This window comes from Taurulus bubalis (assembly GCF_910589615.1).
Source record: "Taurulus bubalis genome assembly, chromosome: 1".
NCBI lineage: Eukaryota > Metazoa > Chordata > Actinopteri > Perciformes > Cottidae > Taurulus > Taurulus bubalis.
The window spans coordinates 9288536-9410374 of record NC_136589.1 but is presented as its reverse complement, the minus strand read 5'-3'; the positions used below and the strand labels follow the sequence as shown (position 1 = coordinate 9410374).

Genomic DNA, 121839 nt, shown 5'->3' with positions numbered 1-121839 from the left:
TTACAACCTCAGTACCTTTTATGAGCAGATACCAATGGAAGAAGCACAGCCAGGTTTGGAGAACCAGAAGTGAACATAAAATTGAGTGATACTTTTAGAGGCAGATATGCACTGCCTATAGGGGGTCCCTGTCCTGTCCTCGTCTTTATGGCACACACAACGATATGAGGAAAGAAAGTGAAAGGGTGACGAACCTACCACCATCTCAGAGAATGCATCTTATAATAAGAGGCAGGTAACTGTTGCAGCATTGAAACTGAGTAAAGAAGATCATTTGTTTCCTAACACACAGCTCACTGTCCATCACCACTCGCTTGCAGAGAGATGAATCAAAGCATATACCTCAGGTGAAAGGTATAGTGACAAATTCATAAAATGCTGTTTTTCTTGTCTTACTCTATAGTGTAATCTGTCCCAATCCTGACCCACGCGTTTCTGTTATTGAGGAGAACTCCCCCATATAGAATAAAAATAAGCGCTTCTATGTTTGTTCTGCACAGTCATGCACCACTCACGCAGTTGGAGAGATATGGTATGTGGGGGTTAAATACCACTAAAGTGTTGCTTGATTTGTTACCCTTAAACCTCTAACCCTCAGCTGGCTCCCATCTAGGCCTTGATCCCTCCATGAGGAGGCCAGTGGGTCAGCACGGGGTCGCCAGGCGGCCATGGCTTCCTCTGTCAGGCCCCCCCTGGTCCATGTGGTACAAAACAACTGTCCCCATGTGTCCAGTTAAACTCGGGCCTATTGCCTGGCCATGGAATGCTTAGACATCAGTTTATGGCTCCTGTTGGACACAAAAACCGGGCTATTTTACTCAGGGAGGGAAAATTCTCTGTTGAGTAAGAACAGAAGAAAAAAAATGGAAAACAGCAGATTCAGTTCCTCTCAAGTTTCAAGCCTTCCTGCCATTGTTTTCCAAGATGGCTGTCGCACAAAAGAGGAGCCAGGGTCAACTCCAATAAATTAGGTTCTGCACACAATGCGCACTAAATACAGCTTCTTCTTTTTTTATCTACTTCAAAGGCGTCAGCTGAGAGTATTTTCATAATGTGGGTGTAAATATAGAAAAGAAACTTCCATCTGATGATTTTTTTAAGAGCCAGACATCTTTATTTTGTGTTTTCCTTGCCCTCGTCTCCCACCTCTTTTTAGATTCATTGTTCTTGTCACAACAATGGGGCACTCGAGTGCTCTCCAAATAAGGCAAGTTTGGAGAGGTCGTTTCCTGGGGACAGGAACACTAGTGTTGTGGAGAAATGTGATCCTCAAGAGGCATCCAGTAACAACAAGACTCAATATACAGTATTTCCTCATTGTAGGAAAAAAATATGTTCAGGAAAATATGAGTATTATGATAATACATTTTGTGTGAAGGAGAAAAAAAATTAAAGACATACTATAAATAATATGATTCCTGTTACAATAGTGCCAATAAACTACATGCAGAACTACTTAGCTACACATTTTATTCCGTTTTGTACTATTGGTTGCAATACTTAAATCTGTGACTCCCATGTGTCAGATTAGTTTGATGCAGTTCACAGCATCCACTCTGTCTGGGCCTGCAGGCTATTGGAAGTCCACTATCCACTCAGATGTACGTCTTGGCCCAATCGCTTCCCGATCCTGCTGTTTTATGTCTCTTCAGCCAAGCTGCTAGATAGACCACTGAGACCCGGAATGAGAAAGAAGTACAGAACCAGAGACAGGCTGAAGGGTGGGTTCTATCCCTCCAGCAGACCACCAAACGGACTTCCTCCACGCTCCTGCGTTATTTATGTGGAGAGAGCTCTGGCCTGTTTCTGCCCCAGGCAGCATGGTGCTTTTAGTAGGGATCCTCTCAGCCTCCCTCCGCCAGCAAGACATCACAGGGTGGAAAGGAATAAAAGTTCCCCTAGAAGAGTCAGAGCAGCCAGTTTGAAATTAAAAAAGGGCTTGAATAACAGCACTTGGGGAAAAAGCAGTTTGCCCTGAGCTGAAGCGGATACGAAGAGATTTCATATTTATTTTTAGGAAGCTCTGCCTGCTAATCAGAGGCTGTTATTTAAAAACAATAATGGATCATGAGAAAAATGTTCTGTGGGATTTGAAATGGCAAAGCAGTGGATGTTTGATTGACAGGATGGAGGGCAAGATGGTATGTTTGAGGAAAACTGAACAACTATGACACATTGATCCACTCAGAGGGGTGGGGGGGTGTGGGGGGGCTGGGGACTTGTTTAGTATGAGTCACTGGTAGTGCAGGACAAGCAGAGACACGGCCGAGAGCTTCAAAAAACAAAATCCAGAGCCCTGAACACCCTGCAAAAAGCACTCCTGACACTGATGTGACATGGGATCATATGCACCCAGGGCCTGGCCATTGAAATCTTCCATTTCTGACAGCCAAAAAAGAGCAACTCAAGTCACTTCCTGTGAGCAGGAACAGCTTGGCAGTTGAAACCTAGATATCTGTGATGGTATACTGTGTTAAACAGAGAGGTGTTGACTGGGCATCTTGCTAATTGAGGTATTCCATTTAGAGCCAAGCTCCCATTTGTAAAAACAGTGGCGCTCGTCGTGTAACCCACGCCTTCAAATAAATCCAGGAAGCATATTTAGAGTTCCTTCCAGTGAGACCTGATACACCATGTGTCTGTGGCCATTGCTGAGGCCTGTTACTGTCCTGAGTTTAGCCAACATGTCATACATCAGCTACAGTGTCTATTTTTGCCTGTCAGCTTTTATTTGTGCCCATTGTTTTAACATGTATTGTCACGGATAAAAAGGAAGAGGGGAATACTTCAGAGGAGCTTGGGGAGTTTTGGAAGGAGAAAAGGTCTGTCAGTGAAATGGAGGAAGCGTATACGTTTTGGGGTTGGAACCACAGGGGTGACAGCCTGCCTGCTCTAGCATCGGCCACCGGAAAGGTCAGCGCCCCCCCGAGTGGCATTTGGACTGTGACAGAAGTGACCCAGAAACTGTGTCATCTCCTGTTCTCAGCAAGGGGTCTGAAAGAGGCCTGGTAACATCCACAGGTACAGGTTCAGGCCAGCATGGTAACGGGCGGGGGTGAGGAGAACAGCAGGGTAGAGGGGAGGTAGAGGAGGAAGAGGCAGCAGTAGACCTATGAGGACCAGTGACATTCTAAAAGATTAGAGCTGTGTGGTTGGAACATATGACTGTGGAGGTAGTCGGGGGGGGAAAAGGTTAGCTGCAAGAGGCTGGAGACTAAATGTGATTGAGTCAAAACAAACCCTGGCTCACCCTTTCCCTTGTCCTTTATGTGTGAGCGCGACTGCCTGATGAGAGCTGCTGCAAGCTTGTTATTATGAAATAAGTGCAGTTAGGAGGAGGTTGGCCTACTGTACATAGGCGGCGGTGGCGATGGAGACAAGCGTATAGCTATTACGGGATGCGTCGACCACAGGTTTTGATTGGTGCTGAGAGCACGGCTTGAATCCAGAGCACAATCAGAGCCTCTAATCCAGTTGATCTGGCTCTGCACACCGGGCCGGCCCCGCTCTCCCTCAGGAGTGCCATCGCATTTGTCAAAGCAGGCCTCAAACAATAAATCCTGGCTTAAAAAGCACAGATGAGACGACTCGTCCATTATGTACAGGCTCAGCTTAATTTTGGAAATATTTGAAAGAGCAGATGTGATTTGGTAAATTCATTCAATTGTTGCCATGGGCAACACAATATTTTGCTGCTGGGGATTTGCGAAGGGCAGGAATGGAAGCAGCCGTTTATCCGAAGGAGTCGAGAAAAGGGACGAGAGGACGAAGAGAGGAAGACTGAACTAAAGGTTTTCTTTTTTTCTTTTTTTTATGCTTTATGAGTATTTTGTTGGGCCTTCACTGTGCTGAGCAATTAACTGTTTGCCTGAAAGTACAGTGCCAGCTCCGGTGGTTTGCAGCTTGAGAATTGTGGGCCATTTATCACTTTTACAACTCATTTTCACCCCCAAACCACTCCCCTCTTGGGCTGGATACAACCTCGCTGCTGCCATGTCCTTGAGTTCCTGGTGACAGGTAAATATACACTTCCATCCAAACACATGTCCCATATCGTCTATATTTGACTTATGGGAGGTCAGCCTGCGAGGGATCGATGTTGTAGTTCATTTTTAGAGGCTTGATGATGTCATATTGCGGTGTACTGGGGGTTATGGCTCCATGAACCTGTTGCTGCAAGAAAGAAACAGTCCCCACAACTGCCTTGACTCAGCGTCAGCGAGGAGCGCATGAGGCAATTTCTCAAGCACACTTTGAAGAAAAACTCGAATGAACCGTATCTTGCACACTCTCGACTGTAACTTCAGCACATCACTCCACTGACAACTTCCCCAGTCCCACAGGGCTCATCGTCGGGTCACACAAGAGGGAAGAATGAATGGAGCGATGTGATGTTGTCATTCAAATGCAATGGATCACTTGAACTCCATTGCCCTGTTGTAATGACCCTGTGTAAGGACCTGTAATGTGGTTTTCCCATTGGGTTTGAGGGAAACCCTATGCCCGGCCATTCAGGTGCGCAATAAAGTGCTTTTCACTTTCTGAGGACTTCCTGTCTCCAGTGGCGTTCTCCATTAACTCCTCACAGACAGACAAGAGCCTTTCTATTGGCCCAGACGCTCTTTATCGCAGCAGTTATTCCCCCCAGGTGCGGCGCTACCTGGCCCGCAGATAAGATAGGGAGCCGGCTGCCTGTCATTATTGGCAGATGAAGGCTATCGGAATATTGACAACAGTTTACACTCCTTGTTGAGAAACAAAGTTGGACTTGTGAGACAGTGACACACAGGGCTTTTATTGTGTAGAGGAGATATGAAAGCCCAGGTTCCCTGTGGTCACACACCCAAATAGCCTTATGTCACAGCCTGCACCCCCTCCTCCTCCTCCTCCTCCTCCTCCTGCTCCTCTTCAGTTGGCTACTATTTATTCCCACCAGCTGTGATGTGCTAAAAAGTTCTTGACACCGGCTATTGCTTTTCATCACTGCAGCTTCCGACTGCTAACAGGGAGTGTGGTAGCTTTTCCTGCCTCTCTGTACTGGAGGAAACACTCACATACAAACACACACACACACACATCAAATATATCACAGGGAAATTGTAAGATATATATATATATATAAGATGTATTTCTTACAGATCTTTACAGAATCAGTTGTTGATGTTCTGTGCATAAAATACAGGAAATGCCTGCAACCTAAAACAGAGAGACTGAACAAAAAAAGAAGAAAAAAATGGCATGCTGCATCACGCTGATTTTTATTTATTTATTAACTGAAGTGGATGCGTTTACTGTCTGTGACACAATTTGTTTTGTAAGCCAAAGGAAAATTCAGCTCCTTCACACATCTCGTCGTTACACATCTTTAACGGTTCATAAATTGATTGTTGAAGTTGATGTCGAGACAAATGTCACGATATCAATCTCCAAAATGAATACGTAGAGAAATAAAATCGGTTGTATTTGTTTAACAATAATTTTAGACGGCTATACATTTTTGCTTTAGGATCAATCGTTAAATCGATGAAAATCCCCCGAAGTCCCTTCTTGTTCACAACTTGTCATCCGAAAATAAAATGTCCACTAAACCGTTTCCACTTTTAGAGAAATAAATAAACAAAATAATGTTCTTGCATTGTTGAAAAATCGATTTCAAGATGTCGACAGTACTTTGATGACACTATAAAAACGCGTTTATTTTAGTTTTCTTACGAAATCATTGTAATTCGTTTATATTTTATTTCATGATGTTATAAAAAATATAGATGATAGATTATTGGTAACAACAATACAATAATACATAATAATAGCCCACACACTATTACCATTATTATTATTATTATTATTATTATTATTAATACGGTGCTATATTTTTAAGATCATTATTTAAAGCATTTATTCGATTGTTGATTGTTATCTAATCAGCATTGCAGCAGTGTCGGCCACACAATGAAGTGGACCACCTCTGTGTCTCCTTGATATTTCCTCCAGAGGAAACGCTCGTCTGTAACTCCATCCCAGTGCCACCAGTCTCCCTCTCCCCGTCCTCCCTCCCTCCCTCTTCTCTGGCCGTTTTTTTCTCCGTAGACTTCTGTGCCATTTCATTGTTTTGAAAAATAAGAAGAGGTTTTAACTGCCATCCGAGACGATAATGCTTACCGATTCTATACTTTCAGTCATAATCTTCAAGTGGACCGTGATTAATGATGTCAGTGTTAGCCGGGTCCTTCAGGCCCCTGGCTGGATGACTTCAGCCTTGCTGCTTTCCTCTCTCTCTCTCTCTCTCTCTCTCTCTCTCTCTCTCTCTCTCTCTCTCTCTCTCTCTCTCTCTCTCTCTCTCTCTCTCTCTCCTTTTAAACACACAAATAGACTCGACCGTGCACGTTCTTGCAGAGATGTTGCAGTCGCATGCTATGAATTGCATGTTTCTCTCTCTCTCTCTCTCTCTCTCTCTCTCTTTCTCTCTCTCTCTCTCTATCTTTCTCTTCTCTCTCTTCTCTTTGGGCAACAAGTTCCCAGGTGCGAAGCAAAATATTGACCCTGCAATCCATCTTTATTGATTTTACCATCAACGTGGCCGCCTAATACATGCATAAGGAGCGTTGTACCTGTGAGTAAATATGAGATGAGAGTCTTTGGAGGTCACACTTCCTGCAGCCGGTTCAGGGTCTTATCATCTTAGAGGATGCACTGGGATCAAATTGGCGGGAAGCCCTTTCTGCGTGATTTTTGGAGTGCAGGATGATCAGTCTTCTCGATATTTAAAGCAGACGTGTGGATGAACGCGTGTTTTTTAGGAGCTGGTGTCACAATAGGCCAGTTCTTCTTCTTCTCTCCCTATAAACACATTTACTTTGGCCTCCAGAAGGGGTCGCCATCATGTAATAACAGTGCGCCCCAGGGTGTGGTGGGGAGGGGGTCTCGAGCTCTGTCTCCTCAAAAACCAACGAACATCTATTATATTGGAGTTTTTAATTCATTGACGTGAGACGTGCACTGTGCCTGTATAACTGTGCACATTGACCAATAGCCCGGAGGAATTTCATATTTTAAAATGAACTCTTCCTCGCTCTTCCTGTCTCCCTCTCTTCCTCTCTCAGCTCTCTTGTGTTATTTACAGTTCTTGTGAAATGTCTCACTTTGCTGCCCTCGGCTATACAAGCACGATATTTCTAACCTTTTTCTGAAGCTCTCAAAATAACCGATGAAATTAAGAATACAAAGTTAAGACAACAACCCATGAATTAAAGGAGTCGATTCTTTTCTCCGTTCACTGTTAGGACTTTCTCCTCCTAATGGAACAATGCCAGATTTATTTGCCAATCTTATGGCTACTCAAGCCATAAAGCGTGATTATTCCACTGGAAAAAAACGGTCAAATGTTGACAACCTTAAGGGCATTGTAACACAGCGCTGGAGAAGGCAACATAATGAGGAAAAAAGGAGACGGCCGGGCCCGAGGCTTGCCTAATTAAATCTTAACTGATTGAAATAAAGGTTTGAGTACCTCAAGGCTCGACTAAACTCCGACTATTTCCCTTTTTATTGCGCTTTATTTATTCTGCACTCACATGCCCTCCTTTATGCTTCTTCGCAACAGGCCGACTGCAATGTCCAAACCCCTATAGCTACATTATTTGACTAATTATAATTTCCCCATCATTAAGATTTATTTTCGTGTGGTGTGTGTGTGTTGGGGAGGGGGGTGTTAGGGTGATTGTCACTCATTTTTAAGAAGACAAGCACCGCTGAAGTGTGAACAAAATCGCCCCTAATTCAAGGAGTCGCGGCCATGCGCAAGAAGTCCTGATATCACCCATCTGAGAGATTCATCTTCAATAGCTCCCTAAAACCACACTTTAATCTGACCCATTCAGTCTGACATGTAGATTATTAATGCACGTTTTCTCTATTTGATCGTTGTTGTTTTTTAAACGCTGTTTATTTTAAATAAAACAAATAAAATAGGATTAATTTGAATCCTTATCTCGCATAATTATAGAATAGTACAATACGTCAAGGCTTTAGTTTTTAAGATAACATCCTAATTTTATATTTATCAAAAGGCCATCGAATAAAAAAGGAAGTGCGCGTAAGTGAAAGGGCAGTGGAGAGCCATCAGTGGGACTATCTGTAGGCGCGCTTCTTCCTCCATTGTCTGAGAAAATACTTTCATAAATGATAAATAGATAATGGAGCTGTCTCCTGAAGACACGTTCATCAGCGGTAAATGGGAGCTGGCGCGGAGCACCGCGGAGAATCAAGGCGAAAGAGTTTGTAACATTCCTGCAGGGGATAAGTTGTTGACAATTAAAGAACACACACACGGAGAGAGAGAGAGAGAGAGAGAGAGAGAGAGAGAGAGAGAGAGAGAGAGAGAGAGGTCAAACATGCATTTATTTACTGTCCGTCTTTTGTGACTATTTTGTTTATTAGTGCATCCTTATTTGTGCTTTTGACCAACAAAAAAAGACTACTTTTGTTTACTCTGAGTTTGATGCTTTCTGTTCAAGACCGGCTTGGGTTTATGGAGTCTGCATCAGGTGTTGCTGCCATTTGAACGTATTGTGTGCTATCAAAAAAATACTATTTTTATCTGAACTCACGCCTGAAAGGACTCAAGTGGTTGGTAAAGCCTTTATGCCTTGTGTGACTTCCAGTTTGGCTTTTGATTCATCATAAAAATCACTCTGGACGTGAATAGATATGGCTTCGTGTGGCTTCAGTGTAATTGACTTTAGCAGCTGGATGCAAAGCTGCACTCTTTATCTCTCTGTGATAAAGACGGAAGTTAATAGTGTATTTTTGGAGTCAGTCCCATGGAGAAAAAATACACTATGATTTGTTGAAAAAAAAAAAAAACACGACAAAAGAGAAGGAAAAATAAGGAAACACGTCACAATCCTGAAAAAAAAAAAAAAAAAAAACATTCAGCCATGCGTGCAGACGAAGTTTAGCCTCAAAGTCGATTATCTTTCCTGAGTTGGATTGCACAGATCAACCCTGCCTTTTATTATTTTTTTAAAAACAAAGAAAAGAAAGAAAAAAAAGCAGCCAGTCCTCTTTTAAAGAAAGCCCTTTCGGTGGTGCTATAATAAACCATTTTCCCCGGGCTTTATTGATCAGTCACTCTGAGCTAATGTAATTATCCTCATCAATAGGGGGACTGCAGGGAGAATCATTATGCGGTTGACATTGATAAATGATCAGCCAAATGCGGCCTTTCTCCCGGGCCCTCCCCCTCTGACCCGCTCACAGGCCTACATAACGTAGTCATAGAAACACCTTATGGCAAGAGGAGAGAAAACTGCTGAAATGTTTTTTTTTAAAGGAGGGTAGCGCACACATACACACACACACACACACACACACACGCACACGCGCGCACACACAGAGACAGACAGGCCTACATACACACAAACTAAAAACTGTCCCCCTGAGCAAGTCATTTCGGGAAGAGCCAGCTGCAAAGCGAAGGACACTCAGCCCCTCGTGCACGTCCATTTCTATGACCACTATCCAATTCAGCAATTTGAAAGAAAAACAAAGCAGATACAAAACTTTTTTTTTTTTAAAGCCAGCAGATGCACTTGTGTATCTAAAAATACACAATTGCGGTTGTGTCTCCCAGATCATACACGTTACCAGAAGCTCTGCAGAGAGAAACAGAGCCAATAACATAAGCATTATTAACATGTTGCGTCTGGAACGCACACACACACGCACATAGTGTTTGTAGCGAGTAAACTGTGTGTGGACTTTTAATATTGTTGCACGGGCGTCTTCCTGAGGACCAGGCTGCATTGTGCAGCAGTGCAGAGGGAATATATTCCTTATTTTATTCCTGCAGCAGCAGCCCGGACTGGCTTTGACAGGGAGGAGATGAAGGGGAGGAGTTGTTTAGCTCGGCTGGATCATCCATCATCCCTGTCACACCGAATCGGCAAAAGGAAAGCAGCAGAGGCAATCTACCTTCTGTCTCATCGGGGTGGGGGGGAGGAGGAGGAGGAGGAGGAGGAAGAGGAGGGGGGAGTGGAGGAGGGGAGGGAGAAAAGAAAAGAAAAAAAAAACTATTAATATTAAAATCCTCTCCATCCACAGTAATCCTCACGTTTTCTCTCTTTTTCATCTGATAATCTCCGCACAAAACGGAGGGCTTCATCCTTCCGTTTTATCCAAAGAATAATAGAGCGCCAGAAAAACAAAACAATGACTTTTATGTTGTATATGGTTGAGGGAAGAAGATGCATCGTTAACTAGACTCTGGTGTTAAAACAAATACATCCCCCCCAATCTGGTTAAGGCCTTAACATCCCTCCGTGTGCATCCATGTGTGCAGAAAAACTGTGCAGGTATTATGTCCGGGATTTTAATAAAAACAACTCGCGAGTAACATTCAAACCAAATGCTAAATATAACTTAAAGGAAATAATGCTGTAGGCTGACTGGGCGTTAGCTAAACAGAGAATTATAAATAAACATACAATATACTGATATTAGTTTTACGTTTTTAAAATGTCTTTTAATGCGTGAAATGATTATGAAAATATTTAGTGTATGGAATAGATTTAAATCAAAAAGTGAAGTCATTGTGAATTTCATCAATTTCTTTTTTAAAAGGAACGTACAAAATCCAACAGTTATAAAAAAAATACTCGAATAGGCCTATATTTTCTGGGTAAATTAATAGTAGTTATTTACGATGGTATAGATCAAATGGAAATTTAAAAAAAGCTAAATAAAGGACCCAGTCCTATTTAGGCCAAGGTTGTTGTTTTTGAAACAATTTGTTGGTGGAAAAAAAAAAATCAACTTTCAGAAAGCCACATGAAAATAACAGGAATAAACACCTGAATGTAGAAACGAAACGTTTTAGTATATTGCATACATAATAAAAAATGCATACATTATATTCATTGTATTATTATTATTATTATTATTATTATTATAGTTTGTGCCATGTATTATATGTGTTGATACACACAAGACAAAGTCAGCAGATAAGTGGTGTTGGTATTAAAAAAAAGTCAAGAAAAGAAAACTTAAAAAACAAATATTTGAGGCCTTGATTCCGACATAGCAGAGACTTTTATGTGAAGGGCAGACAATATTTCAGCCGAAGTGATGTTGTCATTTCTGGTTTTAGGCTATGACTTGGATGGCCGCGGGCTAACACAGGCAGACAGGGAGAAGAGAGAAGAGAGAAGAGAGAAGAGATAGCCCATCAAAGCCCATCTGTGTGCTGCTTGGCGGCAGGGCCACATTCGGCCGACAGGCGGCGCTGCAAAGCGGCAGAAAGGAGCCGAGCACACGGAGAGACGGCCAGCCGAGGTTCTCCCTCTCGGAGCAGATACACTGGGGACGGATCCTCTCGCTATTGTCTGAACAGCAGGCAAAGAGTGAACTGTGAATGCACCGAAACTAAATTAACTTATTTTAAATTCAAAATAAACGTCAACCCCACCTTTTTACATGAGCAATAATATCATTTTTTTTCTCAAATACGTTTTATTAATTTGCAATTATTAGCAAATTGGAAAGTAAATATTTGCTCTTTGGAAAATGTAATTAAATGTATCGTGCCAATTTCTTCCCTATATATTCAGGGTTGGAGGCCACCATTGAGCTTTTGTATTTACCACCACATCACTAACAGTTTATCTTTTGGTCTAAAACTTAGATGTGTTGGTGGTGAATTTGCTCTTTAATTTACACCCTTCATTTGCATTTTACAGTTATTTATCATTTAGAGGACATATTTGTGTGCCTAAATAAATTTCCACAAGGATTATTATAAGACTATTTTAACAATAATTTGCTACTGTCATTATGAGAGGGCATTCAATAACTAAATGGGCAGTCTGGTTAAAACAAGCTGCAAATACATTGCTGGAAAAGGTGGGAGCTTGACTGTTAAAAATAAAATAAAACTTAAGGCCTTGTTGACAAGCAACAATGCATCCATAACACGTGCTCTAAATAATAACAATACAAATAATAATATTAGTAATAATAATAATAAACCAATCAGTATTATTACTATTATGTGTATAACAACTATGTTTGTAACAGTTAATCACACAAAAAAAATCAAAAATGAAATATTTATTACAGCATTTGTGACTGAACACCTTTTAAACATTACGTCACAGTCCTCATACAAGTATTTAATGTATTTTTGACAAAGCTTAAGGGAGACGGCATCTTATCATCTAGTGAGGAACACGTGCTGAAAAAGGAAGGAATTCATGGACATACAATATCAATGCCACAGCAGATCTGAAACTAGCAAAAACATTCTTTTTCAATTGAGGTAAACACATAGAATATCTAACATGAAACAATTAATAGACTGAACTCTGTACGAAGTTTGTTACAATATTCTCTCAGCTTCCCCCCTCCCCCCAAAAAAGCATTGAGTTCATAATTTAAGTATTTTTTTCCTTTTTTTTTCGTTTTAGGTTTTTTGGTGCATCAACCATCAAATGCTTCTCCAGTGCCGCAGAATCAACGTTTGTGTCAGTATTGTCCTTATGGCAAGAATGTTGATCCGCAGATAAAGAAGCGCTGTAGGATGTTGCTTTTCCACTATTAAGCTTCCTTCAAGAGGCTCTTACCAATGAGAGTCCAGGGTAGAAAAAAATAAAATAATATTAAAATAAAAATGTATAAAACCAACACAATCCAGTGCTTGGGCAATTCAAACAAAGAACCTTTTTCCTTTAAAACCTACAGGGCAACATTCATTCATGAACCAAAAAAAGAGGGGCATGACAAATGTTCAAACTGAATCTTCTGGAGAGATCCGGTGTCATTGAGCAGCCTTCTCCGATCTTGCCCTGTTCTTATGGGGGACAGGACCTGATTGCCCTCTATGGTTTGAGATGTTCCATCTTCTTGTTGTTTTTTTCTTTTATAGTGCTGTGCTGCGAGACAGTTTCTCCTCCAGGAAGGAGCACACACAGTGTGAGAGAGAAAAGGTTAACCTTTAATTCTAAAACTAGCTCAGGAAACATAAACCATGTGATCAACGAAAAATGCACAAGTTTTAACTTATTTATCTATACTTTTTATACTACAGTAGTTATAACTCTTGGAGTCCTTCTGTTGTTTCTTTTTTAAATCTTCCAGAGTGATTTTATTTTCGAAGCGTTTGAGTGCCTCACATGAAAGTGTACTGAACATGTTTATGATGGTGTGTGAGTGAGTGTGCGAAAAGTGTGTTTTTGAGTGTGTGCATCTGTCCGTTCTTTGCACATGTGTACGTCAAAACATCCTCTGTTGATCTTTACCAAAAGCCCAAGACTTTACAAAGTGTTCTTGTCAGCTTGGTCCTCCGTTTGGATGAAAGTAACAAAATTGACAAGTCTAAAAAAAAAAAAAAAAGTATTATCACAGCTCATCTGGAATTCTGTTTCTTTAGTGTCAAATTCTGGTCAAAAGGGTTCGCTTTTTATTCTTAAAAATAGTCTCCAAATAGGATTTATTGTGGGCTGATGCTTTCTTTTTTTTAAAACTCTTTTCTCGTAGTAGCTGCTGCGGTCGTGGTAGCAAAGTTCCTTTATACTATTGGGCATGGATGTCCAGGCCTTGTCCTCCAGTACTGGGGTCAATGGGAGTGAGCAAAGGGGGTCTCTGTGCAGACATGGTCATTCCTGGGTGCGATGAGGGTCCTCCATGCATCAGCATGGCGTGGTGGGGATGGTGATGAGGGTGGTGGTGGTGGTGGTGGGCGTGGGGGTGGTCGGGCAGGTACGCATGGAGAGGTGGTCCGTGTCGGAGCTGGGAAGGGTGAGAGGTCATCGGATGAGGGTTGGTGAAAGTTGGTGGGGCCATGCTCATGCCCATAGGACCGCTCTGAGGTACGTACTCCCCTGGCATGCCTGGCAGACCTGAGAGAGACAGAGAGACAGGAAGAGGGAAATTAATTTACACACTCAATACAACTTTTTTCTTTGACATGTTCCTTCTCCATTAACGGGGCTTAACTCAATTTAAACGCTACTGCAACAACAAACACATTTTATGACACTGCGCCTGTGACTACAGAGTGTTTAGCTTCGACAAGTAAAGACAGGCATTATTGCACTGGGCTATTTTGGGCTATGGTGAGTGGTTTACAATGCCCAATAGTGTTGTGGTCAGGCCTCAGGTTGGAAAGTGATCCTCAGTCATCCTCAGACACTGCAGTCCTGGAGGATGTGAGGAAAAGCAAGCGGCCATATTGATGTGGAGGAGTGCTAATACTTTTACAAGTGGAACTGTCAATTCCCCAGATGACTTAAGTGACAAACCGAACAGGCATCGTCTCATGGGGAAGAGCCTCTGTGAACATATTTGATTTAGGATGCCTTACAAAAGTCATTCAATAATTTAGGACTCAGTTAGCTGTATCAACAAGACAGAGAGCATAAAATCTCAGTTCCACTGAATGAAAGCATTTTAAGCAAAAACTAAGTTCTGCTCTTAAATGCGTGGAGTGTGGGGTTTTTGCAAGTAGAAAAAGAGCAGCAAAGATAAAAGGAAGGAAGTTGAAAGAGAAAAGAAAGGAAATGCAGGGGTGGTATACTGATGTCCCCTAAGATGTACTTCACTCCCTATGTGTGGAGACCTCAGCATGCTGGCTTCTCTCACACTGTGACAGGACCCAGGACACAGAGCTGGCTCAGCAGTGCCACTGTTTGGCTTTTCACACGGCTGTTTGTTGAAATCAGAAAGAAAAAAGTAAGATGTGAGAGGGGGTTGCTCCTGGAGCCTGGGACTGTAGTATGGGAACATGGCTGGTCTAAAGGCCTGGACCTTGGGGAGAGGCAAGTGAGAGCAGGGGGTCCCGCTGGAGCCAGGGGGCCTGGGTCTGGGATTGGGTCTGGGCCGGCCTGCTTTGTAATGTGAACCCCTGGGGGATTAGAAGCTGTAATAGGAGGGGAGAGGTCACTGCAAGGTCACTAGGCATGCTCACTCTCTGCATTCCTCCACCTTAGTACACTGCAATTAAGAAATTACACTGGAGGGCCCCGGTGAGGGGAAGAGGAGGAGGAGGACAGAAAAGAGAGAGGGAGAAAAAAAGGACAGCAAAAGCCAAGATTAATGACCAGTCTCATTGGTTGAAAGCTGTGCTATTTTCTAATACTCCCTTTCCATGTCAGTTCATTTGAAATGCACATGTTTGTCAGAGCAGGTCTCTTAAAACCTCACTACTGGGGTCATAAAATAAATAAATCATTCAGGGTGTTGGGGTATGATGGGTGCCCTCACCTCCATATAACCTAGAGCAGCTCCTGTTAAAAGGCCCAGCAGATGTTTTTGACACTGTAAGCTGGTAATCTCCAGTCTTGTAAGCTGCAGTCATTCTGTTAAGTAGATCTGAGACCCCCTCCTTTATTAACAAGAGTGGTAAAACCATCTGAAGACAATAACTGAGGACAGACTGGGCCTCTCTCTCTCTCTCTCTCTCTCTCTCTCTCTCTCTTTCTCTCTCTCTCTCCATCTCTGCATGCCTGCCTCCCTGGCTGGCTGTGCACTTCTGTTATGGCACAGTGGTCCTGCTCAATGGCTGGCCATAATTAAGTACCAAATATACCATATTGTGTGGCTGTGTAATCAAATCAAGAGAGGATAATATTCCTCTGTATTACGCTATTAATGTAATTGGTCATGAAGCATAAAGTATGTTACGTAATTAAATAGTCTCAGAATTATATAGCCGTATATTAAGAATTAGCCAACCTGAGCAAATGTTGTCTCTGTGTGGCTGTTTTAGGGAACATTGCTTCCTGATTTTTTTTCTTTCCCTGCTGCCATTAGCAAAGACAGGAAGGGATGAGAGAAAACGAGCGAGAGACGGAGAGAAACAGAGGGGGAAAGAGAGAGAGAGAGAGATATGAAGCAAGGACTAGAGGGGTGAAATGATCTCTGTCGGCAGAATTGCCGCTGTGACCCTTTGGAAAATTCAGTCTCCATTTACATATAAAGGGTTCTTTTAATCAAGGTAAGTGTTATTATATTGTGCCTCATTGGGCAAGGGAGTTTAGGTGTTAAAATAAAATCTCTTCTGCCCTGCCGCCTCTGGGATGTGATATGTCTTGATTTTTCAAATGTCAGCACTGTGGCACAAGCGGGAGGTGGAATGGCCAGCTTAATCAGACTGCCGCCATTTAGCTGAATAGGAATTGTGTGTGTGTGTGTGTGTGTGTGTGTGTGAGTGAGACGGACAGTCAGAATTACACCGACACAGAGAGACTGTATATGTATGTGTGAAAGAGATCCCCTCCTTTTTAGATGCAGTCATGCTTGTGTCTACAACCTTATAAATGTATCTCAATGTCTCCCTGCTCTTGTCTGTGAGTCTCAGGTCGGGCTAGTCACTGGCCCCCACCCTCCCTTAAATCGTCTCCCTCCAGTAAAAAATAATCAAAACACACAGACTCATTCCTCCCTTTACACAGCTCAAACCAAACCCCCAGTGAAGGATCGGCCATGTCACCCACGGCCCGTATATCTCGCTCAGGGACCGTAATGTAGTGCGGTGCCGTCTTTGCATATAAGATAATTTGGGCATCAATCCTTCCCCAGACAGATTTATGTCACTCTGAGGACAGTTTCACTTCTCCTTCTTTATCGCTTCACTGGAGCCTGCTTAATTTCTCCCCGTCAGCCCCTTCCCCAGGAGATGTTATTTTTTCCCTAAATGTCCAACATTTGCATTGGCTGTCCGGGACGGGGAGAGCGATGGTGCTGTTGTGATAAATAAATTTGCGCATGCCATGCCAGGTTGTTTCTTCCCCGCCTACTTCTTGTTGTTGTTCCTGTTGTCTGGCGCCACAAGTTGACGGGTCCTCTCTATCCCAGGACGGTTTCCCCCTTTTTCCCAAGTCTTAAATTCATCCTTGGCTACTGCCCCCTCCCCCCGCCCCCTTTACCCCTAAAAGCATCTTGCTAAAACCACCACGCATTCTGGTGCACAGTTGATGCTAGGGAGTAGGGGGTCAGAGCTTGCTGCAAAATTATGGCCAGTGTAAAAAAGGGTGAGATGAAAGGGAATTGAGGGTGAAAAAATAGAATAAAACCCACAGCCCAAAAGTGTTAAAAAAAACACAGAAAAAACAAGGAAGAGAGCCCAGTACTTACTTCCCCCTTTTTCTTTGCTTTTTGCTTTACAAGATGGAGGTTACATGTAGTGCCATTGCCCATCCATGCCCATATTCATCCCCATTCCACTCATAGGCCCTAGAAAGAGAAGATACACGCCGGGAAAAAAGGGTCAGAAGGAGTTTGAATCACAGAGAGGTCAGAGGAGAACCACTGATAGAGAGGATGAGTGGTTAGCGTTAGATAGGAAATTATTAGGGAGGTGAAAGATGTAAAAAAGAGGTAAGGGTTTTGCATGGCATCCCACAAATCCCTTTGTTATGATAATTTACAAGGGGGTTTCCTAGATGTGTTTGATTAGAGAAAAAACAACAAGCAAGACAGGCAGCAGACAGTCCGGGGAACGGTGAGGAGGCTTTTAAAGAGAAGTGTTATTGTGGTTGTGTAGCAGTTGTTAGTATTAGGTTTACGTGGCTGACTCTGGGACGTGCTCCGTGCTGAGGTGACTTAATCTCATGCTACAGACAAGAGGATCAGTGTTGATCAGCTGTGCGATAACTGGGGTGAAACTGGTGACTGGTAAAGGAGGCAGGAGGGAACATGGACGCAGGAAGAGAGGTGGACGGACTTACCGGCTGGTCGGATCCCCATGTGTTGCTGACCATCCAGCACGAAGCTGCCCATTGGCTGGCCCTCTGGACTGTATGCTGCTCCTTGGCTCACTGAAGGATCAAGAAGAAAACCTGATTGTAGTCAAAACGTGGACATGAAAAAGGGAGGGGGGGGGGGGGAAGAAGAAGAGAAAACACACCAGACAATCAGCAATTGTCCTAGCTCCAGCCCAAACATACTGAAAGACATTGTGCTCATGTTTGTGGACCGCATTGACTAACACGTGGCATGCAAACACGCATACAGTAGGTCCCAATGCATGCAAGCACTCTCTCTCTCTCACACACACACACACACCAGTGTCATTCAAAACCACATTCACATTGTTCTCTAAGAAGAAAGCATGCAGTTTGACAGGGTGAGAAGAATGTCTGCCATGGGGCAGATCACCCAGTCAGTCAATACTCAAGTCAATAGTCATCAACTCTGTGACACAACATAACTCTAATTGAACATTATTGAATTTGCTGAATGATTTACCTGATTATCTGTTATGATACAGAAGAATCAGTAGCAATCAATTTTCCCAGTCGTATCTTGTTTTGCCTACTATTAGCCCTAATGAAGTGACGCTCTTTGGAGACTGTAGGAAACAGTGTATTCTAGGACTATAGCAGTATAATCTTGGATAATCTGTAATTCGTAAAGATTAGGGGGAGCTGTTAGTCACCCTGTTTTTGTAGAGATTGTTGATTGGCACACATAGGACACCTGCGAACAGTTATTCCACACAAGAGTGCTATAATTGTAGAGAGAATCACCCACATTTTTAAGTGCGTCTCATTTTAATCACGGCTCATGTTCGTTTTGAACAATCTCCACCCCGGTGTGTGGGGACCTTTTTAAGATGGGGAGTTTGCTAATCAACAATAACAGCTTTTCCCTCCAGAGACAAATTACTTGGCTTCTTTTTGGTAATGCCAAAGTCAATGAAGCTTAGGGTGACTGAATCATTCCACAGGATCACAGAGTGGCGTGTTTGCTACTCAGTTGATGCTTTTTGTAATCTGACCACAAAAGATACGGGAAATAAGTGTGTAATCAATTAACAATATGAAGCTTTCCATAATCTGTTTTAAGAAATGAAAATCTCTTCCTGCGTTAAATCAAAACATCAGATCTGATTTAATCAAGGCATAGTATTCATTCTTCCTCCTAAAGGCAGTTTTCATGACTGAAAATACATTAACTGATACTGTTATACTAAAAATATATCTAAGTAGCTATGTAGCAGTGTTTATATTTGAAATGTGCTGAATGCCTACTTAATATCAAAATTCTTGAGGGAATAAAATAGAAACGCAGCAGAAAAAGAGGGGAATCCTCCTAACCCTCCAAAAAAAACAACAACCAAAAAAACGAGGAGATAACTCATAAATGGCTGCTAGCATTTCTGGCACTCCTCTTGTGTCCAATTAGTAATTCACAGAGAGGGTGCTAATATACCTCTCTCTTCACTTAGACTGGGAAATCTCCAATTAGAGTCAATCAGCAAACGGCCCGCACCCACTGCTGAACCCATTTCATACAGAAAGATGAGGGAGTAGGAGAACAGATTTCTTTTTTGGGGGAGAGGGGAATGAGATGTAGAGTGCCCTGTTAAAAAAAATCTGGGCTTCAGGCATAATGTGCATGCCAGCAAAGGATTTGGAAAGGGCGTCTACATGCTGGGGAGAGAAAGAGAGAGAAGCAGCACTCAGCGTCAACTGGGTTGTTTTTTTACCTGCTCGATTTGACTGGTCAATCATGGGCTGTACTATTCTTCTCCTGGCGTTAATGAACCTGGCAGAGAGAAGAGAGAAAAAAAACAGAAGAGAAAAACAAACGTTAAATCACCCAGCATTCACACACTGAGAGATTCATCACAAGCCTCCACAAAGACAAAACAGTTTTGCATGACTTAATGGCAACATTAGCCACCGAGTCCTTGAGAGAGCCGCTCACAACAAAACTGCAACAAACAAAAGGGCAATTGTGTGCAGACTTGGGAACCCAGCGAGGGATACCTTTAATGTTCCTTATGATCTATTCCCCCTTCTTTTAATAAAGCTTTTGATTACGTTTGGTTGCTATGGGCACCAGGGAGACATTCCTCAAGTATTAAGTGCAGCCTGGGCACAGAGGAACCGTGGCACATCCCTTTCTTTCCTGCAGCCACTTGCACACAGAAACCTCACACATAGTGTACAGTATCCTGTCTACGGTTCCAAAACAACGTTGTTTCTGGAGTGTTATCACCCATTGGAATTTCAAAGTAAGCTCTAAGTTAGCAAAGTGCAGGATACAAATGGTTCCTTTCATTACTCCCCACCATTCCACCCCCACCTTCACCCGTTCCCTCTGTGGGACCCCCACTCTGGCTTCATTGTAGGGGGTTCTGCTCCCCTTCCAGCTGTCTAGAAATGAGGACCAGGCATGGGCCACTCCGTGCTTTCACAAGGTATTGTTATGTCAGCGAGCCCATCAATTAGGCTGTCTGAAGTTTTATCACCACCACAGCAGCGAATAAGTGCAGCTCCACAAAGCCTCCCCAGCCGGCCTTGCTCCTGTGGCTTTTCCAGTGTAGAGCCGGAGGTCATCCGGAGGTGAATGCCAGCCAGGGGCAACCTTTTTGTCTTGGAATGGAGATGCCTTTGGCTGTGTCAAACACAAGCTGGCCACTCGGTCAAGCAAGTTCTTCAACTTTCTATCTTTCTTCCTCTTTTACCCCCTTTTCGCTCTCTCTGTCTTTGTCTCATTCACTTTCACATAATAAAAACGCAGCGTGGACTTAGCACTACAGGTACCACCATGTGGTTGATATTAAAGAGGGGTTTCAAATCACATTGGAGCTGTCCAGCATGAAGTCCTTTGCCGGTTCCAAAAAAGCACAGGAGAGAAGGAAAAAAAAAAAGGCCCCACAGGCCACCGCCCTCCTCTAACGTACGGGCCACGGCAACATCAGTACGGCAAAGAACTGGTCATTAGAAGGAAGGGAGAGCTGGAACCAATTTGGGCTCCTAATCCCCCATGAAGCCCTGATACCTGCCCTTACTTTCCCCAATGAACTTAAACGCCTGTAATCTGCCCGGCTCAAAGTGACATGGTTAAACGTACGAAATGCACGGTTGGGAGAAGAGAGACGCGGTGCTCATTTGCCAGGGGGCATCCAGAGTGCAGGTACGCAGGGGTGCCGCGGGCCCCTGAGAGAAAAAGATGAAACGCATCTATACGAGAATGAGAAGGCTCGAAAGTGGATGAGGGGAGGTGGGGTGCGCCAATGAACGTTGGATTGGAAATTATATGATTGTACTGCATGACTTGTGATTGAGGGGAGGCATGAGGATTAAGGTTTATTAAGTGTGAAAGTATTTTTCCATGCAACAAAGAGGACAAAGCATTATTAGATAACTACACTGTCAGAAACACCTGCAGTGCTTAATAAGGAAAGACACTTTCAGCATCAAAACCAGCTCAGCAAGTAAACAGCACGACATTCCTGGTATCACACTCCCTTCTTTAAGCTCAGAGTGTAAGGCCTGCCAAAATGTTTGTCCTGCTTTCTCAGACACACCAAGGGGCTCAAAATCACAACTATGTGCATTACCTATTTTGGGACATAACCATAAACACATAATATCAAGACAGTTCTTTCCAGGTGTTAAATTTGCCCATACGGTTTCCAGTGACTGCAGATGTACTGGAGAGTATGCTGTAATTCTAGAGGTTTCTTTAAAAACAGTGTTCTTTCTCTTGTGTTTGTCCAGGAAATGTATGACATAAAGTACACAGGAATAGGTTTCGCCCTCATTGAAATAGAACTATTTAATTATCGAAACAGCTCATTGCTGTGAACACAAACATATGGATTATTCAAATATGTTCCCTCCAAGCTGTTTCAGAGATGGACCTGCTTCTTGTCAACATTCCCTGTTGGCCGACCACCACCATATCTCACACACACACACACACACACACACACACACACACACACACACACACACACACACACACACACACACACAAAGGCTCTGTTTTGTACGCTAAACAATTTGCCATAGTAAAGCAAGGGGCGATGCGGTGCACTGGAGGGAGTGGGTGGTGACCAAGGGCCCCTCTCGTGGCCTTAGAGCACCTTTTATCAGTCTGAGTAAAGCCAATTGAGATTATCAGAGCCAGGCCTGATAACACTGTTTTCCCTCAACCCGTGAGCTGCTAATGGTGTGTGCTTAGAACAACACAACCAGGAATCCTCCAGAGATGAAGGCCAGTCAAACTGGGGTGGACAGACAGATGGATGGATCTGAGGTACTAAGGCCCTGAGAGAGAGACACAGAGGTTGACCACAGGGACTCTGAATTCCCAACCACTCGCTAAAACATACGTGTGCGCGCTGTAAATCTACACATCGACACCATGGACATGACCACAACCACCGCCAGTGTGTCTGTAGACAAACCAGAACACTGGAGGCTCACAGGGGACACTAGCTAAAAAAAAACTCCAACCCAAAGCCCATGTTTTATTATCTACATCTGGTGGTCTAGCTTATTATGGCCTGCCTCTGCTCAATGTTAGAGCACAGAAACACCAACACACACACCAACACACACACACACACACACACACACACACACACACACACACACACACACACACACACACACACACACACACACACAAAGCCTCTCAGCATGGGAACTCCATGCTGTCTTCAAACAAATAATTAAAGGCAAGGTTAGGGGGTCGTGTAGAGGTCATTCCTCGGGATACAGCTCAGAATGTGTACATTACCCCGGGAGAAAGTGGGCTGGTGGGGGCAGCGGCCCACTGCTGTTTAACATGGGCAACTGGTCTCTTCAAGCCAATAAGCCTGTAATACATTTTCAAGTTGCATATCAAAAACTCCTCTTGCAGTGCTAAGAATGCGTTGGAGCGTGCATGTGAATTATGTATGCACGTCAGTCAATATGTGTGTCTATGCGCACGTTGGTGCATTCCTCACGCGCTACTGCCAATTGGCCTACAGTAGCACTTCACACTGACATAACCTGAAAAGCGGTGAGTGACACGTGTGTACAAACACACGTAGATACAGTATGACGACAGAAAGACTGAGAACCTTGCTCCATGACAATATATATATATACATATACATATATATATATATATATATATATATATATATATATATATAGTGTTTCATTTACTAGCGCCCTGAGTGTTGTGGCTGTGCAGGTTGCAGAGGAATTATAGGTAGATTTGAACGATGGAGCCAGGGCAGCAGGAGTCCCCATGTAACGGGGTCTCCGCTAGGCTGGATGAACACATCACTGGTTACTAATAACTGCTTACATACACAGGAGGGAGAGAGCGTCTGCTTAGGTGTTAAATACCCTGGCTAGCACACCGAGTGTATGTACCGAGTGTTACTTCATCCTAAAACGTACCATGTGCTATTAAATAAAGTAAAGACCTTCAACTTTATGACCCTTCGAAGCATAATCATCATCATCATAAAATAAAGTTGACAAATACTATTTAAAGTGCGGGTAGTTTGAAGATGAAACCAGTCTGTCAAACTCAGTGCTTGTGTTTATTATTATTTAATGTTTTTCTTGCTTCCTTATCTCAATCCGTCAGAAAGGCCTTGTTTCTGGTTAACTGACTTGCAGCCACACCTGGTAACTCGCTCCTGTTGTCAGCATTCCTTCCCTGAGAAATTGTCATGCCAAACCACCCTAGCCTGGAGCACAGCCGAGAGAGAGAGAGAGAGAGAGAGAGAGAGAGGGGGAGAGAGAGGGAGAGAGGGAGAGAGCCTGGCTGCTTGGCTGGCCAATTGCTGTGGAGATCGGAGGGAACCCGGCCAATCAGAAGTAGGGTCACTCGTTTGACGAGTTTGTGATGAAAGAAAGAAACCGAGCCAGAGCCAGCAGAGAAATACTGAACATGTATTCTCCAAAGAAAAGGCCACCGAACTGCTCCAAATGGAGCCCGGCGTGTGAACGGGGGATGCCGCTTTGAAATTGTGGTGCAGAAACCGTTGACAGTTTCTTGCCTTCACGGCTGACTGGCAAATGCCCATTTGGAGAGCTCCTATGCCAGGGACATCGGGGCAAGTTTCCGTTTGTCAGTCAAATTCCTGGGCCCCTGTCTGTCTTTGCAGGGAAATTAGACACAATATGAACTAGAACGTGCTGAACTCGATGCCTGATCACTGCTTGCAAACATGACTATCTTCTGGTTCCTATTAGAGCTCATTGCTTCCATACTTCTGCTTCAGACAGAAATAAAGATTCCAAACCGCCAGCGATTGAGTCACAATTCACTGAAATCAAAGGAGGAAGGCTTTAGTTTGAGCCCTCCCTCCCAAAAGAAAAGTAAAAAAAAAACACTCAGTGTCCTTTTACCAGGAAGTGCATGCAAATTAACCCCATGAGGAGGGTGTGTTTAGTATAAGCAAACACTAATTATGGTCCAGTCAGACAGTGGGGCAGTCTGGGGCTACTGAACCTCCAACACTGATCTACTGTAGTGTCAACAACCCTGATTGAATCAGCGCACATCTTGCCACCAGACTGAACCTACAGTATCTATGGATTTATCATAAACTATCATCACAAAGGAGCGTTTCAAAGGCTTTACTCCTCCAGGATGGAGATCATGGACAAAGAGAAGCTTCCTCAAGCTCATCCTATCTGAGACAGTTTCCCCTTTTCTATCCCTTCTTCCCTTCTTTAAGTTAAAACAGGAGTCAAAAGACATAAGCCGGGCGAACATTACCTCACCCGTGTGTTTGATTTAGTGCAGATGTGAAGCGGAGCGAGGCAGGATCGTTTTTTAGGAACGTCAGAGAGGGCCCACGTTTAGGGCAGCCACTGTGTTTACATAGTTTTACCTCTGTCTCTCTCCCTCTTTCTCTCATCCACTGTGCCTCCATACCCCCCCCCTCCACACTCTTTTGTCGGCCTCTCAAAGGGGGACTGTTTCACCTCTATTCCATGGACTTTCACTGACCTGTTTTTCTTTCCCTTTTTATTACTCCACTCATTGCCCTTTTGTGGCACCCCCCCACCCCTCCCCCTCCCCCTCCCCAGTCCAATATGAGTAACATTTGCATTGCTCCGCCAGCCTAGCTGCAGAAGTCATTGCTCTCTGAAACCCGGGGAGTTCAAGTCATTAAGACTCGAGTGGAAAATCAGACAAAGAATTATATATTTGTGTTGCAAACTGACACGATTTAACGAGCAGCTAATTAAAATAAATCAATAGCACTGCGGCATGCTCGCTCCCTGTCTGTCTCTCTTTTCTCGCTCTGATTTTCTGGCAGCACCAAAGAGGTGGAATACTGCAGTGTGGAGTGCAACGCTATTCTAGTGATGCTTTTTATCCTTAAAATTAGGCTCCAACCGCCTATGCATTATGATGAATAAGTGAGAACTTTTCACAAAAGAAATATCTTACGGCCCGATGCAATTTGATGACTAGAAATATACAGTAATCGTCCCAGAGGTAACGCTGTAAACTACAACAGCAAGACAAACAACAAAGGAAACAAACATAGACATCTCTCCCTCTATTTACCCTCCCATCTAACACCTTCTCCCCTCTTCCCCCTGTCCAGTGAGGGCATGTCACCCCTGGGCCTAGCAGTCCAGCAGCCTGACCCCTGCATGGCGGGCTGTGCGGCCCCAGCTGCTGACTGTCCGTCAAACACCTCCAGAGCAGCGTTGGGCCAGGAAGACCACGCTTGTTGCCCCTTTGATCCGGCAAGCAGCAGCTGCTGCTCCACACAGCAGCACTTTGTTCCTCTGTCTCTTCACTACACTCTGTCCTACGGCACAAAAACCCAGGATCCAATGCAGAAGTGGAGGGAGAAAAAAATGTGGGGGTTATGGAAGGAGGGGGGTGGGTTAAAAAAAAAAACTAGCCCGTTTTTTCCTCCCGACAACATCAACAAGCTCTGACAACGGCAGCGGGGGTTTTTCTTGGCCCCGACACAGCTCTCAGGCATCTCCTTCTTGACGCTTCACCCTCCCTTCTCTTTTAAGAGATATGATAGTTATTGTTCAAATCAGCCAGGGTGAATGGAAAGGACCGAGGCCAAGCCTGCCTCAGGCGTCAACACACCTGTATGAAAGAGACCTTATTGTAGTTACCCAGCATGGCTAACCTGCCATAGCTCCAGCAGTTTTCAGGAGGAAAGGGTGGAATCATCTAGTCTTTCTCTTTCTTCCTCTCTCTCCCAGGCGGTCCTCTAATATTTCCCGTCATTAACCTCGTTTTCCTTCGAGGCTGGCACCCCTGCCCTGGAATGTTTTTACAAACGCTGTTATTTTTGAATATCACCACCAGACAGCGGGATTAAGGAAAGAGTTGATCCCCATCTCCCTTGTTAGCAAGGCCTTTCCCTTCTCTTACTTTTGGGCTCCCTCCCTTAAGACAACCCCTTATTAACGTGCATAGGTGCACAAAAGGTATTGTATTCTCTGCCTGCCCAGGAGCAGAGGGACTAACAGCTGTGTTTTGCGTTGTTTGAAGAGCATCTGAAAACCTTCAACATATGTCAATATTAGCCCCCGTCAAAGGTTCCAGCACATAGCGCGTGACAGAGGTCGTCAGCACTGGAAGGTAACACTCACACTTCATAAGCCAGTTTCTCACCTTTTGGGTGGGTGAGGGCTTCCTGCTTTAAAGCAGTGCCAGCGGGAAATAGAACATAGATGTGCTGGCACACACACAAAGATGCTCAGACTCACACAGATGATGCTCAGAGACACACACACACACACACACACACACACACACACACACACACACACACACACACACACACACAGAGGAGATTGGGGGGAAAGAAAGAATGAATCCATCACTATGATTACCCCGGCCTACCCATCAGCCCCCCTGAGATGAGAGGGTGTGCTTACAAGATCGTCCCATTTTCTCAGTTGTGAAGAGTGACACCCCTATTGCCCAGATGTGTCCTCTTCCCACAATGCCAGGCCTGTTGGGCTCCTTTGTACGTCTCTGTGGGGCGGCAGGTATAATCCCCGCTACCACCCACTTCTCAATGCTATCATACAAATGTGTGACTTTTTCAGCGTCCCTGTCTCCCTCCCGCACTATCTTTCCATCTCTATCTCTTTCACTCTCTCTTGCATTGCCTTGTCTTTTGCTCCATCGTCTTCTGCTCCCTTTCATTCTCAACCCTTTTTCCCCCTCTCTGCCTGGTAATCGAGTGAGAGATTCTGCGACTCTGTGACTCCCCCTTATTGTCAGATATCAAACAGGGCGGCTTTGTGGATTACCAGGGGAAGCTGATAATGGTGTGATAGAGGCGTGATATTTCAAACAAAATTGAGTGTCAATTGCCTGCATCGTCTAGGCAACACAAGTGTCTGTGCTGCAGCAGCCAGGCAGGAAATAAGGCCAATCTATTTCTTTTGCTTCATATCAAACGTCTCTACTTCTCCCTCCTTTATAAGACTATAATGGGTTCAGCTCAAAGAGAAGAAGAGGGGGCCTGCCAAGAGGGGCTTCAGCAGTTACGTCCTTACGCAACACACATACATGCCTGCGTACACTTGTGAGCATGCATGTACACACACACACACACACACACACACACACACACACACACACACAAACACACACTTGCGCTCCTGAATCTCAAATGCATAAGCAGAAGTCAGAAAGCAGAGCCAATGGGAGGTTGCACACGCTGGGTGCCCCCATTTTACCACCCCACTCCAAACTTATATACGCAAGCACAGGCTCTCTCTCCGCTTGGTTTTCACTTTTTTCTCCTCACACTGCTGTACTATCAACCATGAATTTAGGGCAGTGAAAATGAACAGCAGTTTGAGCAATTAAAAAGTGACACCTAAACCTAGTCGGGATTCTCTAATGCCTGGGTTTAGGTGCCGGTGCACTCAGAATCTTTAAGAGCCAGACTACTGGGGAGTAAAGGATCCAGAGTGTGTGTGTGTGTGTGTGTCTGTGTTTGGAGAGGGATTCTCCTTCCCACTGGGAAGTCATCATCTTCTCACCATTGTGTCTGTGGCGTGTGAGTGACTGTTGTGTCTGAGTAAGTGCGTTTGTACATATTAGTGACGAGACTCATTGGTTGGTCAAATGTTGTCAGCTTGCCTCTGACTTCCTACTGAATAATTCATTCAGTTTCAATTGCACTTAATCGCTTTGACACACATAAGCGTCAACACAGGCACACAAACACACATGTGAAGGCACGGTCAGAAGCAGAGTTTAGGGCTAAAAAAGTCCAGCAGCAGGCAAGTGATATAAATAGCTGTTGTTTGTGGAGAGGACTGCTGGCAGAAGCGGCACTGACACTGTGGAGTGGACCACAGGGACTCTGATGTGCCTGGTGGCCTGAAGCGAGCCCTCGGCCTCTCAGATCAGCTCTACCACTGACTGTGTACAGCTTTGACTGGCCTCCTTCATATGTGACAGCCTGAAACAAATACAACAATCTCAACAACATACAACAATCTCTTCAATTCAGCCGCCACTGCAGAATATGGGCCTTGAATGCAAGCCTGTGAACTGCCATGAGTAAATCTTCCAAATAAAAGCAATCCCATTCTCAGAAATCTTGTAGGTTAAGAATAAAATATCGAAGGGGTGAGTTTGATCATGATTGGTCTATTATGTCAGAAAAGGTGGAACTTTCTAACAAAGGGCAGATATATCATTTTGGAGACTTGCTATTTCTTTGCCTCATACCTGTGAGAAAGCGGCAGAAAGTCTCAGTATAACAAGAAGATGATAGAGCTGATATGTCTTGGGGGAGGCGGGTTACAGGCAGACTCCGTCAACCCCCACTAGGGAAAAGATATTTCCGCCGCCCTCCCTCCTCGCCGCACATGCTCACAGACTCTCCCGATTGAAACATCATTGTCGATAATGGGAGGAATAAATATTCATAAGGCTGGGAGGAGAAAAACCCTAGATTAGGGTAATGTAGTCTTCATTGTTCTCCCCCCTTCCTTTATCCAGCTCTGTATCTCTGCATCTTGTTATGCATGTAATACTGTTGGATAATAGTGGCTAATTCCTCCAGCTCCCTCTGATAACTTCGTCAAAGCACGTCTGTTTGTGCGTGCATGGAGAGAATGTGGCTGCAAGATGCACCGCTTATTCCTCACCTCTCCCAAATTGCTAATTACCGGGTTAGATATCTCTAAGATTTTGGGCCACGGTCCAATTAAGATTGGATTGTTTTTGTGGAGAGGCCCTGTGACTCCCTCCCCCTTCCCCTCCCCTTTTCTGCTTGGCACTGACTCCACTGATATCTCATCCATAACAGGCCTGAACTGGGATGGAGCATGGCTTAAACAAACAAAGGGCTATATTGATTTATAGGGTCTTCCATGATGGGCTTATTGGCCTGCACCTCAAAGCCACACGGGCACCAGGCCATGAATCACAGCTTCAGAAAACACACAACAGGTAAGAATAACACATTGGGCCATTGTTAAGGATGTCATTACAACTCTATCTCCCTTTCATATTCAAAAACACTCTCTCTCATTGTGTCTTAAAAGACGGGGAGGGAGGTCAATGGGGGTTATTTTTAATGTGACACCACGCAAACAGAGCCAAGACAGATGCTTATTTACATGCTGTTACTGTATATCCAAATGCAAGGATGGAGGGAATACAAAGTGTGAAAGAGGGAGGTGAAGAGAAACAGAGAGAAAGAGAAAGAGTGACGGAACGAGCATGCCTGGACAGAGAGAAAATACCTTGTAAAGGTTCACAGAGTTTAAAGAGCTCAGCCAAAGAAGGAGATCCTGTCCTCTCTGGCTCCAACACACACACACACAAACACACACAAACACACCGCTACCCACCCTCCCTCAAGGCCATTCTGTTACACCTGGTCACCTTTATCCTTTTTAGTCCCCCACACCACCACCCCTGCCTCCAAACGCAGACACCATGCACACACACACACATACACAACGTTCAGGAACCCGGAACACATCGCCACATAGAAACACATAGCAGCACCCTTTGGCTAACACACAGCTCCTCTGGCTATCTCCCTCAGCAGATAAAACTAATTATTCCAAATCTACTCTGTCAGGTTGTCTGATCCTCTGGGGCCTCAGTTTAAATCTCTCTCTCTCTCTCTCTCTCTCTCTCTCTCTCTCTCTCTCAGTCATAAGCCACAAAAAGACCCCAAATGACCTCCAGAGTAAAAGCATAAATACAGTGACATAGCCATAAAGACACATATAGCACCATAGCAGCTGAAGCGCATGGCTTTCTTTGTGAAAACAGACCATTCCAAACAGACTGACCTGAACTTGGATTTTTACTTTAAAATCCCCACTCCACTAATCAAGTCCTTTAAAACAATAACAAAAAAACAATGATCAAGCCTCATACTTTAAACAACTATGAAAGATCGGAATAAATGCATGACATCATCGAGCATACAACCCAAAGGACTTATGCACCTATTCAGACGCCTAGTCCCTCTGTTGGCACTTGCCGTTGGCACCAATGTCAGGCTTTAGAGCTAAATAACAGGCCAATATCCCAGGGTTTCCAGCTGCACGCTGAAAGCCCATGGAGAAACTCTTCGTCCCAATGAGCTCTTAAGGCAAATGGAAGCTCATAAACAGAGACTTGACTGTATAGACTTTGCATTTTATCTTTCAGCAGTTTCCCCTTTTATGGGCCAAGGACCCCTATAACTGGGGGAGGAAGGGAGGGCTGATCAAGATGGGAGGATGGCAAGGAGAGAGGAAGGATGACAGTAAGGATGTTAAGAAAGAAGACGATGGCGGAAAGAGCAGAAGAATAAGAATGAGGTACAGGTTGGCAGAATGAAACAGAGGAGAACTGGGGTCACAAATCTTGCTGCTATTCTAGTACGTGACATCTTCGCTCGTTTGCGGCTGCTCATTAACAAACAATACTGCTGTGAAATTGGTTTAATGACAAAGTAATAAAATTGCTATTCTGCTCACAGATGGCCTCAGGCACAGGGAGATTCTGGCAGGCTTACTGTGGCTGCCCGTGTGCATTAAGCTTGTTCATGAAAACAGCATCCTACACTTTCATTCTCACTATCACCAACCTTTTTTTCTTTTTAAGTTCTTTCTCTTCCTGCAAATGAAATAAATTAACCTACTTTCCTCCCTTGTATTCTCCTTGAATTTTCTCTATCCCACACTCTCACCCTTCTTGCTCTCCTTCTGAGTTCCTCTCTCACCTCCCTCCCGTCTTCTCTTTCTAGTGTATTATCCTTTTTTTTCTTCTTTCTCTCTCTCTCTCTCTCCAGTTCTCACCCCTAGTACAGAAATTACCATCTTAAAAATAAAAAAAGAAGGCTCGCCCACGCAAACGCAGCTCTACTTTATTTCAAACGCATAGCCCTTGTTATTAAACGACCCACCAATAAAAACCAAGCCGTTGAGGAATAAAAGAGCCAAAAGGAGCAGAGAAGTACAAAGACCTCCCTCCTCCCATCTCTCTCACTAATGCTTTCTCTGTAATGCCTCTTTCAGCTCTTTGCCTCTCTATCTTGCCTCGTCTGGCTTCGTTCTCCTAGCATGCCATGTTTGCTGGGAGAATTCTACAGCCTTGGAGAGTCTTGAGCATGTAATGGGAAAACAAGTAAAAAAGCATTCGTTTTTTGCATCGCCCAACAGTGCCAATTGTTTTAAAAGCACCACCTGTTTTTCATAACTCTAGACTCATAGTGAGGTGGGCACTGGCATGCTCCATGGTCATAGTGGGTGTTCATGCCACGCTATGACCCAATGTGCCCCCAGTGCCTGATAAAGTGGAAGTGGGGCCTGTTAATCACACCGAGGGTTTCAACAGTGGCGGCATGTGCTCATGTATTCACACACAGCACATATAGTGTGAGTGCACACATAAATACAGTGGCGCACATTAGCATCAGCTGTTCAAGGCTGCCATGGCTTATCCTGTAAGTACGGCATGTGTCTAGATTGCACCGCGAACAGATATTTGGAACTGTAACAACTGTGGAACAAAATGAAAAACAAAATGAAACCTATTCCAACAGGGAGCCGTTGTGTTTTACTCTGCCAATAATGAAAATATGGTTTCCCAAATGTGTTTCTCCTTCCAAAACAGATAAAATGGGATTATTATTACAGCATCAAGAAAGCAGCCAGATCAAATGAACTTAGCGGGTAGGGGGTGTCGGTAGGGGGGCTGGCACTTGGGATCTGACAACAGAGTCAATTCTGCTAATTAACTGCCAATTAGCGGTCCCTAAATGAGAGGGATCATGATGCCTGTGTTGGCAGCGCCCCGATAGTCTCTCTCTCAGACTCACATATACACTCATGCTGGCGCACAAAGACACACCAGAGTGATATATACATACACACACACACACACACACACACACACACACACACACACACACACACACACACACACACACACGCAACCTCTCCACACTCCAGCTATATATTTAGAAGGCCAGGGGCATAAGATGGCCACTGCCGGGAGTCCCTGGTTGCAGCCAAAAAAAGGCCTGACATTTCCATCTGGGTCAAAGTTAGACGGATAACCAGCAACTTCAGTCAACTGGCCCACCAGTGTGGCAGAGACAGAGAGAAGCGAGGAAGAGGCAGTGATATAAAGAAGAGGAAGGAGAGGGAAAAGGGACCTCAAAAGCATCTGTGTGAGATTCATAAGACTTAAATACTTATAAAGAATGTGGGAAAAAAAGAAGCGGCTGGGGCAGTTTCATAGCTTGATCTTACATTTGGAAAATATTAGTTATTATTTTGCATTTCATTACGGCTTGCCCGCCAAACCAGCAGATCGTAAAAAAAAAAAAAATCATAAAATCCAGTGTTTTAGGGGACGGAAAATGCTAAGCTAAGTGGAGGAACACATTTGGCTTTAGTTTTTCTCTTTCTTGTTCTCAGATTATACAAACAAATGTGCTTATAGCAGTTTGCATGTGAACCTGCAGTACAGCTTCTTTGTATCGCCATTGGATGAGTTAAACTTTAAAAAATCTGGAGAGAAAGTGGGAAAATAAGGATCTGAATGGGAATGGGGAGCATGCTGTGAAGGGAGCTTTCGGGCAGTGAGTTTAGACGAGTGCCAGCTAAACTCAGTTTATCTGCATGCTGTGCTACATACAGCAGATTTAAATCTTGGAATAAAATCAGGACTCTATGTTGATAAAGAAAATTCTTGTTAAGGCATATGACTGTGTTGACATTTTGTATCTGTATTATGCTTTAGACCTCTCTGTTAAGCTTTTATTTATTCCACCTGACCATCTGTCTTATTCTGCCATTTACTGCTCACAGGCACTTTTGGTAGTCTAGTCTCATGAGCATATTTTACAGTTGGAATTAAATATCTAAATATTAATGTAAACATACAGTTAATATACAGCGAGTAATATGATGACTGTTGCTAAATGGGAGTGTATATTTCTGGTGAGGCTGGATTCTCAAGAAAAAAACTGAAGAAAAAAAACAATCAGTGCACCATGCCCTGCCCTGAGTGACTGGAGAGATTGAGCCTATTTCATCTCCTCAGTGGGCACAGGCTTGGCGCCGTCGTCTGGCGGATATCCTTCCCTTATCATGTGACCTGTGCTCCGACAGGGGGCAAAGGTTGGCTGCGATCCGCCCCTGTGTCTTAATAACTCACTCATTGTATTCCTTTCTGCCGCTAATTAGAGCCTCTCCCCTGTGTGTGTGTGTGCATGTGTGTGTGTGTGTGTGTGTGTGTGTGTGTGTGTGTGTGTGTGTGTTTGTCTGTGTACATGTATTCCCTCCTGGGCTGTAGAGAGAAGGTAGAGAAGTAAAAATAGAGTGTGGCTTAGTGCCCTCTTTATTGTTATTAGTGCTCCAGTGGCACAGCAGTCAGTCATCATAGATGCCAAGAACTGACATATTCGCGCTCTCTCTATCTCTCTCTTTCTCCCTCTGCCGTGGAAATGACCAACTGGCTGCCCGTGAGATGAGGGAATAATGAGGGGACGATTTCCTTCCTTTTTTTAGATGCTGTTTCTCCCACTCATCTGTCATCTGCATCATCTCTCAGGCCGATGTAATAACCCTGCGTGCATGTACTGTATGTTTGTGTGTGTGTGTGTGTGTGTGTGTGTGTGTGTGTGTGTGTGTGTGTGTGTGTGTGTGTGTGTGTGTGTGTGTGTGTGCGCATTGGTGCAGTGGTAAATAACGGCAGTATTGTTGGTGTGTGCGTTTATGGCAGTGAGTGAGGGCACATCATGCTGGGCTGACGCTGAGACATGAAAGGTTTGGTCAGGCCCCATTTAGCCCAGACTGATAGCAGGACACCAGAAGCTGCTGAGGCAGGCAAATATACCGCTAGATACTGTAAACTGTGAACGCTTCTCCAGCGCGTAGACACCCAATTCTGCCGTTTCACCTACTTCGGTATCCCAGAATGCCATGTGTGACACGTCCCTCACCTTTTCTCGCAATCTTAAACAAATGCAATTACATATCAGACCACTCCCCGGTTCTGTTAGCATGACGCCAGTTGTCTCAAACATGGCCAGAGCAAACACACTACCTAATGGTCAACTAATGGTGTCCTGACACACTGTACACACATAACATCTCTGAGCATACTGAGAGAGCACAGTGTCCCATTAGTAACAATGTGCATTATGTGCACACACACTCACACACACAGACTGTACTTTTAACTAAATAATCAAGTCCTCGTTCTCATCTGTGCAACACCAGAGCAGTGAGATCTTGGACTTTCACCTTTTCCTTTGTTCCTTATTAACGTCAGACAGTGAATGGGTTGTGGGCTACAAACAGGTGAGGCTGCAAGCTAATGATATAGACTAGATACAGAATAAGGTGTCTTCTGTGGTAGCAAGACAAAAGGTTTCAAACCAGCTGAAAGTGGTTTACTGTGGGTTTTGTTTTCTGTGTGTACAGGTGAGCTGCAGGTTAACGTATATGAAGGTGCCAGTTGGAGGGTACGGTTTGGGGAGGTTTGATGGGGCAAGTGGGGAGAGAGCGAGATGCACTCTCTATTGACTATCACACAGAGCACCCTTGTGCCCTCGCTGGGCTACGATTGTGCCTGCGGACAAAGCCCTGATTCAGCACATCCTTTCCCCGGGGGAGAGCTCTGGAAACCGAAGACGGCGGCCATCCCCTCCCTTTCCCCCCACTCATCCTCTGCCTCTGTCTCTCTCTCCCTCTGTCTCTCTCTCCCTCTCTCTCTCTCTCTCTTTTTGGTCAGTAACATGGCAGCAGCCATGCATCAAAGGGAACTAAAGAACAATGCAATGGGCCAGCCAGGAATTTGAGGAGCTTTATAAAAAAAAAAGAAGAAGAAAAAAAAAAAAGGAATTTCACATGGCAGAGGTCTGTCATATCCTGGGTGGACCATCTCAGCAGCCAACCAAAGAGGAAAAAAACAGGGGACAACCCAAACAAAGCGTTATTCAACTGTAACTCACTGTTCTGCCTGGTTTAGCGCTTCGAGGGGTCTCTTCCTCACCATAAAATAGACATTAATGTGGCAGCATTCGGCGGACCAGTTGACAACAACCAGAATGTGCCAGAGATAGACCAGCAGACTCTAAGCCTCTCTAATGACTTTATTTGTGAAAATTGATTCCTGGTGTGTTTTTGTTAACACGGCTGGTGTGACATTAATACCCAGCTCCATGACCACCTATGTGTATGTGCGCATGGAAACAGGGTTCATGAGGATGTTTCCCAGCACGAGATTCTTTCAGACCTCTTTATAAATGGATCTGAGGCATTTCAGTGCCAGGCTTGGATTTCATGGCCTCTGAGAAGGCAGGGACTCTTCCTATATCTATCTCTGTCGATGTCTCTGTCTATTTCTCTCGCTCTCTCTCTCTCTTGCAGACTATTTCTGCATTAATCACCATGACACAGGCAAGGCAACTCAATTTTCTGCTCCTGTAGGTAAGGTGCGTGGCGTCCCGAAACGGTGGCACGAGGCATGAAACAGGCAAGCGGGGGCTAATCTTTGGTTACTGGTGTAATTGAAATGCTATCCACACTGTAGGGTGCATTAAAGTCTGATAACAGCGGTTCCTGTGGCCAATTTAAGTAGCTTGACTTCCCTTGGCTAGAAGGAAATAAAGAAATGGGTGAGAGAGAGAGAGACAGAAAGAGAGAGAGTATGTCAGGATGGAGGGGGGAGGACGAGGGAGGGGGCTGATAGATAAGGCCGACAAACCAGGCTAATTCTCTAGGCATGTTTCTCATTGTGATCCAGGAAAAATGAGAAAAAAATGGATCACAGAACCAAAAAATCAATTGACCCTCGGGTGGCTTGTCAGGCTGCGAGTCTGATAAACCTAAAAGCTTCGTTAATGTCGGCCTGCCTGTACCCAACAGATAGAGCACTTTGTAAATGAACCCGCTTTGATAAATATATTAAGGAAAGCTGTGAATAAAAGGCACAGACTTGTCATTTGTAAATAGAACCGCCGCTACATGGAATTAGAATGATAAAATGGGGTTCCATATAATTAAGTTTGTGTAAGACCTGAAATCCGTGCAAATACCTTCCTGGAAATTTGAAAAGAAGCTGTCAGTTCAATTAATCTGAACATCACCCTGAGAATGTACTGAACAAAATTAAGCTGCAGATAAAACCTGGGCTAGTATTTTGATAAGTAATTCCTGTATCATTTCTTTGCTTCTGTGATCATTTTATTTAATCCACCACCCCCAGTTATGTGCTAAGCCATCTACAAAGGCCCTGCTGGCCAGGCCACCAAAACCTTAATCCACCATATAGCTTGTGTAAAATAGGGAGGGGGTGGAAGGCAGTTTTGCCTTTTTGTGGGGGCACCAGTAGCAGTTGTAGGTATGGTTTTTGGATGAAGGGGTGGGGTGGGTGTGGGGGCTGTAGGGGTAGCTTATGATCTCTGCCTTTCTCCTTAAATACATCCCACTGAATACATGTGCATCAAACCACAAAGACCACTGACTTAGCCGCAGAACACTTCGCCGATAACACCGGAACATCCTGGTAGCTTACGTGTAATAATGCTACAAAGGTTGTCTTGTGTGTATACCAGCGTGTGCACCTCTGTGTGTGTCTATATGCGATGGGAAGAGCTGTACATAAACGGTTTTCACACTTGGCAGGGAGAGGGAGGCGAAAGGCTTTTGAAAATTAAAGGCAGAGCGATGCTGGTGGTGGAGATAGAGCAAGCGAAAATCTTGACTCACCAGTTGTTTACTTGTAAGATGGTGAGGCCTGTGTCTTGGGCTAGCTGCTTCTTCTGCTCTTCAGACGGGTATGGGTGCTGCAGGAGCAAACAGAGAGAAAAAGCACACACAAATGAGCCTCTTTGACATACAGATTTACATAAATATTCACTTATGCAAGCACTCATAAAGAGAAGCGCTGGAAGGGAACACACACATGCTAGGATTTGAGTTCCTGACTGTTGCCTATTAGTGTATGTCTTCAATATGTTCCCGTGTTTGTTGTATTGTGCAAGCCAAGACCGCACCTTCTCATGACCTCTACCCAACCCTGCCCCTCCCTTGCACTGTATAGGCATTCACAGCTCACACGTGTCCACCCACACATCAACATACGGAAGCAGAGTCAGTGTTAAACCTGTCAGAGCTGGCCCAACAAGTTTGTCAAAACTGTCAACTGTGATAACCCCCTTTGCTATCCGCACCCCGCCCACACAAAAGCAACATATAGTGTACACACTGAACCTATGTACCGCACGCAGAGTACAAAGCAAACACACTTACAAGCACACGCTGACAAACAAGACTTTCAAGCCGGCCTAACGCAGATACTGTGGCGTCTGAGAATCCTTCCATAATACCAAGCAACAGAATGAGTGGGTGCAGATTTGCAGTGAATACATTTGTCTTTCCTTGAATGTCTGACATGTATCCTGGTGGTGGCTCTTTCATAGAGAGCAGCAGAATACAGACTAATGCTAAAAGAACAGAACGCTGTGAAATCTCCTCCACAGCCTCGCCAAGATTTTTACCTGAAAATGTAATTCTGGGACCAGGGCTGCAAAGATACTATTTGTGTCAGGTCCAATCTAGAGAACATGGGCTGATATAAATGGCAGACCTTGGGCTGCCTTGCTCCCCCTGGGCTTGCTATGAAGCATGACAAAACAACAGTGATCGCTGGTGACAGATGTCTTTAAGGGCCAGATTAGGAGTCGGGGCGCACGCAAACGAAACAAATGAGACACTATGTGTTTCATTCAGCCACCGTAGACTGGGAACATGCATGCACACAGAGTTACACGATCACAAGCGCACATTTCTGTAAACAGAAATGCACACAAACAAATATCCATAGACATGACACCTGCATATCACAACACACAAAAACTCCTTTTAAAAAGGTGACACTTAAATCCTCTTCTATTTTTGTTTGGTTTTAAGCTCCATTAACACGTATTCATCCCCTGCAAGAAAAATACCCTTGGCCTCACGACATACAGTATACCCTTTTGATTTTCAGCTCACCACTCACTGAGAAAGCACATTTCATGAAGCTAGTAATGTATGCCTGCTTCATGTTAATTGAATTCAATTTGAACTTAAAACGATAACAGTTGCTCAAGAACAATTTTCTCATTTATTGCAAAAATAATTGATGTAAGTGAGGTTCCATATCAGCAGAGAGGACGATTTCTCCTTTCAGGCAGTACTGCCTGTCGAAACGTGGTCTGTTTTAATTAAAGGGGAGATGAAAAAAATGGTTTGAGGAATGTGCTCAATTAATAACAAACAAGGCTGAGATTGGTCAAATAATGAGTCCCGGCTGCATAGAGGGATTACTCTGATTTGTACTTGTGTACGTAGTCCCTTTTAATATGCTAAAATTATTAACAAAGGAGAGATGATAATGCTTGCATAGGAATACATTTTTTGATTGCCAGGTGCTGACATATCCTTGGCTAGGGAAGACAGAGCAATGTCTGTTTTGGTAACTCTGTGCGTGTGTGTGTGTATAAACGAGCTCAGTAGAATGCAACAGATATACATATCTACATCCTTGTGTGTGTGTCTGTGTGTATTTGTGTGTGTCCGCTCTGGACCACAACATGAAATAAGAGCACAGCCTCTATTTCTCTCCCCCTTACACTCCTTGGCTTTCTAGGCGTTTTCACATTAGCTATGACCCTGGTCACGATCAAAACACGCTCGCAAATATAACAGGACACACACTGCCTCCCACTCTTATTTTATGTACACACACTACACAAACATATACACAAATTGAGACATAGCTAAAGATGATATGGTACCGAGGTGTGGGGAGAGGAGCAGCCTAGATTGGAAATGGGAGTGGGTCATTTACATTGTATTAAGGCTTCCTCAGCCTCTACAGCCCAGACCTGGTCATCAATCGCCTACTGTCAGCCAGAGCGCGCTTTAGCTCGGTGATAAATACGCCGGCCAGCGGCATAGCTCGTCCAGCATGCACCACGTAATGAATGGTTTGAACAAACAAGAAAGATGTCTCATCAAGGAGAGTGGGGACGTTAAAGCCCCCCTCACACACAAAACCCCTGAGTAAGGAGATTTACTCCGACCACATCGACACAAGACAAAAAAATAAATCCTATTTTGTTCATCTCATACCTCACCCAGCCCTCACTCATACCCCTCTCCGTCACCCCCTGTGTCAGACTAGATAGCTCCCCTGCAACCCCAACAGACATAGAGAAGCAAACACACACACACACAACATGTGTGTATGCAACCTTTCCTCAACTTTCTCTCTCTATCACCTTTCTTGCTGACAACCCCCCTCCTTGACACAGACAAATACTTTTTATGGCTGTGACTATAGGCCACCCACACTTGGATTAGCTTTCCTTAAAGCATGAAATATCAGAAACAGAAAATGATGTGGCCGCACACACACACACACACACACACACACATACACAGACGTGAGAAATAAGCCGACATGGTGGGTCCAGTGGTTACAGAGCTGCAGCAGCCGTGAAATTGGAGAACGGCTATTTAGACCTCGGAGTAACCTCTTAATGTTAATTGCCCCAGTAAAAAAAATATATGTTAGTAAATCACCCAATGAGTACAAAAAAAATCCTATCTGAAAAGAGTAAACGTGAGATGAATTGGTGAATAAATATTAAATAGAGTCAGAGTACTAAATCTGTTTAAAGTGTTTCTTCCTTGAAATGTCCTTCCCTACCCTCAGGAGACAGTATGACATGGTTATTTAATGGATGAAACACAAACATGGAGCAAGATCAAAGATGGTATTGATAATCTCCCCCACTAGCTTTGGATCCGCTCAATATGTTCAGTTACAAACACCAAGGCCAATATCCTTAAAAGAGGATTGACCGCAAAACGTAAAACAGTTGGTCTATAAATAATTAGAGCCAGAAATGAGCAGCTTCAATTTGTTGTCCGGGAAGCGCCAGATTAAAAAAAAACTCTGTTAATTACGCTTAAGCCTGTTAATGGCACAAGCGTGCACTATCCTGATCCACACGTGTTGTTCAACATTTACAATCTGACCTGAAAAAGCACAGCCAAACATCAACAAACACGCAAACACATAAACACAGGCGCATATGCAGGTGGATCACATTCTGCATGTCATTGAGAATCAAGCTTTCGTGTGTGTGTGGGTGATGGCTAAATTACAGGTTCTCTGCTCTCTGATAGTGTTGGATGTAATGGCCCCCGTGGTTGCTAAACATTACAAGCTGAGGTGGCTCCATCATCTGCTGTGTACGGTACTTACACCCCCTCTGAGCCCCAGCTTGGCATGTCACCATATACAACAACCACATCGACTGCTGGATCCCTCCGACTTCAAACCTCACCTTTTGCCCACACTAACTCGACTCATTCAACGTCCAGCTCGCTATATATCAGATTCATACTCTCCTGACACCTATTTTCAGCCATTGTCAAACCCCACAGCCCGATCATTATCCCGACTGCTTTTCTCACTCTGGCCCTTCTCCTCTGCTCTCTGTACCTGCAGCCCATTGCCTGAGCCGCTGGTGGACCCTATTGATGAATGACATCATCAGTGTGTGACATGAGTTATAGGGCCGGGTCACGAGGTCGCATCGGTTTGCAAACCTATTCCACGCTAATGACTCCCAGGAAATCACGGGCCACTGGCTGTTTACCATGTTGCCGTGGCTACGTGGCTGATTTGCTGATGATTCGTGTGATTTGGCCCCAGCTACTTTGTCAATGGGATAGGGTTATTAGATAATCTGCATATATATTTTTCATTCTATAAAAGTCGGTGTTTATTCAATTTAAAGTATTTGATTTGATAAAAAGTGTCAAATCCTATACAGATATAAGTCTATATAATATTAGATTACTAGATGTTGCATAATACTGCTTTTATGTGTTTGGAAGTATTTGATGGGCTTCATTGTGAGTTTGTGCCTAGTTTTACAGCAATATTGTATCCCAGTACTTCCTTTCATATATGCCTTCCTCACATTGATTGGAATCTTATTTGTTTTTAATCAAAGCGACTGGTGGATGATAATAATACTCACTGTCAGAAATAAACGCAATCAAATAAAGGAATGACATTTTAATATGGATTCTGCATTGAGCTGGGGTAAGATTGGCACATTTTAAATATCAAGTTGCCGTTGTTAATAATGCTACAATTGGCTTCTTTGACAAATGACAATGAGATTGAATGCATATCGGCATTACCGGGAGATCAAACAGATATGACAAATAAATCCAGTTGGAGTTTTTGAATCCATCAAGCGTGTTTATATGCACAGAGCAATATCTGGCATTTTAGCTGCAGTTTTCTGACAGATTTGTGGTTCAAATTGTAGGATACAGTTAATTACTTCTGTCTGTAAACGGTGAATGGATTGACAAGTGACAATTAAAAAATGAAGAACTTCATATTTCTTTGACAATGATATTTCAAATGTATTAGTATAAACTGCATGTAAGTATTTGTAATTGCAAAGATCAATTTGATTTATTTAATCAATTATTAAATAATGTCTGGTTTAGTCTCATACTAGGTGAGCCCAAACTAAGGATTGCAGTGTGTGTGAACTAGTCACATAAAAAAGTATTTATCTTTCCACCACCATCTTCATATCCATCTCCATGCTCAACTATGCTCTCTCTTTCTCTCATTCCCTCTCTTTGTGATTTTAGGCGGGTGGAGGTGGGAGGGAGTAGAGTTTTTTTTGGGTGTTTGTTTTATTTTACTGGGAACTACACTGCTTCCTGACAACAGTCTGAAAACAGGCAAGAATGCCACATGACTCAATGACTCAACCCTGCTGCTCTCCCTTTCTCTCTCCCTCTCTTGATTGCACACACTCGCAGACACAGCCAACTTATAAACAGAACTCACATGATGCCAACCTACAAAACTGCACACACACTGCATGCCAACCTCTGATAACAGCAAATGAAAATACATCCATATCTACATCTCACACCATCTGCATTCAGAACATACCACTACACTTCTGTCTCTCTCACTCCAAACTCCAGCGCTTCCACAATGAGTGTAAGGGCTCTCAGTGGACTGCCCTCTGACAGTACAACAGTGATGTTTGCAAATACAAGGCGGACTGGCGTGGCCCGCGGCATCTATTATAGAGCAAAAGGGCCCCCAGTCTGTCTGCCTCTCTGACTGACTGGCTGGTTGGTTGGCAGTGCATCAGTACTACTACCGCTGCTGCTGCCATGGCCCGCCACAACAATCGCTGGCTGGGCTCCTGAAGCCAGCTTCTGGACCAAAGCCAGCAGCCTATTTGCTCTACACCATTAATTTATGTTCACTGGAGATGGTGCAAGGTTGTAGAGAAGCTCTACAGCATAACTGCCCTGCTCGCCTGCCAAGCTACAGTAACGGTGAGGGGAGTGAGGGGAGTCAGAAGGAGCGAGGAATGAATGGAGCGATGTGGGTGAGAAAGGAGCCCTGGAGGATATGCGAGATATAGGCATCTGATTGTACCAAGCTCCATGCGGCTAAATAGCAATCACTCCCACACAATCCCAATGCACCTCCAGACTTAGTGGATCGACCAACGAACAGAGAGATGTTTTAAGGGGAATGTTTCCAAATGCTATCATGGAAAATGATAAGGTATTACTTTTATCCAATAAAGAAAATAAAACTGCTTTCGTTATCTATGCAGAAATCTGCCCAAGACTCCGAAACCAGGATCAACTGAACTCAACCCATAGATCTATTGGAGTTTGCCAACAGTTATATACACAAACTGCGTGTACGCTCCGTTGTGGTCCTCGTCTCATTCGTGGCCTGCAGCCATAGAGATGCGCCTATTTAATCGTCAGATCAAGTTCATGGCTTCTTTTTCCACCACACGGCTGCCCCTCCGCTTTCAAGAGGAGGAATACGATCCCTCCATACTTACAGCGGGGGCCTGGTCTCCTCTCAGTCTCTCCCTTTCTCTCATTTCCGCCGATCTCTCCTTCTCCTGCCGTACTCCATAGGCCCCAGCAGCTATCCCTTTCTCACTACACGCTAACCCGTCTGGCCTCGTCTCGCATCCTCCTCATTCCACCTCTTTCTCTTCTCCTCTCCTCTCAACTCGTCCCCCTCTTTCAAAGTTTCCGCTCAAGCTTTAAGCCAGGTCCTAGAGGGCAGGAATTTGGCCTGGTTCTTCAGACCAGTCTGTTGGCTTTGTTGTGGTAACTGCCTGCTCAGGGGCACCCAGCTCTGTTCTGCTCTGCTCTCCAGTCCGCCTGATGTCAACACACAGCCAAGCTCACTACTTGCTCTCGAGAAATCTTTAAAACATCTTGTTGTAATGACTACAGCTGAGCCACAGGATCATCCTCCTACAAAGGGTTTTGTTAACAATGTATTTCTAGAACTTTACATTTTCAAGTCTTTGGGAGATTATTTTCCATAATTCTGCAAAAGTGAACCTCCCGTTCTTTTATCCTCTACGATGTTGCTTGTTAGGAGCTTGAGGTAATTGGTCTTTTGCTTTTTTGGGGAACTTTTAGGGCCTATACGCTAATCAATAGAGGCCTGGTGGGCCTGTCAAAGCAGAAGACCCACCTATTTTTGCCTGAATTGGACCACCTCATATCCACACCACTTGTCACTGTTGCCAGTCATAAAGTCAGTGGGAGCACATGCTATGGCTAAAGCGTAGTGAACGAACTAAGCCACTGAATAAACGTCGGCACTGGTGTAATGACGTATGTACACATTGTAAAAAAGAAATGATTTTCTATACTGACAGTTGGCGTAAGAAAACCTCTGGCATTAGGTAATAACAAAGGACGGCAACGAATAATTTTACAAACAAAGAAATGTTTGTAACATTTATCATTTTCAATGGGAATGAAAAACTATTTATATTTCTCAAACTCCAAAATAACCATAACTACCTCATGACAAATGTGGCTTTATTTGTCCTTAGGCCTCCTATGTACATGAATGTTCTGCATCAAATTGGTCTGGGTTAATAGACACTATTCAGCCATACAGAAGCTTACAGGCCACTGCAAGACAGTAAAGCACTTAGAACCTAGATCCTGTTGATGAAGTCTGTTGGGAAAAGGACTTAATATTAACATACAGGGTCTCTTTAAGTTTATCCTCTTTCTCTATTGTGTTTTGTAGACTTTGTTTAACTCCTTAAGTCAAAGTAAAGTGGTGCTGATCTTCAATTGAAATAGAAACAGAGTAATTTGTGGAGAGATGGACAGACTGAGGGGGTGTGTTCACTCTTCAAATAGAAGCTTCTGAGAGTTCCCACTTGACGGTTCTCCCTTTCATTGTGCATTAACTTAATGAGCATAAGGATTCAAATACACAACCAGGACCTCTTTTACATCTCCCCCTCTCTCTTTCTAGTCTCCCCCGTCGTCTCTTTAAGACTCTACATTCTCGAGAGAAAGGCCAGTACATTCTAATGGCGAGCCTTAGGACACAGCAACAAGAGCACAACCACTTACAGAGGAAAAACAATAACTCCCCCGGGCCAGCTATGGAATGTCAGGCCAATTTGGAAGATATCATAGGACATTTGTAATGTCAATTTTTGTTTTCAGGTCAAAAATCAAAGGCAAACATGGTGGGTAACATTTGTCCATTACAGTGCAGGCAGGAACACCCCCTCCTCTGCCAAAAACAGCTGCAGGGGACACTTCCTGTTTGCTAATGGTGCAAAATGTGTTCAAGTCAACCATGTCAAATTTTCTCTCCCTCTGAATGGACAGCTGGGGTTGGAAAGATTTCCTCTTCTCTTGTCCACTGTCTCCCTTTTCCTCTATCCTGTGCAAGTGAGAGAAGCTCTTAGGCCTGTGACAGACAGACACCTCAGATCATGTCCCTGTCAGTGAGACGGAGGAGCATAGCTGATGGTAACCATAGGTGCATTCATCTGAGATCACAAGTACTTCCATGGAACAAAGCCAGCCTAGCCCTGATCAGTCACCACCCCGTCCCTACCTGTTGTGTCTGTTCTCTTTTACTGAATACCGTTTTTGCTGTTCAGATGTGCTCGTCTTCTGAGCCCTCCTTTCATCTTGGGGTGCATGAGTCAAGGAGATATCTCCTGTCATTGCTCAACACCCAGGGGCGGCTGGCTGCACTGTGCTGTGTGGACTGACAAATGCCCTCAGGATCTTTCACTTTCTTAATGTTCCTCAAAGCAGAGTCGACATGTGATGTGGAGTTAAAATGCCTTTGTGAAGTGCCGCGAAAAAAAAAAAGAGAAGAGAAGAGAAGGCACGGTAAGGCAGGGTTATAGCTTTTAGGCTTGGTTAATAGCAGCCGATCTTTAAGTGCATTCTTCCATCCTCTTCCTCGCTCTCCTTGTAGTGCTCTTAGGCTCAATCCTGGCCGGGGGCTGAGGTGACCTTTGACCTGGCTGGCCTGCCTAGCTACAGCCCTCTCGTTTGTTAGGGGCTTTATCCACTGACAAAGCAGGCAGGAAGTTGGCAGCCACCCAGCAGCCCCATGGGAGGATGACCATCAGCTAGCTCAGCTTACCGCTTATTACAGGATGGTGGGGCGCATGTGTGTCTGTCTGTGTGTGCACTGGCGTGTGTGCCCTTGTGCTTGCATGTGCACTTGAATGCACTGTATTCCTGCATGCATGCTTGTTTATAAACATACTTGCAACTGCATGCATGTTGGACTGTAGCTGCACGCTTGTGTTTTGCATGCACGTGGAGCAGAAAGACAAAATCGGAGATGTGGCTGACCTTTTCTATTTTCGTGCCAGCAATTTCTACGATTCTAGCTAATGACACGCAAAGACTAAGCCTGGAAGCTACGGACGTCCCCGTCTCCAAGCTAACCCGATCAGCTACGCATGTTAGCAACAATCAGGCAACCTTCCAGCCGCTGGACTCAGGGGACCCCAGCACACTTCAGTCTCTCTCTCTCTCTCCGCTCTCTCTCCTCCTCCTCCTCTCTGCAGCCTGTTCATCAGAGCGCTCAGAACAGCTCACTAAAACATTATATCATAAGACACTCCAGTTTCACTCTCGCCACTCCATAAAAGTCAGGTAATTCATACTTCATTTATATACCTTCCCATTAATAAAGCTGATGAACTTTTACTCCTTAAATCTAATGGGCCATTTTGCCATGACTGCCAGGCGCTTGCCGTTTTCTCTCTGTCTCTCTCTTTCTGCGTCTCCTTCTTTCTACTCTCCGGGAGAAAGCGACTCCACAGTCACTAAGCCACTGCTCACGTACAGTGTTTTATGGATGAAGAAAGAAAGAGGAGGATTTAGAGATTTTTTAGGCTTTTGACTGACCTCTGCCACGGACAAGCAGTGACACGTACCGTATGGGGATTTCTCTTTCTCTCTCTCTACCTGGGTCTCTATGTGGGTGCAACACAAGGTCATTGACCTCCGGGCCTAGAGCAAGGCACGATGGCTCCCCGGCTCGGAGGCTGTTGACAAGCGTCTGTGTTCTTTTCAGCAACTCGTTGAACCACCCCCCTACCCCGTCCCTTCTCAGGAATGTAACACAACCGCTCACTGAGGTAACCCAAGCCCCTCCCCTCTCCCATCCTTCATTTACAGAAAGGAAAAGAGACAGAGAGAGAGAAAGAGAGTGAAAGCAAGACCGACTGTGGGTGCGAGATAGCTGTCCCCCATCTCCCCATCTAACTCTTGCTCCCTCTCTATTTCTCTTCCTCTCTTTAGATTTGCTTCAAGCCAACTGCCTGTGGAATAATTAATGATGCAATTGAGTCGAGAAGAGGACTCTGACCAGCAGGGGCCGTTCCTGAATGCCTGGATAGTCGTTTTATGGAAGACCGGGAAATATAAAGAGAGAAAGACACGGCGAGATAAATAGGCAGGGGAAGGAAAAGTCATAAAACAGTTAGACAGTGTGAAACAGAGATTGTTAATAGACTGTTCTCCAACTAGCCTTAACCCAGTCTTTCTCTCTGTTTTCGTCCCCTCTAGTCTAATCCTCCATCCCCATCCCCCCTCGCCTCTCCTTCATCCTGATGGCAGGATTGGGGGGCCTGACCTGTCTGGTGATTGATGGTAATGTCTCAGGAAGTCATTTTCCCCGACAGCACCCCACCGCCTTTCACCAGGCCTGGTGCAGAGGTGAGCCCATCACATGGACGCTTTTAACTCTTTGCTCACTCGCCGCCCTGGCCTCTCTGATCCATCGATCTCACGAAGCTTCATCCCCACGCCACCCTTATCCCTCCACACAGGCCCCCTATGACAAACACAATCCCTGAGTCCCTTACTTCTGACACAACGGCAAGGATGAGATAGTTGGTGGCACTTCTAAAAGTTTGCAGAGCAGTGAAAACAAGGGTATGTTGGCAAAAAAACACAGGCCATCTTGAAGTGGATCTGCCAAGTGGCCCCTAATTCAGGTTGCTGGGGATGGATCCCCACGACTCTATTACTGTCAGCGCTTACCACCTCCATTATGGCAATTAGGTCGTGGTTCCAACACTAGGAATGCTTTGCTATGCTCTGGAATTGCTAACATCTGCCGTGTCTCCGCTCAATGTGTCAGAGCAGAGTTGTCTTTTCTTAAACACACATCTTTTTACAGTCACACTCTCTCTCCTCTTTTTTCCTCCCATTTCTTCAACACTGCTCCCCACATTTATTTTCTTAATTTGACTCAAACTGTGCCTTAAAGAGATCCCTCTCTGTTTGAATCCAAATAACCTAAAATGATCCGTGAAGAGCCTTGCGGTTCTCGTTTTCAATAGGCTTCATTAGTTTTTAATATCTAACCAAGGAACGAAGGGGAAAATAGCATAGAGATAATCAATGGAAAGGGGCTAGTAGCCTATTAATCTCCCCCAAAGGATTGTGGGTTAATACACGCTCTTGCATAGACAAACATGGCTGTGTGGTGAACACATCTGTCTGCCTGGATGGGCTACTTAATGAAACAGCCAGCATTTGGCTGCTGGGATGGATGTCGTTTCCCCCAGTGAAAAATGAGTTCACTCTCCCACTACGCTGAGACACACATGATAGGGCCCCATTCAATTCACTGGAGACCTGACTGTGAGAGCAGCTTAAACAATGAGGGTGCCGGGCAGGACAGGCAACGCATGGCCACTAGAGCAAGTCTTCATGGAGATCATATCAGGGAATCCTAATGTGAACAAGAGGCTGACTGATCTGGGAATGAGAGAAGACAGAGAAAGACTAGGAGGGTAGTAGTACAGTAGGCAGATAAAGAACAAGGGAGGGTAGAGATGAAGGCTGAGCCACCTGGGATAGATAAGCAGGCTCAATGTGTTTGAGTGACGGTGTTTTTTGTGTGAAAACGTTGCCGTGTGTACCAGATTGTATGCATGTGCATGTGTGTGTGTGTGTGTACAAGCATTCTTGCCTATTTGTCAGGACATGTGTGCATGTGCAAGTGTGTGTTATGTGTGTGTATTCTGACAGTGTCGGAGGTGACCCCTGGTCAGGGAGTCCTGTAACAGGAGCTCACCTCCGGTTCTGCGAGCTCTCCTCTCAGTGTGCTAAAGAGCCACCTGAAGACAGGATTAGCCATTGTGACCCGGCCCCAGAGGTAACCGAGATACACCTCCGGGGACAGACATGAAACACACACTGTTAGGTGGCCAGGTGGGAGGAGCAAGACACTGAAAATAAGCTGTAAAATGGAGACCTGGCAGGATAGGTGGTGGCAGGGATTGCAAGAGCAAGCAGGACACCTATAAGAGGATGAATGCAAGTAGGATACAGTGTAATGTCGAGCGAGTTAAGGTGAAGGTGTCGGCGGTGTTTGCTGTTGTCTAGTGAAAACAAAGAATCAGAGCGTAAGAGGATTGGGCGACCTAACTCTGTGCCTTGGGCTGGCTGAGATTTGTGCCTGCAAAGGAATTGATGCCTGTCAACCGGTCTATGACTCAACTCTGACAGTATGCATGTGTGTTTCTGTGTGCACATACAAGTGTGCGTGCTGTGACAAATGAGCTGTGCTTAATATGCGACTGATTATGCGGGCTGCTGGTGCCCTAAACCCCTTTGAACTTGTAATTGCCCCTGGTTTCAGTAATGAACATTAAGGAGGATTCACAAATGTGTGGCTAATTACACATTTGCCCCCCTTTTTCATTTCCTCATCTTCATGCTGGATGAGAAAGAGCGAAAGGAGGAGCAGGAGCAGTAGTAGGAGGATGAGAGCCAAGGAGGAGGTTCGGGTTGGGAGGCATACACTGCTGTTGTCACCCTCTATATCTAAATAATTGTACAAGCTGGTTTATGGGCTTTAGAGAGGTGCTTTGTGCGTCAGGCCTAGGGATATAGGGGACTAGCTTTCCACATGATCAATATTCAGAGAGATTCACATCTGGAGCCAAGGCCTGCGCTGCTCAGATTTGGATTCATATATATTTATTTTTTTCTTTTTATTTGATTTTCTTTCTTTGGTTCTCTTCTTCCTCTACCCATCTGCTTTTTCTTATCGGCATGTGGTGCAGCTATTTTTTGATACAAGGGTTGCTATCTATCACACATGCTCGTGTGTATAGCCTTACATGATCTTAGGGGGTTGTGGCTGCAGAGAAATTCAGAGGTTTCAAGTGAATGAGGTCGGCTCTACGTGGAGAACAGACACTAACGGCTCAATATATGCGAGGCACAACTGCTTGAGCAATGGAGCATTCTGGGTAAATCGTTGCGGTGCAGGGAGGGTCCACTGAGGCTAGTGGAGGGGGAAGAGTCGGGGAAAGGAGCAACAAATTGACCCGCTCAGCCTCGGTCTTTGATGTGGACTGGGCTCTCCTCTTAAAAAACAGTCCATATGTTCAGAGAGGGAAAGAGAGAGGATATCAATGGGGAGGAAAATGAAAAGGTGAGGAAGTAGGGGGAAGAGGTGAGAACAAGAGACATGGCTCCCAGTTATAAGGATCCCACTGTGCAGGAATCCCGCTACTGCCCCTGGACTGGGCTGGGCAAAACAAAAGCATTTGAGAGGGGTAGGAGGGAAGGGGAGAAAAATCACACAAAATGGCAGGAGTGGGATTTGGTGCAACCAGGGTCCCATGACAAACCAAACAGAGAAACACACAATCTGTTTTTGATTTCTATTCAATGCCTCCATCCCCATTCCTTTTCGGTTTCCGAGCCTCCCTCCCTTCTTTAGCCTGGTTTGCCGTTTCCCCACGTGCTGCTCCTTTTCCCTTTTGCATTATTCTTCTCTTGGTGTGAGATGAATATCAAAGCAATGCTGGGGCAGCTTGAAGGCCTGCAGCAGAATCTCATTGGCCTCAATGGTCCCCAGCATGCAGCAGCCACCGTTCTAGCAGCGCTTGCCACAACCCCGCAATCAACCGTGGGGGGATGAGGCTCGCCTGCAGGGCGGTACCCCTGGAAGGCTAAGGGGTAATTTACGGAAACTAGCTGTAAGATGTGAAACCAAAATCCTCTTATACATTTTGTTATGAGTAAGATAACCCCAAAAGTGTAGAAAAGGGAAAACGGTACAGAATCAGCTACCACCATCTTAATAACCTTGGTTTTCCACCGGGTGCGCATACACTATCGCAGACTACCTTGCGGGGTCCCTTATTACACATGACATCATTCGGCCTTACTTCCCATAGAGTGAGCTCAGCCGGGTTCTAGCCGACGGATCAGTGTTATGACTATAGCTGCAGTGGATAGCGCTGCTGTGCTGAAGGCAGGCAAACGTTGCCGAGCTGGGGCTTATTCTTAGCGGAGCATAGGGCCTTAAAGGGGTCTCTTCAGCTTGGTGCATGTTTTTTTTTGGGGGGGGGGGGCGGGGGGGTTTCTCCATGTTCAGAGTTGTGAACGTCTTTTTTTTTAAATGCACATACACTCTCCTTCTTTGTTTTCCCTTGCTGCTGTCTTACTGGAGGATATGTTGCAGGTTAACACTCGCAAACACTGTGGAGATGCAAACCGCTTAATCACCTCCATGCAGTGGGAATGTGATGTAAACAGTCCCTTAGCGAAAGCACTCATTTCTGCTACTTCATTAAACAACCTGCATTAAGATGCAAACACCAGCAACGCAAATTAACGGGGAGGGAGGGAAGAGCCATGAAACGTGAGATAGAGGGAGGAGAAGTGTTTCTGTTGTGCAGGTATCACTGCATTTCCACGTGCACAATAGCATGATGCTAATCTTGTGGATAAACAAGCCTATGGGAATGAAACAGGAAACGTGTCTGCTCTTTTCACAAGCACACACAGACTGTATAGTATGCGAGGTTAATGTGCCATGCTTTATATGTCAGTGGATTCCACGTGGGGTTAGTTGGCTTGTGGAACTATGACAGATCTGGATTAGGGGGCAAAGTGTAAAGGTCTGATGTCGGAGCATGAAACGAATTAGGGCTACGAATAACACTAAACATCTGGAACGGCTACCTACGATGCCAAAGCACACTGTAAACAAGGCTTTAGTCAGCCACAGAGCTGTGACACACTAACACTGGGAAATTACCGCACGATGGCAAAGTCGATGCGGCCCGTCATATAATTATACAGCCTGTGAAAATTGGCAGTCACTGTATCCCCCTTCTAAGCTTTCCTTGTGTTTTTTTGCTCTCTCTCACTCTAAAAAGAAAGAAAGAAGGGGTGCGGGTAATTTGTTCATGGGTTCTGACAAGGAAAGTGAGATTCTTGTGTCAAATAAAGAATTTCCTGAGAAACTTCTCATTGTTGTGTCGGGAATGTCTGGGTCTGAGCGTCTTTCCCTGTGACGTCTCCATGCTGTTGGAGCCCTTCTGTGATGGCCCGGCTGGGGACGAACAGATGGCAGGCTGAGATGGCTTGTGTCTCTGTTTTCCAGGGTCGCTGAGCAGCAACATTAGAACACAGTGACTAGACAATAGCTAGCGCAACCCCCCCCCTAAAGATCTCCTTCAGAGTCATTATCAATGACTTTCAATGTGTCCAGAGCTAAACATCCCCAAACTACCCTGTCATATTGTCACTAACGCCTGTTTTGTAAACATATGCACAAAGCAATCAGTGTTGTCACAAAAGTAATGTGATGACTCTTTTTCCTGCGTCTCCCACTGATAATCACACATTTGGGCAGCGGCAGTGAACCAAACTGTCGCCTGGGTTGCTACGGGTGACTGGAGAGCTGACTTTTGGGCTCTGAGGCAAACGAGCACATGACAGATTAGTGTGTGGGCCTCCTCCAGGCTCCCACCTCTGTGACCCTTAGGAGCCCCCTCTTCACCCCCTCCTCACCCTTACTCTTACCCCCTCCCTCCTTCGGCTTTGTCTCCACCCTCTCTTCATCAAACTCACAACAAGCTAAGAAGGTGAAAAGCAAACAGTGTACACCACTGACACACAGTTGGCTCTTTATAATATTTATGACTTTTCAAACTGATGGAAGTGCACTAACAAATTCAACAATTTTTTTTTTAAATGTATTTATACAAAAGACAATTATTTGGCCATGTATACTGAAAAGACGGCACTAGCAACTATGGCAGAAACAGTTTTCAGCAGTTCAGTGTAAAAGGAGAAAGGGCTTGTGTATTCCAAACTGTTTGCAGATGTGTGTCTCCACCAGTTAAATGCTACTCGCACTGGAACAACACACCAGGATTAGAAGGACTAGAGGAGCTTCAACAAAACCGGGGATCCAACAGAGCTGACTGTTTAGTCTACTCCAACAACATGCCCTCTCTTTTGGAGGGATGGACTTGTACACTTGTTTATCGTGTGGGACAAACATCCGTTGCCAGGGTTTGGCCTTGCCTGCGCTCATGTCTTGTGAATGACCCTAGCTGGCTCTTTTATGTGCATCTATAAAGGGCGGTCGAGAGAGCGGCTAGGAGGGCTCGACCTGACGATGACACCCTGTCGTCATGGAGACTAATGCTATGTTGGGCTGGGATTGGAGAGTGGGGGGGAAGCCACTGTCACTAGTGTCTAATGATGTTTGCGGCACAATGCACTCATCTCCTCACAAAGTGTGATGTGTCCTCTCCCTGGTTAACGCCTGTATTAACATGGCATCTTCTGAGCCGCTGCGAGTGTTCTTCCAGGTATATATCTATATATGCATTCCCTTATTATAAATGTTATAATATATTTGTGTGTGAGTCAATACTTATTGATGCACTGTCAAGGATAAAAGACAATGATGCCATCTAATCATAAACACTTCTCATCTGAATATAGCTCTCCTGCTCACAGTCCAAGGACTTTCCAAATGACCAAGGGATATATCACTTCCTTTCAAGGAACCCAGGGGACCAATACACCTGGCTTAGCAGCTTAACAGAATTTCCCCCAAACACCCAGGCCAAAGGGTGGCCCGGCACAAAACCTGAGACGCTTGATGCTTGAGAGGGCTACCTTCTTACTCATCTGACTGACCACTCACCCCCTCTCCCTCCCTCTTTTCTAGCTCAGACACACACACGTGTGCCAGCCCTAAACTGGCCTGGTTTGCTCCTCAGGTCCCCTATTTATTTTCATAGGTGTTTGAGGGTTTACACTAGTCAAAAGACAAGGCCAGAGCCCAGAGTGGTATCTTTGTATCAGAGTGCTTCCTGTTTTCATTGCGTGGCCGACCCTTGTCTTTACAGGGGTGAGCCAGGGCTAGCAGGGGGTGAGAGGGAAGGAAGGCCAGGGGCGCAAAGGAGCTAATTGTCGGTTTCAGAGTTTGCTTTGCCCCCCAAAAAAGGCCATCACCTTATGTAAGAATAAGAAAAAACATCCCTGCCTCTTTATTCCTTGACCTGCCACTCACTCTTTTCCCTTCTCTTATTCTATCTTACATTTCCTCTATCTACCTATCCACTTCCTCTTCTGCATTTTGTGGTCCATGCTTTTAAAGTGCAGTAGAAATTGTACCCCTCACAGTTAAGTTTACCTTCCTGATAACATAATCTCCCCGTATATTGAAAAGCTTACACCAACAGTCTGGGATTTACCTTCCACTAATGTGGCTGGAAGACATCCAGAAACTCCTGGGCAGGGAGGAGGGTATTAGAGAGAGAAAGAGAGGGAGCGAGGACAGAAGGAGGGAGTGGAGAGACAGTCTGACCCTCTTCTGGCAGCTAACACCAGCTGATCTGTCCTGCCATTTGCCAATTACATATGGGGCATTTAAGGTTGCCAGCTCACGTGCTCCCTCGTGCATGTGCATATGGGATCAACATTCTTCACAGAGTAATTGTGGAATCTTTGCATATTTTATAAGATCTCGATGGAGCCAAAAACTGTATTTTCCCCTCAGCTGGAATGTTGGCATGGTATGGTTGATGGTTACTTTCTATAAGTGACTGTCATGAAGAAGACCATCTTGTGATTTCTCCCAAGAGAGTGTGAGGTCAGAGTGAAGCAAGGGAGGGTGGGAGGGGAGAGGGCAATTTCGTTATACTGAATCCAAAAGCCAACAGTTGTTACTATTGGCCTGTGTTGTTTTTCTGTGTGTGAAGGGGGGGTCCTGTCCTTTTGAGCTTTTCAGAAGATGTGACAATAGCTGGATGTTGAGAACATATGTAGAGAGACCCCTGTGGCTCATAGAAGAGGAGCTCCATGCTGGCCCCGCAGTTTGAGGAAAATACAAGGCCGCTCCTTTCACTCCTCACCCCTCAGTTAATGAATGCATGAATAGCAGAATGCCGCTATAGGCCATTCAGGGGCCAAAGTCCCCAAGAATTCACCCTTGCACAAACGCATCCAGCAATGGCAAATACATTTGCTTAACAAATTAAAAGAAAGGGGAATGGCTAATGTGTGTGTGTGTGTGTGTGTGTGTGTGTGTGTGTGTGTGTGTGTGTGTGTGTGTGTGTGTGTGAGAGAGAGTTTATGGGTGGGAGAATTGGATGGTGAGAAGGGGGATAATTCAATTAGTCCTCCTCCTCAGTAGAGAAATGGAGGCAGGTTAAAAGGGAGGGATTATTATTTGTACAAGTCTGGCCAGGGCTTTACACAAAAGAAACAAATAAAGATTGGAGAGAACATCTACAAGCAGGGGATGTGATAAAGGAGAGAGGGACAGAGAAAAAGAGGGCCCTGAAAGCTCTGCCTGAATTAACCAGCTCTTTGAAAAATGAAACACCCCCTTGCCCCCTCCTTTCCTTTCCACTCTTTCAATTCAATTTTAAAACAATTCTAAAGAAAATTGTTGGCTCTTCCAAAAGCTCTGTATGCGTCATTCTGTCTTTCTTTTTTGCAGATGGGAGCGCTGATGCTGTGTGAAACTTTCATTAAGAAAGATGACAGATGTAAGTCTTAACTTACATAATGTGTGTTCTTGTAATTTGTGCATGGCAATATGAACGCATGCATACAGTTCAAACCTAAATACAATCAATTCCACTTCAATAAAACCTTTTGCCTCTGTTGTTTGACTCCATCATACACAAACAAGGCATTCTACTCCAAGCTCAGCGGAGGGAAAGGACACAAAGCAAAATAATAAGTTTATCCTCCCTCCCGCCCTCTGCCTCTGAATAAAGCCTGATCTGCGCGATTTGGTGAGAGGTCTCCAGTCAGGGAGCGATGGAGCTGTGAACAGCTGTGAAGTCATTTTGATAATGATGAGAATAATAAGCATGCAGACTGGCATGGTGGAGCCGCTAAGGCCTGCGAGGCTCAGGGCTTTGCTGTTGCAGCTTCACTGCTCCTGAATAGATAAAAGTGATTAAAGCACTCCTGATTATCCCTGACCAATATGTAATGGATTTACAGCCCTTTCAATTAGGCCGTATTTGCTGGCCACACATTACTTGGGCTTTTGGTTAGGTAATCAGGGTACAGGGGCTTTGGGCAGGGGGGTGGGCACTGGCAAAAAGGGAGGGGGGTAAAGGGTGCACAGGGGCCACCTGACCCGCTTAAATATGGCTGAAGCTCTAAACTAAGTCTTCTCTACTTTCTCTCTCCCTCTTCTTTTACTTCTCCCTTCCCCATTGTCCCTCCATCTCTGGGACAAGGAGCTCCGTGCTCAGAGAGCAGTTTATGTGTCGTGGCGTGGCCACCTCCTCTTGAAATCTGACCTGTGTTGCAAAATCAATACAGCCTGATGTTCTGATAATGTCCTGACATTAGCGCGGTGGTGGTGGTGGTGGTGGTGGTGGGGGAGGGGGGAGACATGTGGTCCGTCCCCTTATACATGACACACACCGATAGACAGACAGAAAAGCGGACTGACACATACAGAAAACAGCGAAGCAAAGAGTGTTGGTTTTACCACATAGGTTTGAATTACTGTTGCATTTGAATATTTAATCCATGGGGCATCACTGTGTTGAGTGAAGTGAATGAGCCAGTGTCAGAGCTGTCTATCTGAACTATTTTAGCATGTACCATCTAAACCTCAAACATAAACCGAGTCAACCGGATTATTTAATGTGAGATTAAGTCTTTACTACAGTACAAAAGAAGTCTTCTTAAAGACATAATATAGCGGTCGGCCTAGAGATTTGAACCCAGAACTATCTTTACACCAGGAGTTACTGTAAAGGATAACAAGATAATGTGTACTCAACCTAAATCTTATAGAAACCTTTAGACTCACAATCATTCTCCACTAACTACCATCCCTTCTCTTAATCTCCCCCAGAAAAATAAAAAAAAAACCTTCTTCTTCAGGCCAAACAAACAGCGCATCTCATATAAGAGTAAATGTCATGGATTGTTGGGCCATCTCCCTCTCAGAGTGTGCTGAGCAGAGTAAACAGTCCAAACTGATTAGATTGACCTGGTCACTGTGTCCATCTGACAGGTGGCTGACAGGTGAGCATCACAGCGCAGCCGTCACTCACTCCCATGCTTCCTCAGTAACGACTATGTGGCAGGTGTGTGTGTGTGTGTGTGTGTGCGTGTGTGTGTGTGTGTGTGTGTGTTTCTATCTGGGTTGTTTTCATACTAGTTTATCTCCAAAAGTAATGGCTGTTCTTACCGTGAGATGCTGGAACAGCCACGCCCTCATGATGTTAGTGGCCACCTTGGGGAAAATGCCACGCTTTTTCTGCCTCTTCTTATCCTTGTCCGGATCATCGTCATCCCCTGTGCCAGGCGATGCAACGCTGTTGTCTAAGCCATCTCCTGGACGGAAACAAAACCCTGGGTTAAATAACATCCCGGATAACTACATGACTCAGAATACAATACAATATGATATAAAAAATTCTCCGAGTTGAAACAGAAGCACAAGCAGTCAAAGCGGAGTTTAAGGCTTGTGAACAATGGATAAATGGACAAATACCACAGATACAAAGGAATTCAAAAGCACCACACTGCACTGCCGCAGCAAAGCCAGAGTTGTGTAGTGAAGATATGAAGATAGAGGGATTTAAATGGCCTTAGAGGAAGGCCTGTACAGCGAGTGAGTGGTTTATGCAGAGGCCTAGCAGAGTTGTTCTATACCCCAGAGCACGGGAGAGGGGAATAGGGGTTAATGACTGTAATATTATGGTTGGATGCTGGAACACTAGGTTCCTCATTCCAGTTCTACAGTAGAAGGAAGAGGAAAGAAAGAAATGGAGCGAGATGACAAAAAGAAGGACAAGGAGCCTTCAAGTACAGTAGAGGCTCGGACTCATGTCATTAATTCAATTAAATTTGCATGCTTGACATACTGTAGAGCATTTTTTTTTCATCTTTTGAAGAGAGCCAAAGGGGACAGGAAGGAACTATGCGGGGACATACAGTACATTCGTAAATCATGTTGCGTGCAGAGACACACACACTCACATACAAACAAAACTCAAAGGAGTTGATAATTCACGGCATCCAGTTGAGACGCATGAGTATTAAAATAGGGATGTGATTTGGGGTGGTTCATTGTTGCACTTCGATGCACATAATGGACTCGCCGGCCTCCCCCACCCCACCCCGAGTCCGGCTCCCTTAGTCCTCCTCTCCCACTCCCTTCCCTTGCAGCAACCCCTCCCCATTCCGCCACAAGATTAGTATGACAGGCCAGCGGCGGCTTCGCCTGCATTAATGTCCGTCAGCGTTTGATTTCAAGAAGGAAAACATGCACATAACCCAGGCACGATTTCTCCTTTAAATCGAAGTTTCCATCTTTGTCCCTTGCCTTTTTCTTGTTCCTCTTCCCCAGCATTAATTGTGCATTAGCAAAAGTGATTTACTTTTAACAGTCATAGTTATTTTTTCTTGCCCCCGGGCACAAATGCCTTGAAAGCCTTCCTTGAGGGCATCTAAATTATGTATCTGAAAAACTCCTCCACTAAGGCAGAGAAGGACCCTGACATTCTCAAAATTCAGACTCGCATGTCCTCCTGTTTTTGGGTAGGCATCAATCACAAGCACCTATACAAGCCTTAATCTCGCATAAATATTTGAACTAATAACATTAAAAAGGGGGAAAGAAAAAGGATCCGACAGTGTAATCAAATGCAAAATAAATGAAGACTACAAGGACAGCAGGGGCCCTCGCTTCTAACTACTTTCCCTACTTTCCTTTTCCTCCCCCTCGTTTTTCCCTTTCTTTTTTCTTCTCTCTCTGTCTTTCTTTTCTTTCTGTGCACAGTGTTTTCCTTCCACATCATTAGCGCAGAGCTACACGAAAGAGGAAAACCGAGAAGTGCCGACTTTGCGCTCCCTGTGTGAAGTTAAAGAAGCAACGGCCCCTCTGAAGGACATATGGGAATGGGGACACAGACGAGGGGTGTTGTAATTGTAGAATGGGCATTCATTAGTGCCAAATGCCGTAAATCCCAGGCTAAGTACGAATCCTTGTTCAGGAAAGCCTAAAACAATAAACTTTGGTCTGGCCATAGCCCTACCCTGGCTGTGAGGGGCTTCCTGAGAAATGCGACCCAGACGGAAGTCAAGTCGAACTCCCCCAGTTTGCTTCCAAACTTCAATAACAACAAGTAGTGAGCTGTGAATTTTAACCACCCTCCCCTTGTTTCTGTGCTTTTGAGCTTCACTGAATAATGTTGATACACAGTTTAGTTGTTTGTTTGTTTGTGTGCCGCTAGGTTGTGTGTTGATTTTCGCGCTAGTCTCTAAATCCCTCTCCTGCTGTGAGCAGTCAGGCTCATCCAATGGAACCACACAGTGGCCAAAAGGCTGGCAGATTAATTTTATTGACGTTTCCATTTTCGCTGCAATGCGATAGCCTCCCCCCTGGCCAGGGCCAGAGCGACCCGTGCGTATTTACAGACTGACCTGTCACTTCATTACCCAGCATGCTCGCTGCCTCCTGCCCCTAGCCCGCAAGGGTGAAACCAGACTCCAAGGCTTTCAGCTCTTCTCTCCCTCTGTCTTTCTCTCACATGCACATGGCTACTGTCATGAGTGCACAGACCAGACGTGTGGCATTTAAGCACACATGTTGTGTTCAGTATTTATAGTTGTTTTTAAATTATATATATGTGCAGAAACATGTGATTTCAAAATCGACCATATAGGAAAATCAAGTGTGGACAGAAGGCGTAAACATGAAACGAAAGAAAGAAAGAAAGAAGAGGAACAAGAAGGAGCAGGGGAAAGAAAAGAACGAGTAGAAAAAGAATAAAGAAGACCCAACTTGCACAACCTCATTACATCTAAAGGAGAGCTGGTGCTTTGCATCCACCCCCACTCTTTTCTTATGAGCAAGAGAAGGAACGCTGCAGGGCAAATTGTCCCAAACGCTAATGGCTTCTGACTGTTCCCTGGCAACTCTGCCATTCTAACCTGTGTGGATGTGCACTCTGAAAAAAATAGGGAAAGCAAAAAAAAAAGTGCAGAGCAGAGCAGGGGGAAGCGTCCCATCATCTGGCCATGTGACACAGATGGGGGTTGGCTATTAGGAGGCAGCCGAAAGGCCTAGGGGAGCCGAGGTGCTGGAGTGTAGCCCCAGGCACTTTTGGAAAAGCAGCGCCCTTGGAGACGGAAAAAAGACAGCCACCCCCACCCCCCGTCTCTCCCAGTCTCTGTCTGTCTTCCCTCGCTCTTTCCTCCTCTCTCCTTCTCCCTCACCCACTATATCAATATCTTGAGCTAAAGTGCTTGCAATGAAAGTTTGTGCCTATTTTCATACACGCAGAAACCAAGAAGGTGTAATCAGGAGAGATGGAAGACAATGACCAGATGCAATGAGGGCGAGAGAGTGAAGGAAAACACTGACAAACAAACAAGCAGAAGTCCAAGCGCACATTTCGCTTACATACATTCCCTCTCTAATCACCAGTGGGTGGTTATTAAAAATGCATTCAGATATATCTCCCTGAGAGTAAATTGGTCTCAGGGCTGAGCTCATTAAGGGGTTGGGAAAGGACTGTAAACACACTGAAACTCTGCTTATCTAATGTTGGCACATTCAGGGTCGCTTCAGGATTTCCTGCACAAAGAACTGGTTTAGCACAAAGTGTCCTACAGTGTGTGCTGAGAGTAAGGAGAATTCAGAGGAGTCCTAATAACTCTAGAGATCGTGCTTCATGTCTAGGAGGCACCCTGCCCCTAAGGGAGCCACTGGGGTCCAGTCAGCCCTGGAAGCATTATGGAAATAGCCGCAAGTAACACATATCGTAGCACTATCAGTACGCCCTCCCTTTGCTGCTCCACCATTCCGATATACCCCCATGAATGAATAATGACTTGTCAATAGTTGGAAAACATTGAAACCCAGTCATGGTTAGTTATCAAATAACACTCCAGACTTATTGGTCCCGCTTACTATTAATACACCTACTGAAAAGCCTCCAGACAAGCTTTAGATGTTGTGTGAATTATTCTAAAGGCAGTGATTTTGCACTGGGAGGCTCCGGCATTTGTTTCAGGGTAATGAAGCAAAGAGTGTAGAGGCAGTGGCTTATGGAAGCTGTGGTTAAAGTGACTAATTACAACAGACCCCCCACAACCCCTGTCAGCCCAAACTAGTCAGGCATGTTCACCCGAGCTCAACCAAATGAGGAGAAGAGAGAAACTCATGAGGGGAGTCAGAAGGAAAAAGAAGTAGACAGAGAACAGAAGCTAAGAGGTTTGCTGTAGCATGAGCTCCATAGTGACCCTCCAAACCTCCCTCCAACACCCTTCTATTAAACCACCTCCAGCCCTGCAGGCTTTGCCGCAGAGAATGAAGAGAAAAGAAGAGGGGGATTTAGAGCCTCCCTTTCCCCTCTTTTTCTCCTCAACTTTTCAGCTAACATAAGCGGCGTTTAGCACATTCAGTCCCCCAAATGGCAGCGAATGAGAGTAGCAGTGGGGGCTCCTCTTTTGTCCGTCTGGTTACCCCTTTTATTTACTATGGATTTACGAAGGGGTCTTTGCCGTCTCTGGGACCACATGCTCTTGACGCACACACAAGCTCTCTCACATACACACATACACAAACACGTAGAGGCTCTATTCACACTAGTGGAATGGCCGGCCCTCTTTTGCTCTGTGCCGACTGGGGATTACAGGTCTTCAGGTTATAACTGCATGCTAAGCAATATGCTCCTTAACATACAACTCAGACAAGTGCTAACGAGTAGAACGTAATCCCTTTTATGATAAAACACACACTTGAGCGTCCAATTTCTAACAGCAAGTCACCCATCATGTGTGTTCGTGTGTCCTTGTTTGACCACACGCCATATGGTTTACTGCGCTCATTCAGATCCATACAGTAGATGAGGGCTCTAGACGGAGCTGTTTTAGTGTGGCTGCACCCCTGCAGCCAGTGTTTTACGCTGATTATTTCCTGATCTGTGCTTAAACAAGCAGCAGCCCCTTGCACTGGACCATAAAACAACAGCTTAGTAAACAGCAAGCATGCTGACAAATTGGTAGCGCTCAGGCCGGAGTCATTAACAGCCCTAAAACCTGTCAGAGCAATTACAACAAACTCTCTCCTTCAGCGAGTCTCCCTGCCAAACTCAGATGTCACTACCCGCCTCCGCTTTACTGCTCCCTCTTACCGCCAGGACACCGGCTGAAGGTGAAGGAGAGTGGACTACCACATTTTCCTCTGTCCTTCAATAGCCATAACACCCAGCAGAAATGAGGACAAACCTCCTTCTCAAACACAGCTGTATCTGCATCCTGAGTGCAACGACTGAGTGGTTCCTTTTGCATGAGAAGTAATGCGTAGTTGTCTCCCCCCAAAAACACATCATTAAGTGTTCCCTTAAATGAAGTGGAATAAGAGCTTCTAATTAGATGGGGTTTTTTTCTATGTGTGGGGAAGCGAGGCAGTCAGGCAGTAAGAAAGGCAGCGAGGGAAGGAAGGAGGGAGGGAGGTGGTGGGGGGTAGTTGCTCAACAACTCCTGTACCTCCCTTCTCCGCCCCTTCTCTAAGCCCCCTAACCCTGCCATCATGCAGATATCTCTCTGTCATCCCCGGAATGCTGGAGATAACTATCACCTCTCCACCGATACGAGGCCTCTCTCCACTCACAGGCACAGTGTTGACCCCACTGTGCACATCCCTACCACACAGGGCAAGGTTGAAGTGGACAGAGCAGAAAGAAAGAGAGGGGAGGCGTGGAGGGTTGGAGGTAAAACTGTTTTTTAACAGCCAGAGAGGCTATTTTACCTTTTAATCCAAAATAAGGGCTGGAGCAAAGCCACCCTCCCCTTTCAGCTTCTCCCCTGGAGTCAAAGAAGAGTGGTTCGTCCAGAAGGGAGAGGGAGAAAGGGGGGCAGGCTGCCGGGTAACTGCCTTTTCTCCAGAGTCACTGCCTAAAACTCACTTGATCTTTTCATAAGATTATCATCTGCCAAACCCCTAAAAAATGTATATGGGATTTACAAAGTATGCACATTATCCAAGGCTATATACTGAACCAATTATTGGTGTTAGCCACCTGCCTACAACAACAATGTTCTTAATACATCAGCAATTGGGACTTTTAGGGTTTCACAATGACTGCCTATTGCCTTCTGCGGTCTTGAAATGTTTTCCCTATACATATTTAAATGTTGGTATATGAAAACACAGGAAAATGCTACTTTTACACAGATGCGGAGGTTGTATGTCAGTTAAGATAAGGGGCTGCCATCTAAAGGGGGCTTCATTTGAAAAGGAAAAAAGGCCTAAAGAAAAGAGATGGAATAAAGATGTATAAAAGAAAGGAGGCAAGCTGTTGCAGATGTCAGGACCCAATTTGCATGAATGGCAAAGGGCTAAATTGCAGGGGATGGGGTAGCTACCCTCCACCCCCTCACCCCACTCTTTTTGGGGGAACTAAAAGGGAGCTGTGATGCCCATGACTGCTCCTCACTCAGCAGACAGGGATCAGTGGCTAATGAAGGGCTTCTGGTCTCCAACAGACATTTCACACTCTGCCTCCCTGACAACTCCACCCCACTTCGCCCTGCACTCCAACACTCACGCTGCTCTTCCCTTAAATTCCAAATCGAATGGGGCTAATTGGTCTCACAGGTAATCGCGGTTCACCCCTTGTTTCTTAACAAACAAATGTACAAACCTACCAATGCACCTGCCAGAACGTCTACTTCTTCATCTACACAGACGTTGTCCTTATGTTATCCCCAACTTAATATGGTACAATGGAGCTATGTTAATAGTTAAAACTGTACTTATTGAAGCTACTCCCTCTATAATTTACGATTGTTACGATAGAAAAACAGGTCTATTTGCCCACAGAGAAGCATACTTTAATCCTCAGGTTTGATGCTGCATCAAATATTAAAGAATAGGTATTTCCCAAAAGCAAGCAGGGCTATTTTGAATTGAAACAAGCATCATTAGTAAAACAAGCCGCTTCCACACTTTTTGCTTTGTAAAAACGACTAAGTTGCTCGACTTTGGAATGATAATGAAAGCAGGGAATAAAGAGACAAGACAGAGCGAAAGACAACAAAGAGCCAGAGAGCACGCAAACGCATCATATGGATCCATCTGCTAGTGAAGAAATGGCTTTGCAATCCCCGCTAGGAACTATTGGATATCAAAGTCTCCTACCTAAACCACCAGAAAGAGCAGCTGTGTGCTGGTTGCCAGTTTAAACAGAGTGTGGTTTTGTGATTCAAAACAGCTTACACTGTTTGAGGCAAAGTATGACAACAGCATCAGCAGTAATTCTCTACCCTCAATTAGAATCCAAAACCAAACAAACTAACTCCCCGTTGTTGTACTGAGAGGAGGACGACTTCGATTTACTGCAGACATCTTTGCCACACCTGATGGACAGTGGCATCAGAGTGGAGTTTAGGAGAGATGGGGGTTTCTACACAGAGCTGGGGGGTTGGTAGAGTAAATGGATTAAAAGGTTTATAAATCAACAAGTCAACCATCAGATTGTAGCCTCTGCTCAGCAGTCCTCTCATCAGCCAAATGCCATGAAGTTTTTTTTTCTCCTCCCTCTCTTTTTCTTTCCACACAAATGTCCTGGAGGCAGGGAACAAAGCGAGCAGAACTGATTACTGTGCTGCTGCCCCGCTCCACCAGTCTAAACTCTGTTTGGCTTCCTAATGAGCTCACTAAAAACCCAATTCATCACCCATAACCCCTTCTCAACCTGCCTTGAAATCCCCCATTATGAGGGAGTCAAGGACAGTCCGTTGACAGGCTTTGGGCTGGGGTCAAGAGCTGTGAGGGGTGGATGGCACTGTTCGTGGCAACAGCGTGGCCGAGGTTATTATGACACAAGGGATACTCCCCATGTGGCTTGACTGTCCCCCAATATCTAAATGTGTTCACTATACGCCATTCATTTCCATCCAACAGATCATCTCCTTTGATTCTCACCCTGCATTGATTTCATACACAATATATATACATACATTTTTACTATTTGAGCATTGTGTGTTGTTTTTCTACACACTTCACCAACCTCCCCCGTCCCTAATGCCCCCTCTTTGCGTAACACCAGCGGTGTCCCAGCCTGAGTAGAGGAATGTCCGGCTTGACGGCTGCAGCAGCGGGAATGTCCCGTTCCAGTCAGCATTCGCACCAGAGATTTCAAGTTTAATACCCCTTCGTCCCATCCCCGCAAAGACAGGAATTTGGTGGGAAGGGAATGTAGCAGGATGGGGGGTGGGTGGGGGTGGATGAGAGAGAAGAATACAGTTAGTATATTAAGGATGGGGCAAGGGAAGAGGGAAAGTGTTAAAAAAAAAAGAAGAATATTGAAGGTAGATGACAAACAGCTGAGAAGGTAGGAAATGGAATGGAAAAGAAAAAAGGAAGAAAATGTTGATGAGGTAGAAGATAGAAACTGGGTGTTGGTTGGAAGGGGAGGTCAGAAACGGAGAGGTGGAGGAGGAGGAGGACGGCAGAGGATTCGGGTAAACTCCCACAGTTCCTCATTACATGGAGCTAAAATGATCCTCTTGACACCTGAGCTGTAACCAAGAGATTACAGAATTGATGAATCCTTGGTTTAAAATGCAGCTGTTTTATTCTGCTTTAGTAATTAATTCTTTTTCCGATAGCGTATTGATTAAGCGTAGCCCCTGATAAAGTTCAAACTGAGAGAGATCCCTCCAGGGCTTTGGCTCGGCCTACTCTGGAGAGTCAATGAAAACTTCCTCCCTCCACCTGCATCTCTCTCTCTGTCCGTCAGCGCAGTTTACCCTCATAAATTAGTCAGATCTACGAGGAGTGAGGAGTGAGGATCTGGCTTAGCGAATGCTTGCTTTGTCTGCTCTCTTGCTGATGCAATTCTGTTACTTTCATACAATACACAAATGCATATGCCATTATTGACAAGTCTATGTAACCCAACTCAACAAAACATTAATCTGAAGAGGTTTTTTTTTCCGGACATACCTTCTGAGATACACATGTACTCTCGGATACTGCTCTTTCACCTAGCAGCCAATTCTTTTGCTTTCTTCTCCCCTCGCTCTCATTTTCACCCTAACAGGGAATCATGGCATACACAACGAGAGCGTCTCCTATCACAAAACTACTCTTTCATTCTTTTTATTGCTGCGTTTTTCCATACAGCTATGAGTGAGAGACTGATCAACAGAGGGTAGAGCGGGTCTCTCCAGGGAGCCAACTAGCAGAGAAATCAGATACAGCTTTACAAGAGAGTCAGACGCTCATGTCTTGTCAAAACCCCTCACCTACCGGCTCCTTTACAAGTCAATAACCAGGGCCCAGTGTCCTCCACTGGGCCTTGGCACACATTGGCATCTTTCTATAGGAAATATAGGCGGTGTGAGCCCACAGCTATGGATTCCATGGTGTTACCCTTCATGCCACATTATTCTGTACGATACTATGGAAATAAATGTTGTATTTCTGCTACGAACGAAGTAAATATATTTAAACATCCGAGCGGACTGGGACAGTACTATTTATCCCCAATATTCAACATGGACTCATTTGACATTCCTCTGATACATTGTGACATATAATTGGTGACCCCATGAGGACAGAAAAGCCAGTTAAAAGCCTTTTTCAATATTAAGAACAAATGAAAGCGCGAATGAATTATGAAGGGGGAAGGGAAAAATATAATTAGAAGGTTGAAGTAGTGCTTAATACACTTACTTGAGACTATTTCCTTTGGTTAATGGGGCCGCAGCATGCAGAGAGAGGGTTTTGACGAGGCTAGTATTGACTGTCCGCCTTGCTCCTGAAGGTAAATCCAGCAGGTCATTTCATTAAGGCCCAATTCCATGGCACTAATTTTAATTTTAGGGGCTTGACAGCTGTTGGCAGTGGAAATTGCTATGGCAGGAAAAGTGAGAGAGGAGCCTATTACTGTTGCGAACAAAATACAAATTGCAAAGCCTTTGTTCTAATTACTGCCACACTGCCTCGCTACCCGTCCAAAATGTGTATTTTGTCACTTTCTTGGACTGCACCTTTCTATTAGCTACGTGACAAGGGGGATACACATCAATCTATTTTGGAATAAGGATGCAATTTAACAAATGCAGAAAAAAAAAATGCATGTGAATATACACATGCTTCCTGACAATAATGAACAACATATTAGGAAGTCCTCTGTAATGCTATGCAATAGCCTTGCAATAAATACTTCCTTACTTATTTGTGGGCTAAATCAGTTCTATGGTGAACTGAGGCTATACTCCCCATCTCATTCACATATAAGACAAAAAACACGGCTCAAAAATGACCAGAGACTTGATTCAACGTCTCTGTACCACAATGACTATTGGTGCAATAGTTTCACAAAGTTATGGTTGCATTACAAAATAGTGTTTTTGGCTTTCCAAGCCACTCAATGCAATTCATTGTTTGTTTTTCATTTTCTCAAAGAGACATTACCAATCCTCCCTCATATAACATGGTCACTGTAGGCTGGACTGGAAGTGAGATGGACCTGACTCACAATGCGATCTTCTAATCGCCTCGCCTTGCAAGTTGATATGCAGCATTAAAGTTCCAGAAGGAAGGGAAAAAAGCTGTTCCTCTGATGGTATTAATTAGCAGTGCGCTATAGCTCTCAGCTTTTTGAAGCTCTCCATCTCCTTTTGTTTCACCCTCTTTTCTTTTTTTTTGTGCGGCCTTCGTTATTGACTTTTCAATTTTCCCCTCACATCCACCCCCTTGCACTAGCTTTAGCACCAGTGCTTCTGCAGCGGTACCCAGCCCAACAATACCCCCAAGCCCACTCTACGAGACGCTGGCTGGGGAGCCCGGAGAGCTGGGCCAGCCCTACAGCTCCCACCAGCCCACCACTCACTCCCCATGAGACCAAAATCAAAGAGAGAGGCCCTTAAAATATAACCATGGGTATAATGAGGGTGCTCCAAAGAACAATACGCATATACACCAAAGGAGAAAGGAAAGTAGGAGTACAAAAGAAAGAGGAAGAAAACTATAGGAATGTTGGCCTGAAAGTGTTCTTGAGAAGTGCACAACAGAGGGTGGATGAGTAAAAAAAAAAAAAAAAAACAGAATGATACTGTGTTTTGGGAGAAAGGGCAAAGGGCCACAGCCAGTGGTGATGGTAGCCAGGGCCACGCATCTATCCGACCACGTATCTGAACCCAAAACAACAAGGGGGTCTGCCGCATGCCTCTGGAGCCGAAGGGAGCCAAAGGGAGCACGACTAATTTCTGCACAACAATAGCCCTGGATGGGCGCCCACACAATGGCAGGTGCTTTGAATAACAGCAGGACCCTTGCAGCAGGGTTCTTCTCCTCTCTCACTCCGAGGGCTTGGGCTCTGGCTTGTGTAACCTTTCATTTTCAACCAGGCTTCCTTTTGACTCATAAAGGATGAAAATGATCTCATGGGGTGGGGGGTGGAGGGGTAAAGGAGGAAGAGACAGCCAGGCCTGTGAGGCACAATTCGTATCAAGTCTGTCTGTGTTTTCTGTGCATGTTATCAGCCTTTCTGTCCATCCTTTTTCTCTATTGCTTTTTTCTTCTTCTTTTCTTTCTCACTCTTTATATTTACAGTATCTCTTTCTCTCTCGTTTGCTCATTTCTCTCTAACTCCCTTTTTTTTTTCTCCGCCTCATCTGTTGGTCTGTTGTGTTGTTATTTTCTGTAGCGGTTGTGTTTGTTGTGCTGCTGCTGGGCTGTCCTGTAGGCCATGATGCGATGGTAAAGGCAGTTTTACCCCCACCTTAAGAGCATTCTTTCCGGGGTCACAAGGTCAGGCTTCACAGATGTCTCCTGCAGACACTCAGTTGTCTAAGGACTGCATCCCTGGGAGTAAGCATTCGTACAAAACAATGCAGCTTTTCCCCCCTCACTTTGGAAAATGTTAAATGTTTTTTTCTTTTTTGTCTTCCTTTTTTTTCCACCCTCTCTGTTTCATTGTTTTATTGAATTGAATGAAGCTATGGAATGAGTGCAATTTTTCCTAGGTGGAGTTTTTTTGTGTTTAGATAATGAAAGCAAGCACTGGTTATCACAAGATAGTGGTGTTTTGTGATTGCTTTCATTCTTTTAAACACTCCCCGTCTCCCTAAGTTTCCTGCAATTGTTCTAATGGGGCCTTAGTCATCCTTGCCTGATGGCGAAGGGAAAGATGCTTTAAAGGGTCTTTTTCTTTTCTAAGTGTGTGTTGCCAGGAGAAAAAAAAAATGAAAACATGTAGTAACTGTCCTGAAATCCACACTGAGAGACAGATACAAGAAGCCCTTGAATAAGCAGGGCAGAGGCCAAACAAAGAGCGACCCTAAATGAACAGAAAGACAATATTTGAACTAGAACATCTCTGCGTAGCCTCAATCTCAACAACAATTGTATAGAAGAGAATTCCTGTGCAAAATGGCTTTCATTAAAAATAAATCCGCTTCTGCTTTTTTAGGGGGCGGAGCGTGACACTGGTAAAAGAGAGGAGATTGCGGCATTTAACATGCAAGTTCTGCCTCAGAACATGGGAAAGTGTGTAATTGGAACAACATTTAAAAAAATCCAGGCACCGAGCTATCCCTGAATATCTTACTCCTTTTCATCTTGGTTTCCCTTGTTCCTTTTTCTCTTCCTTCGTTTGATATGATGTTTGCTTGCTTCCCCCTCCAAACATCTTCTCTGTATTCTGCAAATTGATAACCCTCTAAATGAATTATGGTAAACGCATAATGAAGGTTTTCTCAGCTTCAGCCCTGCAGCAGGCCAGGATGGAGCATCTTGTTTGGCATGTTTGATTCGTTTTGTTGCGCATTTAGCCCCAGTGTTCCTTCAGAGTGTTCACTGCTTGGGGCATGTAAATAAGAAATTATCCTTGCTGACTAACATGGCTAATACCTCCTCTGGGGTAATCAAAATTATTAGATGCTCGCTTCCAATAAACATTAGGGCTTATGGCACTAACTACTGTCAAATCGCTCACCTACGCCTGCTCCCCAATAGCCATAAAATGGGGGAACAAAAGTGATCAGGTGTGGAAAAAGCACTCTGGCTACGTGGAAACCAAGAGACCGCGGGACTTCTATTATGCCTAAAAAAGCAGCCCTTGGCTTTAAGAGTCATTAAAGCATGTACTAGAGTGGGAATCAGACTAGAAAATGAGCTTATCTTGCATAATGCCCTCAAAAGCTTTGCATAAACGTGAAAGATGTGCGCGTGAAAATCAGCAGCAGAGAGGAAGAACTCGGATTGTAACACACTTCCTTTATCATCCTCCCACTCTCTTAGACGGTGGCAGCATGGTTAAAGCACTACCTGTAGGGTATAACTGCTCTGCTCCGTTCCAAATATGCTTCAGCGTGTAAACCCTGGTTTACACAAGAGAAAACCACACAGCAAGTGAACAAGCTATAGCTGGCCTTGCTAAGCCACTCGACTCAACCGCTTGCTGTCTTTTGGGAGGGACCTTTGCTGTGATGTGGGGTTTGGATATTAGGGGGAGGAGAATTGGGAGGGTGGGGGTGGTGGAGGAGATTAAAGAGCCAAGGGAGGCAGAAGAAAGGCAAGAAAGTAAAAGAGCGCAAGGCCCATTGGTCAAACACAAAGGGGGAGAGAGGGAAAGGACATTTGAAGTCAGGGTTAAACTCCAAATAAGCACACCTTAAACGGCCTGTGTAAGCTGGCAGTCAGGGTTTTTGGACTTTCCCTGCAGGTGTGCCTTTGACAGACTTGGCCTCCGTAACCTCTCTCTGATCTAGAATGGGGCCCGGGGTTGGACACAGAAGAAACCGGTGGCATCTAGCTGCCTCTGCCTCCTATTCTATGTCTAATACATTCACACACACGCATGCTTACACTCTCTGTAAACACACACACAAACACTACCAGACAAGGGGAAAACAAATCTGGTGAGGACTAGAGCAATTGGATTATCACCTCTTAAGGGTGACTTCTTGGCTGACCCCCTTCAGGCTAGCCTGCTGAAACAAGACAGAACATTTCCTGGGAAAACACTCTCCCTTTAAAGAACTGAAGCACCTTCATCCTTGTGAAAATGCAGCGGCGGCAGCATTAATGGACATGGAAATGCCCTTTGGGGCATGCGCTCAAATCCATTTTAGCCATATTACATCAGACCCCTGTGCGCACCTCATCATGACCACGTGCACTGGAGTGATCAGCAAAGGGAAATGGGTGTGTAAACCCACTGTATAATGAACTGATACAACAGCATGGCAGTCGATCTTTGTTTCATGCCCCAGCCTTTGGATAAAAGAGAGGGAGAATGACTCCCCTCCTTTTACTGTAGTTCATTCAATCATGATTACTTCCCTGCCACACATTTCTCTTTCTGCTTTTTAATTATGCTCAACTCAATCTACAGATAAGGTGGTCTTCATCTACTTCTCTGAGAAAGAGAAGAAAAGAAAGAGAGAAAAAAAAAGGCTCCCCCAAGCTTTCCCTTAATGGCGCAAAACAGACAGACATTCTCTTCAGCTGCTGTCAGAATAATCTGGGTAATTTTTTCCCTATGTTCTCCAAACATTAGTTTGCACATTAGGCTGACCCAGTTAATGTGTCTTTCCCAGTTCCTGGCCAAGCTAGGCCAAGTTGGGTTGGGCCGGGTCGTGCCGGGGGCCTGTTTATGATTATGGACCAGTGGGACCAGGCCCGAACCAGTGCGAAGAGAGAGCGGGAAAGAGAGGAGTGGAAGGAAGAGGAAGATAAGAGGCGAAAGCTTGAGCTCCAGTGAGGATGGAGTGGTGGTGATGTTGTGGGTTAAAGACTATGTTCCTGGAAGTGGAGCTGACTCTAGTGGCAGCCCGCATCCTTTAACAGTTCCTTCGCTTTTGCTCTTTTCATGTGTTTTTTTTTTTTTCACTCATGATCTACTCGAAGAATGCAACACAGGGTCAGGAGAAACACAGAGAGACATAAAAAAAAAGGAATAGAAGAGAGCGGAAAGGAGGAAGGAAGGAGGGAGCTGAGGGAGCTGATCATTCTCTTTAATCACATTTTGGATGAGGGCCAGGTAGTCTGCGGTACTGAGAGCGAGACAGAGAGGGATGAGAGAGGAGAAGAGTGTGAGGGAAACGGCAAGATAGGGAGGGGCGGGGGAGAAAGAAAGGTAGAAAGAGATGGTGGAATAAATGGAAAGAGAGGGAGGGAGAGGATGAGAAAGGGACTTATGGAGAGAGGGAGAGAGGGGATGAGTCTGAGAGCAGAACCCCTTGAAACAGCTTGAAGTGCAGCAGCGCTTAGGCAAGAGTGCACATATGCCCACACATACTATGTCTATGTGTGTGTACGCAGAGGAAAGTGACAGCCGTTCCCGTAAATGCCTCTGAATGCTGAATCCAGCAAGAATCTGGTGTTAGGGCAGAGGCAGGGAGAGATCCATTTTAAAACTATGTGCATTAACTATACTTTTCCCCATAGATTAAGCACTCCACATGAATAATTTAGCCTCTCTTATGCTAATGGCATCATGAAAGTATCCCCTCCGTACCGTGTTTTCTCCCCCTCCGCAGCAACTCTTCTCGGCTTTCAACAATGGCCCTGCCCCTTCCCAACAAACCATCAGACAGACAGCACTGTTTTCACAACAGACACCTGACTAACATGGGGCTGACATGTAGTGACAAGGCTAGCGTTGCACACAGTAGCTTGTTGAGAAACACCGTGGCATTGTTACCCTCATTAAGCAGGTATATCTTTTAGATTGTTTTCTGTTTAAGTGAAGTCTACTTGCTGCCACTAATGGCGAGATGCTGCAAGTTATAGGCTGAATGGCTGCACTTGGTGTAATGTTTATGTGATCGCTGTTGCCATTGAGCTGGATGTTTAAGTGGCTGCCGAGGCCGACACTTTCTGCTTCACTGTGGTTCTGCGTTTTCAGCCGGGAGGGGAAGTGGACATATCCTGTGTGTTTATGTGTTTCTTTGGCCTTAGTTTTTTTTTTTTTTTTTTCGTTCAGCCTCTGCAATCACACACTTAAAATATACCCAAGCACACATTTACAACACATACACTCCCTTGTTGCTTCAGCATTGTGTTGTGGTGAGGTGGGGGCACTGTGTAAAAATTATCAGTGCTCCAACAGCTGGGAGTGAGAGCCATGAAACAGCAGGGCTTGGGTCTGCTTTATTGTTTATCTGTTGTTTATGGGCCAGTGTTCAGCTTTAATTACTACACTAAATTAAACTCTAACAGGCACTTAGAGGGAACCAGCTAACACACGCACATGCACACACACAAACTATACATATTTTTGATACACCTCGCTGATCAGTCAGTATAAGCTACTAAAATACAGCAAGGCCTCCATCTCGCGTTTATTACAGACTCTGCTGCTTTTTCAGTTGTAGTGAAAAAAACAATTTTTTTTCTCATCCATAATGTTTGGGTCTTCTTGAGCCCACAAAAAGAAAAAAAAGAAGAAAAAAAAGAGAGCCAAAGGTCTGGAAAATGCCAGATTCAACAGGCCTTCTTCATGCTGGGACTCTCTGGGCAGACACGAGGAGTCGTGTCCCCACCAGGAATGACCCCCCTCTGGTGAGCTCAACCACAAAGACCTTGCTGAGTGGGGCCCCTGGCCAGGGCCAAGGGAGCTCACCACACTCCCCACGTGTACACACCCACACACACACACACACACAAATGTACCACAATACCATCAAGCGCAGCATGCTCCCTTGGAGCCGAACACTCAAGCTCTCCCTCTCTTCCTCCCTTTCTCTCCATCTCTGCCTCTCGCCATCTCTCAGGGGAGTCTGTCTATCCACAGAGCGTGGGGATTGTTAAATTGCTGAGAAAATGTACAAAATGCTTTCTCCTCTCTTCTGTTGAGCCTTTTCCATCTACAGTAGAATTGTACAGAAAGCCCCTTTGCTCACCACTCAAGATGTCACCCTGGATTTTAGTCTTCATGCATAGCTAATAATTGCAAGTGTGGACTGGAGCTGAGGCATGCGCGCACACACTCAGACGCACGCATATACACATACAGCAAGAGGGAAAAACATTACCTACCGTACTGAATCAGTGTTGGGGATATAAAGTTCATGACTTAGTGCATTTGACTCTACTGTGTTTGGTGTGGGCAAACATGCAAAGTATTTCATCAGCTGCTCCATCACACTTTGGGTGTTTCAACATGTTACGGACGCCTGCTTGGAAACTAATGCTATATTAAGGCACGTACATTTATCAAGTTTAACTCCCTGAAACTGATGTCTCTGATGTTTCTAGATAAGCTTGGAGGAGTTCCAAACGACTGTTAATCAAAATGATGTGCAAGCAGAGCCAATGAAGTTATTGTGTGTTACCTTCCTAAGCGTCTCCCATACTGTGGATATTTGTTTATCTAGCTAGAACATAGGGAGTCACTCTCTAAGAGTGAGTAAGTGAGTGTGCAGAATTTGCCCTGAGGGTGATCATTCATTTTTTCTTTTTTGGAGGGAAATTCTGAGAAAAAGTGGGAAAAAAGGCTGTTAAGAGCAGGGTGTGGGGAGAGGTTACAGATCTCAGTATTGTACTGAAACCTTTTTCACGTGTCAGAACCTTAACTGTCAATCTTTACTCACATCTATGAGTTTGCTTCACCTCGGTTTACGGCTTGACAATAAATTATTCCACAAGAGAGGCGATACATATTTGCGCACTTGTTAAATTGTTTTTTGGCTCAGGTTCAGAGCAATGCTCAACGCTGAGATACAAGACGGAGATTTGAGGAAGTTAACTGTTCACAGCAACCATCCTGTATGCACAGAATATACGCCACTAAAGAAAGTTATGGCGCTGATCCTTACATTTTCTGTACATCCCCTAACATCAGCCAAAGGGAAAGGACGTTCTACTCTTCTAAACTTTGAAAACACTTGGACTTTGTCACTGGGAGACACGCTTGACCATTTTGAGTCACATATTGGACACAGGGATGCTTACATTTTTCCACGCCACAGGCACACATACAACACACCTTTCAAGATGGAAGATGGCGGAAGAAAGTTGTTGTTTTTCTTGCCAGCTGAAACAAAAAAGCACTGTGGGTCTCACACATTCTTTCTCTCCCTCCTCCTCTATCTCACTGGCTCCCATCTTATTCTGTCTTCCTCAACTGATCCACATCTTCACCCCTTTTAACAGGGGCCAAGCTGTTAAAGACCCCATTACTGAAGTGAAGCGCACATTTCACATTTTCTCTGTGGACATGAGAGTGTGGACTACAAATTTTATGTGGAAATGTATTGAGATAGGAGGCAAGTTCATGCGTGGAGTGGAGTGGCGTGGAGCAGGGGAGGGGAAAAGGTGGAGAGGCTGTGTAGGGAAGGCTGTGTCAGAATGGAAGGGCCAGAGTCGGGAGTCAGCGAGCGCTTCAAGCGTTAACGTAATTGCAAGAATGTGAAAAATGAGGCGGCGGGGCTCCCGAGCGGAGCGAAAGGTCAGAGCATGCCTCACACAAAACAACTGGCTGGAGGACGGCCTCATTAGACCATTAAATCAGCCCTCTCTCTCTCTTTCTCTTACTTTTTTCTCTTTCTCCTTTTTTCTCGCTCGACATACTTTTTCACCTTCTCTACTCTTTAAAATTTTAACTTTAACGCCTCTTGCTTCGCTCTTTTTAATTTTTTTTTTATCTCTGCATCTATTCTACACTGCTTACTTAGCTTGCTTAGCATTTAGCACTCTTTAGTGTAGGTCAGGCGGTAGCTCTGATCTAGTCCAGGTCTGTTTGGCCCTGCGTGCGGTGCTGTACCGTAACTGTCTTTGGCCCGTATTGATCCGCTGTTACTGGATACGGTGGGGAGAGGAGTCGATAAGTGCTCTGTGGATTACAGGTCACTTGTACTTATGTGTGTAAGATAATCAATAGGCAGTGCATTTCTTTCTCTCTCTCACACCCCCCACCCCCCCCCCCCCCCCCCCCTCCACTCTCTGTTGTTCCTGTCTTCATTTCCCATGCTACTTGCAATTGCAAAGATGAGTGCAAAAACTCCACTTGTGCTCTGTCCTCTGATTTGCAATCATACAGAGTTTTTAGGTAATACCATTACTTCCATTACAGAAAATCCAACACCTGATTTGCTGCAATTTCTCTCTTTTTTTTTCTGTAACTGTTCATTTTTGCTCTGCTCGCCATGGAGGAGGCAAGCAAAATGAGAATGAGGATTAATTAAGTGTCATATTATTGTATTCTTTTTTCATTATGGTTTTACTGTCAAACAGGCATATCCTGTTGCTTAGCCAAGGCCTCGCTATCATCAACTAGCCTGTGATCCGACTAGTCCTGACACTGACGACCACAGAGGTCTGCTTCAGCCCTGTCTGTGGTCAGTAATGGTCCAACTGCTCCTTCTGTCTGAAGAGGAGAAAATGATTTAAACGGCCCCACCACAGACACAAATCACATCGATACATTTGATCGTTAATCGACAAAACGATAGCCTTGAACGGGACACGACAAGCAGCTTCACTGTCTGAGTGAGCTGTTGGAAGTGTGCATAGGAGTGTTTGAGCATGTTTGTGTGTGTAGAGGGTGTGATGAAATTTCATGCAAAACCGTGGACACTGCCAGAGGGCACACACGGATAAAGGAAGAGACCCACAATAACATACATAAATACACACGCACACTCGCACACGAACACGCGCTCTGCTGCCAGTGAAAAGAGATCTTGGTGCATTCAAAACAGGGAGAAGGCAAAAAAAAGGAAAGGCCAAGAGCTCATCATCTGTTCTCTTAGTTCAGGCAGCAGTTGCATTTTATAAACAATTTTAACCTAAAAATGTATTGATGCTCGTCCTCACCTCTCAATTCAACAAACAGCATGTGCTTTTGATAATTTACATGTCAAATTTGATATAGACCGTGACGGAAATACAAGGCAGATAGCTGTGACTTGCACAAGCTATCTGTAATGATTTCAAATACATTTGTTTTGAAATGCATTATTACTGTTTGGCAGGTCGTGTGCTAGATAACAGAAGGCTCACTGAGGCATAATTAGGGGCTGTTGTGTGAGAAAAGTTAATATGATTTAAATGCAAGCAAGAACTGGCAGAAATATAGTATTAATCACCGGCTTTTGTTCAGCTCCTTTAAATAGCAACATTTTGGAAAGCCCTTTACTAGGTTGGTGTATTACAGTGGCTGTTGCTTGCGCGTGAGTGTAACAGTGGATAAGCGTGTTCATTTTTAGGTGTGACTATGTGTTTACATGGATGCCAGTCAAAAATCTGGATAATCCAATGTGCAAAAGGAGGGACTGGGACATATGTGTACAGAGAAATGTGCCATCTATTCACTATAGATCTCACACTTAGACAGGGTTAAAGTGAAGTATTGGCAACCCTTGCATGATGATTAATATGAACTGCATGGACCTGTGCACGTATTTATGTTTATGTGTTAGTGCTTGAGTGCACAAGTTCATGCATGTATAAATCTGTGTGTGTGTGTGTGTGTGTGTGTGTGTGTGTGTGTGTGTGTGTGTGTGTGTATGTCCATTTCTGTGCTGGCTCACCTTGTTCGCTGCTGTTGTCACCGCTCTGTGAAGCGTGTCCCCCGCTGGAGGGCCCCGGTGTGCCGGCTGAGTGTGTGGAGGTGGCGTCATCATGGTCTCTCCAGGAAGCTGGGTTCTGAGGTTTGAAAAGAGAGAAAGGGAGCGTGGGATCCATCCATCCATCCGTGCATCCATCCACATTCCCGGTCCAAACCGCAAACCAGGAGCAGAGAGAGCAAGAAGGGGGGAGGGGGTGGGGGGGGGGGGACGCAGAAAGAAAAAGAGAGAGAGAGAGAGACCATATGAGTATGCTGGAAAAATGAGTGACATCTGTAAGAGTATACAGGCACTGTGAAGGTCCTTGGCCTGCTTACATTCTCCTGGCAAGGCAAAGAGCCCCATTGCCTATATCCCTGCTAGCAGACAATCAGCGATGCCACTAAAATCATAGATGAATAGAAAGAAACGAATGCACTAAAGCAGCTGGCAATAAGTCAAAACACTGTAATCAAAGTGTTTCATTAATGCATGAGAGCAAAACGAAGCCCTGTTAACGTGGCGTTTGATTTTGAACGTTGCAAGTGGAGCACTTGTGAGTAATTGTCCAAACACATATGGCAGAGCCCAGTGGAGTTCGTTTATACCATAACCAATTGAGACTTCCGTGTCAAGTGAGAAATCTAGAGGTAAAAAGTCCAAACACACCACAGCCGCCATTAATCATTACCACTGTCAGAAATGAAAATAAGATATGACAGTGATTCTCTTGCTAATCTGCCAAAAATGTGCACACGCCCACACCGAGATACACGCACGCCCACAGAGGCTTGCAGAAATACACTTACGAACACATGCTAATGACATAATAGAGCAAGAAGTATAAACACACATGCACACACACTCACTTTTACATATACAAACACATGCTGAAAAAAAAGTGTTAAATCTCTGCTGGCTAACTTCAAAGAAATGTCCATAAACAAATTCATAGCTTTTAAGGCGTCTTTCTTTTCTCCTTCCCTCTATCCACAACTCATTTTCTCTCCTTCTCTCTTTCCTGGTCATTCCCACTGCCCTGCCGGTGCACACAGGGAAACAGGATTTTCTACTGTACAGGAAAGGCTTTATCAGTGCCACATGAAGGCAGGCTGGAGGTGGAATTTCCTCTGCCATTCAGGCAATAGAGGGACAGACAGATCACGTCATTTACTACACTGGAGCACACAGGCTCAGTCAAATACACACTCCAAACAGTCGCTCATACTGAATTGATGCAGCTAACACAACCCGAGCTGGTCTTTCCCAATTTAATCTGTCACCTGAGCATGATGACAAAATGTTGGCGAACGTAAGCCCGACGTTGTCTGGGGCCCCGAGAGAAGCGCCCCTTGAGCAGAGCCCAAGGCAAACAAACACAGGCCTGCACCAAGGCTTGCCACAAACCTCAACCCACTTCTCAGTTCCCGCTGCTTTTCTCCTTTTCCTCTCTCAAACACACATCAACACATATACATACATACAAAAGCAGAGGGAAAATGTACACGCCACAAAATATTCCAAGAAAGAGACCGTTTTTTACCATTTTGTCTAACTTCAGTTCCTGATGAACTTCTTTTCCCTCAGCTGCCGCCAGAGAGGAGCCTGCCCGCCTGCTTTGGTGCCCCAGTCAGAGTGAGCTGTACTGGTGGAGGACAGACAGAATAGTGCCTGGAGACTAGTGGAGGTTTGCAGGGAAACGGAGGATACAAGACAAGCGGCTGCCGAGCTCCCTTGGGTGTGCAGTCCTGATGTGCTGCTGCTTGTTCTGCTGCGGAGGCAAGGCTTCTGCTACGCCTGTGAGCAAGGCCCTTTTATCTGCTAAGTTTTTTGGGGAAGGAGGGCTGTTTTCTCAAATAGCTCGGAGCTGAAAACAGCAGACAGAAACACACAAGGCCCTTCAGACCCTCCGCCCCACTCAAGGCGCTCTCAGCGTCAGCTGTTCACCGGATGGCAATCAGATAAAGAGCTTGGAGAATTGCTCAGAAGAGGGGTACGAAGAAAGGGTGAACAATAGCCCATGCGTTGGTTTTAGACCTCTTGAGTGAGCAAAGAAAAAGTGTCCCTGCTCTGAGGGGGATGGATGATTGTCATGTGTTCACTGATCAACACATGGTATACTTCACGGGAACGAGGGCCGTTGTCTGTTAGTCTCAACACAGCATATGCTGAGTAAAATCACTAATGTGGGAAAAGCCCATCAACCCTCTGTCTAATTTAGGAAGGAGGTAAAAGTCCCAGACTCCCAGAGTGTATAATGTATTTAGGTAGAGCCGGGCTGCATGCTCTCCAAACGGGCTGTTGTTGTTCCAAGAGAAGAAAATGACAGGGTTCTACTTCCTCACAATGAGACACTGCCAGCGAGATACGAGACAGACCTGGAAAAACTATGCTCGCTGCTCTCAGACACTCTCGCTCTCTTGTTCTCTCTCTCTCTCTCTCTCTCTCTCTCTACCTCGCTCAAACACTTGCCAGCTATGGCCACAGCACAGTTTTAATGCAACAGCTGAATCGATAGGACTTAATTTAGCTATCATTGCAGAGTAATATGTCATTTTTAATGGTGCTAGCACTAAATTAAATTCAAAGACACCTCAGCTAATGGTGTAAAAGGGAATGATATTTTGCTGTGATTTGCTACCCTGTGGGTTTAATGGGCCTGTATTCAGGGATGGAGATAATGCTTTGTTAGTTTCTTTCTTATTGGGCAAAAAGCAGACCTCAGCACTTTGCATGACCTAATAATAATACCGTGGATACTATGCTTAGTGCACATGCAGTAGATATCTTTAATGAAGCACACGCTCCTCTTTTAATACCTGGAAGTCACCTCTCATTTATAACCCTTTCTGCAAAACAAGACAACAAATATCACAACAAAAGCGTTAACTTTCCACGCTCAACAAGGCGACAAAAGCAACAGCCTTTCCTCTCCATGAATAATTTAGTGGGCCTCTGTGAGCTAAGGAGGGTGCATCAACAGACACCGCACCGCGCAACACAAACACACACAACCATTTTGTCACAACCCTCGTGGGTCTGATAAAGTTCAAACAAGTAGAGAGAAAAAAATAATGTCACCCAAACAGTCTCCTTCAACCTAAACAAGAAGTCCTCTGAAAAAAAAAATAGAGGAAGAAGCAAAAAGAAAAGAAGGCCTCTAGCCCATGTGACTATTCCCTGAAGCTGGGCATAATTAGGAGTCAAACATGGTTCACTCCATGCTCTCCACTAATTGTGTTAAAGAGCAGTGTTACCAGGAAGAGGACGCCAGCAAGCAAACGCACATACATGTGAAGGCGGGAACGCACACACACACACACACACACACACACACACACGCGAACACAATAAGACTAGATAGAGAATAAGATACAAAAGAAGCGTGGTCTCCAGGGACAGCCTTTTCTATTTGCCGGGGTTAGCAACTGGCAGCTGATAATACAAGTTGTAATTAATATAAAAGCAGGAGACAATATGGGGAGGAAGGCTTGTAGTGGAGCCAGGCCACAGGAGAGCTGGAGAATGCTGCCGTCTCCTCTGTAGCCGTCCCCAGTTTCTCATTTACAAACACCTGCCTGGTGCAATCTCACTTCCCTCCCTGCACTCTGCCTACATCCCTAGGAATTTCAAATAAAATTGATTTAGTGGAATCATTGAATTTCCCTCAAATTCCCCTGGAACCCGCAGGAAAGGGAAGAAATCTGTTGGTGTAGCAGCGAGCTGAGCTGAGAATGCCTTGCCTAGTGTGTGTTTGTGTGCGTGTTGCAATACCACTTGCAAAGGGCAGCTACAGGAATCCTGTGCTGAATATGAAGAGAATCGCTGACACACCAGAAACATACAGGGCCGTAAATCACAAAGCCAGCTGACATTTCAAGACACATCTTGCTACACAGCATAAACACAGAAAAGCACACATTTCTGAGCACGTAATTATATGCAGCCTCTTTGGAAAAGTGTAGGTGCACCTTTATTGAAACACTGAGTATTTACAACACCCTCAATTATCCGGAATATAAAGAGTCCTTCATTGAGCAGCTAATAATTCACCGGAACGTGTTTTAACAGACACCTGGGATTAAGTGTTTGTATTTATACTTCAAAACTTTCTCCGAGGCAAAAGCAACCTTTTTAACTATCGTGAACAGCACATAGGAATGACAAGTCCAAGATGTGAAATGGCATGCATATAAAACACAATAGTCATTGTGGATAGTTTCACTTTCAGTTAATTCTTGTAACAAATAACCCTAAAATATCAGCATATAATATACACTGAGTGGCCACTTCAACCTGTTGAATCTAATGCAATCTAATACAACTGTTGTGCCATAACAACGATGATTATGATGCCAATAATTCTCGTTTTTTTTTGTTGACCTGAATATTATTATCTTTGTTAATTATTACCTTTTAAATGTAGAATATATGGCAGAACTATTGTAGTAAATTACTGCACATGAACTGTATGTTGCAATTCAACACAAGACAGCATACAGGCATCTGTATCCTAAAATGATCCTAAAATGACTGTGCAGCATCACTTTTTTTTATTGCAGTCATTTGCAGCATGCATGCAGTTAAAGGAAGGGGAGTGTGGGAGATTCAACAAGTGAGCCGAGCCTCTCTCTCTTCAGCCGCGGTAGCGATGATTAGATATGCCTGCCAACGGGGCCCTGCCTCTGAACACTAATCAAATAGGAAATGTAAGGCCAGACATCCCACCATCAAAAAACAATTGTGTGGAACAGACAGAGCGGTCCAAGTCAACGCTGCCCGGTTTTCACGAGAAGGGGAGGGAGAGATCCGAACGCCGTCGGTCCCCGAGGAGAACAAAGCTAGTTGAATTAGAACACCTCCAAAACTGAGAAATTCCACGGTTCAGCAGGTCGGCTCGGCCCGAGGGCGCTCTGTCCACAGGCGGAGAGGCTGTGTATGCGCCGCACCATGCATAGTGACATACAGGAGCAGGACATTACTGAGCACCCATCTCCGCTGATACACACAGTAAATCACTGCATGGGCACAAGATGAACTATTGTTATTACTTGACTAAACTCGTGACATCACCATGTCTGACCAATGGTGTACAGTGCTCAGAGTCTGTACCATAAAATCAAATGTAAACAGAGAAAGCTTCTTTTTTTTCATTTTCTTTCCAGCCATGCAGGGTGAAGATAAGCTTCACCATAACCTCTATGGGAACTATTATCACTCCCCGAGGAAAGCGCTCCAAAACAAAGCGCAGAGATCTGCAAATCCTACACAGTTCCTCTATAACAAATGTGAAACTCTGCAGATAATCAAAGACAGTTTGAAAAGCGTAATGCATAAGCATTGAGGAAATGAAAAGCCTTCTGCTAAAATGTAAGCTTTACTTGAGCAGGGGCACAATAGCACGAGAAGACACAAAGGCTAATTCATTAGAACAGATAATATTCAGACACTGTTAATTCTATTTGCCTGCCTAATTGGATGTAGCACAGAAGAGACAGAAATGTTATTCATTAATTAAAAGACAAGAGAGCGAACCATTGACAAGCGCGCACACACTGTATCAACCGTTTACAAATCTCCACTGCTCTGTGCTTTTTTTTCTCTTCCCCATCACCCTTCATGTGTAATACAATATCTTTTTTTTCTTTCTTTTAATTGGGATGGGTTGATCTGAGGAGGGGCGATGAGTTGGGAAGCCTTGGGTGGGCTACATGGTTGAGATAGTCACCGCAAGCAAAGGAGGGAAATCAACAGTGTCAGCAAGGCCTCATCCCGCTCTCACTGTACCATAATCCAATCATCTCTAAGACAATGCTGCATTCAAGTGTGAATAAATCTGAGCTTATTATGCTCTGCTGTCATGTATGAAGAGGAGAGGACGGAAACAGCAAGAAGAAGAAAAAATAACATTTAAAAAAAAAAGGAAGTAAACACACACACACACCTACACTCACACGTGAACAAACAAGCTCAACGTGCAGCCTCCTTCACAGTGAAGAGCCTCATCATCTCCAGAAAAACCAACTTTCACCAAATGAGATGTAGCCCAGGGCTATATATTAAAAATGCATATCAAAGCAAAGAAAATGGACGTGAGAGAAGTCTCACTAAATAAATTAGCATATCTAACTATCAAACCACCCTTTTCTCCTCAATGAGAAGCGAGGACAAAAATGTATAATAAAATAGAGCCAAATACAAATGGATGAATAAAATAAATAAATACAGAGAGATAGACATTGCTTTCCATCCAGCGGCCCAGTTTCGCAGCCAAATGCATTTTTGTGCATTGTTTCCAAAATTCAAAACACATTTCAGGCATGATAATGCCAAGCCCCTTTTAATTAGATATGGAAATTACTGCTGAGGAAGTTAACTATTTACTAAAGCATTTTGGGATCTTGACTGCAGTGTGCACATTTACACCACTTCTTGCAAATATGTCCACTATATCGGCTCCTGACTGCATGCATGCTCTCACACAGTGTAAAAAATAAGGCACTGTATTATTGTTCATGAAAAAATAACTATTAGCTGGAGAGTGTATATGTTTCCATACTCGGGCATGATGATTAAAATCACTCTAAGCTCAGACAGAGCTCTAAAAGCAAACAAGAAGAAGAAAAAAAACTCTTCTGCTTTTGTCAACTTCAGCCCAGCAGTATAATAAAAAGTTCATGGTGCCACAAAAGTTAAATAAATCCCTCAAAAGTGAAATACCTAATGAGGTGGTCAGTCCAAATGGCTCAAAGATAAATGGCTTGTCTGCAACCTTCTTTGTTTATTGCTGTTCCTGATTTGCTTTATTGGCATATCTAATTTTCTAATTATCAAAATATTTCTCACAAGTGGACTGATGACAAAGCTGGTGTCTGAGCACTGGAGGCACCATTGGAAATTGGCTTGAGTATCAACCATCTGCCATGAAACTAAACAGGCTAGTTTATCTAATCTCTACAATATAAACAACAGCATGCCTCATTTCTACACTCGTGTTGGAGGACCACAATATTGCCGTGTTGACCGTTTCTCAAACCAACATCGGCATCTTCGGTCTAATCACGTTTTAATTCAGCTTGTGCGCTGCGCTGCGTGGCCGCGTCCACGCGACGGGCTTTCAGAGGGAATCCACCGCTATTAGGCCTGCAGCCAGAGCCAACAGATGCAGCGCAGTGACTTTGCATAACACTTAAATCTGCTTTAATTCCTAATAGGCTTGGCCTTGTGCTGCTCAGATATTAACTAGTCACTTACTTGCCACAGCCCGCTCTTTTTTCTTTCTTTTTTTCCGACACCAAAACATTAGCTGCATCACAGCCATGCAAGACGCAATAATTCACAAATATTAACTCAATAACACACCGTCAACTAAATCCATATTCCGGGAGGGGGGCTGTGATTATTACACCGAAAATGCACGATTTAAACCAGGGAATCGATCTTCAAAATTAAAGCTACTGTACTTCAGGTGCATATAATTGAATTCAGCATTATGGAGCCTCCAGCCATAAAAGGGGGAGACGAGGAGAAAGCCACTGCAGAGCAAACCGCACGGCAATCAATACGAAACAATTAAATACATTAACATCAACAGCAATGGAAGGCCTCCAGACGAACCATCAGATGCCTTGTGAACTTGACATTGATGGTAAGCCTTTAGCTCTGAGATCTATTTCAATAGGCTACCACTTTCTCCACCTCTGCAGCAAAATCCACAGCTTTACGCACAGGCCATATCCAGCTCCCACAGCCCCAAATATAAAGCCCTTTTCTTTTTAAATATTGGCCTAAAGCTACAGCTTACCGCTGATACCCTGCTTTAACATTAAACCTGCGTAACAGATAATTGCTTCACGTTTTTTTTCTTTCTTTTTCTCCACCCCAACTCTCTATAATGCACGGCAGCGATTTGCACACGCGCACACGCACCCCCTAATGCACAAGCGCGCACACACACACACACGCAAACCTCGAGCACGGACGCATTATGCACACATGACTGCCCCTAATCAAAAGACTAAAACAATAACTCAGTCTATTGTATCACATCTAGCTTTTGACCTTAGAACATCGATCGGCACATTTTCCTTGCAGAACAGAGCTGCTCTATTTACTGATGGCACAGCAGGGTCACACACTGAGCGCAGGCTAGGCAGCCCCAGAGATGGCATTATGAGACACATCAAACAAATCACATTGTTTCAAAAACACCCGATTATACACAAGCATTGTCTTACAAAAATTATACACGCTGGGGTTTTTTCTTTTCTATCAGCAGCGGAGGCGCATGCAGACACGGACAAAAACAGCACATATTATGAATGTATTTCTGTTACTTACGTGATCTGCGAGGTTAGTCGACGATCCCGAGAGCTCTTCGTGATCTGATTTTGAGCTGCCATCCCGTTCGTCAATAACTAGGTCTATTGGCATTTTTCCTTTCAAACAACTGATGTACCGGTGGCAAAAATTGTCGCAGAGCTCGTGCACCTATAAAAATGGAAGAAAGCCATATTTTTTTTCAGGATGGGGAAACGCTTCAGCCAGTCCAAGAATAACTCCAATTAAACGGCATTATCGGCGTCGAGGAAGCAATAGTGAAATTGTTGCCGTGCTTATTATTCTCCTGAGACTCGAGCAACAAGTTGAACGGCAAAAAATAAACAGCCTGCTGTAAGCTGCTGGGATAATGAGTAGTTGAAACTAAATCTGCAGATCGATAACAATGTGCAACGTGACCAAAGACACTCACGTTTATCAATGGTCACACAACAGTTGGGAAATAAAATAGCATATTTTCAGAAAATTAAAAGCCTGAAACTTTATCCCAAAAACATGACGGTTTATTTTTTTTTTAAATATGAATAACTACAACGCATGCGTTTTATATTAAAGCACTTTAAATAATATCAGTTGCATTTATGTATACAGGGTGTTGGTGCAGATGGCGTTTGCCACAAATCAGAGAATATAAAACAATATCGTATTTACCTTTTCTAATTCCAAGAGGTGAAATCGTAATACTTGTATGGCTTGTATCATCTGGAAAAAAGGGGCAACATAAACACAGTTCATATAACATAATATTCAAGATTCATGTTTTTTTTAGACTTGTACAGTATGATAATCTGCCCGTCATAACACTATGGGGTGCATACAGACAGCAAGAGCTAAATATTGTTTTAACTCTGGTCATCACACTGGTCAGCTGGGTCACTTAGATGGGCAGAGCTGAGCACTGACAGCGGCAAATGTGGTCACACAGCTTTACTTCCAAACTGATCTGACATCTGTGCGGAAGTTTAAATCATATGTTCACTGTGTGCTGCTGCGGACACCCCAGAGCATCAGTAGAAGGCACAGTATCACCGCATCGAAGCGGCAATTATCGAGAGACAAGAGAGGTCAAAGTGTGCGCTTACCAAATTGTCCAACTCTGGATTTGATGAAAATAAAGGTTTTTCTGCTCGGACCTAAAATAACACACCAAATGTCAAAGTTAGTTTGGCATGAAATGTGCGGATTGCGTGTCTATTTCTAGCATAAAATATAACCGGATAATACAACAATTACCATGAATGACTTTGTGTTAAGTGAAAATTCTGCAGTGAACATATGCATTGGGCTCATCTTATCAAGGGAAACTTGTATTGCAAAAATATATATATAATAATAATAATACAAATAAGAAGCAGGCAGAAGACTATGCGCCATGACGCAGCCACAACATCCCAAAAATATTTATTTTTTTAATATTTCGAAATTGACCTGTTTGGCAAAGACTGCAATGTCCTCATTGAAGGAGTCTGAGGAGCAGACATCGCCGCCTGCTACGCCGGGCTCCCTCGGAGTACACGTCGCCAACTCGCACTTCTCAAAAACCAGTGCGAGCAGTGGGAATAAAGGGTGACTGCAAGAGGGGAAACACAGCCTGAGAACAAGCAGCACACCGGCTCCACAATGCCCACTGCAAAAAATGTCCCAATCAACCTGCGTATCTGTCGGCTCCCTGGATCTCAAACGTCTCTATAATATTCATAAACAGAACACATGGATGAGATCATTTTGCTTTTATCCCGCTGTATGGGTTTTACACACTTTTCTCAAAACAAGTGACCGCGTTTTAAAACATGACTGTCAACAACTAAAACAATAAAACCTGGATTCAAGATTCTCTTTAGAAGCTGTTTGGACTTGCAGCGTGGGTAAACACGCATCTGGGATATTTTACTCCTCGTTTTGGGACATTTGAGGATTTTAGACTCAATGTGTTATTAATCGACATGTTGAGAGATTTTTTGCAGTACAAAGCAGAAACGGCTGAGAAGTCCACACAACTGGACAAAAAAACAAGAGTCACAGACTCTATAGCAGTCAGTGGGAGTTTAGAGAAATTATACAGTGTGCACAAAAACTTGAAATTAAATAATAATTTTGCCGAGTTACACTAGAGACGCACTGAAGCACCGAGGGCTTTACGATCACAACTATGGCTTTAAAAGTGACGCAGATGTGTACAAAAACAAGTAACCACTATTCCATCAACATCGTGAGGCAAACAGTCAGCAAAATACATTTTAAACGCTAAATTATAATTTCAGATTAAAATGCTATTTCTAGAACAAACGTTTAGCTTCATTAAACTGCCCTCGGTGTCTTAATATAAGTGATCTAATTTCGTGTCAGTGTATAAAAACACGAAGGTAAACTATTCCGTGAGTAAAAGAGATGAAGAGGATTTACTCTGCACTACACCCCAGATTATAATGATACACTGTGGATTATAGCACTTTCTGAGTAGGTGTGTTTAGTGAGCAACGTCTGGAAAACATTTTTTGGGGGGGAAGTTTTGCATTCATTAGTAACAACGTCTAATTATGTTTTCTTTCATTATTTGAGAATAATGTGATGAAAGTATAATTATTAAGACACAACGCGCTGCGTGTGTGTCTGTGTTACGATATCTGAAAACAGTTGAGAAGTTTTCTGCAGGCTGCAATGGCAACGTTAAAATGAGTCGAGGCTATTTTGTGGATCAACAAATAATAGTGGGCAGTAATATTAAAGCAAACTGTATAACGTGGAACAACTGTTGTGATGTTTAAAAATAGTTTTCAAAAAAATTAGATTTCCATGTAGTCTGACTTCAGAGGCTGTACACCGAGAGCTTCCATATTATTGTATAGCTAGTGTTCCAAGCTCGAGGCTTACTCTTACTTACTGCAGGCGTCATGATGCCTTCTACAATGCGTATAAAATTACACCTCGACAAAAGTCCTCTGACCAACAATGGAGCTCCAAAATTGCGGTCGATCCCGCACAACACACTTTTTTGAATTTAGTGGTGGGAGAGAAACTCCAACAAAAGCCACGAATAGAAAAGCTGAAAACGTAGGGGGGAAAAAATATTGCACGCATGTTTGGTTCATGCAAACCTTACCCATAAATTTGATCTTTATCCCTCTTTAAAACGTCGTTGACAGCAGAGCCCATGCTGGCGGGCATAACGTTGGGGTGAGGAGCGTGGGCTCCGTAGTGCTGGCTGGCGTGCAGCGGCGGTCCGTGGTTCAGGTGGTGGACCTGGGGAAGCGGCCGGGGAGCATGCGGGTCCCCGTACATGGACGCCGAGACTCCGTCCATCCCACCGTAGTGGGCCAGCTCATCGTACTGGGAACACAATCAGAGCAAAAAGTCAGCGGGCTGCCCGGTTACTTTTTAAACAAATGTGAAAAGTACAAAAAGCATGCCGTTCTCAGTTTGTGAATACACGCAAAGGAGCTCGAATAAGCGTACAAAATGCGCCGCGGCCAGCGCAGGAAAAGTGCCACATATTATATCGGATAAACGGTTTGTCGTTACCAAAAACATTAGAACCGGTGGTGCTCTCCGAAAGAGAGCTCGGTGGGAGAAAAGAGCGAATTAGTTTGGAGTCTCCTGTGAAACTGATCCACGACTGTCGCGGAGGCTTGTCGGTAAAGGCAGAGGCTGTCACTTTGCTTGAAGAGCAGGGGCGCTGCAAGAAATGTCAAATATAGCAGCTTTGATATGAATACTTTGTGAGTTTGCCACCACCCGACAAGAGGTTATCGATACGACTGCCTCCCTACAGTGGATTTGAACAGGTAAGTGTAGGAGATTTAAAACCTACCCTTTGCGCCATCAGGCTGCGCTCCAATAAACTCCTGAATCTGTCGTATATTTAATATCCCAGTCCCGTTTAGAAAGTGATTTAGAGGCGAGATTCCTTTTTCAACCAACTTTGCGACTTCTCCTATTCGCCAGTGTGGTTCAGTTGAAATCGTAGCATCAGGGAGTTTTGCAATTTTTCTTGTTTTCCCTCTTTCCTCGGGAAAAAAAAGGAAAAATGCGCCAAAGTGAAGGTTACAATCGGCCCATCAACAACCTGCATGTAACTAAACTGTCGTGTCTCATGGCTTTTTGCCACTCCAGCTGTCAATCAAAGCCAGAGGTTGTCAAGGTAATGAATGAATGACGGTTGGTGATGATGTTCAAGAGAAGGACGAATCTTTTTAGTCCGTTTTCATCCCGCAAGTCCGCGTCTCCTTTAATGCCTCCAGATCGCTATCTTGTTTTATTATCACTGTAAAAAAGAAAAAAAGCAGTAGAAATTAAGAGATTGCGATTCAGATCTCTCCTTTCTTTCCCCCCGTAGGTATTTCGTCTATCTGGCGAGACTGAGATGAGTGAGTGTCAGCGAGTGTTGGCAGGTTGGCTGCTAGCTTGCTTATAGAAACAGAGTCAGTTCGCAGCGCTGAGCGGTGGGCGAATGAAATGACGGATCCCGGAAGTAGCGGTGGCCATAGCCAGTCCTACAGCAGCTCCAGAAAAGAGAGAGGAGAGACCAAATCTTGTGATATGCAGAGTATATGCGAGGCACAGGGACGGCTTCAACTCCACACTGGGGGTAGAAGCCAAACCAACACAGCTCCAACTCCCACCCAATTCCTTTTCGCCGTGAAGAGTCCTAAAGGAAAAAAGCAGAGAAGACTGAATGAGGAAGGTTTAGCAGCGCGGACACTTGGGCTGCAGATACTCTTGAGTTACATCAAACACAACCCTGACTGAATGTAACCACGTGAATCATGATTTAGAGTCAAATAAATTGGGTTTAATGCAGATTTACGCACGATGCATGCAAACTTTTACGCACGATAAAATGTAACATGAACCAAAGGTAAACCTTTGAACTTTCATCCATGCATTCTTATAACTTAAACTGGATATTATAAAGCATCTTCAGGACACCTTATGCATGCTGAGTGTAATATATGGACATGACGCTGACTTTTTATCTGTTTGTGGTTATACGATTGTGTGCGTAATATCTCCGTAATACCTACTAATCTTAAGGCTAATTATTACTTTGCTCTTTTGTTTTAGCAAATTAAACAACACGCAGCACCCCTCTAAGCCCAAAATGAACTTTTCCAAAAGGGGGAAAAAAAGCTTTGTGGAGAAAATAATTTTGTATGTTTCTTTCGTCCAATCCCCTCTCTTAATAGAAATCTGTGCCTTACCTCAGAGTAGTCAATTATCAAAGCTCCCTGAGATCATCAATCATGTGAGGAGATTGAAGTTTAGAGGAGGAGCAACGCTCCGGACATCGATAGCAGTGAAGCCCTTTTTGGAGCCTGAGCACTTTTACGCACAAAACAGAAGCAGGCCATCTATCCCCTTTAATATTTATCTCCATCAATGCTAATATGGCATCATGGCTGTATTGATAGGTTCTCACATAAAGGCTCCATTTATGGCTCCGTGACATTTTTGATGGTGGAAATTAATTATTCACAGGTTAGGATTAAGGTAGACACGCGCTCAGGGAGATGGGCTGTGGCTACCGTTGGAGGGTCAATAAACTCTCCCAACAAACTAAATACCAAACAGAGTTGCTTCAGGTCGATTGCAGAAAAAGCGTGTTTTGTTTTTTTTAACAAGGAAAACGATTCAATAAATGAAACCGTGACAACAGTTATGTTTGTTGGCATAAAGGGGGGTGGGAAGTGTAGGACTGCAGGGTTTGACAAACGGCTGTGTGGACATTTCAACGTGCAATACCCCGGGAAGGAGCTGCAGAGCGGTGCGCAGAGAGCCAAGGCATCCACCGTCTCCAAGTCTCTCTCACACTCTGTAAACACAAGCAGCCCGGCAGACTCTGCTATTGAAGACTGATATTTTCATGAGCTAAATACTATCGTTCACATTGATTTGTGCACTAACGCTTGACGTTTTTTTTTTTTTTTTGTTGCAACTTCCTTCTTTGGACAAACGTGGTAAGTAGCACAAACCTTCTACTGTATCTACCGCTTTGTTGGGAACGCGCGTCCTTTCACGGCGCAGGGAGGGGAAAGTTTTGAGGTTGGACTGTAAAAATAAATAAAAAAAATGGAATATATATTCTCACATGTATGTTAATATGCCGTTCGCGCGAACGATAGAGTATCCTACATTTTCAGAACGCTGCAGCGATTTTTACATACTTTCAGCTCTTTACCGCATTTATTGTGGAAATATGTGATTTGCCCCCGAGGAGAGTGATGTAAACACCCGAAGAGCGTGTGAAAATAGCAGAGGCTAATTATGCGTGTCCAATGTACGGCTCCACAGAAACACGTCCTTCCCTATAAAACTTCCAGCAACGACTCCTAACGACGCGGAAATTCCGAACTCCTTCTTTTGTGAACTATTTATTTGAGTAATTAATGGAAGCCATAAACACACGACATCATCATTAACAACATGTAGGTGGCGAAATGGGTTCATTTCGCTTAATAACAGCTTTTGATGAGACATTACACAAGTCGGTGTTTAATTTTCTAATTTTATTTTAATCATCATTCACTCAATAGGTAATTAAAATTAATTTTCTCCATAAACAAGACCTGTGCCAATTTAAACTCCCCGGTTTATAACCTGACCGCGTTTACAAGCCAGATTATTCCAGAGGACACCGCAGACAATTACACCATTTAAAGGAGTTTTACATTTCTTACAAGTGGCTTTCATGTTGTGATCGTTTTTCAGGTGCACGCACAACTCTTACGCGTATATGTAAAAGATAAATACAAATCTGTGGATGGCATTAACAGGCGGTAAAATTTCATCTGGTGGTGTCAAATTGAGGTCAGTTTAGGGTTAAAGCTCTCGGTGTCCGTGTGGGACATGGCCAGCTGCGTTTGGATTCATTAGGGGGGAGAGGATCAATTTCAAGGAAAACACTACTGGGACAATCACCAGGCTAAAGATCCACCGCATGTCACATCCTGAAGGTGCACCAGGTCCGCCTGCATGCGACCGAGCATCGGCACTGAACTTCCACTCCTCTGTTTACTCTTTGCAGGATTTACAATCCCTCTCCCCCCTCTGCTGCCCTGCAGGGCTCGTTGTTCACACACACACACACACACACACACACACACACACACACACACACACACACACACACACACACACACACACACACACACACACACACAGCCTGTTGCTAAATATGGAGAGAAAAGGATTGTTGATTTAATTCCCTCAAAAAGATCACTGATATGAAACGAGCTTCAAATCCTCTTAGTGACCTTAAACACTCCTGGAGAAACAATTGGCGCTCAACCGGAGGAACAAATAAAATCGGCCTAATCTTGTTTGTAACTTTGTTCTTCTTTGGCCCTCTTCAGTATTTGAGATTATGTAAATGAGCAGAGCTAATGTATAGAGGCGCTAAGATAAGACTGGATCATAGACTACTGGAGAGGCTCGGGAAGCAAAGAGCCTCGCAGCTCGTCTGTTTCTTCTTTTTGCACAAGTTGGAAGATGAGAAGAAATGCAGCTGCTGATGCGTAAATAATTTAAATAATCACTTTCTGCACGAAATAAAAGTAGTGCAGATTTGCGTTGTTCCAACTATAAAGAAGGCAACGTTTTAATCATCTCACAAACTGCATTTGATTGTCCTCTTTTGTGGACATGTTTTGAGATGATTTTTCATCTATGATTTGTTTATAATAACTTCGCTCCTCCGTGTTCTCCTCCTGCAGAAAGCGTTACCTCAGTCATCTGACTATGAACTCTTTTTGACCCCCGGAGTGAAATGTGACTATAGGGTTTCAGAAAGTAGAGTGAGCAACTCAAATACTTGTAAAAGTTTCGCGACTAACTGTAAATTCTTCAGCTCCAAAGCCTCATTTTCCCCTCCACCGATTCTCAGAGTCTGGTGTCAAAGGGTTAGTAAAGGGAGGGGGAGAGAGAGAGAGCAGGCCAACACCAAATGTAATGTGGCTTTCCCCTTAGACTGGAGAGACATTATGCGGCCCTCTAGCGACACCTGGCGGCCGCCGCGGAGGCCGAGATGTCGAAAGCTTTGCAACAAATGTGTGAAGGCCCACAAAATGAAGCAAAAATAATAATAATTTGACTATATTTAAACGAAATCTGTTTTAAAATGTGTTTTAAAATGAAAATAAAAAGGGATTGCAATCAAATTAATAATTTTAACAACAAAGAAACGTTCATCTAAAGTAAGAATATTGTAAAATACATGTTTTGTTTTAGTATCCAAATCGAGCGTCCTGTGCATTTATTACCTTATAGCCTAATTCTTAATTTGCTTGCTGACAATTCATTGACCGTATATCCGGTTTAACTGTTTACACCCTTCAGTGACTGTGTCACACAAAGTAGAAAATGCGGCCTTTGTCGTCGTAGTTTGTCTTTTATTATGTGTGAAATATAAAAAAAAAATAACTTTTAATTAATGTGATTTTTAAAATAATTCCGAATGCAAGTATGTCTGCATTCATATACATGCAAATCAGTTAGATATAGGATTAATATGAAGATAGATTATATCTAAGCCCCCAAACACACTGATGGTTTTGACTATATTATCATTTCAATATTGATATCATCTGAGCATTTATTATCTGCTACTATACGTGTTATTGCATGTTAAAATAAAAAAGAAAAGTTAAACAATCACTCGAGCGAAGCCTGAAAAAAAAAATCCTACTGTGATTTGAAAAGCAGCCATCGAAGTAATAAACAGTAGTATAACAACACATTAATGCGGATCAATAATGTCCTTAAAAAAATATTCTATAAGTAAAAAAAAAAAAATCTTACACATGTAAAATTATTTTGCGATTTTTTAAATTTTTTTATAGCCAATACGAAATTCGAAGCAGAGTGCATTTTCCTAAACACGTTGAAGTGAAATGTGTCTCGTCAGACTCGTCTGCAGAGCCTCAGCCCGCTCGGCTGTGACACAGTTAGAGCAGGTCACCGCCGAGATTAGAGCCCGTCGTTAACGCCTGTGCGGATACACCAAATGCTGATTTAATGAGCTTGCATTGGGTGTTTGTCCTGGAATACCTGGTGTGCATGTTAGTTACGCCACAGACGATAATCCCTGTGTTTCCCCCTTAACACGTGGCTTTCGGGACAGCCTATACCTACATCCACAAAGGCGCTTGTGGAGAGATTTGCGTATGATTTCTTTCCTTTTTATTTCAGTTTGATGGAACAGGTCGAAGCCTATAAGGCCCGTATCCAGCCACATTACCAGATGTAATTGAGAGAAGTTTAAGTGGAGGCCGGGAAACCGAGGAGTTAATAGCGGTGACCCTCTTGCTGTGCCTCTGTCGCTCATCATTTATCAGGCTTAAGGGGCTTAAACAGGCAGCACAGACCCACCTTTTATTACATATCAAACCCTCTCTCCCTTATCTACATTATAGGGAATGCATGCATCGTTGCCTGTTATGCGGATTTGGAAATAGAAACATGTCCAATAAAGTCGCCCTCCTCCGCTGATCAGAGGAAATATGGCTTTAGGAGCTGCAGAGACAACCCAGCGGTTTAAGCCTTTTTTAAATTGTCTTAATTCCCCTCTCCACTTTGAAATGAATAGAAACTCCACTCTTGTGTTGGTTGTCCGATGTGGAAGCGGGGGGAATGTTTCCATGGTTCCAATATGATTAGAAGGTGAATACAATTGTGAATGCAAACTGTTAAACGTGTGAAGATGCGACATGATGCATGCAGCGCTCTAGCCCGGGAGCGGCAGGACGCTCACCGAGGCGGTAAAGGAAGTAGGTTTCAATATGTAACCCGGACACACGCCGAAGAGACCAGGCAAAAACTATCTTCACAAATGGATCGCTGCTTTATTCAAATCATTAATTATTAAAAGGTGAGAAAAACATCGTTGTGAAAAGTTGGTTATTTTTAACCTGTCTTCTGTGACTTCCGTTTTTCTCCTTTATTTATAGCCTTAAATAATTGCATGTCTGTCATAAGGAGGCCATTAAAACAGCTGCTTAGTCTTAACTTCATTTTGTCATAAAAAAGAAAGAAAAAAAAGGGTTTATAGAGAATGCTTTTAATGCTAAAATAAAACATTTGAGTCCAGGAGAGAGATATTTTCTTTCTGAAATGCTGCCCCAGTGTTTCAGTTAAACTTCAGGGCCAAGCCTAAATTGTCTTCTGCTTCTCTCCAAGGAGAGCTCAGTCAGTCAGGCTGAACGCAGCTGCATTCATACCAAGTGACGGATTTTGATATTCTAGTCACACAACAGAGTAAACACTGCTCTCCTATTCAATAAACATCATTGACAAGGTTCCACATCGAAGCTATTTGAAATACAGAGCTGAACCCTCATTGAGTATCAGCATTTTCTAATTCGTAATTCAAAAATCACAAGAATATCCCAGTTATTTTGTTGTTCAAACAAGTTGTATCATGTATGTTGCCACACATTATAATTTGTTCTCTGAAAACCTATTGTACATTTTGTAACGTTCATGTAATGGCATTAAACAAATTTTTAATGAAACCGTCTTTCGATTCGCTCCTTCATTTTCTCTCTCTTTATTTTGAAAATGTGTGCAGATGTGAAACACTCACAAGCTCATGAGAGGGTTTTGACTGAATCATCTCTCTCTCTCTCTCTCACACACACACACACACACACACACACACACACACACACACACACATACACACACCAGAGATATAAGCTAATCAAATGACTGAACCCGTGAGACAAAAACTATTCATTTGAGTTATAATAAACTTGCGCTTGGTGTTCTCCTCTCTTCTTAATGCATTTATGGAGTAACCCCTCCATGTGTGACCTACCTTCACAGCATGGGACAGTCCCAGCAGAAAAAAACCCCACTGCTGAACGTTTAAAAACACACACGACTTAACACAACACAGTCTTACTCATGACTCCGCTTACAGAAAACAATGCAGGTAAACAAATGCAGGTTTGTCAGTTTGTGTTTGTTTTGTTATTGTCCCCCTGCTTTTTTTATCTCCCTTTTTTCCTCCTGTTTACGTGTTCCCATTTCCATCCCCTCTCCCGATACCCACAGCCCAGCTCTCCCTATACTTCCCTCCCCTCCACTCTGGTTCTGCAGGAGTTCACATGATCAAGCAAGGTACCCAGGTAATTACCATGGCATTGTCAAATAAAGCGACCACTGATTCAAATGAGGAGTGAAATATCAAAGAGCGGCGTTGCCTTTGCAGCCACTACTTATCCACACAGGAGGAAGAGAGGAGATCTGAGAGCTCGGGGACCTGCAGAGAGGCAACAACAACACTCAGCCTCCCCTGCTAGATAAATATCACCAATGGAAGCAACAGAGCCAAACATGCCCAGGATCACTAGCAACAGCGGATTTATTTGTATTACATATCCTACTTGTCGTTATTAGCTCATGGTATGCGTTACAGTGGCCGCACTGCACCTTTAATAAGAGGGAGTTTGCTGTATTTCTGGGCCTTCCTACAAGAGTCTCTCTCTCTCTCAAACTTTAGAGGTTGGAGATCTGATTGTGCCAAAAGCAGAGCGGTCATGCAATGTTTCTCATGTCACAGCATTCATTCTATATTTTTGGATGCGATACAAAAGGGAGGATTAAAGAGAAGCTGGTCGCAAAGACTAGAATTGAACAGGACGTTAAATGTCTGGCATAGCAAACGTCTAAAGTCCTCAGCGTAATTAGACGAGATAACCGCAGCAATCGTGCATCGGTTGCAGAGTTTGCATTTTATTTTCCTCTTCCTGAAAGTTGCCCGTGCTCAAATTAACTTTTTTTTTTTTTTTTTTTTTTTTTTTTTAAATCAGCATGCCCCGGTTTTCTCTCATTGCTCTTGCGACCTAATCTAATATACTACGTAATTTCTTCTGCTGACGCCTTGATTCGGGCCGGGCTGACAACAAGACCTTTGACACGTTGACACAGTAAGTGGAAGGTGATCTCAATGAGCAATGTCATCGCTCTGGAAACAACCCCAACCAAACCTCATTTCTGCTCCCTTCACGTTGGAACTAGACAAGCGGCGTCCTGGGATTTCACTTGAGCACAGAGAGAGTACCTGTAATTTGACTTGCCACGTCTAAATGGAAGTTGAATAGGTTACATTGTGAAACAACAAATAAAATGCTCACAATGCTTTAGTGACTGTTTTTCATGGTTGGAGGCGAAATAGGGTTGGTGACAATGTTTGAGTGTTTAATGCTATAAACACACAGACTTCTCTCCCTCTGGCATATGGAAGGCTCCCAGGGACACTTTGCGTGTAAATATTCATAGGGTGATGGGATGGGCTATTAATTATTAAGCACAGTAAAGAAGTGCAATACTTTCGGCATTTAACACATGAATCTTGTTTTTTATTTGCTACACCTCCGGATGAACGTTTGGAGACATTTTTCACAAAATGGTTCTCGCTGAAAAGATGAGGAAGGGCTAGAGAATGAATACTATTAAGAGTAATAATTCTCAAATGGAACATGAGCAACGAGTGAGCGTATACATAATTAACATCTGAGGTAAGTTCAACAGATCACAGCAGAGCAATAAATATTACATAGAAAGTCATTTTTAGGGGTGTGACTGCAAGAACTTTTTACATTTGCTTTGATTTGTCACACTTTAAGTGGGAGTTTGAGCACTGCCTGTGTAACTTTCCAGGTGAACTACGCCAGAACTCATTCCTGCAGCTGCGCCTCATGACAGACTGTCACAGTGTGATGGAGCTCGAGTGGGGCCACCAGCGAGAGGTGGTTGGAGGTCCATACCTGAGCTTCACATGCCACACATCTGACAACTGAGGAGAGAAGTGGTCATGTGACTGTAACGTTTGATATGGGGAGTGTGGGGGGGGATCCAGCCAATTTTGAGAGAAAGTGTAATTTAATATGGGCACTGACAGTGTTGCGCTGGAGAGGATCCGTGGTTAAAGACACCACGTTTGCCTTGGAGGAAAACACATTTGTGTTCATTTCCTTCTGCGTTCACCGTATCTCTCCTCACAAAGCTTGCATGCATCTCTGAACGCCGCAGATATGAAACGGAACGGGCTTTTCAATTATACGCGGAAAAGAAAATGACCCAGATACCATCAGGTCTTTGAGGGTTCACATCCTATTGTGCCAGTGACAGGAACGAACCGGTGATCTACATCATCTGTGTTGACATGAGTCAAAATCGAAAAGGACACTGCCATTCCGTCAGATCCCTGCAATTCAATCCAATTCATTTGTGCCCTGAAAAACTCAGTATCATCGGAGTGGAATTGAATTAACAATTTCCCTAGCTGATTTGGTCTTTTAAAACCCTCATTACACAGAAGCATTGTATATATTACCGAATCCCTTAGAGGAATATGGAACGAGGAGTCTACGTTCATCCTATCATCACCCAGTTGTAATATTATAATCAATTAGCATGGATGAACTAATTGTCCAATCTCTCACTTGCTAATTAACCCTGGAAATATAAATGGGACAAACTAATGCACCATTTTTTTTTATAAAGGGGATGCACAAATTGAGCTCATGCTTTAGTTAACATGGTTGGTTTCTTCGGCGAGTCGTCAATATGTATGAGGTACATCAAAGCGTAGAGATAGAAATGAGGCCTGCACAAAAGCGGAACACATTTCAGATCCAGAAAATGCAAATGTGTTGGTTTTTGTTGAACTCTTGTGTTTGCATAACATCGGTTGACACAGTCTATGAGAGCCTTTCTGTGCCACTTGTGTACAGACTACAAAACACACTGTCCTTCGGGATATTTCATTTTAAAAGGCGCACTGTGCGTAAACACACTGGAATTCAATGCGTCTGCTTCCACAGTTCTTATTTCCAGATCGCTGTAGCCTAAATGTGTCTGAAATTACATAATTTGGTGTGGAATGGGGTGTGTTTCATAAGTGTGGATCATTATCACTCAGTCACATGAATGTCATACTTCATGTCATGTGCGTGTCACACCGCAGCTTTACAATTTGGCCAGACAAAAGAGTGTCAACACTCGCTCTCTATGACTCCAGACAACAGTCACATACTGAATGAGACACTACAGGAAATTCAGTGAGATGTTTGCTTGTGTAACTGCACACTTAAGTTTCTGGGGACTTGCCCTCGTCTGAGCTAGAGAATGATTCACCAACGGAAACCAACAAACAGTAAGCCTACTGTAAGAGCAGCCAACTACTGAATGTCTTTTCATTTAAATGTAAGTACACATATATTTCACCTGCTTTTAAAATCCAGTGACATTAAAGTTGTTTTTTTTCTTCTTCTTTTTTTGCAAAGTCGCCGTTATGTGTTACAAAATAAATGTCACACTCATACAAGACCGCTTTTTTTTTGTTTATTGCATGAGCCAAAGATAATATTTAAAAAACGGCCTAAAATGGCAGCCAACTTTTTGTTTTCGCTCTGCGGTCCTTTGTTCTGTGTTGTTGTCAGATTTGAAATGTAATACTATTTTTCACCTGACTCCATCTGTAGGAAAGATATCCTGCATTCCCCTTTAATATTCACTGGTTGTTAATTATTAAAGGTATGTATTTGAATTATAAATATACTAGTTATACAGAAGTAGGCAAAGCAGGCATATAGCCCGAGGCTAAATTCCTCCATTACCCATTATTTTCCAGTCTGCTGTCTCCATATGCCTGCCTCCTATTCCTATGTCATCTCAAAAAACACTGCAGCATTTCTTTGTACTTACCTACCCCTCCCCACTTTGGCCACCCGAAAAATCTCCCCCTCCATACATATGTGTGCTGCTTCCTTGAAGTAGGATGTCACACTTGTCTTAAATATAATGAATCACTATCTTCAAGGCATCCCTGGATCCCAAACACTCCCCACAGAAACCTGCCTAGTCCTCCCCCGTTTCGAGCCTTCCTACATGTCACAAATCATCCGCTGTGGAGGGCTCTCCACTAAATCATTAACATTGTCAGAAATGACTGGGCCAAGAACGGGAAGAGCCCAGAGATGCAGCAGAGGCGTATACGTACGTATGATTGGGAATATAGAATGGTAAACAAAGAGCCGTATACCCGCTCTTACCTCTTCCTCTCTGTTCCCCTTTGCCTCCCCTCTGTTTTTTATTTTTTTTATTCCTCTCCTCTTCCATGGGATTTCTGAACCACAAGAAAGAAGTACAGTGTGAGGAAAAGTAAAGAAACTGCCAAAGAAGTTTAATAACTATCGAGAAATTATTTCTCTATTCTCTAAACTGCTACAGAGTTTTTCCTTGGAGTTTTTTTCCTAAAAGCTTTGCTGTAAACGCACTGTAAAGAACTGTGTGGTGCAATATATGAGATTATGTCTCTGGGCCATTTTGATAACAAGTTTTTATGAGTCCACTGTTGAGGGGATAATCAAAAAGATGACTTATTTTCCTCACTCGGGTTGTCTAAAACTGTGGTGGCTTTGTTGTCACAGATTGATAATTCTCCTGTCATACAGCATTACAGTTTGTTCCATATATGTGGCACGTCTTAAAATGCAAGCTCCTCATACGATGCTACTTATCAGGCAATTCCCATTTAATGCTATAGCCACACTTATAGCTTACAAATACACTCCTACCTATGCTAGTATCATCCATCAAAAGGATTACTAATTTTCCTTCAATTTCCGTTGCTCTCTTAAGAATCTAAAGGATGATTGATAATACATGAAGGAAAAGCACAGTGGTACTGTTTTTAACCTTGCTCAAGTCATTAATCCGCTTTATACCCATGAAGGTAGTAAAGGAGACAATGAATTAGTCATTAAAGCACAGGTCAGTTTATTAGAAATCCTGATTGAACTGTAAAACGACTTCTCCTGGGCTGCCCGGGCAGACGGAGGAATCTGCAAAAGCAGGGAGAAAAAAGGAGCTGAGGGAAGCAGACAGAGGAATTCCCACACCAGTGCATTTTCTCTTGAAGAAAATGACAGAGGGGTGTATCGGTAGCCATCGTTCACCTGACAAAAAACCCTGCCTAATTAGCGCAGGCGGTGTATCCGTACATAGCCGGTGAAGAATCACATGCCAAGGATCATTTGAAAGTGATCAAAGTACAGAAATTATGCTGGCATGACAGCCGGAGAGTCTACACACACACACACACACACACACACACACACACACACACACACACACACACACACACACACACACATATATGTATACATAAACACACAAAACCTGTAGTGACCATTTATTTGGTTGAACTTGCTCCACATCTCTGTTCGTATGTAATGTTGCTGATGTGAGTGCTGGCTTATGTTTGTCACCATTTATTAAGTCATGCGGTTGTTGGCTCCACTCCACAGGAAAAGTTCAGACGGCCTCGGATGTTTGCTGCTCCCTAAAACGGAGTAATGATCTAATGACTGGTAGGGGGGTCACGCAGGGACCCGACTGAGAGGATGTAATGGATAGGATCAAACCAAAACACGCCGCAAAGTTGGCACTGTCACACAATGGCTTCAGTGTGTTCAGAAAGTTCTGCTACTGCAAGAACATTTAACTGCTGAGATTTCATGCCAGAACGTGTTCAAATAAATGGAAATATAATATGAAATAATGACCAGCAACTTTGTTTTTTTTAAATCCATATCTATTGCTGGTAGAGGATTATCATAGGAGCCTCGTTCACATTAATATTCTGAAATCATTACTTCACAAGTGTTACATTTAAGAGTTGTAGCTCGTAAACACCATCTTCCACTCCCAATAGCCTGAATAAACACACATCCCAGTTATGAGAAACCAGAGTGTGACAGCTGAGATATGCCATTATTAGCAAACATTCACAGGCATGTAAACATCTTACTCCATTAAATGGGGATTTTTGCGGCCTGTGTAAACTCTGTTTCCATGGCAGCAAACAGAATATTGTTTATTTATGTAAACAAGGGTGTTTGTGAATGGGATATGAAAATCAATATAAACAGCCCATCCTAAATATGACCTAAAAGAGAATGTGGCTGGTGTGGAATATTCTGTTTATCACTATGCATAACTTGAAGCATGTAAGATGGCTTTTGAATTCTGTTTAAAAAAAAAAATAATGTTTATTTTATGCACGGCTTGAATTGTGAGCTGCAAGATTGTTTTGAAACCAATCACAGTCCGAGGGCTTTCAATTGCTGATTGCACGATGTCATGCTAACCAGGAAGGCCACTTATCACAGTGGCGGATTTCAGAGGAGCTGGCAGGGCAGTGGGGCTCTCCTCTTAATGTTTTGTCTATGCCACAAGAATTGAACCGAGTCCATTTAAGGAATGCAGTTGAAACAGCCACACTATGCTCTTTGTACATATGGCCACACGGCCTTGACTTACACTGTGGGGATTTCTTGTTTGCTGTCACGTCTACAGACATGTCACCCCGGTCCGTCTTACTCCCTAACTAAATGGAACTTTCATTTCCTGGTTTGTAAATGTGTCTCTCCCTCTGCTTTTCTTTGATATTTATTTATTCAGTTTATGTGACAGGAACAATGCACATTAATCAACATCTCAGCTTTCACATCACTGCAAATGTGTCACACCCCCCCCCCCCTCTCCTCTCACTTCTGCTCTCCTCTCTTTTCCTCACAGTGTAGTAGCCTCAGCGTAACTCCAATCAGCAAATCAGCACCGTAACTCTAATGAGTGAAATTGCTTATGAGGGGAATCTGTTTCCGATGGCGGGCCCGATGATTAATGCGCACTGACAACATGTCTTTCCTCGAGGAGCTTTGCTGGGCTATGGCAGCTGTGTGACGCCACCTCCTCAAAGATGGCCCCCTCTTCCTCTGGGAGGCTGACATCCCACAGGGACAGGGATAAAGTGGAGATGCTGCTGAGGACTTCAACACAACTCAACACTGAACAGGACCTGAGTGGGAACATTTTACCCGTATATTACGTTCATTAAATGTGTGATATATCAATAAAGCGTAAAAGTTAGCAGCTGTACCTGCAGCCTGATGGTGGAGGTTTCATAAAGTTTGGGCAATTTTACGCTAAACATTAAAATCTATTCCGAACTATAGACAAACAGTTTTAAGTAGACTATGGGGGGAAATAAATATATATATATATATATATATATATATATATATATATATATATATATATAGGTGATTGTTGGCACATTTCCACAGCAGTTTGCTTTGCTAGAAAATATCTGGTTCATCTGTATGAAAAACAAATTGTTAATCAATTTACTTATGAACTTTTGGTCGAATTCAGCTGCTATAGTGCTGTGTTTTCTTCTCAATGTCAACAACGAAGCACTTTGAACGCCAACTGTGACTGTAAACAAAGCTGCATTGCAAAGGTTTCTTGTGGGATGTTGGTCTCACAGGGGACCAATGAAAAATTGTCCCACCACACATCGTTTTATGTGAGGGAAGCCTGGTGGCTGTGGGTCACACCTCCGGCCTCAGCTGTTCCTCCGTTTCCATTTCATCATGGGTGTACATTTCATCAGGCTCCTGTTGATGCTGAGAGATTAGTCACAACTACAGGGTTTCTTATTAATGCTACATGGAATTAGCTGCTGTTTGGGCAAAAACTCCTCTACAGACTGCAATTGGTCTGCACTTTGAAAAAACCCTTTAGCAATACATCATTTGCAGTAGTAGGGTCTTGGATTTGTATGAATCTATTCATGCTGCATAGTGTGTCTTGGCTGCATAGCATGTGATGGGTCTAGATTAATAAGGAACTATTCATCTCCATACTTCACACCTCAAGAGAATTTTTTATCTACCATAACCGTTCTGTAAATTGCATTATACGGACTCTGAAACCCTTATCCTTGGTTTGTAAGGCTCTAATGTAACATGCACCATTATCAAAGAATTTCTACCTAACGACCCAACTAACCCGAACGTTCTTTTCCTCATTCCGAGCTCGCAGATGAGATGAGACCCCACTGAGCCAATGAGCTTCGACAAAACTGACTTGATTGCCAGGGTTTTAGCGTCAATGATCCTAGAATAACAAGGAGCATATTGTACCATCGGCACAGGGCTGCACAGCCAGGTCTGTTCCAAGTTAACAGGCTCTTAGATGCCAGGGCTCAATGATGGAGGTAATGACATTCAGATGATCCAGCAATACAGGTGAATAGGCAACCATATGGACAGAGGGAGACTACAGATAGGCAGAAAACTGTGGAGCAGAACAGATGGACATCTCTACTTTTAAATGATGTGTAAAATGACATTGACATTAGACATAATGGAGGCAATATAATCCTAAATCACAGCAATTGATGACAGATTTGTATCGCATATTCTCTGCCCATTTCACATTTTTAAAAGGTCACAGGGTGAATGTACAGAAAACTATAGAGTTAAATTAAAAATAAATAAAAACAAGACATTATATTTAAGATTATCAGATGAAACATTAAAAGGTGCAAGATCCGAGAGCATTTCCATTGCCTCTCAACGGCTCTCAACATGTCGGCGGAAAGCCGGAGCCTCATGGCTAACTTTGTTAACAGTGCGGCAAAAGAGCTGACAGAGTTTACCTGAGGGGGAACCGGAGGGTGGGAGTCACTTTGAAGCTGTAACCGCCGTACGAGAGAAGCGCCGGGTAGCGGGTAACGGGCAGCGGGGCGCTGCTCACATGTACTGAAAACATGCGTGGTCGGCCCGGCTAGCAAGGACAAGCTTGAATAACAAGACACACAGAGGGAAAGCGACTTTATCAGGTAGACATGGACTACATATTTACGGAGCACATTGTTGTTTGCTGCTATACTAATGTTCAGAATGTTAAATACAGCTCCTTAAACATCCATATATGTGCTTTAACATCATGTTTATTTGGCGCATGCACAGTATCACAAGAAGACCACTGATGCTGCGGCGCATCCCTGTCAATATTTTGAGTGGAGCTGCAGCACTTTGCACAACTCTATATAAAGTCATTTGGCACTCCGATCAAGCATGGAAAATTCATTTCTTGTAATTTCCGCTGTAAAGACACTTTGTCAGCCTGTCCCTGCCAGATGCCGCAGCATTAGCGAATATGTGAAAGAAAAAAAAATATAATTTTGATTATCAAGGTATGATTGACACCAAAACAAAGAGCAGTCAAGTTTTAATCACAACATATGACATATTTCACAGGGCAGCCTGAGATGTGAGTGAGATGGAAAAAGCACATGTGGTGTATCTATTTGTGGTGTATGCATAATAGTATGTTTACATATGGCTTCATGCATGTGTGCTTAGATGACTGCTTGCACATGTCTACTGTACATAGATGCTTGTATGCACCTGTATACTTGTTATTTTGTTGAGTCTATGGTACATATAGGAACATATATGCACGCATAACCTTATTAGGCACATCTAACAAAGAGTTAGGCAATAATGCTTTAATAAAGCCTTCATGGAGGTTTTAATGTTTAGTTTTGGTTGTAACTGTTGTAGAGAGGTGTTGATTTGACTGAATGGTCAGATTGTGGTTCTGATGCATTGTATTGTGTAACATTCCTCCAAAATAACCCCACAGTTGTCTCAACACCCCTCTGAAACAATCTAAAGGGAGGATATATTGCAGGACTGTTGTATTCGACCGCATTACCTTTAGCTGAGTGTACATGTACCTGGGTTGCTGATCCCGATAGGACAAAAGCAAGGTAGCATTATCTTTGCTTTACATATCTGCCTGTCTGCTACCACCACTCATAAGTCCCTGTCGCTAACCGCCTTGGGAGTTCAGATAATGTTCCTTGGCTGGCAGAAGACAGGTTGATAGCTGTCAGGGACAGAAACAGAATAAATTACAGGGTTTCATTGGGGCGCCTCTAAGGCGCATTAGGGACCTCAGGAGCCCAATCCCCAAACACGGGATGAAGAATCATTTTGTCACAAAGGCACAGGGTCGCCCATCACTGTCTAATGCATGCCTTGATTAATCGTAGGGATGGATCAACATTATGTCCTATTCAGGGTGATGCTTAATTGCCTCCGCCATCCAACTCATCCATTTCCGTAATGATTGTGCGTCTGCTTCCCTGGACACATAGTTAGTCTGGTGGACTGTAGCTTAGCGGGACAGGACCCCCTTAAACATCATCACCAGCTGAGAGCTTACCCTCTCCAGACACCTTTACCTCCCCCTAACAGTGAATATGTGGATAAATGGTGCTGGCTTCATCGCCCATAGCCCTGTATTTATATTCACAGCAGAATGTCTGCGAGTGTTAATGTATGTAGATTTCATTTCTGATGAGTGATTATTTGACTGCTCATTTTGCCTGAGATTTATGGCACTCTCTATCTCCTGACTGCAGTGCCACTCTTATCTTTAATAAAAGAGATGAGGACATTAATCAGGTTTTGTTGGCGACCCTTACTAAGACATTAAATGTATTGTATGGTGTAAGTAAACATGCTTCACATCCTTCTCTCTCACAGTCAAGTGAGGGAAGGAGGGTGAGGGACAGAAAGAGGCGAGCGCGGAGGGAAAAAAAACCTCATTATATTTATCATAATTTCACATCTGCTGTTTTTGAAGCAATGTACCATGAGCCCATAAAGTGTATTACAACTGTGCATAAATTCAACTGATTTGTGGCTGGAGTAGCTAATTCCTTGAGTACATTTTAGAAAAACAAGCACTGAGCCCTGAAATTGCAATTCCATAAAGGCTTTAAATTACTGAGTACAGAATCAAGAACTTGCCTGATGTGCCGCGCATGGTGACCATGGTATAGGGAAAAGCAGCGCTCCCTGAGATAGAGACAATAAAACCTGAGATGAGTGAGCCATATACTCAAACAAAATAAAGGAAGAGAAGATGGGCTGGCAGTGTGATGAGGGGGAGTGACTATCGTACCCCTGCATCTCATGTTATCCTTTTAACCACGAGGATGCATTTGAGAGGACACATTTAGCCCCCCCCCCTCCTTCTTCCATTATATCCATCTCTCTACTTCATATCGGTGGAAGAGTTAGTGGATGGATGCCAGCATTTCACGCAATGAAAGCCTCCTCATTCAGAGGCAGTTAAAATTATATGAATCTCATCATTAGCAAAGAGAAGGATGTGTACTGTTGAATACTCCTTGACATACGCACAAAGAAACATGCACACATTCACATCTACAATGTAATCTTGTGCACACACACAGTCGGTCATGCACAGCCTGCATCCAGTTATTCATTTCCCAGAATCACTATCAGCCAAACACATTCAAACCTATGGGAAGTTTATACTCTCCACTTCAACTGACTTGTATGTCTTGGTAATGGTTTCTTTGCAAATCGATAAAAAAAATCCTGAACCCCCCCCATTTGATACAAAACCTTATTTTGTTATCATGCAAACTTAAGGTGTCACAGTGGCTCAGATCGTATTAATATTTCATGTCATTCTTTCCAGCCACTCTCGATACCATCACCTCCTCTATCCCCTTTCGCCTCCCTCACCTCCCTGCGTTCTCCCTCTTCTATTTAGAGTCATTTGGGATCGGCATGAACAAGATTTTCATATCAGGTAAATGAATATCTTTATCACAGAGGCAGGAGCCTGGATGCTCAGGGAGCTAGAGAGAATAATCACACAGAGCAAACAGTCTTGGTGAAACAGAGAGACTCTCAGTAATAGCTACCTCTCTCTCAGTCTCCCACACTGCTCTCTGTGTACATCTAAATAGCCTGCTTACTGCGCTGGATTCTGAGGGATCAATGGCCTTGCTGTGGCCAAGCGCTGACCTTTGACCTTTGATGAGCCAGAAGGCAAAAACATTATAGGACATGGTGAAGTCCTGACACTATTTTTGATTTGTAAATGGAACATACAGTACATGTAAATGTCTGTTACAATTGAGACATGTGGCCACATTGCCATCCCTGAAGCCATAGCTAGCTAGCTGCAATATCGGCCTGTCTGTCCACCACTTTGGTCCAGAACGAAATATAACAGTAATTATTGAATGGATTGCGATAAAAATGTCTACACTTATATTTTCCTCAGAAGATAAAATCGACGAACTTTGGTGATCCTTTTACTTTAACACCCCTATAAGGTTGACATTTATGGTTTTTAATGAAATATTTCAACAACTAATACATGGATTATCGTGGATTTCCATGATGCCGAGAAGCACCACAAAGTGATGACTCATTCTGTGAAACAAGTCAACGTCTACCAGATAGATTGGCACAAAATTATCTCCAGACATTCATGGTTCCCGGAGAATGAAGCCGAATTACTTTGTTGATCCCCTAACTTTTCCTTCAGCGCCACCATGAGGTTGACATTTTTGGTTCAGAGTTAACTATTAGATGGTTTGCCATTCAATTACAAACATTAATGAACCCCTCACAATTAATTTAAAATGTTTTCATGTGCCTCTGACCTTTTGTCTTGTGCCACCATGAGGTCAAAATTCTACTTTGTCCAATAATTTGGTTCTGCAAAACTAACAGCATTTCTATCAGACTCCACCATAGCCAACAATATTTGTACGCTAACACGCTGAATTAAGATGGTGACCATGCTAAGCCTTATACCTGCTAAACATCAACATGCAAACATGTCTTTGTGGGCACATGTTAGCATGCATTGCTGTGTCTAACTACAGCATGGCTCGGGACTCTGACCCTTGTTTCTTGTTGAACAGACAAAGCGCATTGTTCATAACACTAATGCATGCATTTTCAATAAAACAAAAAGTTTGAGACTGCCTTATTATGCAACTCTGGGGTACTAGAATATTTGATCACCATTATGCATACTGTTAGTTAGGATTATGGAGGTTTTATTAAGTATGCTACATTCATCTGTTTATATTTTACTGGTTCGTTGACATTTCATTTACCTGTGTGAGAAAATTTGGTGCAACTAATTCTTTTTTAATGTGGAGTGAAGAGAAAAAAGTTACCATCTCTCTTTATTACAATGCCCAATAATAGTTGATTTAACGGCTATAAAATGTGTTCATTAGAATGTTGTAGATAAGAAATATTGAAAGTATACCCAAAAGTGTCAGTTTTATAGTGAATGAACAGGATAATATAATCTAAAAAGGGTGTGATTATATTCAAGCCTTGTCCTCCAGCATTATCTTGAAGCTCATAAAGAAATGAAGTTTAATATGATGCTTTCAGTCAGTTTAATTGAATTTTAATTGCCACTTTGGACAGAAGGTTTAGATCTAATCAATAAAATATTAAACTTTTGGGGCTCTGACGGGGAAAGCTCTCCCTGTTGCCCCCCGGTGCAGTGCATCCTGTTACTGGAGGGTATAAAATGCCTGTTTATGAGCTGCGGTAGCTAAGCCAACACCTCGCTGTTTTCCATAGTCTTTCTGCAGAATGCAGTGGATAAATAACACAAGTCGAACAAGCTGAGATTCCATTAATTACACTGGTGTGGAAGAGCGGTCGGTCACCTTCAAAGGAAGGCCTTTAATGTGCCAGAGCTATAAATATTTTGAAATGTCACACCTTGGGAAGACAGCATCAGGCCAGAGCCGGGGCGATAAATCAGAGCCTGAGAAGAACCAGGAAAGAAAAGATGGCTCTTTGGTATTTTAGAAATAATTACTGATACAAAAGGGGTAATGAATGAAGCTATAAATTACGTTAAAACAGACCATTAGGAGAGGATTAGTTTATAAAAGTCGTTGCTGCTCCTTAAAATTACCCTCTCAGAATATTGCGTATTTTACTCTGTCCATAACTCATGCAAATAAAAAACATGTATGCATAATATCACACTCTGTTGATTGATGCTCAATTAATTGATTTTGTTCTGCTGCTTTTAAATGTGTCGCCAGATATGACATCATCATAACAGTTCTTTTCCACTAATATAATGCCAATGTAACAATGTCCAGAGTCACCTTTTAAGGCCACTAATAAAATCTCTAATGAATCAGCACGTCTTTTACTTTTTATCCAAGTGATGAGCGAGTGAAGAGCAGGTAAGACCCGGACAGAGAGCCGTATCTCCTCTATGTGGGCCAGTCATCGTCCACCACCAGCATCACCACTATCATATACAGTTATAAATCTGAGGCAGCCTTGGTTAGGCTGCTGCACGGATGGAAGGAATTTATCCTCAATCCCTATTGAGAGAGAGCCTGAGAGAGAAAAATGACATGGCCCATCCTCTAAGCCTCATAAAAGTCTAAATTAAATATCAAATGGAACCACTGATGGATAGCGTCCCCACCATGGATCCCCAGCGCCGCCTCTGCCTCCACTCCCTGACACGACAGGTGCTGCTCACATGACTGGAGAGCCAGACAACTTTGTTAGCAGGATTGTTCTCAGTTCAGTGTAAAGCTGCGGTGTACAAAATGAGGGAGTCGAGTAAGTGAACGCAACAAGGCGCCATTATTCCTCGCGGGTTCCTGCCATGGCTGGATCCTCCCTTCCTTTCAGAGGATACTTAAATATTGTGCAAGTATGACTGAACGAGAATGTCCCTTCAGACGACTTGAAAGTGCAATTTGTCACATATCGGAATTACCGAATACATGATGTTCTGGATCCATATTTTTAAACCTGTGATTCTCCCATCCTCTGCAAAAGAACACTTCGAAAGATTGCTGTCAGGCGGGAACACCTCATCGGGAGATACTGTAACACTAATGCCAACCCGGCCACAATAGCTGGCGCTATCGGCAGGCTAAAACTGTACATTATGAATCATCAATTGTCGCCCTGCTTTGTATTATCCCCAGAGAAAATCCCAATCTGGGCTTGAGCCCACGGCTGATGGACACCCCATTATTCACTCGCGCTTCTTCAGCTCTGAGACAGGAGTGGGGATAGGCAGTAAAACGACGGCCTTAAGATTAATCCTCCGCTCTTTCTCCTGCTTCCCGAATCAGAATGAAATAGAACATTCCCTTCCCTTAATCAAAAAGTTTTTATCATCTCCCCCCTCTCCAACTCAGGAAGTGGGGATAATGCTCGTTCCATTGCTCGTCCTGTGAATTGACATTGGGGAGGGCGATGAGAGGGATCTTTTCTCGCTGCCTTTTGTACTGTAACAAGTGAGCACAATTCAGATGAGCTGGTGGTCATCAATCAATATGTGCATTATCTCCCATATGCTGCACCACGCAAGCCTTAATAATAAGGTTGCAATCTCTAAACCTCCTTAGCACCCACATAACTGACTGGCCTTCACAATTACGATAATAACATGGTGTAAGTAAAACAGAGCAGAAGTTCATAGTGCTGCTGCGCAATGGGGGAGAACGCAATAAGAAAGTTTAGAGGAAAATAAATCCTTTATACTTCTACTATTATGGAAGAAATGTGCTCATGACCAATTATATGAACTAAAAAGGAACTTTACACTCTTCTCTTCCCTCTTGCTCATAAGGCGAAGGACGAGTAGCATGATGTGACATGTGATTTGTTTCTCAGTCAAGTCACAAGCATCAGGTGAGCCGGAGTTGTGGTTTTGACACCCGAGTTTTGCCTCACACAGCCAGCCTCGATGCCATCACGCCTTGGACCGCGTCACTTAGCAGAGGGGTGTGAATTTGTTTTTCGCCCAGGCGTTAATGAACTGTGGGCTTTGTGGGCTTAATTAGAGTGTGCTTCTATTGAGCAAAAGGTACCTGGGAGGATAATAAGAGTTCACAATTCAAAAACCTCTCCCTTTCCACAGTTTAGGAGGCGTTTTTAACGAAAGGGCCGTTGATGGCCTCCGCTGGCAGTTCATCTCTGACCTGCCAAATCAGCTACATGAGGAAACAAGACTCTGGGAGTATTCGTCATCCATCAAGAACATGCAGTTTTGTGCCACAGCTCCTGGCTTCCAGCCAAGTCTAAAGCGACTCATTGTACAGCAGCCAAAAGACAAAGGCAGCTCCCCCTCTGCTCTGTGAGAGCAGTGCGTGGAGGTGTGGGTGGTTATGCAGATCACTAATTGTACAGGCCACCGGGGTAAAGAGGGAACGGAATGGCAGCCTCTCTGTAAGACATGCCGAGGGAGGGGAGGGACGGACCGGTGTGAGTCTCCCTCCCTTCTCTGTCTCTCTCTCTCTCCCTCTCTTTCTCCTTCTTTTTCACTCTCCCTACCCTAAATTGGCAGCTGGCAGGCAAATGAATGCGGTGTGAAGTGAGCCCACTGAAGTGCAGGGTCCTGCTGTTCAGGCAACAAAGGAGCTCCATGCGAGACATCTGCTGTTCAGTTATCAGAATACATTTAGTCACGTGCCTCCCTTCCCTCTCTCGTTCTCCATTCCTGTTCCACCACGGCCGCGCAACATCCATTCTGTCAACTGAGAGCTGAGCCTTTCTTTCTCCCTACTTCTCTTCAACGGCATTCTTCTTCAGATCACTCCTCTGCTGCCGCTGCCCCCGCCCCCCCCCTCCCTCCATCTCTTTCTCATTCTCTCATTTGCCACCGTAATCCCTCTCTCCACCTCTTCTTTTGCTGCCTTTATTTAAACAGTTTAGGTCTGGCAGATAACCCCTGAGTGCTTCCTATCTGGTCCAAAATGCGTTAACCCTGTGTGAATGATCACAAGACGGCCCGAGGAAACGGCAGACTGAATCTTAATGAGCCACGCTCGCACAAGCAAAAGTAAATTGAGCTTACCACCATGATAAATTAACCTAATGAATGCAATTGTTTTGTGGCACGCTAGCTTGGGCTGGAGCCAGATGGTCAATACTTAGCGCTGAGTTTTGTGTCTCCTGTCCTTTTTCTTTTCCTGCAGTCTCTCTTGCTTTTAAGCTCTAGAAGGCATTAAGAAGTTGCGCCTAAAACAAACATATTCCAATTGTACATTTTTACTTTTACATTTGATCTTTCACGATAAACTCAAACATCTCCCCAATCCAATGCCTGTGAATAAGTTTGCATGGATAACGCCCTTGTCGGCAAGCATCCATCCGGCACATCGGACCAGGGCCTTGCAGCTGAGTAAAACAAGCAACTGTGGCGACATGATAGGGGTCTGCAGAGGAGACGGCGGTGTGCATTTCTGCCCATTTCCTGTCCCATCTCACGATATCCGTGTTTACTTTAACACTTAATCCCTGTAAAGTGTGTCATTTGGTTTGCACGCTCTTCACTCTCCACTTCGTCCTCCATCCTCTCCCAGTGGTGCAGGCTAGCATGAAGGTTGCACATCCAGGAAGGGACAAACCCCCTCCTGTACTGCGTGTAAACTAGATGACTTCCTCTAGGCAGGTGGCACATATCCAGATGTTCTCTCAATTTCCTACGTGTGTGTGTGCGCACCTCTACTTATGTGTATGTCTGCATGTATTGCTTGACACACCCTGAGCTGGTGACCTCTCTGCTCTCGCCACAACATCACCACTGGAGCAGTTTACACCATAATGACTTGTATCGCCTGAGGCCCCGCCACATCTGTGGCTCCCTTCCTCCATCTCAGTCTCTCAGTCTTTCCCTCTTTGTCTTTCCTCATCCCTCGCACACAACCTATCCATATTTCTCCTGTTTATATACTTTATTCCCTCCAGCTTTTTCACTTTGCTTAGTCTGTCATAGACTTTCCCCACCGCTTCGTCCTCAAGCAAGTGCTTTCCTGCTTTGGTCCACAGCACTATTACCGTAGAAAAAAAAAACTGCATGGCTCACTTTGTATGGCTGACTTAATGCGTGTCCGACTTGACACCTATCAGACACAATAAACAAACACATCATTCAATGTCAGCAAGCTTGAGAAGGTAGCTGCAGCCCCTCATTGAAAGGGCCGAGTGTCCAAGACAAAGCACAGGGATGGCTCTGGCAGCATTGAGTGAGTCTAATGTCACATGGAGTGACGTGTGCTCCTCCAACAACAACTCAGCTCATTAACCGACCGGGGGGGGGGGGGTGCGTCCAAAATATGACCATGTGCTGACCGAGCGTTCTGTCCCGTTCCCACCCCCTGGCTGTATATGGAGAGCAATGACCTCTCACTCAGACAGTGCTCCTTGCGATCGATCATACGTGACATTTGTGACATTGCATGCATCCTAGATATGCAACTCCACAGTGTTGACTTATCAGTCAAACTGTCTCGCAGGCAGGACATCCATATCACAATACATGTTCGGCAGCTCTTGTGTACCTCGTGCGGTTCGACTCGGATTCTTGCACTTTCACACGAGGTAAACTGTGTCTCTGTGAATGTGGGGAGGTGCCGACGCCAGGTTCACCTTTACAGCCGACATACTTTAGGAAATCGTAAACACAAAGACAAATAATTGACTTCATCCTCACAACACTGATGCACTGTATTTTTTTCAAATACAGCACATCCAGCTCTACGGTACTGTACAGCTCCCATCTGGATTTGCACGTGCACGCCCACATATCCACACACACACAGACACAGACACACACACACACACACACACACACACACAGTGTCTTGTTTTCAGGTTCATTAAGCCCCTGTGTTACCCAGAGTGGCTGACAGGATGAGGAACAGTGCAGAAATCTCCCCCTGCAGGTATCCATTCACATTATCATTGGGAGAAAGCCTCTCTCGTCAGTGCCCTTGTTACGGCTCGAGGGGGGACCACTAATTAGAGAGACAAGAACTGCTTGAGAATAAGTCCATTACACCCATGTGGACCCAAAAGCTTAAAATACCTGGAATATCAGCAAACTCCTAGCATCCCCTCCAATCGCTCCCCATCTGCCGAGGGCATCTTTTCAAACATATAAATATATGGTGAAAGAGTTGTAGAGGTAGACAGAAATGGAGGACAGAAGCTGTCAGCTATTTGAAAGGCTTTATGAAAATCATCGTCCAATTAGAGGTGATGATCAAATCAGGCATGAACCCCACTCTTGAGTTCTTGATGGCTTCGGTCTCTCTCTTGCTCTCTCACTCTCAATTTCTCTCTCTCTCTTTGTCTTTCACTTAGTGTGAACGTGTGTGTGTGTGTGTGTGTGTGTGTGTGTGTGTGTGTGTGTGTGTGTGTGTGTGTGTGTGTTGAAACCACAGCTCAGATGAACTCATGAAAGGAAATTTGGTTTCGTTTTCTCATCACTGGTAATTATACTAATACGTCGGAAATGCCTCCTTCAAAGACCAAGAGCCATGTGGAGCACATTATTATAGTAATAAAGTTTTGGTTGAAATATAAATCAAACTGATTATCACCACTCATTGTTTATTCTCACACACAGAAAATAGCAGAATAACAATGAAAAATGCAATAAATAGATCTGACGAAATAGTTTAACCTGTAGTTCAAGTAAGGAAATTAACTCAGTACATGTACTTAAGTACTGCTACTTAATACTTATACTGCTCTACATTTCAAATGGAATTATTGTGTATTGATATAGAAACTCCATTAAGACTTGTTCTCATTCTAAAATGTTAAAGGGACATTTATAATGAAGTACCGTAGTTGTACAACGTGGTACTGTTGCTGACTCAGGTTTACTATTCCTATAGTACAGAGCAACTTCAAATCAAGACACTGCATATGAATCTGTGTACAGGTGTAGTATGCAAAGTTGTCAAATTCTACTTAACTCCATTCTTTTGCCTTCTGATTTCAATATGATCCAAATGATCCATTAGTTTTGAATGCAAGCTCTGAGTAGGCAGCTGAATTCCGCCTGCAGTTGGCAGTATTTATGCAAGTTGATTTAACTGCTGGATAGGGTCCTCTTGTGAAACATGAGTCAGTTCCAGCATTTAACCTCACCATACTAATTTATGCACCGTGGCATAGGGTACTTTATCATCTGCTCTTTGGGGAGAGACAGTCATCTCATTAGGCAGGATTTAATGAAATGCAAGGATAGACTTAATTCTTAATTCCATAGATGGCTGAAACAAAAATCCCAGCGTAAATCCTACACTCCTCTGTGGCTCCATAAATTGTTGCAGCCAGTGGAGAAAACGTGAGGGAGGGAGGATGCCAGCGGAGACTTTTAGAAAGGGAGAAAGGACGTGAAGGTTGATATGTGCTGATGTGTAACTGAGTCTGCAAGTCCATAAACGTCTTTTGTAATTGCGACATTCCTGATTTTCAAGTTGTACTAAAAAACGCATTAGAAACATATGAAATAAAGACTGCTTTACATTATAATGCATCATATGTTATATTTATTGTCCAATAATATCCACAATATAATGGATGCTGTAAGCCTCAACACAAGTGTTCCTCCTGGCCAAAACCCCCCTCCAAATGTAGATATATATCTGTACTGACAGCAATAGGCCTGTGCATCTTAAATACCCTCTCCACTAGTCTTGCAAAGTCCCACTACTTTTCTAGCCTGAAGCCAACAAAGATATGTTAACTCCTTTTGAATGTACAGACAGAAGAGAGAATTTTTTTTTAGGGCAGACTGTCGACTGTTCTTGGCAAATGTACGTGTTCATTTGCAGCTGGTGACTGCCGGGCCTGCAGACGAGATCCACCGGAGGAGGATCATCAACAGCACGACGCAGAACATTAACACCATAATTTACATAAAATTACTTACATACTGGTGTGGTAATTTAATTAGTTTGACCGGTACAGTGCAACTGCGAGGAATAGATTCATACATGAACCATGAGGGAGCTCTGCTTACTCTTCCACGTGGCTAATTCTTTCACACGATATTATGAGGGGGAAATAGACACAATAGAAACCTTGATTTAATTTACCAGACCCGTTTCCCCGACCAAGACACATTAAGACAACGATGCACGCGCACACATCCATGTGCACATACAAATGTACAAATGTATTCATACGTAGCACACGCTAATACAAAGCTAACATGTGGTGTGTTGTCATATGTTAATAAGACAATGTACATATTAAGCTACTTCAGTACATCCCAGAGAATTACCATTGTTTCAGATTCTCGGTTTCTCTTTGTTTGGATTTAATACTTTAGAAATGCATCATTATTGAATAGTTTCACATTGACAACAGGAGCTTCCAAATAGAGGGAGTGGACAAAATGATGGCTTCATAATAGGAATAAGGGCTCCAGGCATTAAGTCTACATTGGTTTGCCATGCAGGCAGAATGTTGGCAGGATATTAGCAACATGTCAGTGTCCAGTGTCCAATTCTTACATCTAAATATAAAAAAAATTGCTGGACAATCCGTAACTTGAAAAGGTAATACTGTCCATCTCATCACAAAAAGCTGCTTAACAGGTGGCCCATGTTAAATGAAATGTCAAGTATTGTGTCAACTAGGACGTCTTACAATCATTGATTTGCAACACATAGACGGGAACCATGGACCACAAGACAGCTCCCAAAAAGTGAAGCCAAACCCTCTCATCGACATCCCACACCTCCATGTTAGCGGATGGAACATGGGCCAAAATAAAAAAGAGCCAAGTCCATGTCAAATACATTTTTCTTGAGGGTTTGTGTCATTGTAGGTAGCTTTAATCACGCTGTTGTATGTTCAAATATTTCGGATAAGTTTGAATTTAATTAGTTATTTGATGCTATAAAAAGGGGATGTTATGTCATGATTGACAGCTGTGATTGACAGCTGCTCCGAGCAAAGTAGTCAAGCTGAAGGCTTGGGAAATTACAAGAGAAGAGATGTAACTTTAACTTTCCATAACTGTCACAAGTCTGTCTCATAGAACATGCTTCAATTCGATCATAAATGTAATTTTAGAGATATTGTGGTGAGTTGTTTTTGTCTTTCTAGCCAAACAGCCACCGTGGCGCCAACGTAGCAGATAAGTGGCTCTATCGAACACGCTGGAGCCGTGCTCAGCTCGTGATTGGCTCAGCCGGGTATGTGGGCAGGACTTCGATACCACGGCCCCAGCTTTTCGATCACTACTGCACAGACTCTAGTTTTGAAAGACGTCAAAATCTCAAGATGGCAGCTCCCGTATCCCTGATATTTTGGCTGGCTTTTGTACAGTGAGAAGAAGTGGAAACACCAACACCTCGTCTATTTATAAATATGTATACAGTCTATGACTGAAAACACGTAATGCCTACATTGCTGATGCATGTCTCTTATTTACAAAATGACAGCAGCTTCAGAAATTATGAAACTACACCAACACCTGCATCTTAAGTCATGAATCAGTATTTTGACATGCATTGGCACATAAAGACCTGGAGCTATAGAAAAAGTAATATGGCTTTCATGATGAGTCATCTTTCACACGTTTGCCTAAATTCAAATGGCTTTAGGCTCAGCCACCACTGTGTGTTGATAAAGTGTAGGATTATAACAGTCAGCCAACTTTTCAGTCATTAGGGCCAGTGATCACTCTGCATGGTACCATAACTGTAAAAGGAATATGAAGACATTTTACAGGACTAGAGGGACCACTGCGTGCCAACACTGTTCTCTCATGTTGATAAGGCCCACATAGACAGGCTGAATTCAAGAAGAAGGGTTTCAAATGCCAAGAATGTTGATATTTTTTCCTTCATCCCCTGGAAAACACTAGACATTTTGGGAAGAGGAAAAGGATATAAAATGTGAAGATTTAACTCTGGATTATCACATATTTGGTTTTATTTGTATCGTTTGACTGCTTTTTTCTACTTTTAATTCTACTTCTAGTCAGATAATCAGATGCAAATGACATAGTGAAATATGACACAGATTTACTAATTATATGCCAGTGTTGGCTAAACTGATGCCATGTTTACAATTTGTCTGATCGTTTCTTCGTCCGTCAGACTTTATGGCGAAGTCATGTCTCCATTGCTGCGAAAATTATCATTAATAGAAATGCCAGTCAAAACTCTAGAAAATAACAACAAAGTTGAAATACAGCGCATATATTCTTTGATCATGTGTTGATTTACACAATATAATTTATTGTATTTAATTTTTCGAAAATCTGTTAAACAATGCTTATTTTGCAGCTGGCTCTCAACATCTTATCAGATACATCTCTCCCTCTTTATCTAAAATCATCGACAGCTCGTCTGACTTTCGTTATAACATGGAAAAGTAACAGAGAACATAACAGGAATGGTTACAGCCGGTTTCTGAATGGATACTTTGAACTTAAGGGAGAATTACAGCAGCTCTTATTCACCATCAGCCATGGCTGACCTGACAGGTGAGCTGTCACCTTCCTGTCGGCCCGGCCGTTATAGCTTTAACGTAAGACCCCTTCAGTATGACAGGGGGGGAAAAAACACCACCACTACCAGAGAAAAGGACTTAATGTCCTATTCACCCCTCCGCCATGCACCATTTGGAAAATTGCTCAATCTTTTCCTCAGTCTCTGTGCCATATTATTATACATTGTTTCTAAGGGAAAGCATTTTCTATTATTGCCATTAAGAATATGAAAGTTTAGAGGAAAAGAAAAAAAGAACAGAGCGTGTAGCATATAGAAGAACATTTGGGGGAGAGAGGTGAGGGTAAAAAGCGATTGAAAGGCTGTAATTATTTGAAATAGTGTGCTAATGTGTATTATCATGTCATTAAATGTAAATGAGATGGAGCTAAAAGACCCAACGCAGAGGACTTGTGGCTTTTTGTCAAAAAAGAAACAGGGACGGGGGGAAGAAAACCTATGGTAAAAAAGAAAAAAAAAGAGAAACGTCAAGGCTATGTTTGTTTGCGGGAACATAAACATTTAACAAGCTCACCAAACTGTGGCAATGAACTACAACATCGTCACATGACGGCGTGATACATTCACAAACAGCGAATGCAACTTACCAAACCTCTGAGGTTGCTGCTGACACGGATAAAGAGGACGGATAGTGGTAGCGATTTATTGGGAAGATCCTGATGCTGTCTGAAGTCCCTAAGACAATTGTCTTGACTGTGAGTGTGAGTGTGAGTGTGTGTGTGTGTACATATGTGTTTACATATGTGTTTACTCTTGCATTTGATCCCTGACGTGAGCGAGCATCATTCCACTTCAGCTGCTTAATAAGGCTGTCTGGGCCAGCGGCTCCTCGTGGCCCCCAGCCCTGTTATCAGAAACATTAAGCTGAATATTAATGGCCTGGACCGAGACGCATGTCATTAAGCTTGGTTGGCCATTTCTCTCTGTCCTTCCCTTACCACTGTACAGGAATTAATGAATCGTGGGTAAAACAGGGAACACAAAAGAACGAGGGAGACAGAGAAAGTGAGAGAGAAATGGGGGGGCTTGGTCGGTGGCCATTTCTCAAAAACGAAAAGATAAATACGAGAAGAAATGTAGCATGTCATGTGTGGACAAAGGAGAAAAAGAGTTAGGTGGCCACATATCTAAAAATAAACTGCTGGTTGTATTAATCTTTCCCTTGCTAAATTAATAACACACCCATGGCAGACCTTTGTGTCTTGCTCAAAGAAAGAAACAACAACAAAATTATTTGGTAATCATTTGTTCGTCACTATTTCCTCTGGCCGAGCAGGCGCAGAGGTTTACATTTGAAATGGAATGGGAGCGGGGAAAGCACTTATTACTCCCTAAGTGCTGTGCTGGTGCAGCCTGAGCAAAGTGAGCTGTTAACAGATATAATTTGTATAGAATAGCCAGAGGAGAGCTTTTGATATGCAGAAGAGCTGACCTCTGGACTGCCACTTTAATTGGGTTTTTAATTTTCCAGGCCATCTGACAGTATCAAACATGATCCCTGAGCTTTGCCCCATTGATTGGAACCACCGTGACAAGAGGAGCCTGACGTTCTCTCTCTCTCCGCTTTTCAACAGAAAGAAAAAGAAAACGGAAGAAGAGGGAAGTAAAGCATGCAGGAGGGCTTGGGATGGAAATTTTGCCTTAATAGCGAGGAGTTTAGTATTGTATGGGGCTGAGGCTGAGGCAGTGCCGTTGATGGGATACCACCCTCAGAGACGGGGAGGAAAAGTGCAGGCTGCTGAAATAAAGGCTGTCACTTCTGACTAGCGACAGCACACAGAGGAGTAAACCAGACTTCACCACTCGGAGAGATGCAGCAGTTGTTTACAGTACACTAAAGAGAGAACAGGACCGGCTAATAGCGACAGAATCTAGCCATCAAACTCAAAGGAGTTTTGACAAATTTACCTCTACAATCATTGCTAAAAAATAAATAAATTCAAAGCAATTGGGTGG

At 43.8% G+C, this 121839-nt stretch overlaps 1 protein-coding gene across 2 annotated transcripts; it reads right to left on the bottom strand.

Annotated features, from left to right (window-relative positions):
* Positions 1-13544: 13544 nt before the first annotated feature.
* meis2a (Meis homeobox 2a) lies at positions 13545-89664 on the bottom strand. Of its 2 annotated transcripts, XM_079221914.1 has the most exons (12): positions 89656-89664; positions 88948-89174; positions 87276-87417; positions 86930-86980; positions 86499-86549; positions 85848-85997; positions 77493-77607; positions 57175-57320; positions 36996-37072; positions 19484-19542; positions 17721-17831; positions 13545-13892 (listed from the first exon to the last, which is right to left on the bottom strand). In XM_079221914.1, exons 2-12 carry the CDS (start codon positions 89145-89147, stop codon positions 13567-13569), a joined length of 1428 nt encoding a protein of 475 aa, XP_079078040.1. In that variant the 5' UTR covers positions 89148-89174; positions 89656-89664; the 3' UTR covers positions 13545-13566. The 2 variants fall into 2 exon arrangements, with proteins under 2 accessions (XP_079078040.1, XP_079078041.1); XM_079221915.1 differs by lacking the exon at positions 89656-89664 and having other exon boundaries at positions 17721-17810; positions 88948-89168.
* Between the last annotated feature and the right edge of the window lie 32175 nt (positions 89665-121839).

Bases quoted from the DNA above. Each gene is read 5' to 3' on its own strand.
- meis2a (XM_079221914.1), bottom strand. From the start codon at position 89,147: ATGGACGGAGTCTCGGCGTCCATGTACGGGGACCCGCATGCTCCCCGG. The intron at 86,550-86,929 runs GTAAGCGCACAC...CCTTTTTTCCAG, and splicing joins ATCCAGAGTTGGACAATTTG to ATGATACAAGCCATACAAGT. The intron at 13,893-17,720 runs GTAAGTCCGTCC...TGTCTCTCTCAG, and splicing joins CATGGGGATCCGACCAGCCG to GTCTGCCAGGCATGCCAGGG.